At 44.0% G+C, this 144,179-nt stretch overlaps 1 protein-coding gene across 2 annotated transcripts; it reads right to left on the reverse strand.

Annotated features, from left to right (window-relative positions):
• Positions 1 to 48,080: 48,080 nt before the first annotated feature.
• On the reverse strand, positions 48,081 to 118,161 carry GXYLT1 (glucoside xylosyltransferase 1). 2 transcript variants are annotated; one of them, XM_050936282.1, is made up of 8 exons: positions 117,950 to 118,161; positions 96,332 to 96,424; positions 89,404 to 89,578; positions 82,203 to 82,328; positions 81,479 to 81,730; positions 57,811 to 57,934; positions 57,271 to 57,443; positions 48,081 to 55,710 (listed from the first exon to the last, which is right to left on the reverse strand). In XM_050936282.1, the coding sequence occupies exons 1-8, from the start codon at positions 118,159 to 118,161 to the stop codon at positions 55,549 to 55,551; spliced, it is 1,317 nt and encodes a 438-aa protein (XP_050792239.1). In that variant the 3' UTR covers positions 48,081 to 55,548. The 2 variants fall into 2 exon arrangements, with proteins under 2 accessions (XP_050792239.1, XP_050792240.1); XM_050936283.1 differs by lacking the exon at positions 96,332 to 96,424.
• Positions 118,162 to 144,179: the final 26,018 nt, after the last annotated feature.

Raw genomic sequence — 144,179 nt, forward strand, 5'->3', positions numbered from 1 at the left:
GGAAGACAGGATACTGGGCTAGATGGACCTTTGGTCTGACCCAGTATGGCCGTTCTTATGTTCTAAGGTTGCTGGAAGTGACAGATGCACCTAGGTTCTCTTTCTCCACCTTGGATTTGTTGCTCTGACATTAGATCCAGCTGTGCTGTGTGATGATGGGGTTTGTCCAGGTACCTTGCTTTGTATACTTCATTAACTTAATTTTGCAGAATTTCCATTTAAAAAACCCAGAACAAAGACCATTTTAGCTTTTGCTCCAAGTGTTACAGGGGAAAAAAACTTTTTGCTAAAGGTGACTTTTGTGTTTCTGCCTGTCATGGAAAAAATTAGAGTTTTAAGGACACTAAATTGTCTGAAATTAAATGGCAAAGGATTTGTCCATGTTAACAGCACATTGATTGCTAGGAGCCAGCAGGCTTACTTATATGGCATAAAGGTATCATTGTGACCAACCTCAACATTTTAATTATTGTTTTGGCTAAAGGTGTTGTTTGCTGACGTCCTGGTAGCTCAGAGGACTCCTGAGGCTTGGTTTTCAGGTCACTAAGGCAAAGGTTGCAAATTCCGTCTGTCAAACCGTGCTTTAGGTTTCAAAAAAAAAATTTTGATCAACCCTCAGTTTTCCCTCAAATCACAGAAATGTGTTTATTTCATGAAATATGCAGCTTAGCTAACCCCCTGTAAAACTGACAAGCACTTTCTGGAAATCTGAGTTTCAAACCAGACAGCCTTCTCTTAAAGACCATTGATCGAGTCCAGACAGCACTGCTTTTACAAATACTTATAACAAATCTTTGGGATTTAAAAACAACAGCAAGATAAATACATCTGTTTCTACTAAGCTGACAGAGACAATGGACTCATGCTGTCTATTCCCCCTGAGGTCCTGCTGAATTTGAGACTCCTTTAGAACATTGCATAATAATGATCTCTTTAAATGAAGTCCAAATGTGAAAGAACTGCAAAGCAGGTGGTAAACTCTTCCTGTACTCAAAGCCAATTACATTAGCAAAAGTTGCCCTGATGTTTCATATTTTAATTAATGTTCCAGCATTGCCCTGCATTACTAGAAAGTAGAGGGGCTGCTTTCTTTTCAGAGAGAACCATAAAGATGTTTTTACACAATACTGTCTGATAGCCTTGAGTAACTATATCACTGCTATCTCTCAGGAGAGTGCCACATAATTTCCTTTGTGCATGTCCCAAAAGAGTACACTGTCTAATTCTCGGCCTATCCAATCTTCTGTAAAATTCACAAATGTACCCCCATTGATTTTCAGTCCACAGTGTGTTGATTTCCAGTCCACAGTGTGCTGAGTGAAGAGAAACAATAACTGTATATAGAAAATATTGATTTGGGACCATTGATTCAAGGCCCCAGGATATCAAAAGATTAGTTACTTTTAAGGGAAGTACTAAAGGTGACTTTCAACTACTTCTTTATTGACAAACACAAACTAGATAAATCCTTCTATTCAAAGCTGCAAGACATTGAACCAGAACCCATTACAAAAGACATTCTGTTCATACATAATAGAGCCAGAGAAAAGGACCCAAGTAAGCATTTCTGGTAATGTTTTCCAGTAAGGCAATCAGAATATAAGTGCTGTGCCATTTTATTGTACATCTGTACATGGAAAAGGAAAGGACAGAAGGCAGCTGTGCTATTGTGTGACCTGTAACCGGGAACCAACAGGGCATCTTTAAACATAGGGTGAACAAGGTAAATAAGCAGCCCAGTCCCAGGAGTTGCTAGGCACCCTTGACTCCTACTGAAGTCAATGGATATGGAAGGCACGCACCACCTCACTGGATCAGGTCCATGGCTAGCAGCTATATTTTGGCAAGGAAGCTGTACAGGAATGATCTTGAAAAGCAGAAGATATAGCCAGTGAAGACAGTCTATTCATGTGGTGTACATATAGAGTGGGAACGAAAAATAGGGGCTGGATATTAGAGAGAGGTCACTGAGTGCAAGTATGGCGCCAAAAGGATGAGGGCAGAGAGGGAGTCTGTGCAGATTTGGATCCAGCTGACAAAAAGGACCATTTTGTGAGCAATCATTATGTGGGTGTGCAGCAGGGTAGAAAGCACAAGGAGCCTCCATCTTACACCAGCGCTCAAGGGCTAGTGATGAATTAGGATTGCCAGGATTCCGACTAGAGCACCTGGTAGAAAAGGGATCTTGGTGGCTTGGGTCAGCACTGCTGACCGGGCCATTCAAAGTCTGGTTGGCACAGGACTGGCAGGCTCCCTACCTGGCTTCCTGGAAGCAGCAACACGTTCCTCCGGCTCCTAGGGAGAGTGATAGCCAGGGGAGTTCTACACGCTGCCCCTGCCCCAAACACCAGCTCCACAGCTCCCTTGGCCAGGAACCACAGCCAGTGAGAGCTGTGGGGGTGTTGTCTGCAAAGGGGGACAGTGCATAAAGCTGCCTGGCTGCCCCTGCACCTAGGAGCCAAAGGATACGTCATCACTTTCAGGGAGCTAGCCAAGGTAAACACCGCCTGGAGCCCACACCCCCCAGTCCCTTCCACACTCCAAACCCCTGCCCCAGCCCTAAGCCCCCTCCCATACCCAAACTCCCTCCTGGAGCCTGTACCCTGCATCCTCTCTCACATTCCAATCCCCTTCCTCAGCCTGGAGCCCCCTCCTGCACCCTGAACCCCTGATTTCTGGCTTCACCCAAGAGCCCACACCCCCAGCTGGAGCCCGAACCCAACTCCCTGCCCCAGATCGGTGCAAATGAGGGAGTGTGAGGGAGAGCGAGTGACAGAGAGAAGGGAGTGGAGTGAGTGGAGCCTCAAAGAAGGGGTGGGGCAGAGATGGGGCAAGGGTGTTCGGTCTTGTGCAATTAGAAAGTTGACAACCCTAGCGCTGATTGCAATCGTTGTCCTCCCCAAGCACAAGGACTAGCAAGCTAGTGCCACTAGAGGTGCCAGCCACTCCAAGGCTTGACTGTGCCCCCCAGGCCACTGTAGGCAGCAGGGCTGACCAAAAGGGAAACAGACACTATACCCCTGTATAAGATGGCAGCTGTTCCAGTGCATCTGGGAGCTCCAGAAATGTCTGTACCCCTGGGATGCTGCAGCATTACTCCACCCTATCTCAGGGCTGTGACTTAATGACACCATATAACTTCAGAATTTGAGAGTGGAAAAAAGCTGAAGCAGGGGCTACGATAGACTAAGTCCCTGTGTTATCCTTGCCTATAGGGTCCATCTGTCAATTTATAGTTAATTTAGCTTTTATTTGCACTTATAATTTAGGCATACTATTATGTCATGGAAACACTAAGATTTCAACTGCCATTCAAGAGAATGTAAAAGCAGCAAAGAGTCCTGTGGCACCTTATAGACTAACAGATGTTTTGGTGCATGAGCTTTCGTGGGTGAATACCCACTTCTTCAGATGCATTCACCCACGAAAGCTCATGCTCCAAAACGTCTGTTAGTCTATAAGGTGCCACAGGACTCTTTGCTGCTTTTACAGATCAAGACTAACATGGCTACCCCTCTGATACTATTCAAGAGAATATCAGTCTGGAGCAAGATAACATGGAAAAACAGCATCCTTTATGGTAACAGATTGAGTTTTTTTTATAAAGCTTCTTTCATACAAATATAGCAATGTTGCAAACATTTCTCAGTCTGTTTTAATGTTCAGAACTGACAAGAACACCTTATTCAGGAACTCCACCCTTGAGCAGAGGGCTTCAGTAGGACTGAAGTGATGAATACACCTACTGCTGGCTCACTGCATGGAGGAGAAATTCACTCGTTTTCCTGAATAAAGCAAGACACAGTGGATTTTTAGGCAGAATTTGGAAAAGTCAAGAGTATTAGAGAGAGACCCAGGTTGGTTGAAAAGGCTGTTTTGTAAAACAGAAGACAAAATGGCAAAAGACTTTGCCCTAAAGGTGAAGAGGTGAACAGGGAAAGCAAAAAGTGCTGTAGTCTAGAGATAAGAGAACAGTACAGTCAAATACAATAGGGTGTACGTCGTTTTACAGATATATATGTAAGTTTGCAAGGTTGGACAAGCTATATTACACAAACACACCTATTGCCCAGAGATTACAACACTGTTCTCTGAGGGACAGTCAGTGGAGGTAAGTAAAGACTGATGTCACTTTGTGACACAACAGAACTGGAGGTATTCCAGACCTGCCAGGGTTTAGTTAGGAAAGATTGCAAGATGTTTGCAAGGAACTGCAGTGTAAGAGAGAACAAACACTGATAACGATTTGGGCCAGGGGACACTCATGAAAAGAGCAAATTGTATCATGCAGGTGAGATAAGCAGTCAGGTAGGTGATGTTGAAAAACACCACAAAGAATGGATACATCTAGAAAATAAAGATCTAAAAGTCACATATTTTCGGCATGAGAGTTGCCCCATGTGTAGATTTACCATTATCACAGTTGAATCTCAAACTAGAGCCCTGGAGATCATGGGGATACCATGTGAACTTAAGGGGAGCTTCCCTCTAGATAAACCAAGAGAGCAAGTGTCAAGATTCATTCAGCTAAAGAGTCACCTTATATCATTTGTCATACAGCACCCTAAACACCTTTATGTGACCATCGCTTATTTGCAGGAATTCCACCAGGATTTCAACAATTTCCACCCCACCATCAACCTCAGCCTGGACCAGTCCACACAAGAGATCCACTTCCTAGACACTACAGTGCAAATAAGTGATGGTAACATAAACACCACCCTATACCAGAAACCTACTGACTGCTATACTTACCTACATGTCTCCAGCTTTCATGCAGACTACATCACGCAATCCATTGTCTACAGCCAAGCCCTAAGATACAAATGCATTTGCTCCAATCCCTCAGACAGAGACAAAAACCTACAGGATCTCTATCAAGTATTCTTAAAACTAGAATACCCACCTACGGAAGTGAAGAAACAGATTGACAGAGCCAGAAGGGTACCCAGAAGTCACCTACAGTACAGGCCCAACAAAGAAAGTAACAGAACGCCACTAGCCATCACCTACAGCCCCCAACTAAAACCACTCCAGCACATCATCAAGGATCTACAACCTATCCTGAAGGACAATCCCTCACTCACAGACCTTGAGAGACAGACCAGTCCTCGCTTACAGACAGCCCCCCCCCAACGTGAAGCAAATACTCACCAGCAACTACACCCCACAAACAGAAACACTAACCTAGGAACCAATTCCTGCAACAAATCCCATTGCCAACTCTGTCCTGCATATCTATTCAAGGGACACCATCACAGGACCTAACCACATCAGCCACACCATCAGGGGCTCATTCACCTGCACATCTACCAATGTGATATATGCCATCATGTGCCAGCAATGCCCCTCTGCCATGTACATTGGCCAAACCGGACAGTCTCTATGCAAAAGAATAAATGGACACAAATCAGACATCAAGAATTTTAACATTCAAAAACCAGTAGGAGAGCACTTCAATCTTCCTGGACACACAATAACAGACTTAAAAGGGGCCATTCTTCAACAAAAAAACTTCAAAACCAGACTTCAACTGAAGCTGCAGAACTGGAATTAATTTGCAAACTTGACACCATCAAATTAGGCCTGAATAAAGACTGGGAGTGGCTGGGTCGCTACAAAAAATGATTTTTCCTTCAGTTGATACTCACACCTTTTGTCAACTCTTGGGAATGGGCCACATCCACCACAAGGCATGTTTTTTCAGTCCTTTCGCCATTCTGGGGGCTCTTCTCTAAACCTTCTCCAATTTATCAATATCCTTCCTGAACTGCACACACTATTTCAGGAGCAGTCACATCAGTGCCAAACACAGAGATAACAAAACCACCTTATTCCTACTTGAGATTCCCCTGTTTAAACTTACAAGGACCAGATCAGCTCATTATAAAATAACTTCAGTAAGCAGATCAAATTATTATTACACAAGACATCTTAACATAGCCACTGAAATAATGTAATTCATAGACACCTTAATGGGAACTATTCTTTCAGTCCATTCTAAGAAATTCTGAAGTACCTATTAATTTTTCTTCTGGAATTGGCTAAAGTACCCCCACGATGTGGGTGGCAGCCCAAACATATCAGAGACAGACAAAAACATAATAACCTTTTCTTTTTCCTAGATAGTGCTGGTGCAAGAGATGCTGCATGAGCAAAAGGCAACAGGGTGACTTCACAGTATTTGTGGGAGAGAAGGCTCAAAGCTGGAAAACCTCACACCTGGATTTTGAGCATTCCTGAGTCTGGGTTTACCCAGATCAGAGTTATAGATTTGTCAGGTATAAATAGAACCAATTGCAAAATTCAGTTCCTGATCTGGGTTCAGAATTCAGACAACCCCAATGTTCATGGGTGCTCAGATCCAGATGTTTGATTCTGATCCATCTATAATTCTTGCCCACATTGCAGGGGAGGGAGTGTCACCTTTTTTTTGTTTTAAGGAGGGATGGACTGAACTTATCCTGTCCTTTTCTTTTCATATCATCTAGGTGGAATCTATCACACACAAATTTTTTCGATATTTCGGTCAGATTCATTATTTGAATAGGGCTACTCTCTTGATGATAACAATCCCTTGAGAACTGAGATTTTAAAGCTTCAGTGCCCTGTGCATTTAATTAGTAACCTTCTAAACAACAAAAGAATCAAAATGAACAAGCAGCATTTATTCTTGTATATGTAAATTATTCTAAGACAATAATTAAATTGCTTTGCCAAAAAAAATTATTCTGTTCTGAAAGCTATTTTTGTCATAATAGTGAGTTTTCACATATGCCTTCCATTCATAAATTATCTACTATTTGTTTACTTTGTGTCAGCTTTGTTTGGTATTCCGAAAATATTGATTTACTAGCCAGCACTTCTCTCTACATGTATCAGAATTCAACATCTCAAGAAGAAAACATTGTCTGTGTATTCTTCAGACATCTCTACCTGATCAGGCTGCTGTGCATCCAAGTTTCACATCCACAGAATTTGCCTCCAGCCATGGAATACATGGAGCCTGATGGGAAACTGTTCTGCTGATCTTGGTGGCATGGGCCTTTCCTCCCACATGCCCATGCAGAGCAAGGAAAGTGCACTGAGTGAAATGCCTATTCTTGTTCTCAAAGGGATACACCATCTCTATACTTCGTTCTGAAAGAACTATAGTAACATCTCACTGCAAGATTGTCTCCAGTCAGAAATTGTTGGCATACGTTCTATTCAAAATATCCCATCTCCACAGAACCCATTTGCCACCCTGCTATCTAGGGTATGTCTTCTTTAATTTCTACATCCCAGGATATGTAATTTATGTGGGATTTCAACTCAATTTTGATAATCCTTTTGATGTCTCTTTCCTGTCAGCAGAGGCCATTCTTTAACTTTGAATTATTCTTGTTAAACAGAAGCGTGTGATGAGTGAGTGAGCTGGGGCTATTTTTATTGATCTTTGTATCAGCAGGGATTTTTCAGGACAGGGATGTCTTGAAGTTGCTAACTGTGGGTTGTTGTTTTTTTAATTTGGTCCTATGACTCACTCAATAAACCTATTATGTCACCTTGATGTTGGCTGTCTCTTACCACTGGTTGAAAAAGATAAAAGGAAAAAAAGACAAAAATGTATCTCCCTCAACTCTTTTGATATGGGTTTCTATTCTGTGCTTAGATGACAAAGTGACAGGTGCTTTAGATCGATAGACAGGCAGGTGGTGAATACAGCTAGTTTCCAGCATTCTGAAAATGTGCGTCCTTTCTATATGAAGAACCTGGCAGAAAGTCTCTTAACGAGCACACAGAGAAGAGTCTAAAAGCAACTAGTCTAATAACTATTCAGTGGAATAGCCTTAATCAAATGTGACAAACTGAAACCATTCCTTGCTGAAGTTACAAACAAAAGGCCCTATTCAAAGTCTTAAAGTAACACGTGTATCGAACTCCAATTCTGGTCAAATATTACCTACACAGGCCTTTCAGTTTTGGCCATCATCTTATCAGAAATATATTGACAAACTGAAGGAGGTAAACCAAAAATAATCAAGGTGTTTGAGAGGAATGGTTGATTATGCTACCTTTATTCTGTCAGTCCCACAACTCTTAGCTTGCCAGTATCCCAATGTAATATATAAGATACTACTGCTAACATGATCTCCAATTATTCAGCTGAATTTTTAAGTGAACTTGCTTTGATGGAGTTCTCACCCCTTTAGAGTTCCCTTGTGCACAGAGTCTAGGAAACAAGATTATCAGCAGGAAAGTTTTTCAAAACATAGTAAATTTAAAAAAAATTAGCAGGAAAAATTGGATTTTGCTGTAAATACAATTTCAAAACCCCATTACAAGATTTAGGGCTCGTCTAAGAGGGACATCCAAGAAAATTAATCCAAATTAGCTAAAGGTGTGAATTTGAACAGGATCAATTAAACCTCACTAAATCTCCATAGACAGTGTTATTCTGAATTAAAATATCCTTCATTTGGTTTAGCTAAATTCACTTTGGAAGTGAATTCAGCTAAACTGAATTAAGGCCACTTTAATTCTGATTAAGGGTATTCACACAGGGATTTAAGGAGGTTTAAGTAATCTACTTCAAATTCACACTCTTAGTTAATTCAGATTAATTTTCCTGGATATCCCCATGTAGACAAGCCCTTACTCTTATCCAATCAAGGAACATTAACATACTATGTGTCCTGTCAAAACAGTTCGAAGCCTGAGTACTCCTAATGAATTGCTCAAACTAGCAACAGACCAAGATTTATAGGCTGAATTATTCAGAAGATTATTTTTAATAAATGTGTTTGAGAAAACAGTGATTTATTTTTGGACATATTCACAAATAAATGGAATAGCCACATCTGGCAAATCATATGCCACTGCTATCTTACAGAGTTCCTCAAATGTTCTCATCGTTTGAGCATCTTCATAATAGGGAAATTCATTTTATGGACAATTTGATTATATCTCTTCAGGACAGGTACTATCCTTAAGTGATTGGAGAATACCTAGCATAAGTAGGTGCTACCACAAATATATAATAAAAATGGACATCTTGCCTTCCATTCATATATGCGTGGGTCATCTCCCTACCCATTCACCCTAACAACACAACCATATGGCAACTAAATCTTACATGGAAAGGTAACGTTAGGAATATAATGATATAATATAATGATATAATGTTACCTTTCCATGTAAGATTTAGTTGCCATATGGTTGTGTTGCATATATATTGTGACAAAGCTCCTCCTCTACCTTGGTGGGTTCTGCGCTTATTGGCAGATTTGCTTAGCTCAGTGATCTTCCCCACAGTCTGGATCAACTCTTCCTGTGTCTGATCAGGACTTGGGAGGTTTGGGAGGAACCCGGGCCCACCCTCTATTCTGGGTTCCAGCCCAGGGCCCTGTGGATTGCAGCTGTCTATAGTGCCTCCTGTAACAGCTGCATGACAGCTACAACTCCCTGGGCTACTTCCCCATGGCCTCCTCCAAACACCTTCTTTATCCTCACCACAGGACCTTCCTCCTGGTGTCTGATAACACTTGTACTCCTTAGTCCTCCAGCAGCACACCCTCTCACTCGCACTCGCACTCGCACTCTCAGCTCCTTGTGCCCCTTGCTCCCAGCTCCTCACACACACTTCCTCTCCTCTGGCTCTCCCTCACCTGACTGGAGTGAGCTCCTTTTTAAACCCAGGTGCCCTGATTAGCCTGCCTTGATTGGCTGCAGGTGTTCTAATCAGCCTTTCTGCCTTAATTGGTTCTAGCAGGTTCCTGATTACTCCAGCGCAGCCCCTGCTCTGGGCACTCAGGGAACAGAAAACTACTCAACCAGTGACTAGTATATTTGCCCTCTACCAGACTCCTGTACCCCACTGGCCTGGGTCTGTCACAATATGATATATATGTAATGTAGGAACTGTGTTTCTACAATAGGAATAGTAAAGTATTAACATGTATTTTCTAGAAAATTAGCAGCGAGAAGGAAGGAGAAGCAAACACCACGTGACCAGCCAACTCTCTGCAAATCACTTGACAATTACTGATTTAGAAATAATTGTGCCTGTATTTTTTTAGATTGGTTTTTCTCCATTTTTTAAAAAGTTACTGCACTAGGAATATTTTCATGAAAACACAATCTTTGTTTTTTCAGAGTTCATCTTTTGTCTATCCCCCAGGAAGTCATGTTTTTATATCAGTTATTCCATAAAAACCAGCTGTGATATCTGTTAGGCTGTTAACTTTAAGTGGAAAATAAGTAGCAAGAGGCAAATTCTCCTCCAAAGCAGGTAGTATAGGAAGGAGTAGTGAAAGTGCTCCCTTGTGGCAATACTAGTACAGCTACTTAAATTAAGCCAGTGGTTTTCAACCTTTTTTCATTTATGGACCCCTAAAAATTTCAAATGGAGGTGCAGATCCCTTTGTAAATCTTAGACATAATCTGCAGACTCTGAAGTGTTTGCAGACCACAGGCTGAAAACCACTGAACTAAGCAGACACTTGAAAGGAGCAGAAGGGTAATGTAGTTTCCACTACAGTTTGAAGTGCTTGTGCTTATTTGGACTCTGAGGAATTTGTTTTTACTGTAGAGTTTGTCAAAGCTGCTTTATGTTGTATTCTCTCTCTTGCATTTGGTTTCTGCTGTCTGTGTCTTGTGTGAAAAGGCAAGAAAGAATATTTACTTCTCTACTGGTTATTCCCCTTCACCACACACACACTCCATATTTGTGTTACATACACTGTTTCTATACAGGGAGAAAATACAAAACACCATGAGATCTAACCACAGCCAAGACCAGCTGGAAATCTCAAAGATGCACCATTGTCCAGCAGCCACCCCTCTTCTACCTCATGTAGCTATTTACATCTGTGTAAAGTGGATACACTATTACCAACTATAAGCATTCATAGAATTGTAGAATATCAGGGTTGGAAGAGACCTCAGGAGGTCATCTAGTCCAACCCCCTGCTCATATTTGACAGATTTTTGCCCCAGTTCCCTAAATGGCCCTCTCAAGGATTGAACTCACAATCTTAGGTTTAGCAAGCCAGTGCTCAAACCACTGAACTATCCCTCCCCCCAGTTCATGAGAGTTTTAAAATGATGGATTCGAGCTTCTCTTCAAGAGCTTGATTAACTGGAGAATTAGTCTGAAATCAATAAGCTTAAATCAATACAGACAAGTGCAAAGTACTGCACTTAGGAAGGGAAAAGCACATGCACAACTGCAAATGGGGAATAATTAGTTAGGCATTAGTATTGCTGAAAAGGATCTGGGGGTTACAGTGGATCACAAATTGAATATAAGCCAACAATATGGTTTAGTTAAAAAAAAAATAAGGTAGTCTTCTGAGGTGTATTAACAGTGTCTTTTGTGCGACATGGGAGGTCATTGTCCCCTCTAGTCAGCATTGGGGAAGTCTTAGCTGGAATACTGTGCCCAGTTTTGGGCACTACACTTTAAGAAAGATGTGAACAAACTGGACAGAGTCCAGAGGAGAGCAACAAATATGAGGTCAGGTTTTGTAAACCTTTTATATGAGGAAAGGTGTTTATTCTTGAGAAAAGACTGAAGAAGGACCTGATACCAATCTTCAAATATGTTAAGGTCTATTATTAAGAAGACAGTGATCAATTGTTCTCCATGTCCACTGAAAGTAAGACAAGAAGTAATGGGATTAATCTGCAGCAAGGGAGATTTAAGTTAGCTATTAGGAAAAACTTTCTGACTATAAGGATAGCTAAGCACTGGACTAGGCTTCCAAGGGAGGTTATGGAATTTGTCACTGGAGCTTTGAACATATACCAGTCAGAGATAATCTAGGTATACTTGGTCCTACCTCACCTGAGGGGGGCTGGGCTGGGCTCGGCTCTTAAGTTCCCGTCCAGCTCTCCATTTCTATGATTGTGTGTCAGTGTGGATCCCACTGAAGGTGAACATGTTACACATGCAAGCAAGACCAGAAGGTTTTCTTTTAAAATAGCAATGTCCATCAGGGACATGCAATTGTCCTATATGTTATGCTCCCATATGAGGGCATAAGAGGTGAGGTAGCTGCAACCATCCCTCAGTTTCCTCTTACCACCCATATCAGAGAGACAGAAGCTGGTGAGTGTCAGACTTGCTAGTTCTTGGCTCAGCCTTAATTTCTACAGATCTTCAAGAACACCTTCAGAACTACTTCTGATGCAACAGTTCACAGCTGTCAACAGAATTCTACTGGTCAGACACCTCCTGTACACCTCCCCTTTGTACAGGGTTCTGTACCATAGCAGAGTTGAAATCTGCAAGCTTTAATCCCTGTCCATCCTGCAATGGACTAATGCCCCTAAAAGATGGACATGTAGGGGCTCTCTTCTGATTGGATAAATTTCATATATAAAGCAGAAGGTCAGTCTGCTTGCTGTCACAAGAGACAAGGCTAGAGCTCCGTCTTCTGGAACAATCCATGAAGGTCTCATCAGACTTGAGGAGACAATCTCCAGAGTGCTGCTGGCAGGCAAACCAGCTTCATCCAGCACCCTCTCTAGCAGACACACCACTCTAAAGAGCAGTCCAGAGAAGACAGCACTGAGTAAAGATTTAGCAGAGACTCCAGATGTATCTCAGTGTTCTCCCATAAGGACTCTGTAAAGCTTCTGGAGATAAATCCATCAAATCCTACCCAACATCAAAGGTTGTGAAGCAGGCAGAGCCTACGATATAGCAGATTCCTTCAGCATTGACCACTGATGCAGCAAACTCCTCCATCATCCATCATTGTCAACCCCCACCTCAGAGGATAAGCCCAGAAGAGAACCAAGACAGTCATCAGGACTCAGACAACTACCAATACAAGCATAGGCCATTGTACCAAGAGTGCCATGTGCTTCAGAGCCACTCCTGGACAAAGTATATCCCCTCCTCACCATATACATTTCCCCCGTCTTCCAGTAGAGAGCTCTCTCCTCTGAAGTTAGAAGGTAATGATGCAGACAGACCTACAAGATTACCCTATAGGGCTCAGCCACCATTGGCTTGTCAAGAATGACATTGGACTGGCCAGTACCCAAAAAGCCAGTCATTTCCTATAACACGCCACTGTAGCCCACCACCTCAGGCATCCGCATCCCTGGCCAGACCATCTACACCAGAATGGCAGAAAGAGCTAGATTCAGGGACAGAGCAGCACCCTGATCCCCAGCAAAGGAACTTCTGTCTTCATCACCTGAAAAATAGTACCCAGCATCGGATGACTTTAAATCATTCCAGGTGCTCCTTGAGAGAATTGCCAAGACCTGTTGTGAGAAAGTTAGACTCCTCTACTTCCCTACAGGCCTTACTAGCCAAGTATGAGTTTCTTACCTGGGACAGACTGACACTCTTCCTTGCAAAGCTCCTGCATGGCAACAGAGAGGAACTTAAAGACATCATTAAGAAAGGCCAACTAGTGGCCAGGACTTCCCCAAAGGGAATAATGGATGCCTCTGAAACGATGGCCATTTCTGTGGAAGGGAATCCGTGTCTTCCTGTATCTGTATGACTGGCTGTTCAGAGAAAGGTACCAATAGCCTCATGCTGTTGCAATCTCCTATGTCCTTTCCCTGCTCTCTCAATTAAAACTCCTTGTGAACTATGGAAAATCATCACTCACACCACCAGTGTCTATATAGTTCACAGCAGCTACTACCAATCTGCAAGAGCCTGCCTCCCAGAGGTCAGGTTCCCATCTCTTCAGTCATTGCCCAAGGATCAAAGATCATATCCCCAGGCAACAGTGCAAACATGTCTGAGATGGTTACACCACATGTAGGTGTGTACAAACATGATGCCACTGGCCAGATTTCACCTGCAGCTGTTATGAATGAGACTGAGGTCAGTGTGCTCAAGGCATCACATGAGCAAGTGAGTCATAGTCCTCCCTCAGATTCTATAAGAGCTTGTTTGATGGCTAGATCCAAACAACATATGGAAAGGGGTTCCCTTCTGCATCCCCTCCTGATGAGACTCTTATCACCAGCATTTCAGGGACAGGCTGGGGTGCCCATCTGAATCATCTGCAGATACGAGGAACATGGTCTCAGAACAACCTGAAGCTACGTACAAATATTTTGGATCTGAGGGACATCATTCCGTCCTGCTCTGTGGAAATCCTCAATGCAAGTCCTGCCAGACAATATATCTGCAATGCACTGTATGAATAAGCCGGGAGGCACTCAATCATTCCCTTTTTGCCAGCAAGGCATCAGGCTGTGTACCATCAACACTGAATAGTCTCACTAGCTCTACACCTCCCATCAGTCAACAGTGACCTGACAGACTCCGTGAGTAGACACAGGATAACCAGCCATAGGTGGTCACTGCAGAAGGTCATCATACTGTACAGGTGATATTTCATATATGGGAGATTCCCAAGAAAGACTCTCTCACCACAGAGGACCATGCCAAATGCCTGAATTCTGCTGCAGAGGGGTCCTGAGCCCTGGCTCATTGCCAGGCACCTTTCTCCTGTGGTATTCTTGAGGATGACTGTGTAATTTTTCCAATGATTGCCCTAGTTCCCAGGATAATATCCAAGATCAGATGGGACAAGGCTACGATCATCCTAGCCTCTTACTGGCAGATGCAGTTTTGGCAGTCGAACCTATTGCAGATGTTCAGGCAGCACTCCTCCGCCACCCCATTCACCTTCTGATGTTCCCAGACATAATATCTCTTAGCCAGACCCAGACCCATGGTTGTAGCACCTGATGGCTTGGACATAGGCTGGCTGACATTGTAACAGACTGACAGTATCCTGTAATACCTTGGACAAACCTTATCGAATTAATATAAGGTTATTGAATTACATTTAATACTTCTGGCTACACAAAGTTCAAGATAGTGGAGAATCAGCCTGAGAATCTTTGGCCAACATCTTTGGGTCCCATTGAGTTGTATTTTACATAGGACACCTAGGGAAGAGACTAAAAGAGGTGGAAGCATAAAGCTATCTTTATACTCCCCGAGACTTGTGGCCTCAAAAGGGCTGGTTTCTGTGGGTTTCTGCGAACTAAATGGACATAAATCTGACATCGGGAATCATAACCAGTAGGAGAACACTTCAACCTCTCTGGCCATTCAGTAACAGATTTAAAGGTGGCAATTTTGCAACAGAAAAGCTTCAGAAACAGACTCCAAGGAGAAACTGCTGAACTTGAACTGATATGCAAACTAGATACTATCAACTTAGGCTTAAGCAAAGACTGGGAATGGCTGAGCCATTACACACATTGAATCTATTTCTCTCATGTTAAGTATCTTGTCAAACTGTCTTAAATGGGCTATCTTGATTATCACTACAAAAGTTTTTTTTTCTCCTGCTGACAACAGTTCATCTTAATTAATTAGCCTCTTAGAGTTGGTTGGGGAACTCCCACCTTTTCATGTTCTCTGTATGTGTGTATATATATATCCTCACTATATGATCCATTCTATGCTTCCGATGAAGTGGGCTGTAGCCCATGAAAGCTTACATTCAAATAAATTTGTTAGTCTCTAAGGTGCCGCAAGTACTCCTGTTCTTTTTGAGAACTTATACTGGCTTGTAATATTCCCCTTGAAGATGTTTCACTCTCTGGGGATATTCAAAGCACAGCACATTCGAGTCACATCTTTCCCATTCTGGGGGGCCCCCGAAACTGGCACTACACCAGTCACCCTGTTAGGTCAGTTTTGTGTCTCCTTTATGACACAAAGGGAACGTATATAGAGAGCTAAGCACAGGTCTATTGATACAATTTACTTTGTTTCAGAGCAGGTGGAGGCACAAACCTCAACACACAAGGACACATTTTAAGATTAAAAATAAAATTGTCAGATTTGATGCAGAATAACCCAGAATGGTAATTACAAATAGCAATGAATATTCAATTCATTCATACTTCATACATCGCAGATATCTAGGAGGATTTTTTGTTTGTTTGTTTTTTTCATGCAGATAATATCACTAGAAATATCTGACTACTAGAGACTACCATCTCCATTGGCACCTTTTTACCACTAGACCAGGGGTGGGCAAACTTTTTGGCCCTAGGGCCACATCGGCATTGCGAAACTGTATGGAGGGCTGGATAGGGAAGGCTGTGCCTCCCCAAACAGCCTGGCCTCTGCCCCTTATCTGTCTCATCCCACTTCCCCCCTCAGACTCCCCGACCCATCCAACCCCCGCCCGCTTCTTGTCCCCTTACTGCCCCATCCTGGGACCCTGGCCCCAACCTCCCCCCAGGACCCCACCCCCTATACAATACCCCCTGCTCCCTGTCCCGACTGCCCCCCTAGAACCTCTGCCCCATCCAACCACCCCGTGCTCCCTGTCCCCTGATTGCCCCTGGGGACTCCCTGCCTCTTATCCAATCCCTCTCCTCCTTTACCATGCTGCTCAGAGCAGCAGAAGCTAACAGCACTGCTGCAGCCAGCCATGCTGCCCACACAGTGGGGGAGGGGCCAGGAGCACAGGGGCCAGGCAGGACAGTCCCGCGGGCCGTAGTTTGCCCACCTCTGCACTAGACGGTGCCCAGCAAAAATCCTGCAAAGCTCAGAACACATCAAATGCAATATGCAATCCTACATTTAAAATAAAGCTAAAGGATTTTTTTTTTAAAGAAACCTCATATTAGCCACAACTACATGTTGTTTACATTGTCATTAGTAATCTAAAATGTCCAGTCAGGCCTTCTAAATAAAATTAAATGTATATCAAACCAAAAATAAATACACATTTATAAGTATTTGGAGAAAAGCAAGTAAGAAAACAGATCAGTGGGGGTAGACTTCTATGCACATGTGATGATGGCAATGTGTCTGAATGAGTGCAAGGTTGCACATCAGTGGATATGACTGCAGGATGTAGGCCTAACTTTATTCCAGGGGAGGTTTTCAGGAATAAGAACTCATGCCTTTTTTATCCTGCTCCCTAGTCCAAGATAATCTGAGTTGTTGGACCTTCAATACACACTTGACGACCCATCTGTTTCCTTATGTGTTCTGCTATAGTAGCAAGGTTTGGGGTGTTATTTGTTAAAGCCCTTAGAGACCAGAAATTCTATTAATAAATTCCACTAAATCCATAAGTAAAATTAAAATAATTGTAACTAGTTTAGCTGCAATTCTTTCAGTAACTGAAAATAGCTCATCTAGTTCTTTTTATAATATTTACTCAATACAGACTTAGAAATAAAAACACAACTAGAGGTCATTTCCACACTATTTTAAGAGAATGAGTGAAATCCTGGCCCCACTGAAGTCAATGGGAGTTTTGCCAGGACTTCATATCCAATGGAAACTAGGAACTTTACTTAAAGAGTTGGCTGAGAAGATCTCTGTCCTACTGGCATTCATTTTTAATAAATCTTGGAATATCAGGGACATTCCATAAGATTGGAAGAGTGTTAATGTTCAAAAAGGGCAACAAGGATAACCCAGGCAACTATAGGGTGGTCAGCAATTGTGGGCAAAATAATGGTAAAGCTGTAACAGGACCCATTTAATAAAGAATTAAAGGATAGGAGTATAATTCATGCCAATCAACATGGCTTTATGGAAAATATGTCTTGCCAAACAAAGACCTGATTTCATTCTTTGAGATTACAAACTTGATTGGTAAAGGTAACCATTAATAAACAGATTTTTATAGGCATTTGACTTAGTATTGTATGATATTCTGATTACAAATTAGCACTATACAATATTGATAGAGCATACAGTAAGTGGATTAAGAACTAGCTAAGTGACAGATCTCATAAATGTCTGTCTGTCATAAACAGATAAGAAAAGTTAATAGAACAGAAGTGCTTCATATCTCTTTGCCTGGAAAGGGTTAACAAGAACAGTGAGCCTGGTTGTCACCTGACCAGAGGACCAATTAAAGGACAGGATACTTTCAAATCTTGAGGGAGGGAAGTTTTTGTGCTGTGCTGTTAGTTTTGGTTGTTGTTCACTCTGGGGGCTCAGAGGGACCAGACGTGCAATCAGGTTTCTCTCCAATCTCTCTGATACAGGCTCTTATAAGTTCAGACTAGTGAGTACTAGGTAGATAAAGCGAGTTAGGCTTATGTTTGTTTTCTTTATTTGCAAATGTGTATTTGGTTGGACGAAGTTCAAATGTGTATTTGGCTGAAAGGATTTTAATTTGTACTTGTATACTTAGGCTGGGAGGGTGTTCCCGGTGTCTATAGCTGAAAGACCCTGTACCTATTCCATCTTAAATTTACAAGATCATTTTTACTGTTTTTCTCTCTTTAATTAAAAGCTTTTCTTGTTTAAGAACCTGATTGTTTTTTATTTCTGGTGAGACCCCAGGGGACTGGGTCTGGATTCATCAGGGAATTGGTGGGGAGAAAGGAAGGAAGAGGGAGAGAGAGGCTGATTTCTCTCTGTGCCAGGATTACTTTCTCTCAGGAAGAATCTGGGAGGTGAAGAGAGAAGGAGGGGGGAAGGTGCATTTTCCTCTCTGTTTCAGGATTCAAGGAGTTTGAATCACAGTGATCTTCCAGGGTAACCCAGGGAGGGGAAGGCTGGGGGAGGCAATGGTGAAGGAAAGGGTTTACTTTCCTTGTGTTAAGATCCAGAGGGTCTGGGTCTTGGGGGTCCCCGGGCCAGGTTTTGGGGGAACTAGAGTGTACCAGGCACTGTAATTCCTGGTTGGTGGCAGCGCTACAGGTTCTAAGCTGGTAATTAAGCTTAGAGGAATTCATGCTGGTACCCCATCTTTTTGGACGCTAAGGTTCAGAGTGGGGATTGTACCATGACATGGTGCGTGTGGGATGAATAGATAGATAGATAGATAAGATAGAATCCAAAAGCCAGTGAGGTTTTTATTTCTCTCGCTGCTAGCTATCTGCAGGCAGACTGAGAGGTTTGGGTTTAGAAGCAAAAGCCAGCAGGATTTTTTCTTTCTCTTTCCCTGCTAGCTGTGGGTAAAGCAGGCTAGAGGAGATTGTTTTAAAAGCAAAGGTCTGCAGGTTTTTTGGTCTCTCCCTTCTGAGTACTCTGAAGGCAGAGGCAGTAGGGTTTAACAAGGATCTTTGTTAAACAAAGGCACTCCAGTTGTGAGTCACCATAGACCAGCAAAACACATTTGCAAATGAATGATTTTTTTTTCTTTCTAACTCTGTTGGGAATAGTTAGGTAGAAGGAGTTAAAAAAAAAAGACTGTGTTGCTAAGCAACCCTAAGGAGGCAACAGAGAAGTAGCATTTCAGGCAGTAAACAGCAGAGGGCGTCCCAACCCAAGAAAACAGAAACCATGACTACCAAGGACACCCTGAAACAGGAATGGGCAAAACAGGAGGCAGAGGAACAAATCAAAGATGCAGACCACAAGCGAGACATGGAAAAGAAACAAAAAGAACTAGAAATAAAACAAAAAGAGATGGAGCTGAGAGAAAAAGAAATGGAGCTGAGAGAAAGAGAAAGAGAGGCGGCCCACAAAAGAGAACAAGAAGACAAAGAGGCAGCCCACAGAAGACAGATAGAACTCCAGAGGGAGGCCCACCAGCAGGCCCTGGAATTAGAACAGGCTAAGCAGAGGAATGCAGCCGATCCTAGCAACCCTTCGCCAGTTATTGTTCCACATCCCAAGAAATTTCCCACCTACAAGGCAGGTGATGACACTGATGCCTTCCTAGAAAATTTTGAAAGGACCTGCCATGGGTACAGCATCTCTGAAGACCAGTACATGATAGAGCTGAGGCCACTGCTCAGTGGACCCCTAGCAGAGGTGGCGGCTGAAATGCCTAAGGAAAACATGAACAATTATAAACTTTTTCAAACCAAGGCCAGAATCAGAATGGGGCTAACACCTGAGCATGCCCGTCGGAGGTTCAGAGCCCTAAGGTGGAAACCAGATGTGTCATTCCCCCGACACACCTACCACATTGGAAAGAATTATAATGCCTGGATATCAGGAGCCAATGTTAAATCTCTGGACGACATGCACCTCCTAATACTATATGAGCAGTTCTTAGAGGGTCTTCTGGAAGAAATCGAAAGGTACATCCTAGATGGGAAGCCCAAAACTGTAACTGAGGCGGGGGAGATTGGAGCCAGATGGGTGGAAGTGGCAGAAAAGAAAAGAGCTACTATCAAGGGGAGTGAATATCACAGGGGTCACACCGGCAATAAACCCTATACCCGAGGACAACCCAAGACCTCACCTGCAACCCCAGGAAAGCCGCTGACTCCCTATTCTCTCACCTCACCAATCTCCAGTAACCCACCTCGGCCCAGTGACCAGTCAGCTGGGCGATGCTTCAAGTGTAATGAACTGGGACATATCAAGGCTAACTGCCCCAAGAACCCCAACCGAGTACAGTTCATTATATCTTCATCACTCCAAAGATCCCCAGGCCCAGATGCCTCTCAAATACCCCCGGAGTGAAGGGAAATTTTGAGAGTGGGCGGAAAGAAGGTTATCGCATGGAGAGAGACGGGGGCACAAGTGTCAGCTATCCACCAATCCTTGGTGGACCCCAAATTCATCAACCCAAAGGCCCAAGTGACAATTTACCCCTTCATGTCACAAGTGGTAAACTTGCCTACAGCTAAACTGCCTGTCCAGTACAAAGGCTGGTCAGGAATGTGGACTTTTGCAGTCTATAACAATTATCACATCCTCATGCTAAGGGGGAAGACTTGACCAACCAAGTAAAGTGGGCCAAGAGGGTGGGAATGGTTACACGCAGCCAAACCAGGCAAGCTTCCAGACCCATCCCTGTTCCTGAGCCGTCCACAGGGGCCCCGTCTGTGTTAGCAGAGACCCAGACAGAGGTAGTGGATCCGGATCCCCTGCCAACGACTGCAGCAGCCACAGTACTTCCAGTCCAAGACCCGGACCTGAAAACGCAACCAGCACTAGAACCATTGCCAGCACTGATGCCAGCGCTTGCAAACATATCTTCAACCCCAACGCCAGAGGGCGCCAGCAAGTCTGAACTGACAGAAACAGCAGACAACCATACCCAAGAGGCTCAGCCAGAGCCTGAAATACCACCTGGTGCACCAGCGGAGATCGGTTCACCAGCCACGAAAACAACCCCATCACCTACATCGCTACCCGAAGGACCAAGCTGAAGTCCACAGTCTGAGGAGGAACTGGTGTCTCCAACCTCCAGGAAACAGTTCCAGACTGAGCAGGAAGCAGATGACAGCCTTCAGAAAGCTTGGGCGGCGGCACGGAGCACCTCACCGCCTCTCAGCTCTTCTAACCAATCCCAGTTTGTTATAGAACAAGGGCTTTTATATAAGGAGACTCTTTCTGGTGGACACCGGGAAGACTGGCATCCACAAAAACAGTTGGTGGTTCCAACTAAGTACCAGGGGAAGTGCTTAAGCTTGGCCCATGATCATCCCAGTGTCCATGCTGGGGTGAACAGAACCAAAGACAGGTTGGGGAAGTCCTTCCACTGGGAGGGGATGGGCAAGGATGTTGTCAAGTATGTCCGGTCTTGTGAGGTGTGCCAAAGAGTGGGAAAGCCCCAAGACCAGGTCAAGGCCCCTCTCCAGCCACTCCCCATAATAGAGGTCCCATTTCAGCGAGTAGCTGTAGATATTCTGGGTCCTTTCTCAAAAAAGACACCCAGAGGAAAGCAGTACATACTGACTTTCGTGGACTTTGCTACCTGATGTCCAGAAGCAGTAGCTCTAGGCAACACCAGGGCTAAAACTGTGTACCAGGCCCTAACAGACATTTTTGCCAGGGTAGGCTGGCCCTCCGATATCCTTACGGATTCAGGGACAAACTTCCTGGCAGGGACCATGAAAGAACTGTGGGAGGCTCATGGGGTGAATCACTTGGTTGCCACCCCGTACCACCATCAAACCAATGGCCTGGTGAAAAGGTTTGGTGGAACTTTGGGGGCCATGATAAGTAAATTCGTGAATGAACACTCCAATGACTGGGATCTAGTGTTGCAGCAGTTGCTCTTTGCTTACAGGGCTGTACCACATCCCAGTTTAGGGTTCTCACAAGTTTGAGCTTGTGTATGGCCACGAGGTTAAGGGGCCATTACAGTTGGCGAAGCAGCAATGGGAAGGGTTTACGCCTTCTCCAGGGACTAATATTCTGGACTTTGTAAGCAACCTACAAAGCACCCTCCGACACTCTTTAGCTCTTGCTAAAGAAAACCTAAAGGATGCTCAAAAAGAGCAAAAGGCCTGGTATGATAGACATACCAGAGAGCATTCCTTCAAGGTAGGAGACTAGGTTATGGTCCTAAAGGCGCAACAGGCCCATAAAATGGAAGCATCATGGGAAGGGCCATTCACGGTCCAAGAGCACCTAGGAGCTGTTAACTACCTCATAGCATTTCCCAATTCCTCCCTAAAGCCCCGAGTGTACCACGTTAATTCTCTCAAGCCCTTTTATTACAGAGACTTACAGGTATGTCAGTTCACAGCCCAGGGAGGAGATGACGCTGAGTGGCCTGACGGTGTCTACGATAAAGGGAAAAGTAATGGTGGCGTGGGAGAGGTGACCCTCTCCACAACCCGGAAAGGTCTGCAGTGGCAACAGATCAAGAAGTTGATGCACTCTCCTGTGAAAGTTCCCTAAAATCAACTGGTTAAAAATTGCCCTTACAATGTGAAAAATCTTGTAGTTTTACTTGATTAGTGGCATATGTAAGGATGCATGTGTTTATTGATCTGTTTATTTTAAAGTTCTAGGGAGAAATCACTGCCAGTGTACTTCCACACTGTCAGCGATTTGGGGGGCGTGTCATAAACAGATAAGAAAAGTTAATAGAACAGAAGTGCTTCATATCTCTTTGCCTGGAAAGGGTTAACAAGAACAGTGAGCCTGGCTGTCACCTGACCAGAGGACCAATCAGGAGACAGGATACTTTCAAATCTTGAGGGAGGGAAGTTTTTGTGCTGTGCTGTTAGTTTTGGTTGTTGTTCACTCTGGGGGCTCAGAGGGACCAGACGTGCAACCAAGTTTCTCTCCAATCTCTCCAATACAGGCTCTTATAAGTTCAGACTAGTGAGTACTAGGTAGATAAAGCGAGTTAGGCTTATGTTTGTTTTCTTTATTTGCAAATGTGTATTTGGTTGGAAGAAGTTCAAATGTGTGTTTGGCTGGGAGGAGTTCAAATTGGTATTTTGCTGAAAAGATTTTAATTTGTACTTGTATACTTAGGCTGGGAGGGTGTTCCCGGTGTCTATAGCTGAAAGACCCTGTACCTATTCCATCTTAAATTTACAAGATCATTTTTACTGTTTTTCTCTCTTTAATTAAAAGCTTTTCTTGTTTAAGAACCTGATTGTTTTTTATTTCTGGTGAGACCCCAGGGGACTGGGTCTGGATTCACCAGGGAATTGGTGGGGAGAAAGGAAGGAAGAGGGAGAGAGAGGCTGATTTCTCTCTGTGCCAGGATTACTTTCTCTCAGGAAGAATCTGGGAGGGGAAGAGAGGAGGAGGGGGGAAGGTGCATTTTCCTCTCTGTTTCAGGATTCAAGGAGTTTGAATCACAGTGATCTTCCAGGGTAACCCAGGGAGGGGAAGGCTGGAGGCGGCAATGGTGAAGGAAAGGGTTTACTTTCCTTGTGTTAAGATCCAGAGGGTCTGGGTCTTGGGGGTCCCCGGGCCAGGTTTTGGGGGAACTAGAGTGTACCAGGCACTGTAATTCCTGGTTGGTGGCAGCGCTACAGGTTCTAAGCTGGTAATTAAGCTTAGAGGAATTCATGCTGGTACCCCATCTTTTTGGACGCTAAGGTTCAGAGTGGGGATTGTACCATGACACTGTCAATGGGGAATTGTCATTGTAAGGAGGTGTTTTTAGTGGGGTTCCACAGGGTTTGGTTTTAGGCCCAATGCTATTCAACATTTTCATCAATGATCAGGAAGTAAAATCACTGCTAATAAAATTTGTGACTGACGCAAAGATTGATGGAGTGGTAAATCATGATGAAGACAGGGAAACCACACAGAGCCATCTTGATTATTTAACAAGCTGGGCTCATTTAAACAAAATGTATTTTAATACAGTCAAATGCAAAATTACACTTCTAGGAACAATGAGCACAGGCCATACCTACTGCATGGGAAACTGTACTCTGGAAAGCACTGACTCCGAAAACTATGATTTAGGGATCATGGTGGACAAGCAACTCAACAAGAGACCCCAGTGCAATGTGGGGTAAAAATGGCTAATGTGATCCTTGGATATATAAAAGAGGGGAGTAGCGAATAGGAGCATGAGGGTGATTTTTACCTTTGTATATAGCAATGGCGAGACTGATGTAGGAATACTGCCTACAAACAGGTCTAGTGTCCACATTTTAAAAAGGACATGGAAAAATTGGAGATAGTGCAGAAGAGGACCACAAAAGTGACATGAAGGCTGGAGAAAATACCTTGCAGTGCAAGACTTGGAGCTCACTCTGTTTAGTTTATCAAATAGAATACTGAGAAATGGCTTGATTACAGAGTATAGGTACCTTCCTGTGGAGAAAACAAGGTACTAACGGGCTCTTGAATCTACTGGAGAAAGGCATAACAAGGACTAATGGCTGGAGGCTGAAGCCAGACAAATTCAAATTAGAAATAAGGCACAAAGTTTTTAACAACAAACTACCCACGGAAGCTCCATCTCCTGCTGTCTTCCAGAAAGGCATCCAGTCTTGATTAGAAGATATGCTTTAGCCAAATCTAAGTGATTGTGCTCAGTACAGGGGGAAGAGTGAAATGTAATGACCTGTGATATACCAGTGGTCAGATTAGATGATATAATGGTCCCATCTTGCTTTAACCTCTATGAATCTGTCAGTTCTTTATATTGCCACCCATCATAGTACAGCACTTTCCATATAAAATCAATAGCAATAGAGAAGTACCTTGTGGATATAAAGTGGTCGTCAGCACTTCTCTCTTTGGGGGGCAAAAGCTCTGCTTGGGATAGAGATTTGTCTATCCCACTTGTTGTGAATTGCATTGTCTCTGAACTTTTCTTCATGCTTGGGTAGTGTTTGAAAGCAGTCACCTAGTAATCTTGGACTGTGCATGCTTGAGTACTGGAAGAATGGTTCTGTTTAATATAACTGGAGACAATAATGGTTCCTTGCATTTCTTATACCATTGCAAACATATTCATGAATAAGTTAAGAAAATTATTTTCTGTGCTGTGGTTTTCAATATTGCTTAGTATATCAGTGTAGTGATTTGTTGATGTAACAAGCCAAACCTGTATTCCTTGCCTATTGAAGATTTGGGTATCAAACGAACATAGAATTGGGTCCAATGGGACACCATATCATCATCTAATATAAGACCATAATTCAAAGAAAAATAATTTCAGATATCTGCAATCTAGTCAGAAACTGAAACCTGATTGCAACCCCCATCTATATACTCTCGAGTATTTTCCAGGATATTTTGGTTTTATACTATTTACTAGTAGTTTTGACTATGTGTTGATAGGCTTTAGAATTTGCTACTATCAGTATAAGGAATTATATTAAATGTGGTTTGCAAACTACTATAGTTCAGCAGTTTCTCATTTTAACAATGATAGACTATAAAAGCATTTCAATGCAGTCTCTTCTCAGTACATCCCAGGATACACTAATACTAACAATGGAACATCCAACATATTTAGACAGCCTTCAAGTGTTAAAATAACAAAAATGGTACATATTAGACATTTGCTCTATTTTTAGATCAGTAAAGCTGCAAAAAAAACTTTGTGATCCACAGTGAAACTTCAAGAAATTTTCCACAAGTACACCCTGTTCATCTGGCCACAGAAAAAGCAAAGAAGAGCAATACATTACCACAGAAGCAGGATATTGATCCACATTTTAGTAATATCCTGCCATTATGTATCTTGCTCAACTTCATTGTTTTCATTGAATGGGGAAGAAAGTAGTTCTCCACAGTGTACCTGCTCCTGAGAGCTGTATGTAGCACAGCAGGTCTCTTGTGATGCTTTCAGTGAGCTATTTTTATACACTCAGTACTTCCTTTGTGTTCTACAATCCATTAAAAATATAGTGTTTATAGATAGGCTTAAAATTTTGACTTCTCTTATATAAGTGCAGAGAGATAGGGGGAAGAGGAAGAGGGTGCAGGTTGCTTTCTCCCATAAGCCCCCACACTCCTGTGAAGCCAGCTCGAATGGCAACCAAGCACTCCATTGCACGCTAAGTAGCTTGGTTAATGGAGTTACCCTTAGTCCATGATGCTTTTTGAAGCAGTTGTAAGGATCTCTGCTGAGACAATGAGCTCTGAGCCCAAACAGAATGGTTCAGGAGATCACTGTGAAACTGTTACTGTTCCACTAGCCCAGCAACCTCTCTGATGCATTCCTTTAGCAACTAAAACCAGATTTACCCACCAGTGCGAGATTCTGTTCTCCATACAGTAACTACGGGAAGCATAAAGAATTAAATATTGTGATTGTTTTTATTTCAAACTTGCATTAGCTAATTTAAAAAGAAAATAAAGCTCAGGTTCCTGCCTGTGGAGAAAACAATGGGTCTTATTGCCAGAGCTTCAGCCAAGGAGCACCCAGCACAACTTTGGGACAACTCTGGGCCAGCTGAAACTTCGAGATAGGGATCACCTGGGTGTAGGAAAGGCCATGCTCCTTGCACTAACAGCAGGTAGGAGGTGGCATAGAAGCCTCTATGGCAGCTCAGTGCTACCTGAGGATACGTCTATGCAGGGTGGATCCTCTTGTGACTGGTTGCCCCAGCTTTAGGGTTGCTGTGGATAGACGTGGCACAAAGTTGCCCTAATGCCACCACAGATCTGGTCCTGAAAGTGGCTATCTGGTAGCAGGAGACGGCAAGGGGAGTTATCTGGTGTGTCTACCAACTAGCAGGATCAGGTGGAGAAGAGAGCATGTGGGAGTAGTTGCATAACTAATGGAGAAGAATAGATAGGGTTACACAATGCTTAATGGAAGGGATGGGTGACAGGGATAAAACTGAGGTGTAGTGGAGAAAGGAAGTAGTCATGAATAGGCCAGGAAGAGCACACACGAGGGAAGTGGGTGGAAGGAAAAAAGGAAACAGGCAAGGAAAGTGGCCAATGATAGTTATTGTAAGCGAGAAAATAGACTCTCAATAAGACACTACTGCATAGGCCAAATTATCATACCATCAGAATGTGTTGCAAATTATCACAACTTTATGGCCTTGTTAATTTTTTTAGTCTAGTAAAAAGATCACTAGAAATGTACATAAAAGATATATCAAACTTTGTAAGCAATAGGAATACAGCTATTTCCACTTCTTGATTTTCAGATCTGTAATCATAGCTCTCTCACTATAATGTTAACCTTGAAATGAAAAGTCAAAAAATGCAGAGGGAGCATATTTAAGAAATGCAAAAGAAATATGCAGGTAGAGGATGAGTATCTACTCTACACAGTAGTTCTGAAGTATCTCAGTATCTACCACAGGCAAGCAGAGTCTCTAGGCATCAGAAGAAAGATGCCTAGAGACAAAGAGAGAAGAAGTGGGACCGCTAAACACTGAGGATGGAATGGAGGTTAAGGATAACCTAGGCATGGCCCAATATCTAAATAAATACTTTGCCTCAGTCTTTAATAAGGCTAATGAGGAGCTTAGGGATAATGGAAGGATGACAAACGGGAATGAGGATATGGAGGCGGATATTACCACATCTGAGGTAGAAGCCAAACTTGAACAGCTTAATGGGACAAAATCAGAGGGCCCAGAAAATCTTCATCCAAGAATATTAAAGGAACTGGCACATGAAATTGCAAGCCCATTAGCAAGAATTTTTAATGAATCGGTAAACTCAGGGGTTGTACTGTACGACTGGAGAATTGCTAACATAGTTCCTATTTTTAAGAAAGGGAAAAAATGTGATCCGAGTAACTATAGGCCTGTTAGTTTGACATCTGTAGTATGTAAGGTCTTGGAAAAAATTTTGAAGGAGAAAGTAGTTAAGGACATTGAGGTCAATGGTAATTGGGACAAATTACAACATGGTTTTACTAAAGGTAGATTGTGCCAAACCAGCCTGATCTCCTTCTTTGAGAAGGTGACAGATTATTTAGACAAAGGAAATGCAGTAGATCTAATTTACCTGGATTTCAGTAAGGCATTTGACACGGTTCCACATGGGGAATAATTAGTTAAATTAGAAAAGATGGGGATTAATATGAAAATTGAAAGGTGGATAAGGAACTGGTTAAAGGGGAGACTCCAACGGGTCATACTGAAGGGTGAACTGTCAGGCTGGAAGGAGGTTACTAGTGGAGTTCCTCAAGGATCAGTTTTGGGACCAATCTTATTTAACCTTTTTATTACTGACCTTGGCACAAAAAGCGGGAATGTGCTAATAAAGTTTACAGATGACACAAAGCTGGGAGGTATTGCTAACACAGAGAAGGACCGGGATATCATACAGGAAGATCTGGATGACCTTGTAAACTGGAGTAATAGTAATAGGATGAAATTTAATAGTGAAAAGTGCAAGGTCATGCATTTAGGGATTAATAATAAGAATTTTGGTTATAAATTGGGGACACATCAGTTGGAAGCAACAGAGGAGGAGGAGGACCTTGGAGTATTGGTTGATCACAGGTTGACTATGAGCCGCCAATGTGATATGGCCGTTAAAAAAGCTAATGCAGTTTTAGGATGCATCAGGAGAGGTATTTCCAGCAAAGATAAGGAGGTGTTAGTACCGTTATATAAGGCACTGGTGAGACCTCATCTGGAATACTGTGTGCAGTTCTGGTCTCCCATGTTTAAGAAGGATGAATTCAAACTGGAACAGGTTCAGAGACGGGCTACTAGGATGATCCGAGGAATGGAAAACCTGTCTTATGAAAGGAGACTCAAAGAGCTTGGCTTGTTTAGCCTAACCAAAAGAAGGTTGAGGGGGGATATGCTTGCTCTTTATAAATATATCAGAGGGATTAATATTAGGGAGGAAGAGGAATTATTTAAGCTTAGTACCAACGTAGACACAAGAACAAATGAGTATAAACTGGACACTAGGAAATTTAGACTTGAAATTAGATGAAGATTTCTAACCATTAGAGGAGTGAAGTTCTGGAACAGCCTTCCAAGGGGAGTAGTGGGGGCAAAAGACATACCTGGCTTTAAGACTAAGCTTGATAAGTTTATGGAAGGGATGGTATGATGGGATAGCTTAATTTTGGCAATTGATCTTTCATTATCAGCAGGTAAGTATGCCCAGTGGTCTGTGATGGGATGTTAGATGGGATGGGATCTGAGTTACTGCAGAGAATTCTTTCCTGAGTGCTGGCTGGTGAGTCTTGCCCACATGCTCAGGGTTTAGCTGATCGCCATATTTGGGGTCGGGGAAAGAATTTTCCTCCGGGGCAGATTGGCAGAGGCCCTGGAGGTTTTTCACCTTCCTCTGCAGCATGGGGCATGAGTCACTTGCTGGTGGATTCTCTGCAGCTTGAGGTCTTCAAACCACAATTTGAAGACTTCAGTAACTCGGACATAGGTTAGGGGTTTGTTATAGAAGTGGATGGGTAGGGTTCTTTGGCCTGCTTTGTGCAGGAGGTCAGACTAGATGATCATATTGGTCCCTTCTGACCCTAAAGTCTATGAGTCAATGAGCTGTTCAGTGAGACACAGTAGGATAGCGTTACAAAGCTAAAATATCCACCTTAATTAAAAATTAATTTCCCACTCTCCCAAATTAGGAGTAAAAACTGATAAAATATCTTCCATTTTCTCAAAAGCTTAAAATATGTCTTAAATACTTGTGAATTCAACCACATTGCTTTGTAATTTAGGAAAAATGTCTACATCCACATTTTATATTTTAAAACAATTCATACGAATATTATGAACTGATTTAATGTTAATTGCTCTGGTAAAATGTGTACACGAATGAGTGGCAGAACATTAAGATTCATAAGAAAGGAACATAAAAGAAAAAAAATGAATCTATTGTACCCAGTCTATAATTATGTGAATGAGGATATGATGTTAAATGAGCCAAAGGAAGAGCGTAAGACAAATTGACCTAATAGAATATGAGGATAATGAAAAATGCATTAGGCCATCCTAATAAATTGTTCATCTCAGCTGGTTTAGTAATTTTATTAATACAAAACTAACTAAAAAAGGTCCTTTAAGAATAGCAGAAGTGTGTGTCGGGGGGGCAGGGGGCATCATTAACTTTCTTCTAACATAAAACATGGGGAGATGGGAACAGTTTAACAGCAATTCTGCCCAGTTCTCTGAGGTGGGCAACATCTATGCTGCTTGTAAAGAAGTGCAGCTACTCCTCATTTATTATACATTTTGAACTCTTCTCTATCTTCAGGAGCAAGCCTATCCATAAATAGAGAGCTTGTCCCTGTGTAAATAACTATATTTTGCAAGAAGTCATTGGTAATTAGCTACTTGCATGTGGATGTTGGCTGACAAGTAGATTTTATGTTCAAATAGGTCTAGCCTTTTGATTCTTTCCACTACATGCTGATTTGGAGGTCACTGCTGTTTTGACTTCCCTCGGACAGCTGCTGCCACAAGATATCCCAGGATTTGGTGAGAATACATTTACTCAAATCCCTTGCAAGGGACTTGCTACCTTCTATCTCTATGCCTGGATGTGGCTAGAATTGGAGTCTGCCACAGGTCTTTTGCAGGCTCCAACATCCATTTGTTTCTAAGGTTATGTCTACACTACGGATCTTACAGTAGCACAGCTACACTGCTGTAAGATCTCCTGCGTAGCCGCACTATGCCAGTGGGAGAGAGCTCTCTCGCTGGTATAATTAAACCACCTCCAAAGGGCAGCAGTAGCTATGTCGGCAGGAGAATGCCTCCCGCTGACATAGCGCTGTCCACCTCAGCACTTTTGTCTGTGAAACTTAATAGGGTCAGGGGTGTGTTTTTTTCACACTCCCTGACCAACGAAAGTTTTGCTGACAGAAGTGCTTATGTAGCGTAAGTAGGACTAGCCTTCCTGGCATGGAAGGGTGCAGAGTGACCAGTAATTTGGGATTTCTCTACCACCACTTCAAATGGTATGTTGGGAACATCTGCTGCATGTTTAATAAAATTTTGGATCGCCTTAAAATCACTGACTGGAGAAGATGTTGAATGGTTCATTCTGCCTCCATGTGGAGGATGAGAAAATTGCAGCTGGGACTTGTTCTCCCTCATCTGCTTGATTTTTGGTCCCTTTCTCCTCCTCCTGTCTTGCTAGTGCCCAGGAGCAGCTCCAGGCACCAGCGCAGCAAGCGAGTGCCTAGAACGGCAAGCTGGGAGGGGGGAGAGGGGGTGGTAGCCTGCCAGTGACTGGGAGGGCAGCAGTCAGACTGCCTTCCTCGGCGTTTCTGCAGGAGGTTTGCCAGTCCCGTGGGTTCAGCGGTACTTTGGCGGCAGGTACGCTGAAGGCATGGGATGGGTGGACCTCCTGCAGAACCACCACCAAAGGATCCCTGACTGTCATGCTTGGGGTGGCAAAAAACATAGAGCCACCTCTGCTAGTGCCTGAGTCTGAATAATTGATCTGGCTGGAAATATCTGTACCACCTCTTGTGATGGGGAGCAAGCCATGGAAGGGGGGGCAATAGCTACTGGCTTGCAGGTATGGGGGTGCTTCCCCAGAGTGTCCAGAACGGCCATGACTGATAGGCATGAGTACTGGACTGGTGGACACAAAGGAGGATACCTGGGAACCTGTTCTCTATGTTTTCCTACATGGAGAGTTGTCCCTGGAGTCCCCATGAGATGAGGGAGAGCTGGGGTGGGGAGCGAGGGGGAAGTCAGGGGCTGGGTCCCTACTGTGCACCAAATGGGGATGGGAGGTTTGAAAAGGAATAAAGCTGCTCCAAAGGGTGGAGCTACCCTTCCAGGTGTATTAGGATGATCTAACATCCCCTCTACTTGAATAGGGGAAGGAATCAGTGCTGTTGATACCTCTTGTCTGCAATATCAAGGTATCAGTGCCCAGTGGTCAAGTCAGCACCACTTTCAACCTGTGCAGCAAAGGTGACTCCAATACTGGGCCCACTTGGTACGATATATGCACTAGGTGCCGATAGGGACTACTGATGCACTGTGTATCAATGATCAAGTTACCAAGGTGACAGCTACCGAGGACATTAGTGCCAGAGGAAGGGTGGGTCACAGATTTAGTTGGTATTGTAGGCACAAGTTTAGTTGTCAGTACCAACGTGCCAAAAGGTTCTATGCCAGACTGTTGGATACCCTTCAACTGCAGAGTCTGAGACAAGCCAGACACATACTGACTCTTGTCTCTCAGCATGGGCTCAGGCCTGGTCCTAATGAACACAGTCTCTGGCACATGTGCACTAAGAGGGGAATCCATGTGGACAATCACTCACAGCAGCTGCCTAGGTTCCTGTAAATGTAGACTCTTTGCCAATGTGGCTCTTCAGAAGCACAACTGAACAGAGACATGAATTGAAGGAGACTTCTTGCCTGACCTGTGCTTGAGAGATGCAAAGAACTGGTAGGAGCTAGACCAGACGACCAACTGAAAAGCCAATCAATCTACTGGGATCGCTTTGACATGTGAAAAGAGCCCAGACAAACCCCTTATTGGGATGAAGAGTTACAGGTGACCAACTGAGTCACCAGTGAGTCTCCACATGCCTGGGACCAAGTTTTGTGGCAGAGATCTGGCTGCAGTTTAGTTACAGTAGCTAGAGAAGAACAGACACTAGAGTTGCTCCCTATGGCCAAAGGGAAGGCATCACTTTGTTTCTCTTAGGTAGCAGCCTTGAGACTGACCTGAAACTCCTAGCTCCACAATGGAGAGACTGAACCTCCACTGCACCTGTGAGGACTGATTGCCAGATGGGTGTATGCGACTACCCTCCACCAGGACCCAGGGAACCACCAGGGCTTGGGGCCTCCAAAGACCCACTGCAGCCAAAAGCATGGGTTGGCGGCTTCCTGGTGAAGACACCAGTCCCTCCCATAAATCTCTAGTCCCAGATAAGGACAGTGGGGAAACTTTAGGGTTAATTGTACTTAGTTTGTGGGCATTTAGCGTTTACTGTTGTGTGATTGCTTGATTACTCACTTATTTGGTATTCAGTTCCCTTCCCTGTTTCTTTTTCTGGCTTTTAGATTGATCCAAAACTTTTCAAGGAATAAAAACATAGTTTAGCCTTATAGGCTGGTCCTTGATTTCCTGTACTTATAAACTGTAAAGCTGTAGAGGTCACAGGGGTTATTAGTTTATGCACCTCGCTGCCAGAAGGAAGAACCTAGTGTAAAGAAACCAGAGCCCATCACTGTTCCTAACATGAGCCACTGAGCCTGAGGAGGAAGAAATAAGGGTCTGAACCAATCCTGGTGATCAGGGGTGTCCCAGAACAGGGCTACATAAGAAAAGCAATGCTGTTCAAAAATATTTTTGGAATGACCCTAACTGAAGTTTTGTTAAGAATTTAAATATGCTCCGTGCTGAACTAAAAACAAAATGGAGCTGCTCTAATATCAAACATTTCTGAAGACTTGATGCTCCTTAGTATGGATATGAAACAAAAACCAAAACATTGTGAAAACTTCCCTCCCCCAAATAAAGTATTTTTCTTCCGGTTAACATAATAATGTAAATGAATTTAGCTAAACACAATAGGCCAGATGATGGTGCTTAGCTCAGCAAGTAGAGAAGGCCATCTGCGCTGGGATTTTGTCCTTTCTGCATAGAATGAGGGCTCAGGCACCAGTTCAGCATCTATCCACCCGTCCCTGTGTTCCCTATGGAGGTTTATGCACATGATCTAGGATCTGTGATGGCTGAGGGGCTTGAGGAGATGACCCATCATTACAGCTCTACTCATGAGAGAACTAATTTTGTATATTCTGTATGGCCCATGTATCTAGATGTAGATACTGGTATTTCAGCTGGCTGAAGTCAATTTTCAAGGGAAACAAGGGACACTGCTGGGGGCATGCCCCTAGAGATTCTCCAGGTGGGGGGGCTTCCTGTCCATTCCAGGGTATCTGCCAGAGGTGGTGACATGTTCTTATGCCTTTCCCACAGAAGGGCAAACCTTGACCATACACTGAATGGACAACGTTTGGGGGCGGAAGAAGGTGTCTCTGCAAGCAGATCCTCACAGAAATATCTTCTTTCAGACTCTCCTTTAAAGATGATCTCGGCTAATAAGTATACAATCAGCTTAAAAAACAAGGGAAAAAAGACATGTATGAGTTCTCCAAGTTTTATTCTGGAGGATGCATTTCCAAATACTTTTGATGGTAATTCTCCAATTAAGCTAATGCAGTGGTGTATAAACTGTCAGTAAAACTGAAGATACATGACTTTGCAAATTCCTCAGAAAAACCCAAAACCTTCTGATATTAAATATCCCTTCGAGAACCTTGAAAATATTATAGGCTTAAGACATCATACGCATCAGAGTATTGCAAATCTTAAATTTTATTGTAGTCTTAGAGGACAAGTTGTTTTTATGTAGCTCCATTAAGCATTTTCAAGAAAGATTTTCAAACTGCTTTTAAAATGAGATTTCTCTTTACTTTGTGAAGTAAACAACTCAACCATTATTAATTCTGCAAATTTATTCAGCTTTTAAAGATGAGCAAATATTGTATATCAATCTACCAACATTACAATACAATTGTGAGGCAGTCAATATTTTACAGAAGATTGCCAATGCATTATTTAGGATTCAGCATTGAACTTAAATATGGAAAACAAATTATAAAACAGTTCTCTAGTAGCACTAAACCTGGGACCCAGCCTAGTGTTTTTTTCCCCAGATGTGTGTGTAGGTGCCTCAGTTGCTTCACTTATGAAGCTCTGACTTATTGGGCTCATACTTTGCCCGTTCAGCTGGCACTGGAATAAAGATGTGTGGCAATGAATTTCTCCTACCATCAAGGACTTATTAAATATCTTCTAGAAGAGGGAGTTAACAGCAGATAGGGGAAGCTGTAGATAAAGCTAAATTGAAAAAAATACTGCAAATGCCAACAAGAAGAGGGAATAGTACAAGGTGCATCAGGGAGATTAGAAACGTGGCAGAAAATACCATAAGATTCATTTTGGAAAAGTGCACATTAAAACAATACATCTGTATGTTCCAGTGTCTAAGAAAAGATAAGAGCAGATTAAAATCATCAGAACCAAGTGCAGCAGTCAAAGCATGAACCAGATTCAAGAGCTACATCAGCATCAAGATTGGGAGGACTGAGATTACATTCATTTTCAGACCCAACACGAGGAAGCTACATCTCCAGTGTCTATGACTCGAAGTCACAGACTTCTACTGAAGTATAAGAGAGAAGTATAAGAGAAGCCATGAGGATAAGATCTTTCTTGGCTGGGAAGAAATCATATCCTCAGTCTTTTTGCCCTGTAGCAGGAGCCCATGCTCCCTCTCCCACACCAGGAATAAAGCTAGTAGAGTCATGAAGAAAGACTTCCAGAAAAGGAAGTCTTTGCCCCAGGTTGCTTCCTACCTAGCAGCCATCTTATGGTTGATTTTTTTTTCTGTTTTATACTGAAATGTTGTTTGACACTAACCTCACATTGGGCAAGAAGGCATTAATAAGTGCCTGTGGACTCAAACTGCCTCCCTCAGCTACACCTGTAGGATGTATCAAGCCTGGAGGAGGCAGTCAAAAGGGCTGAATCCAGTAACCTGGAAAGAGCAGATATTAGCTTTCGCTCAGTGAGCGAAGCCTGGCTGGATTATCTTTATGACAAGCAGACTGGCATCAAGATCAGGAACTATAATTTTATAACTAACAAGAACTACATACAGAAATGGAAGTTTGTTACCTCTACTACTTGGTGTAGCTGCACAGCCTATGTCAAGCTCTGTTATGGACTTATTAATTTCTGCCCCAGCAAAAAGTGTCATGTGAAACCAAAGATATTTAGATTGTACAGGAAGTGTGGCATTGTCCCTTTTTAGAAAGGCTTTCTACATTTCTTTACTGAACGAAAACACAATTAAATGAAAAACTATTTATAAAGACCATAACTGATTTAACAGCCCTTCAGATTGCTCTAACACAATATTATGTCTCGATCAGTCTTTTACGGCGTTTCAGCAATCTTCCCGATCCACTGTATTGCAAACCCTCTTTAGACAAGTCCTTGTCTGTAACGGAGCATTCAGTGTCATGATCAAAATTAGGTTAGATTGTGAATCTTTTTCAACTTATGTCTGTTCTCACCTCACTTCTCTTGGCCAACTTGTCACGTATCTTGGCAGATGCTTACAATTCCTTCTTAAGATTTTGCCTTTGTCTGCAATCAGTGAGTATGAGTGAGGTGACTTTTGTTCACTGTAGCCTTGACGGGCCAGTGCCCGTCTTTCCAAATTCTCACCAAATCTTTGTTTTCTAACAGAAGAGGTCTTGCTCTTTTATTCTATTATTTTGTCTGACTAAACTTTCCTTTTCTATTGAACACCTTAGCCATCTTTTGTTTTTGTCCCATATCTAATAATTAAGTATTTACATATCTGTTGTAGAGGAGTTCAGCAGCTGACTTTCCACATTGCAGCAGTGTAAACTCTATAATTGAGTAGTGCTAAACATGGATCTTTTCTTGCATCGACTTCTTTGAGCAAAATTCTTCACTGTATGTACTCCACATTCAGCTAATCCATTGATTTGAGGATATCTGGGACTTGCTGTCCCATGATGATAGTTGTACATTTTAGCAAAGTCCAGGAACTGAGAGCCACTGTCTGTTATTACTGTTCTTGGAATCCCATGATGTGCAAATACAGATTTAATGGGCCAAAATACTGTTGCTAGTGTGATATCTTCAAGTATGACTTTCAGGGAAATTGGTAAAGTACTCCATTATAATTAGGTAATCATGTCTTCCCAAATAGAAAATGTCAATTCTGACTGTCCTATATGGAACTGTGAGTTGTCTGTGTGGCATCATTGTTTTTTTCTGCTGGGAATCGCCATACTTCTGATATGTTCCACACCTGCTCACCTTTCTTGAATGTCACTATTTATCTGTGGCCAGGTTACAACTTCTCTGGCTCTCCTTTCTGAGTTGGTCATTCCCAGGTGCCTTTATGTATTTGTTGCAATATTTCTCTTCTTATCACTATGGAAACCATGATCTGTGTCCACTTCAAGAGCACTTCTGAGATCACTGAAAGGTCATTTTTATAGTGAGAATATGGAAGTGAGACGTGACCCCTCGCCTTTATTTCTTGTATCACTGCTTACAACGTTGCACCTTTACTGTTTGTCTGAATTTCATTCCATATGCCTGGAGATACAGCATGTGACATTTAATACAGTCATATGTATATTTACTGCTTGTTCCAGATCATCAGGCTTTGTACTGTCAGAGCATATGCTCTTGAAAAGGTCTGTCATTACCAAGTGGCATCCAGGTTGGAACTCCAGAGTCATATCAGACTTCCATATTTTCAAAAATATTCACTAGTATCCTGGGTGGTTCTTCTCCAAGTACCTTTCTGTGTATTGTAGTCAGTGGTTTGTGATCAGTTTCTGCTTTGATTACCACCATACAGTTGTGAAATCTTGTACATCCAGTGTCTCTTTTTCAATTTGTGTGTATATCATCTCTATGGCTGTCATCATGCTAGATGCATATGAGATTAGCAACCAATCAGTTCCATGACACTGTAATAATACTGCTCCAAGTCCTCCTTTTGAGGCATCTTGGAGAGTTTGCCATTCAATGGGTCAAAAAATTGCAGTACTGTAGCTGATGTCAGAACATACTTTAAATTATTGAACTTTTTCATGCTGTAGTATCCATGCCCATTCAGTGACCTTGTGGAGATGTCTTAACTGAGCTACAGTTTATTAAAAACTTGCTGACATAATTCAACCTATCTAGCAGCCTCTGAATTCCTTTTTTATCTTCAGGCCTCAACATTTTCAGTATTGCCTGAATCTTTGATTCATCAGGCAAGATTCCCTGGGAGGTCAATCTCTTTTTCAAGTATGTTGTTTCCATTGTTTGAAATTTTTAAGATTAGCTATCCTCAATTTCCATTTGCTGTCCCAAATTACATCAATGTACACTTTCACTACTGCTAGACCTCTATCATCTGGCTCATGGTATGATGAAATACTTCTGAAACTGATCATATTCTAAACAGCAGTCTTAGGAAACAGTATCGGCCAACTGGTGTATTGAAAGTACAATTTAGGGGGCTCTGTGTCCAAGAGGATCTGCCAAAATGCGGTTGTAATTTGCTGAAGAATTTGGATCCTGCCATCTGAAATAGTTCACTTCTCGTGGACAAATGTTCTCTTTCTGTGTGTTTGTTCTACTCTTCAGGGTCCATGCTCAGCTGAAGTTCCCGCTCCATTTTTCTCTGCAATTCCTAGGAAGTGAACCCAACCTGTCAGTTCTTCCATTCACCAAATGACACCATTTGCTGTTATGTTTTGCAGCTCTTCTTTTACCCTCTTTCTTTAGATTTATGGAGCTTTTCATGTAGCAGGTACCATAGGTTCTGCATTTTCTGTATTACTGGGAGGCACCCATCTCTTCATATAATGCTATTAATACTTTCATATTTGGTTCTATGTTGTCCGTCTTTCTGTGGCATACATCCTCTTAATGAGACCAAGCACTTCTCATGTGTAAGCCTGAAACCGATTGCTTGACTGCATGTACTACCACAAACTCTTGTTTTGTCATTTTCCCTTTCTATTTAAATGTCAGTATGCACTCTCCCAACACTAGAATTGTTCCTTCATTATAGCCTTTCACAGACACTTTTACGTACTCCTTACATTTCTCTCTTCACTTGGTTATGACATTTACTGGTGCCTCAGTATCTATGTAACTTGTGCGTATTTTAATTAGCCAATCTTTTGAGTTTTCAACTTCCTCCATTATTGTGCTTAAGAACAGATTTTCCTAGTCATTGAGGAATTGATTTTTCACTCAATACATGCATTGTCTTGCTCTTTGCACATTTTAGCATAATAGTTGGCCCTATTAAAGTTTCTTCATATTTTTATGAATGCTGGGCATGTTGTATACTCATGCTAGTTGTTACATCACTGGTATTGTTTCCTGCTTTCCATTCCCTATCCCTGGCTAATTTAATGTTGATGAACTTTTCTCTTGCTGATTTAAGCTATGGTACCTACAGTCATATGCTCTGTGCCTTTCTCTTGGCTGTGCGTGCAAGTGCTCTGCTGCTTAGTGTACACGTATTGCCCTCTAGTGTCAGATCAATCTCCCTTAGTAACCCATTCACATATTTTCTTATTGTTACATCCCAGAACAATCTGGTCCTTAATGAGTCTTTTAATATTCCATAATGACAGGACTGACTTTTTAGTTTTAAGTATGTGACAAACACTTCTATTTTCCCCCTTCATTCTGTGTTCTCATCCTGAGCATATTTCATAACTTTTTTTTTCTGGATACATAATCCTCAAACCTTTTTATTATTTTTACGTTACTATTATTCACTTTCCTCACCGCCATCTGTACAAAATGCAATCTGTCTATCTAGGGCAGTGGCTCTCAAACTTTTGTACTGGTGACCCCTTTCACATAGCAAGCCTCTGAGTGCAACCTCCCCTTATAAATAAAAACCACTTTTTTATATATTGAACACCATTATAAATGTTGGAGGCAAAGCGGGATTTGGGGTGGAGGTTGACAGCTCGCAACCCCCCATGTAATAACCTCCCGACCCTGAGGGGTCCCGACCCCCAGTTTGAGAATCCCTGATCTAGGGCTTCTGTGCCCACCAATGTTAAGAGCAGAGCAATCTTTTGCTCATCCTTGAGTTTATTTGACCTTCTGACTTTCATATACAGCTCACATTGCTGTATGAACCATTTCTAGGCATATTCAGTATTTCCCCTGATTCTCAGGGCTGGAGGAGGAGTCATGTGCAGTTAAACAGGCTCTGTAGCAGCCATTACAATGTGGCCTCTCACTGTGTTTTCCAGCATGCTGTGCCTTCCACTGCTGGTACCAGATTGTATCTTATTGATAAGAAAAGTGGTGTCAAGATAAACCTTTGCTATAAACAGAACTATGGAAATGTGGTAAAAAAACCTTCCTACTGCTGTGTAGCTACAGTCTGCAACTGCCCAGTCTTAGACTTTTTTGTATCTGCCCAAGCAGGAAGTGTCACGTTGAAAACTGAAGACTGAAGTGTGTGTTCAGGAAGTGTGGCATCTGTACACTTCCTGGAGACTTTACCTACAGCGCACAGAGGGAGCTGAATTGGGCTGCTGGCAGACAGAGCCTCCCTGAAGGAAGGTAGGCCTGCTGCAACTAGGAGACTGACAATTGGGAAGAAGTGAGGCCACCCAGATTCTCTGTGCTCATGGAAGTGCCTGCAGGTAGCAGGAAGATCCTGCTGAGTCAGGGCCTGACCTGCTAGGGGAATATAGAATTCTCCTTCAGCAGAATCATCTAGGTGGTAGAAAGTGCTAAGAACCCTGAAATAAGCCAGTGGACGAGGCTTAGAAAGGGAAGAGCCGATACATGGTGAACCCAGGAAGAAACTGCAGAAAAGGACCAAGACAGGGCAAAGCAGAAGTGGTCCAGGGAGTCAGTGATAGTTGTGTAGCCAGGTCTTGACTGGTTGTTATTAAAGAATTTCTGGACCAATGGCCTGGGTTCCACTACAAGCCCGATGAGGAAAGTATGTGTGACCCAGCCAGAGGGCAGAATTACAAGCAGCAGCAGACCACTGCAGGGCTGCAGCAGCTGTCAGCAGGGGATGCAAAAGGAAAAGAGCCTGCTGTATGTGGCCAGCCGGCTGGTGAATCACACAAATATAGACACTTATCGTGTGATGTCCTATCCCTTTCAATGTTTGAGCATGCCCTATTCCCCAGTGTAAAGCCTCATTGTTGTGATGGCTTCAGTTTTGCTGCCACAAAAACAAAGTCTCTACAGCAGACAGCTGTGTTGCTAGCTACCCATGTATCTATCCTTCACTGCGGGGTTCATATGTAAGATATCAGCAATGAAGATCTTCTATCCCATGAGTGTCCAGTGCTCCCACTGCCTGAACAAGAAAAAGAAAACAGATACTATTTTTTAAAAAAAAAGGGAAAAAAGTTAATCTAGAAACAGGGCTGGCAGACTGTTGCTACATTTCGCTTCAGGTACAGCTGGAACAAGGCAGCTAGAGAAGGGGAGGTTGGCAAATAGAGTCAGAACACAGGAGTTTTCTGCCATTACTGCCTAACAGTTGCAGAGACAAAGCAGATGTTTTGAGCAATTTGTAGCTTGCAACACCATTCCAGGTGGAAAAAGAGCTTCAGCCTTACTGACAGTCATGAGTCCAGAGGCATACAGACTGCTATGTGACCTATTTTCTCCAACTTGTGCCCAGCATTACAATGTACACTGCAATTACTGCAGCAATGTGTAAGCAAATTCAGAATGATCCTGGCCTAGCTCATTACATGCTTAAACATTGCCTCAGACTCCTTGACACATTTGCATGTGGAATTTGCTGGAACATTAGAAAGTTGTGTGGTTTTGGTCGTAGATGACTCATATTGAAAATGACCAGATGTTTTCAGAATGACATCCACTACAGCTATCAAGACCATTATACATCTTCATACCTTGTTTAGCCCTACAGTTGGTGAATGACAATGGACCTCAATTCCTTTTAGAAAAATTTCAGAGGTTCCTAGCTTCAAATGAAATTCAGCACATATGTTCATCTCCATACCATTCCACTACAAAAGGATTAGCAGAACACTTTATACAGTTAGTCATGCTTTCAGGACTAACAAGTGTATTTTTGAGCCGTCAGCAGAAATTGGACTATTTCTTGCTGGTCTACAGGAAAACATCACATGCTACTACCCAGGAGTCACCTACAACTCTTTTCTTGGCACGAGCTTTGTGTATTTGTTGGGACCGGATATTGCCCGACTTGTAGCCAAATCCAAACCTATGCAAGTTGATTGACAACGTGAGACTTCGTTATTGTTCTGTTCAAGTAGGAGAGCTATTGTGGACTCACAGCTATGGCTGTGGACTAAAATGGGTACCTGGAGAAACTATACAATGCACAGGATCTATTTCGTTCATGGTAAAAACTATCCAACGGTACTTTATGGACGCTACATATGGACCTGTTGCAGCCTGAAAAAGGAGTGGAGTCTGGGGATATTCCAGTACAACTTTCTGTTCCTCCAACGGAATCTCCTTCCATTACAACGCATAATTTTAAGGAGTTGGTAGAAGAATCACTGAGCAGAGCAGGTGGTAGTTGAAGCCTCCGGGCTAAGACAGCCTGCTAACACACATATAGTCTGGGGCTCTAGCCCTTTGGGCGGGGCAGAGCAGGGAGCAAGCTTTAGCCTCAGCCTGTGGGCTAAGGCAGCCAGCAAACACACAGACTGGAGCTCTAACCCTTTGGGCAGGGCAGACCAGGGAGCGGGCATTAGCCTAAGCCTTCTGGTTAAGGCAGCCAAAAAACACTCAGTTCAGGGTTTGGGTAGGGATGAGCACTCGCAGTCTAGGGGCTCTGGAAGTCGGCACCAACTGAGTCTAGTGTCATAGTTTGACAGATGGTAGAGTCACACAGGCCTCCTGGCCTACGGAGGGGAGTCGGCCACCCCAGTGGTGGGGTAGGAGGATGTGGGCCTGCCCGACTCCACTGTGTCCCAGCCCAGGGCCCTAACAGTGGTGGAGTGGTCCACCACTGGGTCAACGAGGATCCAGCCACAACATGCTGACCTAGAAGCAGTCAGCCACATAGCCAGACAGTAGTCGGCTGCTCCTGGCCTACTTCCTACCTTCCCAGGATTTGACACCTCTGGAATTCACAGGTCCTCTGGCTCCTCTGGGTACACAGTGGATGGTAGTCATGGCAACTCCCCTTCTAGGTCCATCTCTTCTAAGGGCAAGGTATTGCAGAGTGCAGATTCAGCTCTCGGGTGTCTCCTTCCCTGGCTCCCGCTCAACTGAGCTGCAGAGCCTTCCTTTATACTTCCTGTCCCACCCCAGTACTTCCAACGAGAGGGTCAGGGCAGGTTCGGCTATGCACGTGAGGGGGAGCGTAGTGATCCCTCGCTCTCCAGTCTGGAGAGAGGCCACTCTGCCTCACTACAACCCTGTGCCCTTTTAACTAGAACATAGCAGCTGTATTGTCCCTGATCTAGGTGGAACGACTGTCTAAGAATGGTAGGAACTCCTTGCAGGCATTCTGAATTTCCCAGAGCTCTAGGATATTTATGTGGAGGTGAAATTCTTTGGACATCATCAACTCCCAGGGTTTTTACAAAGGTCATGGAAGTAGCAGCTGCATTCCTTTGAAGATCAGTCGTGCAGGTTTATTCCTACCTAGATGACTCGCTTGTTAAAGGCCAGTCCAAAACAGCAAGTGAAGAACAATGTTATCCTGATGACTGTTAATCAACGTAGAAAAACCTCTCCTCTCCCCTGTCCAGAGGATAGATTTTATAGGGCCTGTACTGGACTCATCTCAAGCCAGAGTCTCTCTTTTGGACTCCAGGTTCTAGGCAATTGAATCAACTATCATAGGTCTGAAGGCTTATCTGATCAAAAGAGCATGAAACTGTTTGAAGCTTCTGGGTCACATGGCCTCTTGCATTTACATGGTTCAACATGGCAGACGGCAACTCAGAACTTTGCAGGGCTGGCTGGCACCAGCGTACTGTCAGTATCTTAACAAGGCCAGGAAGGACCAAAGGTCAGATCTGGGTCAACCTGAGGCTGGGAGTACCAGAGGACTTCATAGTCAAACTCCACACCAGGACTGATACCAAGGGTCAGAGTCCAAGTTAGGAGGCAACATCCAAATCAAGTCAAGGTCGAAGCCAAGAGTTCAGAAGCAGCAAGCAGAAATGGTTATGGCAGCTACAGGAGATCTGTGTTATTCCCTGGAACACCCCTGGGGTTTATATAGAGTGGAGAGCCAATCAGTAGCCATGAGGCTGCTGCCTGTTAGACCCTTTGAGGTGGAATTTTGAGGTCTGTGTCAACAGCGGGTCATGGGGAGTGGAGTACAAGGTAGCTACACCTGCTGCTGGGTGACAGCACAGAGATGGCAGTTGCCAGGCAGCCCTGCACACCCAGAGTTCTAGACCCATGGGGCCTTGAATTACTGCCCCCACCCGGGTTTGTCTGGATGGGCTGCAGGGAAGGCCACCACAAGGTCAGAGGCATGAAATTGAGGACTCAGACTTCCAGGATTGCTTTTCTGGGACATAGCCCTCCCAGTCTGACATACCAGAAGGAGCTGCATCTGATTTTTGGGTCCAGTATCTCGTAGACCTACTACTCATTGTGTCCTTGATGGTGGTTGAACCCATGAGTGAAAAGGTTGTCAATATAGGGGTTTAGCAAGGATACATGAAACACTGGGTGTACTTTGAGAGATCTGGGTAACTGAAGCTTCATGATCACTGGGCTCATTACCTGGCTAATAGAATATGGACCACGATATTGTGGTCCAGTTTATGACATGAGTGCAAGAGTTTGGGGCTGAAAGCCACACTTTTTGCCTGACGAATGCCATGCTTTCTTGGCACCGGCAGTCATTGTTCCACTTGTAGCCTTCCTTGGCCTTGTCCATGTCCAGATTGGCCTTGAGTACTTCCTGGACCTCATGGATCTGCCACATCCAATCAGCGGCCGCAGGGTTGATGGAGTTGACAAGTATAGCCAGAGGGAGACAGGAGTGGATGACACAATTTGCATAGAACAGACTGCCTGCTGGAGACATAGCATTATTGTAAGCAAACTCTGCTTGGGCATAGGAGGCTTGACCAGCTGTCCAAGTGGAAATTCGTGAAGCAGCGTATAAGTATTGTTTTAACACTTGATATGCTTATTTGGACTCACCATCAGTTTGTGGGTGATCGTTTGCAAATCCACACCTATCATAGGGTTTCATGCCAAAACCTTAACACAAACTGCAGATCCTGAACAGTTCTGACTCATCCTGGGAGTCCATGGAGATAACATGAGTCAGCAGGAGCAGGGCCATATCTTCTGCAGAAGGCAGGTGCACAATGAGGACAAAGTGGGTTATTTTTGTCAACTGGTCGACCATAGTGAAGACTACAATGTGCCAGTGAGACAGGGGGCGCTTGACTACGAAGTCAAAAGTAATAGCCACTAAGGGTCTAGATGGGGTCTTGGACGTCATTAGATTGCTGGGGGGAGGTTGAGTGCGGAGTTTTGGTGCAGGTGAATGCCTCACAGGAATCAACATACAAGTGGATCATCAGGCACATTCAGGGCCACCAGAAGGAGCAGGTGGCCAAATGAGGGTCTTGAGGCACCCCAGATGGCCAGCTAATGCTGTGTCATAACAGAGCTATAGTACCTCTAACTGGGGAGGTCCCAGAGGAATATACAGGTGGCCCTTCACACAGAGCAAGCCATCCTGGACATGGTGTTGCTCCTGGCTTGTTGTCTTGAGTTCCTTGGGAGAGGAGTCCTCTGTAGCTGAGACCATCTGACTGTGTCAACTTCGGCACCAATTTGGACGAGGAGTGCTTTGGTTTGAGGCATACTCTACTTGACGACTCCTCAATCCTCTTACCAAACTTAAGAGGCTGGAAATCTTTCCCTGGCAGGTGTCTATCTAGAAGCCTTGTACTACTTCCTTGGTAAAGGTAAGGGAGAATAACGCTAGGATTTCACTAATGCTGGAGGTACCCAATTATTGAGCACTTCTGACACATGATTACATGAACTATAACAAGTTTACGGAATTTATTGGTAAAATTCCACAGGAACTCAGAACAGTTTGTCGCTTATAATAAAAGGGGCAGTTGGCAGCCAGAACTTCTCTCCAAGTGGTACTTGATGCTGGAAATATGGCATCATGATCCATGGCTACTCATGAGACACTCTTCCTGGTTACAAACATCAATCATACCAGGAGAAGTTCTATCTGTCATGGAAGACTTGCCGTTTCAGGGCCCCAACCTGTTTAGTGAAAAAATAGATGAAGCTCTCAATGCACTTGAAGATTTTCTGGGCTGCAGTGCTCTTCTTGGGAGTATATATACTTATTTTAAAGACAAAGTATGCCAAACTCTAGTCTCACTCAGGTCAGAGACTACTTCAGATGGGGTTTTATCAGAGACCATAAGTGTCTCCTAAAAAGAGGTAGCAGCTGCAGAGGGGGAGACCCTCTGACTGTCATACAGTGTCCTTGCAGTTAGCATCTTCAAGTAAGCAACTTTTTTGACAAGTTGTCAAGAACTGCAGAGTGATCATTCTTCTGGATATTATTACTCCTTCATCTTCTGCCCATGCATCATTTGGAAACCGCCTCTTCATTTATTGTCACTCATACCATCAGACAAGTGGTCATAGCATTATAATGTCTCTCATACAATAGAGTTCCACACTCTAGCTACCCATCTCCTTTCAGGTCCCTTTTCACAAGTGGTTACTCATCCAAAAGATCATAGAATCATAGAATACCAGGGTTGGAAGGGACCTCAGGAGGTCATCTAGTCCAACCCCCTTCTCAAAGCAGGACCAATCCCCAAATAAATCATCCCAGTCAGGGCTTCATCAAGCCAGACCTTAAAAACCTCTAAAGGAAGGAGATTCCACCACCTCCCTAGGTAACCCATTCCAGTGCTTCACCACCCTCCTAGTGAAAAAGTTTTTCTTAACATTCAACCTAAATCTCCCCCACTGCAACGTGAGACTGTTACTCTTGTTCTGTCATCTGGTACCGCTGAGAACAGTCTAGATCCATCCTGTCTGGAACCCCCTTTAAGGTAGTTGAAAGGAACTATCAAATCCTCCCTCACTCTTCTCTTCTGCAGACTAAACAATCCCAGTTCCCTCAGCCTCTCCTCTTAAGTCATGTGCTCCAGCCCCCTAATCATTTTTGCTGCTCTCTGCTGGACTCTTCACAATTTTTTCACATCCTTCTTGTAGTGTGGGGCCCAAAACTGGACACAGTACTCCAGATGAGGCCTCACCAATGCTGAACAGAGGGGAATGATCACATCCCTCGATCTGCTGGCAATGCTCCTTACTTATACAACCCAAAATGCCGTTAGCCTTCTTGGCAACAAGGGCACACTGTTGACTCATACCCAGCTTGTCGTCTACTGTAACCCCTAGGTCCTTTTATGCAGAACTGCTGCCTAGCCACTCAGTCCCTAGTCTTTAGCAGGGCATGGGATTCTTCTGTCCTAAGTGTGGGTTTCATTTAATTTCTTAGATTTTTTTTTTTTAAATAGGGAAAAGGGGAAGTCTCTAGTTTTATACTTATAGGAAATCAAACAAATAACACCTCTCAAAGTCGGTAGTAACCAGCACACTTCTAAAATTAGAAAGCAGAAGTCAGCCAAGTTTCAGGCTAAATACATATTTCTATACCTCTATGCATATAACCTTATCAACATGTAGTTTGAGAAATTCTTAAGGAAGTGCAAGATTCTCACATCACATGACCACCCTTTCATTCTCCTTATTGTCCCCAGGACGTCTGTTTTGTAAGTTAGGCTTGTTTTTTGCAAGTAGAAAATTATGATTCGTAGACCCTAAAGAACTTGAAACTGAAAAAATCCCAAACAATTTAGGAGACAGACAATTATGCTGGAAGGCTAATCAGACATTGGGAAGGTTCACAGAAGCACATGCTCCTTTTTAACCACTTTTGAAAAATTTACACTTTCCAAGAAGCCCAGAGGTTCACTGAGGTTGTTTTAAGTTTATACAGTGTTAAAGTCTATTGCACAGAATGCAATTTTCAAAAATGTTAAAGCAAAATCTATTTAAATAAAGCACAACTCACTGTAGGCTGCCTATTCTATGACAAGCTTTAACTTTCAAATTCAGACATTTTTGTTTCAGTTCTGTTCAAAAAGAGTACAAGTGAATTTTTTAAATGAAAAAGTTACTGCTGCTTTTTGCACTCTATCATTCTGTTTAAAAAATGGCTCAAAGGATTGAAAACTTTCACAAAAAAAAACCAAAACACCCAACATCTGTATAAAGATCAACTATGAAACATCAGTCCCATGAGTGAATATTTCAACAAATTATAAATGTGCAAGAGCAGGGTGTTACAAAGGAAAGTGTTTGTAAACATAATCACACAGTATTATTAATAGAAATAAAAAACTGAAGACAAAAACAGATGCAAAACAAAGTTTATGTAAAAAAATAATGCATTTCATGCTGCAAGTCATTCAACTTTACAATTGCATTCACGGTCATACAGATTTTAAATCTAGAAAGAGTTTTAAAGGAGATAAACATCTTTCACTTCATAAGTATGGAAACTGTACGTATGAACTAGTTTCAATAGTAAAGTAAATTTTCTATGGTGTTTTAGTGTGCGAAATATAAGTAAATACACAAACATTAAGAGAATTATTTGATTTCCACATTATTCTAAAAATAAGAATATACAGTGTGGTGACCATTTGGTGACTTCCAATAGATGGTTAAGTAGAATTAACATTATTTATCTGGCTCATTAATACTTTTTATTTGATATGCAACACGTGTATGCACAAAAAATGCACTGTGAGTGAAGTTGGGGCGGATTAGCTTCTGGCATCTGAATTTATGTGCTGGAACTATAAACAAAACCCACAGTTTCCAATGTATTATCCCTATTAAAAATAGCTCCATATTTGTCTAATAAGACTAGTGGTTGTGCACTACACAACATGCAAGAGATTCTGGCTTCTACTTCCCATCCAGTCTCTTGCTCCCTGGGCCACAGGGGCTGGGAGTACAACAGAAGCACTGCTCACAATAGAGGGTGTGTTTCTGTATTGCTCAGCGACTTCTTGGATCCAGTTGGAGCTGACAAACATAAGAGCCAGTCATCCTCAGACAGAAAGATGGCCATTATATGGGGCCTCATGGAAGGTGCGGATGACTAGACATTGGCGGGATCTTTCAAGCTCAGATTACTAAGGAACTCCCAGAAAAAGCCACCATATAATTACTTCATTCCAATTAGAACTATTATCTAAATTCTGCTTAAGTATTACCTAAAACAGCATTCATGCCATTAAGATATAAAAGACAGTTACTTACCTCTCGTAACTGTTGTTGTTCAAGATATGTTGTTCACGTCCATTACAATTAGGTGTGTGCACATCGCATGCATGGACTTTGGAAACTTTTTTTCTTAGCAGCTCCCGTCAGTATGGCAGGGGAGCCCCCTAAAGTGGCACCCCTATGGAGATGTATATATTACCCTGCCATCCTGACTCCCCTTCAGTTCCTTCTTGCCATTGATTCACCACCAGGTGTACTCTGATGGAGGAAAGGGATAGACTCTGTTGCTTAAGGTGTAGGAGATAGTCTAAAATAACTGGGATAGGAGCCTGGAGTGATTGAAGGTGCTTGGCTTCACACCAACAGGAAAACCTTTTCCATGTTGCCAAGTAGGTAGACCCAGTGGAAGGTTTTCTACTGCCCAGGAGGATTTGTCTCACCGACTGAAAGCACTGGCTCTCTATGGGATTTAGCCATGAGATGTAGAGATTGCAGGTTCGGGTGAAGGAGGCACCAGTGGTCCTGGGTGATCAGATCTGGGTGGAGGGGCAGGGCTATCAGGGCGTCCTATGGACCACTCTAGGAGGGTTCTGTACCAATGCTGCTGGGGCCAAGATGGGGCGATCATGATTACCGTTGCCCTTTCCCTGCGAATTTTGAGGAGGACCCAGTGGACGAGCGGGTTACAAGGAAAGGCATACTTCAGACCAGGGGTAGGCAACCTATGGCATGCGTGCTGCAGGCGGCACGCAAGCTGATTTTCAGTGGCACGCACACTGCCCAGGTCCTGGCCACCAGTTCAGAGCGCTCTGCATTTTAATTTAATTTTAAATGAAGCTTCTTAAACATTTTTAAAAACCTTATTTACTTTACATACAACAATAGTCTAGTTATATATTATAGACTTATAGAAAGAGACCTAAAAATGTTAAAATGTATTACTGGCACGTGAAACCTTACATTAGAGTGAATAAATGAAGACTTGGCACACCACTTCTGAAAGGTTGCCGACCCCTGCTTCAGACTTTCATCCCATGGTATTAAGGACGCATCAGCAATTGAGCCTGGACTGTGGTTTTGGAATAAGCAGAGCTGAGGGCACTGTCTGTTGCTCTTGGTGGCAAAGAGGTCTACTTGGGGATAACCCCACTTTTGGAAGGCTGACTTTATGATGTCCGATCTGATTGACCACTCGTGCATGTGGTCTGACCTGCTGAGGCGATCTGCCAGCTCGTTCCGTACCCCTGGAAGGTAGGATGCTTCGAGCTGAATGGATTGGGCGATACAGAAGTCCCAGAGAAGAAAAGCCTCATGGCGGAGAGGTGAGGAGCAGGTTCCACCTTGCTTGTTTATAGAACATGGCGGTGGTGTTATGTCAGGACGGTCATGCTGTGACTTTGCAAAGTGGCATGAAAGGTTTGGAAGTCAGACAAACTGCCCTGAGCTCCTTCAGGTTGATATGAGGTATCTCATCCCTCGACCACAAGCCTTGGGTCCTCAGATCCCCTTAGTGTGCACCCTAGCCCAGATCTGACACATCTGTTACTAACATCAGAGAAGGTTGAGGCTTGGTGAAGGGAACCCCTGCACAGACCAGCCATCAATACAAGGATTCTAGAACCTGTCCCGGGATTGTCACCACAAGGTCCAGGGGGTCTCAGTACAGACAGTAAGTGCGAGGCACGCCTGCATGGGCCTGAGTCTCAATTGGGCATGCTTGACCACATAGGTGCATGCTGCCATATGCCCTGTTAGCTGCAGGCAACACCTGACTGTCACGGTGGGATACTGAAGCACTGATTTGACAGTTTGCTCTATCGCTTGGAACCTGGGCTCTGGAAGTCTCACATTCGCCCATATCGAGTCCAGGACTGCCCCTATAAACTCTATCCTTTGGGTAGGTATGAGTGATGATTTGGGTACAATGAGGAGCCCCAGTCTATGAAACATGTCCACGACCATTGTCATGTGGTACTGGACCTCGTCCTTGGAACATGCATTTCGTGAACACGCGGGGGGCTGTTGACAGGCTGAACGGGAGAACTGTGAACTGGTAGTGATATTGGTTTACGATAAACCGGAGGAAGAGTCAGTGCACTGGGTGAATGGCAATATGGAAGTATGCATCTGTCATGTCGAGGGCAGCGTCACACTCCCCTGGATCCAATGATGGAATGTGCTTTAGGGGATCATGTGGAACTGGAGTTTGACCATAAATGTGCTGAGTCCGCAAAGGTCTAAAATGTGTCAAAGACCCCCCTTTGCCTTAGGGATTAGAAAGTAACAGGAGTAAAACCCCTTTCCCCTTAGCTCCTGTGGAATCTCCTCCACCGCACCTATCTTGACGACTGAACGAACCTCCTGCATAAGGAGCTGCTTGTGAGAGGGGTCCTTGAAGAGGGATGGGGAAGGTGGGTGGGAGGGAGGGAAGGAGGAGAATTGGAGGGATTAACTCTACAGTGTGCAGCACCCAGCGGTCCGACGTTATAGGGGACCAAGCATGATAGAAGTGGGATAACTGGTTTAAAAACTGTGGGGATGGATCCAGGAACTGGATTGGTACACTGTCCCGGGAATGCCTTCAACTGCTGGCTTGTTTCCGGGCTGGGGTTTATTCTGGCCTTGGTTAGGCACATTATTCTGCTGTCTATGCCTGTTATTTCTGCCCCGCCTGCGATACAGCTCCTACCTGGGGCAGGGTTGATACTGCCTTTGCTGTGGAGGCTGAGGCCTGAAGGGCTTTCTCTGGGTTGCCGGCATATGCGTCCCTACTGATTTCAGGGTGGTCCTAGAATCCTTAAGGCTGTGCAGCCTGGAGTTTGTTTGCTCCAAGGAAAGCCCCGAGCCCTCAAAGGGAAGGTCTTTGAGGGTATTCTGGACCTCTGGAGGGAGACCCGATGTCTGGAGCCACACTGAGTGTCGCATGACTACCCCTGAGGCAATGGTTCTGGCTGCAGAGTCAGCTGAATTGAGGGAGGTTTGTAGCGAAGTCTTAGCCACTGCCTTTCCTTCCTTGATTAATGCCATAAACTCAGAGTGAGAGTCCTGGGGCAGGCGATTCTTAAACTTGAACACGGCCATCCAAGAGTTGAAGTTATGTCTATTAAGGATCGCCTGTTGGTTGGCTATGCATAGCTGGAGGTCCCCAGAGGAGCAGACCTTCCTACCTAAGAGGTTCAAATAATTGGCCTCCTTGGCCTTTGGGGCTAAGGCTTGTCGGCCCTGTCGTTCCTTCTCACTGACTGCTGAAACGACTAGGGAACAGGGAGTTAGATGGCAGAACAGGAACTCATAGCCCCTGGAAGCAGCAAAGTATTTCCTTTCTACCCCCCTGGCTGTCGGTGTGATGGAGGCCTGGATCTGCCGTATAGTGCTGTAATTTGTTTGTATGGTCTTTATGAGAGGGAGCGCGACTCTGGAGGGAACTTCGGGCATCAGGATGTCCATCACTGGATCTTCCTGCTTGACCGTTTCTTCCGCCTGGAGGCCCATATTGAGGGCGATCCTGTGGAGTAGCTCCTGGTGAGCCCTGTCGATCGGTGGCAGTCCTGAGACCGATGTGCCCGTCACCGCCTCGTCTGGAGAAGAGGAGGAAGTGAGGTGCTGCCAGTTGCCTTCATCTAGACCCTCCTGTGTGTCCCCATATGCCTGGGACATTTCAGGGCCCGGTGGGGCTGACACGTCTTGAGTTGTCGCAGTACTTGGCACCGCCTCGGGCATTGGGCATGGAAGCGCTGGTTGCTCTTGGGGTCCAGGGGCAGTGTGGAGAAAGTGGTCGCCCTTGTCCTTGATGCGTGCCTGTGTGGCAACCTGGAATGGCGTTGCATAGATTGCCCAGACCTAGAGACTCTGGAGGTGATGCCCTGCTGCTGGTGGTAGGCCCATGGGGTCCAGAAAGGCCACTGACCCAGAGGAAGTCACTGTGGCTGCTGTGCTGATTGGGATTCTCTGCTGGCTACAGTTCGATGTCTGCTACAGTTAGACCGACTGGAGTCGGCCTTGGAGCCAACTTAGAGGACCAGGGTGGTACCGAATGCTGAGCAGCTGGGGAGCAGTGCCTGGCTGACCAGGACCGCCAATGGTACCAGGAGTCTCAGGACTGGGACTGGTGCCTTTCACTTGGTGCCGGTGAGATTGTCGGTGTTGTACTCTGGCGCCGGGCGACCGATGGCGTTGTGAACTGGCGTGCGGTTGCCGTGGGCACTGCTAGTGGATTCGCCTCTGGTGCCATAACTTCACACTCGGTCACAGGTGCTGGGGAATAGCAGGATGCCACGCTTGAACAGGAGCGGTGCCAAGAGCAGTGCCGAGAGGGTGACCTTGAGCGGAGCACCACTGCCGGTTTTCCTCTTGACAGCACCTTCTTGGGTGATGCCAGAAGGCTTCTCCCTGCACAGGAGGGGGTTTGGCGCCAACAACTCAATGAGGTCTTTCGCTGCCTCGAAAGAATCGGGTGTGGAGGGGTGTTTGATGACCTCCAGACATTCATCGGCACTGAATCTGCTGGGTACTGGACTCAATGGGGCCTGTGGCACCAGAGTCGACGGTGCCAGTTCCTGGTTTGGGCCTGCAATCTGTCTTTGCATGCAAGGAGCTTCTTTGAGCAGCTTAGTAGCTCTTTGGGGAGAGCACCTTCTTTCTCCTTTCTTGTGATGCTTAGTTGACCGGCGCCGAGGTTTGTCGGCTCATCTCGGTGCTGGCAATTTACGGTGCCTGGGCAGTGCCAGGTCATGCATGGATGCCGGGGCACTTTTCAACGAGGAAGCTGGGGTCAGTGCCGGTCAGTCAGGGGCTGGTGGTTGTAAAGTGGCCTCCATGAGCAACTGCTTAAGGTGAAAGTCTCTTTCTTTCTTAGTGCGCGGCTTGAAGGCCTTGCAGATTTTGCAGCACTCTGCCTGATGAGACACTCCCAGACACTGGAGACAGGAGTCGTGGGGGTCGCTGTTAGGCATAAACTTGTGGCACGTGTCGCAAGCTTTGAAACAATGGGCTTGCGGCATTTCCCGCAGTCCAAGGCTGGTGCTGGAACTAGCTTCCAGACACCTGAATACAATGGTATTTAACTAATTGCTAACTACCTAAGGACAACTCTAACTAGAAGATTGAAAGGCTAAGGGATCACTTGCAAGCGAGCGAGCGAGCACATTCCAACCCCTCCATGGACGGTAAGACAGAACTGAAGGGAGGGTAATATATATACTGCCATAAGGGCACCATTCTAGGGGGCTCCCCTACCGTCCTGACGGGAGCTGCTAAGGGAAAAAGGTCTCTGATGTCCGTGCATGCGGCATGCGCACACTTAATTGGAATGGACATGAACAATCACTCGAAGAAAAATATTTTATTACTATTAGAACCAATAGATTTTTTCTTATTTTGTTTCATTTTTCAAAAGGAAATAAATTTATATCCTGAAAACAATGGAACAGGTTTCCTATAAACAAAAATACAGGGGCCTAATACTCTTGTAAATCAGCATAGCTCTATTGGTGTCAATGGAACCATTCATCTGAGGATCTGTCCAAGATTTTTAAGCTTTGTTATTAAGCACATATGCAAATCTATTGGGGGAGACGGGGTTCTGAGGTGAACCGGTAATGTGTGTAATACTTCCTCACCATTAATAGTTCTCATAGGAAACATGTCCTATATGCATTCTAGTGAACAATTAAGACCCCCACTCACAGCTCTCTACCATATCATGAAATCATTTTTAGTAATTAAATATAATAGAGGCAACATTCCATTATATATTTCTGCTTCCAGAAAGCTCAGTAAAGTTGCAAAAAGGTATCATTAAAAGTGATAAAAACTATTTTTAAAAAAAATCTTGTATTATATCTTCATAAAAAATTCAGCTGGAGTATTTTGGCAAGATGGCTGAACACAGCATCTGTTAGGAGGTTGTATCACAACAAGATATCAGTAACTACAGACGGGAAACTAGTTCCTCTTAAACTAGTGATTAATTGCTTTGAAAATCTTGTTTATAATGTGCAGTTTACATTTAAAATATGAAACATGATTGTCAAAACAATATTTTAACACGTAGGAGATGAACAAGTCTAAAGGCACATACAGATTGTCAATGGTTATGTCACATTTCTTTGAAGACAGAATAACTTCTGTCCTTGTAAACAACTTTGTTCTCACACTTTTAAAGTGAGGTTAGTGCTGACTCAATTATTGCTACATTCACAGTTTAGCAGAATCATAGATAATGTATGAGGTACATTCTACCAATAGATCTATCTTAATTTCTGTTTTACCCATTTGAGTATGACAGACAACTGAATTATGCAGAATAAAAAAACCGACTAGAAGAGCCAGTAACTCCCATATTCACTAGAACTCGAATGAAAATTAGCAGTGATTAAAAGATCAAAAATATCTTCTTTGCAGGAAAGTGTTTGTATTCTTCATAATATGAACAGTTTCTTCATTTTATCTACACTGGTAAACATTTACCTAGGCACGCTAGGAATAGGTGATTCAAGCAATATTATATTTTTTGTATGAACATCCTTCATACATTTTATATATTCCGTCTGTTTGAATTCAATAATTTTGTGAGTTTGTAGTAAGAATCAACTTCCCTTTGATCCTCTATCATAAATATCTCTTATGCTTTTTGTTAGCTGCTTTATGAACACTTTGTATATTCTTCCACAGTATGTATGCATTGTCTTCTGCAGTTCCAGTTCTAGGGGCTGTAACAGGAAATTAACCAGGTCATCACCAAAGGAATACTAGAGGGGAAAAAAATGAGAAGTGACATTAAGGTCATGTGTAAGCACAATATTCCTTTTTTTTCAAAGAAGCAAGAGTGTTATGAAAATGCCTTTCATCATTATTGTGAAACACAAAAGTAACTCCATAAATATGGTTCCTTGATGCTCTAAAGCTAGTAAAAACTTTGCTCAGCTTGTTTTGAATACAATATGAAAAAGTCATCATTCAAATATTGCTTAGACAAAATCAACATACTAAGCCATACAAGCAAATTCAAAATAAGCTTTAAAGATCTAACATAATTCATGGGTTGTTCACACGATCACATGCCTACTGCATCTCAGCTTTAGCTTAAAAAATGTACAATTATCCCAGTCTAAATGCACTTCTTTAAAAAATTTAAATTCTTATTGAGTTACAGTGAATCAACAGCACAATGGATAATCTACAGTACCAATAAAGACAGAACAATTTCATTAAATTGAATGAATGTAAGCATATATTGTGTTTAACATGAACATAAAGTACAAATACAATCATTAATTCAGTGTTATAATATTTTTTCTTAAGAGATATGAAAAATTATTTGCAAACCCAACATTTCATAGTGTAATAATTGTGCTAATCTTAAAACCATCAGATCAGCATTGTTTTATATACTTTTTGTGGAATATTCATAAACCAAATGGTGTCATAACTAAAAAGGAGATACTTTTTTTCTTTTTGACAATGCTAAAAGGAAACAAAGTATCTTATTTTATGGGAACAAATTTTCTTTCTGTGCAGTGTATTTTCAGACCCCCAAAAGTACTTTTCTTCATTTTTATATCCATATGACAACCTCCAATAAAGCACCATTAAAATATATTACTGATTTTCGAAGGTCATATACAAGATAGTGTGTTACATTAAAATGTGTATCAATGCTACTTTTTACAGCTCTTCAGTGAATATACTGATGTAGTGATAAATACTTTATTGGAAGCCTTATTTGCAGAATAAAAAAGAACCCATTGTGCTCAGAAGGGAAACTTGCATGCATTTAAAGTGATAACCACATATTAATGTGCCTAGCATACAAAACAGATCACAATATGATACACAAATACTTGTTTTCCAGTGGGCAAAGTATGCCTACAATAAAATTTTAACAATTGTACGATACTATGAACATTGTCAGGTCTTTGGGACAGGGAATGTCTCCTACTCTGTTTGTAAAATGCTTAGCACAATGGAACCCCAATCTCTGTTGGTTTGAGGGAACTATCCTAATACAAATAAATATTATATGGTTCTTTACATATTTGTGTTTAACTGTTATAAGACTCAGCATAAGGTCTTTTAATGAACAATTCTGTTTCTATTTTGTCATAAAACCAAACTTGAAGTCCAGCTGAACTGCAAATCATTTAAAAAGTGTTACTGTGTTAATTATCTAGAATTGATAAAGGTGAGGTATTATTATAATACAAGAAAAAGTACAAATGTCCTAAACATGTTAAACTTTAACAGATCATACATTTTATAAATAATTCTACACAAAGTTATGGATGATTGTAGTTTATACAGTTACTTACTTTTTTTATTGCTTCATATATAATCCTAAACGTTGGCTGTTTATCATCATGGTAAACACCTCTGTTTCCATGAAGAATAAATATTCCTTTTTCTTCAGCTTCCTTACAATTGCTTCCATAAATGCAGTGGTCAGGACGATAATTCCATTGACAGGGAAAGACAAATAGGCTCTCTGTTCAGAAAAATACACAGTACACAGTTCACAACAAAACTCTTCGGGAGAGAACAAAAATGTAATCAGTAGTTTTTCTTGGTAAGATAACATCTTGCAGAGACTGTGTTAAATATTTGTATACAATTATATTTAAAATAATTAGGTGGCATCAATACAATTTAAATCTATTTTGGATTAAATGATCTCAAAATCAACATAAAGAACCTTTTTTAAAAGGAATAAGCAAAATGCTATCTGGAATAAATCCATTGAAAATTCTGGAAAAGGGCAACATTTTCTGCATTTAGAAACTAAATACAAGATTAATATATCTTAGAGTTGTAGTGTGAAACAATATCAAAATTAAACAGAGAAAAGGACATACCTGGATTATGAAAAAACATAATATTCAACAGATCTTGATCACCCCATGTTATGTTTAGTTTATATTTTTTAAGCAATGGCATAAGAATTTCTCCCCAGTGTAGCCGAGCTGTTGTCATATCATTCTATTTTAAAAAAAATAAAAACAAACAAAGAAAACATTAGAACCAAGTCCCAAGAGAAATCAAAGAATCCCAGTAAAAGACGTTACTCACCTTTGTAACTGTTGTTCTTCGAGATGTGTTGCTCATATCCATTCCAGTTAGGTGTGTGCACGCCGCGTGCACGTTCGTCGGAAGATTTTTACCCTAGCAATCCCCGGTGGGTCGGCTGGGTGGCCCCCTGGAGTGGCGCCGGATATATACTCCTGCCGACCCGACCGCTCCTCAGTTCCTTCTTGCCGGTTACTCCGACAGTGGGGAAGGAGGACAGGTTTGGAATGGATATGAGCAACACATCTCGAAGAACAACAGTTACAAAGGTGAGTAACCATCTTTTCTTCTTTGAGTGCTTGCTCATATCCATTCCAGTTAGGTGATTCCCAAGCCTTACCTAGGCGGTGGGGTCAGAGTGAGATGTCGCAGAGTGTAATACAGTGGAGCCAAAGGCTGCATCACCTCTGGACTGTTGAACCAGGGCATAGTGAGAGGTGAAGGTATGCACTGAGGACCAGGTACGTGCGCGACATCTCGTGGATGGGCACGTGAGCCAGGAAAGCAGCAGATGAGGCTTGACCCCTGGTAGAGTGTGCAGTGAGGTGGCTCGACAGAACGTGAGCCAAGTCGTAACAGGTGCGGATGCACAATGTTACCGAGGATGAAATCCTCTGTGAGGAAACGGGAAGGCCCTTCATACACTCTGCCACCGAGACAAAGAGTTGGGGGGTTCTGCAGAAGGGCTTTGTCCGCTCGATATAAAAAGCGAGCGCTCTACGGACGTCTAGGGAGTGCAGCTGTTGCTCCCTGCGCGATGAATGTAGCTTCGGGAAGAAGACCGGAAGGAAGATCTCCTGGTTAACATGGAAAGCCGATACCACTTTGGAGAGAAAGGCCAGGTGTGGTCGCAACTGCATCTTGTCCTTGTGGAAGACAGTATATGGAGGGTCTGCCATGAGAGCCCGGAGCTCAGAAACTCGTCTTGCCGATGTGATGGCTACAAGGAAAGCGGTTTTCCAGGACAGGCAGAGAAGGGAGCAAGTTGCTAATGGCTCGAATGGGGCCAACGTAAGTCTGGTAAGAACCAGATTGAGGTCCCAGGATGGGGAGGAGCGGTGTACCTGGGGGTATAGGTGCTCCAAGCCTTGAGGAATCGAGCTACCATAGGATGTGAAAACATGGAGCGGCCATTCTCTCCTGGGTGGAAAGTAGAGATGGCTGCCAAGTGCACCCTCAAAGATGATACCGCTAGGCCCTGTTGTTTAAGGGACCCGAGGTAGTCCAGGATGGTGGGGATGGGAACCTCGGTGGGAAGAACATTGTGCTCTGCACACCAGCACGTGAAACGCTTCCACTTGGCCAGATACGTTGCTCTAGTAGAAGGTTTTCTGCTACCCAGGAGTACTTGTTGCACTGGGGTAGAGCAACACAACTCAGACTGGGTCAATCACTCAGGAGCCATGCTGTGAGATGGAGGGACTGTAGGTCTGGGTGATGCAGTTTGCTGTGGTCCTGAGTTATCAGGTCCAGGTGCAGAGGTAGTGGGATAGGGTCGGCTATTGACAGATCTAGCAACATGGTGTACCAGTGCTGCCTGGGCCACGCTGGAGTGATGATGATCAAGCGGGCTCTGTCTTTGCGTACTTTCAGCAGAACCTTGTGGACGAGCGGGAACGGTGGAAAGGCGTATAGCAGGTGAGTCGTCCACGGTATGAGGAAAGCGTCCGCTATCGAACCCTGTGAGAGGCCGTGAAAGCAACAAAACATCTGGCATTTCCTGTTCTCGCGGGACATGAAGAGGTCTACATGGGGAAATCCTCACTTCCGGAAGACCGAAAGAATAACGTCCGGGCGAAGCGACCACTCGTGAGAAAGGAAGGATCTGCTGAGGCGATCCACCAGAGTGTTCCGAACCCCCGGGAGAAAGGACGCTATGAGGTCTATAGAGTGGGCTGTACAAAAGTCCCAAAGTCGTAAGGCCTCCTGGCAAAGGGTTGAGGACCTTGTCCCGCCCTGTTTGTTTATATAGTACATGGCTGTCGTGTTGTCGGTGAATATCGACACACAACGGCCTTGCAAGTGCTGTTGGAACGCCTGGCAAGCAAGGCAGACTGCTCTCAGCTCCCGGACATTGATGTGCAAGGCCAGTTCCTGAGATGACCAAAGGCCTTGAGTGTGTAGATGCCCAAGGTGAGCACCCCAGCCGAGAGATGATGCGTCCGTCGTCAGGGACGCAGAGGGCTGGGGTGGATGGAACGGCAGCCCTGCACACACCAGGCAGGGGGTCAGCCACCATTCAAAGGAGCCTAGGACGCTCGGGGGAATGGTGACAATCATGTCCATGGCATCCCTGCCTGGTTGGTACACTGAGTTGAACCACAATTGGAGGGGACAGAGGCACAGTCTGGCGTATTTCGTCACAAACGTGCAGGCCGCCATGTGACCCAGGAGACTGAGGCAAGTGCAAACCGAAGTCAACGGAGCAGCTTGCAGACTCTGGATGATGGCCACCATTGCCTGGAACCGGGGCAGTGGTAAGCAGGCCCTGGCAAGGTTGGAGTCCAGGGTGGTACCAATGAAGTCTATCCTCTGAGTGGGAATCAGAGTGGATTTTTCTGCATTGATCATTAGGCCTAGATGTAGGAAAAGATCCTTGACAATGTCAACGTGATGGATTACTTGTGCCTCGGAGGTCCCTCGGATGAGCCAGTCGTCTAGATATGGAAAAACATGTACCCGACGACTGCGGAGGTGGGCGGCGACTACAGCCATGCATTTCGTAAAAGCAGCAAAGAATCCTGTGGCACTTTATAGACTAACAGATGTTTTGGAGCATGAGCTTTCGTGGGTGAATACCCACTTCCTCAGATGCATTTTGTAAATACTCTTGGGGCTGTAGAGAGGCCGAACGGTAGGACCGCGAACTGAAAATGTTGGCGGTTGACTACGAACCGGAGGAACCTCCTGTGAGGTGGGTAGATGGCTATGTGAAAATACGCATCTTTCATGTCGAGGGCGGTATATCAGTCTGCAGGATCCAGGGATGGGATGATGGTCCCCAGGGATACCATATGGAACTTCAACTTTATCATGTATCTGTTGAGTTCCCGCAGGTCCAGGATAGGTCTGAGACCCCCTTTTGCCTTGGGGATTAGGAAGCAGCGAGAGTAAAACCCCGTGCCCTACTCGTGTTCCGGTACCTCCTCTATGCTTCCTTTGGCGAGGAGCGTCTGCACCTCCTGGAGGAGGAGTTGCTCGTGAGAGGGGTCCCTGAAGAGGGACGAGGAAGGGGGCTGGAAGAGGGGGCGTGAAATAAATTGGAGGTGGTACCCAAATTCCAGCGTGCGTAAGACCCAGCAATCTGACGTTAGCCGGGACCACGCAGGGAGGAAAAGGGAGAGGCGGTTGGAGAAAGGAGGGAACGGATCGTTTGACAATACTGGTATGACGCCCTCGGGCGCACCTTCAAAAGGAGGGTTTCGGCCCTGTGGAAGGTTTGGAGGGACCTTGGTTCTGGCCCCCTTGGTTGCCTGACTGCCTCCGGTGACTGGTTCTACCACGCCTTCTAGCACAGATCTGTCTTTGTTTGGGCTGAGGGTAAGAGCGGTGTGGGGGGGGGCGGAACGGCCTGCGCTGAGTCACTGGCGTATGCATGCCCTGCGAGCGCATAATGACCCTGTTGTCTTTTAGGCTTTGCAGCCTAGGATCTGTCTTATCTGAGACTAGGCCTTGCCCTTCAAAGGGGAGGTCCTGGATTGTATGTTGGAGCTCCAGGGGAAGGCCTGAGACTTGCAGCCATGAGATACGCCTCATAGTCACCCCGGAGTCCGCTGCGTCCAGGGAAGCCTGGAGAGAAGTTCTAGCCACCTTTTTTCCCTCGTCCAGGATGGCAGCAAATTACTATCGGGAGTCCTGCGAGAGCAACTCCTTGAATTTGTCTGCCACCACCCAGGTATTTTAATTATAGCAGCTAAGGAGGGCTTGTTGATTAGCCATGCGGAGTTGGAGTGCCCCTGCGGAATAGACTTTACGCCCCAGTAAGTGCACGTGCCTCGCATCTTTTGATTTCGGGCTCGGGCCTGCTGGCCATGGTGTTCCCTCTCGTTGAGCGACTGGACAACTAGGGAGCAAGGAGGGGGATGGTTATATAAATATTCATAGCCCTTGGAGGGCACCATATATTTACGTTCCACTCCCCGGGCAACAGGTGGGACAGAGGCCAGAGATTGCCAGATTGTGTTGACATTGGCCTGGATCGTCCGTATAAAGGGGAGGGCCACTCTCATGGGGGCATCCGATGTTAAGATGTCCAATCCTGGGTCCTCTACCTCCGGGACCTCCTCGACGTGCAAGTTCATGTTCTGTGCAATATGCCTGAGGAGATCCTGGTGGGCCCTCAGGTCAATTGGTGGAGGGCCTACCGATGACGTGCCAGCTACCGCCTCATCAGGGGAGGAGGATGAGGAGAGATTTGGGACAAGCGAGTCAGTTGAGGGCTCCTCTTGGTGGACAGCCTCTGTCTCCCTTGGGATCTGGGAGTCCAGTGGCTGGACTGACACTTCCTCCGAAACAGGAGGAGGAGGGCGGCTAATAGTGGCTTCCGGCACCCGGTGTTCTGATGTGGCAAAGCGCGATGGGCCTGGATGTGTACCTTGGGCCTGATGATATGCCCAGGGTGTCCAGAATGCCCACTGTTGAGGTCCTTGATCCTGAGCTTGGGGCTCGTGGAATATCGCAGTGGGCACATCGGTGTCTCTGTCTTGGGCATACGCACTGTCCGCCTGAGAAGACACGGATGGGTGCCGGGACAGCCAGGGAGGAGCTGAGACACCTTGGTAAGAGTCCCTCTGTCTCGCCGTTGGTGATCTCCTCGGCGCTGGGGATCGGTACCTGGAGTCATACCAATGCCAAGAATGAGACCGGGACCTGCGACCGGCACCGTGCCCAGGAGGTTGACCTGGATCTCGAAGGTCTAAGACGTGAACAGCTGTGAGAGTCGTGGTGCTGGGAGCTGGAGCAGTGGAGGCCGAGACATTGATCTGTGCTATGAGTACGACCGGTACCGGACAGGCAAGCAGCGTCGGGAGTGTGATCATCTATGAGATCGCGAACAGCACCGGGACCTGGATCGTGATCGGTGCCAGTCAGCTGGGCCGACTGAAGGAGGTCTCATTATAGTCGGCTTGCCTCTGGAGTGTAGTACCTGCACTAGCAGTGCCGGGGGTTGAGGCAGGACAGACTCCGTCATGGCGATAAGGTCCCTGGCTGCGGAGAACGTCTCCGGTGTAGAGGGGACCGTAAGCTCAACCACAGGCCTCGGAGGGGACCTCTCAGGGACCGGAGCCGACGGTACCACAGCAGTCGGTGCCACGGCAGGTGCAGGTGCCGAGCGGTCCGACCGAGGCTGCGTCTGCGGTGCCGAGGGCACAGAGGCAGTGGAGGACTTCGACCTCTTCTGCTTCGGGGAGAGAGATCAGTGCTGAGCAGGTCCCTGCACCGGAGATGGCCGGTGCCGCGGTGTCTTAGTGGTGCCAGGATGGTCCAGTGCCGGAGGAGCGCTGTTAGTAGAGTGCGGGGAAAGGGCTAATGCCCAAACCCCGCTGAACTATATACACTAACTATCTAAGAACTATCAAACTAACTATAACTATAGATAAAACCAACTATATACAACAAGATAGCGAAGAAACAAGCTGTAGCTAGGGAAGTGGAGGACAGCTAAGCCGTGCTCCACTGTTCCAACGACCGACACAGGCAGTAAGAAGGAACTGAGGAGCGGTCGGGTTGGCAGGGGTATATATCCAGTGCCATGGTGGTGCCACTCCAGGGGGTGACCCAGCCGACCCACCGGGGGTTGCTAGGGTAAAAATCTTCTGACGAACGTGCACGTGGCACGCGCACACCTAACTGGAATGGATATGAGCAAGCACTCGAAGAAGAATTTGCTTTTCAAATCTGGAATCTCTGAAATTGCATAGGATTTTTTTTTAAACATGTTTTTCATACTTCATGAAAAATAAATTACATCCAAGTCGAATATGTCTTAAATTATGCCTTGTTTCTCTTGAAAATATTAGATTAGTCGTTTGTAACTTTTTGTTCATCTCCTCCTCTTAATTACCATATAAAATAAAGTAGTAAATTTTTTATTTGTGATCATGAATTATTTGTCATAGAAAGCGCCTTGGTATACAAACAATACTAAGAAACAAAAAGTACCCTTTGCTATGGATTAATGCAATCAAGTACGAAATCTGTTCTAATAGAAAATTCTGCAAAAGGCTATGCAAGATATTTTAAAGTGAACTTCAGACTTCCCAGTCTCTCCTCAAAACCCATCCCTCAAGCAGTTTTTCTAACATTAGTAAGAGAGAGAATATTGAACTGGGGCTGAGTTACAGGATGAAAAGATTTTTTTTTAAACTGATTTCAAAACAAAAGTCTTGATTAACTTTAAATTGGCTAGATTTCCCACAAAAAAACTGCCATGAAAGATTTATAAAACAATTGCACAAACGTGTAAAATTAAAGTTTCTCACTGAATGAAACTTATTAAATTTTAACTTATAACTAACTCTTAATTATGGCACCATGACTTGATCTAGAAAAGTAACTACACAAACTCTTCACCTGTAGATTCAAATAAATACTTCAAAGAATTATGCTGACGACGTTGGAGAGTGCGAGAAGAATGTAAAAACAGGGATCACAGAAGAAACAGTCGTGGTTCTACAGTTAAAGTTGAGATGACTTTTGGATTTAAACCAGGGACGGTTTTGACAACTTGTTATATAAAGAACAAACAGCCTTCCCAAAATTACTAAATGCTAATTACATAACAAATAATGGAAGGCTAATTACAACATAAATCAATATGGAACCAGGGGTGATGGCCCCACGTCAGATTTTATGACACTAGTGTAAATCCCAATTGTCAGAGCTCAAACTGGGTCACAATTTTGTACCTAATTGTGATACCTACAAATGACAAAATTTAAACATCTTATTTAGTGTTCCATAGTATCATTTGTGCCTACAAACTGGAAAATTACTTTGCTGTAATTCATCTTCTCTGAAGGTGTAAGTTAATCAACAATCACACTCTTAAACCTCAAATTTCCAGTGTAAGCTAGAGGAGAATTCTCCTAGCTCAAAGGTGTTTAGTTGAATAATGCTGCTCATATAGACTCTAGATGAGGTGGGCTAGGGTTAAGGCAGGGACTGCAAGCAAGTGAACAGAGAGAGGCTGGAGAGAGATGGGGAAATAAATCAGCGAGAGTGATGAGCACCCTTACATTATACAATCGAGCGACAATAGCCTTTCTACTGGTATGTTGATTTCAAGGTTAAAGTAACCTTTGATTACACGCCTAGAACTGAATCTAGATGGAGAAAGAGGTATAGTTGAATTCCTGTCAGTTAAACTTCAGCACAAGAATATGAATACTTAATCTGATACCATGCATATGAATACTCAAATATACTCAATAATTAGCTACAGCAGTAGTTTCCAAATTTTTCTGTTTCAGCCACCCATTGGGGATGGATTAGTGAATGAATGTGTTGCCTTCTGTTCCACTCATATAGTTGCCACAGTCTTTCCTTTTTTCCCCTGTTCATTTACTCTGATTCTCCCTTTCAGGTCTGTTCATTTTTTCCCCCATGTATTTTTTTTTCCTTTTTCCCCATTTTTCCTAGCGTGCTTTCATTTATTTTGCTGATTTTTTCCTTCCTCACTCACTCCCAGCAGCTCTATTACTCAATCCTGTGGTCCTACTCATCAGATTATATGACACTGAGGGTAAGGGCACTTGTTGAGGCCACCCCCCAGATGAGCTGAAGGACATGGGAACAGAGAAGAGAAGCTTGGATTACAGGCTGCTTGTCAACTGTATCCGCAGACCTGTACTTCTAAGATGCTCCCACAGTCCTGAATCAGAGCAAGAACAGAGGTGGTGACTTTCCTCAGGCACACTTTGGCCCAACCTCCAACTTGAGAAATATTGACCTACAGCCTTTTTGCCTATACTAGTGAGTTCCTGTTCTCTAAATATGACATTGATCATTCCTGCAAAACTTCAAGATCTTGTATCTTTCATCATACTGCTAAATAAGGATCCCAGTTCAGCAAATGAGGTTCTGGGGACTATGTTTAAGAAACCATGAAGCAAACTAAAGAATAGAACCTCAAAGACTACTGCATTCTTAAGTCCACAAACACAGTTGCAGAAAGGGTACCTAAAGGTATGGTGGAAAAGGCTGGTACATGAGAAGATGGTGCTTGTATAGCAACAAGTTCTTTTCTCAAATAGTTATGATGAAAATAGGTGAAACAGGTTACTTCTGAACAGATAGCAGATTGAACTGTGGGCAACTTACAAGAACAGGTCTCAAAAAAACAAAAAAGAACACATGCAGAAGTGGTAGGAAAAAACATAATATGGTAAGAATGAGAAGAGACTTGTTGACTCATGCATTCACCTTCCTGCCAATGCAAAATTCTTCCCAATGGTATATTTTTAGTGTAAAGTTCAGTTGTTTTAGGCTAAGTGTTGAAAAGGCAGATAAGGAATAAATAAATAGTAAGAGGTCAAGAGGAACTGTGAGGGTTAATAAAGGAAGAGAAATTTAACAAAATAAAGGGGAGGACTATCTGTAAGAAGATCAAGCTACTTTGAATATAAGCACTATAAAAAAAATTGATGGAATCCTAAATAAAGAATAATAATATTCCAATTTGGACAGAGAAAAAGGGTGGGGAGTGGGATCTGTAGGGACCTAACATTATCATTATTTGTCCATGAAGGCAGGCAAACAGCACGTTTACACAAATTATACTAATTGAGAGGTCTTGCCAACATCCACAAGGACAGAGATATGGAAAGTTACCTAGACACATATGAGCAGTAAAAAGATAAGATTAAACACAGAAAAGTAATTTGAAACATGCTCAATAGAAGGGAGAGACACAGAAAGGACTACATTGAAAAAATATCTATGGATGATAGTTAAGTCTGTGAGATTGTCACAGAGGTCACAGATTGCGTGACTTTCCATGACCTCTGACTTCTGCAGTAGCCAGTGTCCCTGGCTCAGGGGAGGCTTAGGCAGCCCCTGTGCCAGGCACACCGGCTGCTGCTGGGGCAGTCTTGGGCCATCACACCCTCCCTCCCCCCAGCAGAAGAGACTGGGTGTGGGAGGAAGCAAGGGGGTGGGGGCACGGGATGGGGTGAGGTGGGTTCTGGGAGGTGCTTACATGGGGAGTTCCTCCGAAGCGGCGACATCCCCCTCGCTCAGCTGCTAGGTGGAGGTGTGGCCAAGCAATTCTGCGCATTGCATCTGCCCAGGGCACCGCCCTCACACTTCCTATTGGCTGGGAAATGGCCAACGGGAGCTGCGGAGGCAGTGCCTACAGGCAGAGGCAGCATGCAGAGTTGCCTGACCATGCTTCCACTTAGCAACTGAGCAAGGGGGATGTTGCCGCTTCCAGGGAGCCCCTCAAGTAAGCACCACTCAAAGCCCGCCTCATCCTGTCCTGTGCCCCAATCCCTTGCCCCCTCCCACACCCAAAATCTGCTGTGGGTGGAGAGGAGTGAGCCAGGTAGGAAGCCTGCTGGCCCCACCATATATTTCACGTTATAGCAGTCTTGGATGACGACCCAGCACATGCTGGTCATTTAAAGAACACTTTCACTGTAAATCTGACAAAATGCAAAGATACTAATGTGAAATTTCAAAAGATAGCTATAGCACTCAAGATTTAAGAATCAGAAGTGCCTTCCAAAATCAAAGAGGGATGAAGTGTGGAGCATGCTTTCAGAAGTCTTAAAAGAGCAACACTCAGATGCAGAACCTACAGAACCCACCCACCAAAAAAGAAAATCAACCTTTTGCTTGTGGCATCTGAATCAGATGATGAAAATGATCATGTACTGGGCTGCACTGCTTTGGCTCGTTATCGAGCAGAACCCATCATCAGCATGGACGAATGTCCTCCGGAATGGTGGTTGAAGCATCAAGGGACATATGAATCTTTAGCACATCTAGCATGTAAATATCTTGCAATGCTGGCTACAACAGTGCCATGCAAATGCCTGTGCTCACTTTTAGGTGACACTGTAAATAAGAAGCAGGCAGCATTATCTTCTGTAAATGTAAACAAACTTATTTGTCTGAGCAATTGTCTGAACAAGAAGTAGGACTGATTGGACTTGTAGGTTCTAAAGTTTTACATTGTTTTATTTTTGAATGCAGGTTTTTTAGTGCATAATTCTACATTTGTAAGTTCAACTTTCATGAAAAAGAGATTGCATTTGTATTAGGTGAATTGAAAAATACTATTTCTTTTGTTTTTACAGTGCAAATATTTGTAATAAATAATATACAGTGAACACTGTAAACTTTGTATTGTGTTGTACTTGAAATCAATATATTTGAAAATGTAGAAAACATCCACAAATATTTAAATAAATGTTATTCTATTATTGTTTAACAGCGCAATTAATAGTGATTAATTTTTTTAAAGTTGCTTGACAGCCCTGGTTATTAGAATTACTGATGGTGTCTAAATGCTAGAAATGCTTGGGGGAGAAAATTATTAGGGACAAAGTGGAGAAACCTGCCATCCATTCTCTCCTTCGACAAGAATTGGAGTTGAAGGGCAAAGGTGTGAGAAACAAGAAAAAACCTTGGATGGAAAAAACTGATTGGAGGAATAGGTTAATAACATATCTAGTACAGAGCTTTATAGAAATGAACAGAATCTTCAAAGTACGGCCTCAGATTTATCTCCATTCTTTTTGCCAGGATAACTCTGCGTATCCAAAAAAAATTAAACTTTTGGAATACTACTTTGCAAATTCATCTAATGTTCCATCTACTTTCACATTCAGGTTTTTTTCCTCAATTATATCTGCTTGCGTTTTTCCAAACCAAGTAACTATTTTCTGTCTATGTTTCTATCTATTTAGGTAATTTTGTTTTATTTTCCATCTTCAGTGGTGTTTGCTGCACCCCCAATTTAGTATCTCCCCACAAGTTTCTTTAATATTCTAGGTTTACCCCACATTTTCTGATCATGGTCTACAAAACAGAATTAATGGCAGTCACTAGACACCTCTCTCTCTGTATATACACACACACACACACACACACACACACACACACACACACAGAGAGAGTTTAATTTAATTACAATTTAATACTGTAAACAGCAATGATGATTGTGAAGCTTGGTTGAGATGCTGAAGTCAGAGGGGGGAAGAGGGTTGGATATTTTCCAGGGAATGCCTTACTGGCTAAATGATGAACTAGCACTCAGCTGAGCCCTCAAGAGTTAACACATTGTTGTCAATGTAGCCTCACACTCTACAAGGCAGCACAAATGGAGAGAGGGGAGACAGCATGGCAGACAGAGACAGAGACACACACTCTGTGTGAAAGAGAGAGAGATGCGCATTGCCCCTTTATGTACGCTGACCCCACTCTTAAGTACATTGCCTTTTTTAAGTAGATCAGCAAGTTGAGACAGCTGCTGTTGCCAGGACGCTTCCTCCCATGTCCTCCTCCCTGCTCTATGGAGATGGGGTAAGCTGGGGGCAGGAGCAGAGGGGAGGGAGATACCCTGACATTAGCACCCCTCCCCTCCACCCCTCTGGCGCAGCAAGCAGGAGGCTCCCAGGAACAGCTCCAAGGCAGAGGGCAGGAGTAGCACATGGCAGTGGGGGGAGGGACAGCTGAACTGCCGGCAACTGATAGCCTGCTGCTGCACAGGGAATTTAGGGGAGCGGGGAGCTGATGGGGGGCTGCCGGTCCACCCTGGTTCCAGCCCCCACCTGCTAGCTCCAATGGGCTGCTCTTTCTGCAAGCAGTGGACAAAGTAGGCAGCTGCCAAACAATGTTACAAGGGAGCATTGTGCAACTTTAAACAAGCATGTTCTCTAATTGATCACCAATGTAACAACGAAACAACGTTAACAGGGACGACTGTAAGTGAGGAGTTACTGTATCTTCTTTAAGATCACTTCTAATTTGAAAAGTGAGATACTATTTAATGTTGAATTCTGCGTGTGTGATACAAAGTCAAAATAAATTAACATACATGTTTCACAGATTACATCACACTGGCACAAACAATGCAGTACAAAAAGCTTTGAAAAACCTGTTTAAACTAATACATTTATATCTTTGTATTGAAACAGTAATATTCAGCATTTATAGTACAATCCTCTTTACTCAAGTGGCCTAATATCCAAAACTTCTGGGTAACAGGCATTTAGATAAATGGAAGTGTTAATCTGAGCAGCAGTTTCACTGACAAAGAAATATGGGGAACAAAGGGAGGAGTAATGCTGATGTTTACTTAATACTTTGTACTTTTAACAAATGTATTAACACACCAACACTGTGGTTTTAATACAATTTTGGTGTTTTAGTAAATTAGTTTTTTTTATTCTGTATTAAAGTACAAAATATTAAGTATTAAAAGTACAAAGTTGTTGATAGCACTAAGAGGCTAGTTCAGGAGTTATTAGCAGATGATTAACTAATACAGGACTACCTGGGGGAAACTGTAGATTTCATTAACTATGATTTTCTTGTAAAGGGAATTCAGATTACTGGAATTATACTATATACAGGCTGTTAAGGAATTTAGGGTCTATATGAAAGGATAGACTAACAACCTGGGAGTGTTCCAGTTCACTGCAAAAAGAACAGAAAGCCTTCTTTTTTTCTCCCCCAACAGTCTCTCTGATCTTAACAGATGGGATTTAAGTAGTACTGCCCAACCAACACATGAAGAAGGGTGGTGAGGATGCAGAGAAAAGGAAAGAAAAGTTATTTACTCGTAACTGTAGTTCTTGGACGCCCTGTCTACACTACAAAATTATGTCAACCAAATTTACATCGGCATACAGCCACCAGAGTTATTAAATTGCTTGTTTTTGCACACTTGGCTCCTTTAGTCGGTGGTGCGCATCCTCATCAGGAGCACTTGTATCGATTGTCTTGTCAGCATGGGGCATTGTGGGAGTTCCTGAAAGCAATTAACAGTCAACATAAAGAACACAGTGTATACACTCACACTGCATTGACCTAATTACATTGACTGTGACTGAGGAAGGTGGTGCTACTAAATCAGCATAAAGAGGCACTTACATTGGCAGGGGGGGAAGTGAAGTTTTGGATATTTGGCCACTTGAGCAAACAGGATTGTAAACAGCTGTTGACAATTGCACAGCTAGGTCAACACAAGGTAGCTTACATCGACCTAACCCTGAGTATAGACCAGGCTGGAGAGCTGTCGGTGTACAATCACACTCATGGGATGGAGCCCATAGCAGCTTAGGCTTCTGGAAAGCCAAGTCTATAGGGATGCATAAGTGTAATCTAACAGGATGTTGGGTCTTGCGGTGCATACACAGACACCAGAGTGCAACTTATGGCCCTGGGGCCCTTTAAAACTGCAAGCTGTTAGTTGCAGGGTACATACTTGCTCCTAGTCATGGGACCTACAGGAAAATACTCAAAAGCTTCCTGCCTCTTAGGCAAGGCAACAAACAGGAGAGACCAAGATAAAGTAAAGGGTTCTCTGCACCTGTCAGTCAAAGTCTGAAAGTGGGGACACCTACACGGAGCAGGTGCCAACTTGGAGGTAGTGGGAGAGCCTCAGCTTGGAAGGATTGTGAAGCTGTGGAAGAAGGGCTGAACAGTGGTCAGGAAAGGCTACTAAAGGTGATAGGAGGGGTTCTCTCCCTTCCCAACTGGCAGAATCAAGGAAAGCCTCATATTGGTACTCTGAGTTTATCTGACCTTGGTCTGCATTTTTTGTTATTTAAATAAATCAAACCCTACAGAAGGGTTCTTGGACTAGATGGTCAATTGCTGGGATCTTCATGCCCCCTCATAATGCAGAATATTTGATGCCCAAGTTACTGTGTAAGTGCAGCCCCCATTCATATCCATTCCTTGGCCTGAACTGCAAGTTGTATAGCAACCTATGAAACAGAAGGAAAGTGGGCTCTTCCTCCTTATCTTCCTGCACCCACAGGTGTACTGGGCATCCAGCAATTTCCACTATTTATGTTAGTCTTGTGCTGGTTTGTTCCGAGTTTCAAGCTGATGGATCTGGCTTCTCTCTCTATTGTTCTGCATAATGTCTTTCTAGGCAACCTTCTTTTTCTTTCCAGTTGAAGGTCCATGTAATCACTTGCCATGGAAATCAAGTTGGTGGCATACTTCAAGTTTGTCCTAAATATGTCCATCGTTGTCTTTTTACTTGTGTCTATTTGATACTTTAAATTGGTTTGCTCTACTTAGAATTTCTGATGTTGCAAAAGGACTCCTTCTGATGGTCTCTGAACATCTACCATAAGCATTTACTTTGGAATTAATTGATCTGATCAATTTCAATTTCAGTTGTACATTTCTATGACTCTGCTCCATAAAAGAAGACAGACATGATACCAATGTTTAAAAAAAAAAGAAAGTACTTGTGTGTCAGTACTTGGGATCCTTTTCCAAATCTTTACGAAAGTTGTTGCTGCTTTTGATATTAATTGCTTGACATCTAACATGGTATCACCATCACTGCACATCTCATTCCCTAGACAGGTAAAATGACTTATTATTTCTAGTTTTTCTTCATCCACTCTAATAGTTACTTTGGGGACACTAATAGCCATATATTTTGTCTTCCCCTTATCAATAAATAAATCAAGTTGTTTTGCCATGATAGAACATTTGGTTCTGGAAGGTGAGCAATGACTGTACATTTTTGATTGATTTAATTAGGTTGCTGCACTATTAAGGCTTCAGGAACAAACTGGGTCTTACTAGAAATTGGTTTACCTCCACCCAGGAAAGCAAAACGGGGTAGACAAGTGTCTTTCCTTAGCAAACTCTGGTTTCTCATGCTGTGTTGGTGGTTTCAGTACACAGACATGTCAGACGTTGAGGATGTGTTTTCCTATCTTAATCTTCCAAACACTAATGTGACTAAAATTGGGTCAGCCATGGCTTAAGGATATTTTTGTGCAACTCTTTTCCATTAAGTTAATATTCCAAGCAGTGAGTGAGCATCCATGTAACCTCACCTCAAAAGATTCACTTTGAAGACATGTTGGATAAAATCAGGACACTTTTTGGTTCACCATGATAACTAATTAATTGAAGTAAACAAAATTACTGTTTCACATACTATTTTGGTGCTCGGTTTCAAGAGTATGCCATTAAATTCAGTTGTCCAAAAAGAAAATACAAATCCCTCTACTGATGGAAGGATGCTGTTACAAATGACATGACATTCTTAAAAACACTCAGGGGCTGGAGATCTTCAAATGGAAGAAAGCAGAATTGGAAATGCCAACTGTCCAATGTGAATCTCAAATACTTTTTCAGGAAAAGAATATGGGTTGCACATGCAAGCACCTTAAAGTCCACCTATACCTAGAAAATTCCCTGATCCACTGCTAGCAGCATTGATCTGCAATATTTCATTTTTAATCTGACATTTTAGGAACCAGTTCACCCACTTAACATCCAAAAATATATACCTTTTCTAAAAATGGTCTGCTGCCTCCTTCTTTGAGGCCACAAAAAATATAGAATACCCCTTCCCTCGACATCACTGTTCATCAAGAGAAGGCCCTCAACCCCCAGAACTGGAAAGCTGTGCATAGCAAAAAGCCAGTTCTAGTCTGTGAAAGGAAAAGATGAAGGGAACAGAGAGATTCTTGCGATACTGAGGAGGTGGCTTTTCCCAGGCAGAAAAGAAAATGAGAGACTGTCCTCCTACCCAAAGGCACAGATGAAGAAAGCTGATAGTCCCTAAACACCAGAGGCTTCAGGCTGAAAAAGACGGCTTGGATTTACACCCAGGGAGACAGAAGTTACACCAGCTCCTAAAAACTGGAAAAAGGTTTATACTTTGGAGGGAATCTACTGACTGTGAAATAATATTTTCATGAGGAAGAGAGTTTAGAAGCTCCTTTGCTGGTAAATTGGTTCAGAAATATTACCTCACAAATGAGATAGCCCTGTCTAAAGTGACATGCGGTAATATGGAGCTTAGAAGATACAGCCCAACCACCAAACCATAATGCTCAGCTGCAAAGATCACCTTCCTTCACACTATGCTGAATAAGGCAGGAATAAAAGTGGAGAAAGCTGAGGGAACTGCTCATAGTAGGCAATACCTCGATGGTGAATGGTTATTATCCTGCCTTTCAGAGTAAACAAGGAACTCAGAATTTGCATTGTTGCTGATCAAGCCATATACACGAGTTAAGCCTTTTTTGACTAAATGAAATATACGTACTTGCAATTATATAAGAATTACCTATGAACAAAGTTCTAGTACTTCAACAGAGTTGGCAGAAACTGGAAATTTAGCAGGAATACACTTCCTAGGCAAACATGTAGGTTAAAACTTCCAAAAGCTCCTAAAGTGCTGAAGTCAGTTTTGAAAACGGAACTTAAGTGTTTTGTGACTTTAGTTCTGTTGAACATTTTAACTCTAACTTCTAAGGAACAGATGTGCTTTTTAGCGGTTTGGTAAAAGATAGTTGGGATTTGGCTGAATTCTGACTTAAATATTAACTTCAAGCATGTGCATTGCTTTCCGTTTTTATGGGAAACAAATATGCCAGTGTACTATTAATACAGTATGTACACGTGACGGGTTGGATCACAGAACCCCCCTTGGGAGCTGCCACCTGATGTGCCAAGACTACTTCTGCCCCTGCTTTCCTGCCCTGTCAGCTTAGGACTTAGTGCTCTGCCTGGTTTGAGCCAGACTTGCTACCTTGCAGTCACTGTCCTTTGTTCCAGTTTCTTTCAGGTATCTTTGGGGGTGGAGAGGCTCTCTCTTTAGCCAGCTGAAGACAAAGGAGGGGTCTCCCCTGGGCTTAAACAGACTTTTTCTTGTGGGCGGAGACCCCCTCCTCCCTCCTATGCAAAGTCCAGCTACAAAATGGAGTATTGGAGTCACCTGGGCAAGTCACATGTCCATGCACAACTGAGTTCCTTACCAGCTAAGCCACATTCCTGGGAAAGTCCAAATGTGGATTGGTGTCTCCAAGTTCATTGTTGGCTTAAGTGTTTCTTGCTGGGGTACTTACTGAGAATATTCTTTTCTCAGGAAGCTGACCAACTGCTTCACTACAGCCTACTTAGAATGAAACAAGTATGCAGCCAATATTCATAACTTTGAATACAAAAATGATACATGCATACAAATAGGATTAATAGATTCAGTAGATCATGACCTTTACAGAGCATGTTACATGGTATATGTAGCATAAAACACATTCTAGTTATTTATATATATATACACACACACACGGGCATATTTCCATAAAGCCTTATGAGTGGCACCGTTACAGTACATATGTAAGTAAAACTGCAGAGAAAGTTTATAATGAACAGATACTCTCAACTTATTAAGAACAGAGGAACGGCCATACTGGATCAGACCAAAGGTCCATCCACCCCAGTATCCTGTCTTCCAACAGTGGCCAATGTCAGGTGTTTCAGAGGGAATGAACAAAATAGGTAATCAACAAGTGATCCATTCCCTGTCACTCATTCCCAGCTTCTGGCAAACAGACACTAGGGACACCACTGATGCTTAAGAAAGTTGAGTGGAATTTCATTTTTAGTAGGTGTGGATGTGATATGATCTGCAACTCCACACACCGAAGGAGGCAGGGCTGCAAAGGAGTACTACCTTATTCCAGACAGTGTGGTGACTGATTGCGATTCATTACTTACATTTTGCTAGCACTTAAAGCTCCAACCAGGATTAGGCCCCGTTGTGCTAGGCATTGTATGAACAAAAGATGATCCTGCCCCAAAGAACTTACAATATAAAAAAACCTGACAAGACACACTTTTTGCTTATGGCAAAAAATACATCAGCATTTTGTCAAAAATAAAGTACATCCCCCCCCGCATTTTCCCTCCCTCACATACCACCACAACCCTTTAACATCCCCTCCCTCTCCAGCTATCACAGTTAACCTATGAAAGTGCACGCAGATGGGGCAAGAGATCTTGCCCGACTGCATACATTGAACAAGAAATGTTTTCTACTCCTGTCTAGCAAATTACATGATAGAATTTACTTGTTTTCTATTTTTCTTTTAAATTTCTTTATTAAAGTCTTAAATAAAAATACATTAGAAGAATATTAACATTGCACAATCAGGTACTTATAAATCAGAAAAGGAAAGATTTCATGTTGTTCATTCAATCTTTACTCTGTCCCTCTGATGCATATGCCCTACCATTCAGTTTCCAATTACATGGTCACATGCAATTTTTTTCTACAGACCCCCTTTCTTATTCAGTGCAGGTTTGGCTGGCATGCAGTTTATAGGGCATGGGACCACACAATGAATGATGACGATAAAAAGTAAATACTTCATTGTTATCTCCTTCACTAGCTCTAGACATTGTTTGCACCAAATTAGTTGGAATCTTGCAGAAAAACAAAACAAAACAAAAACATTGCAATTGAAAACTATGGTACTGCATGTGCGAAGGACAAGAGGTAAAGTTGGGAGGGTAACCTTAACTTTGTCATCACCTGGTTAATGCTTCTCTACATAACTGTAACTTTCTTTTAATGCAATTTATTGTAGTGATTAAATGGAGAGAGTTAAACTTAGCTGAACCTCAAAATGTTATTGTGTCCTCCAAGGTCAAGTCATTACTATTCTCCCACCCCCACCCCCCGTTACTGTAACTTATTCCACCGTGTGATGGGGTAAACAAGCTCCAAGCTGGGGAACAAGAGACTAAGAGATTTTGGGCAAAGCCAGACCTGCCCCACCACACCTGCGGTAAATGCTCCACCTAGTGGAGAAACTAAAGGACAGGGAAACAGCTCATCTGGGTGGCAGAGATGGAAGTGAGCAGACCTGCAGCCCACAGCTCCAGAAGTGCAGACCAGAGGGAAGCCTAAAGTCTCTGACACAGCTGGCCCAAAGGGGCCCTCCCTGAGGGAATGCAGGACCTATCCCAGAAACAATAAGACAAGGAAGTAACTCCTTCTCCTCGATCTGTGGACACTGCACTCCATATTCTTCACAGAGATATTATATGATTATGACATAATCATACTGTATCTTATACATGATAAGTCACATGAGGTATCATTGAAAAGGTTATGACTTACTGAATATGGTTATCTTATTTGTATGCATGTATCATTTGTGACAAAGTTCCTCCTCTACCTTGGTGGGTCCCGCGCTTATTGGCAGATTTGCTCACCACAGTGACCTTCCCCACAGTCTGGATCAACTCCTCTTGTGTCTGATCAGGAGTTGGGAGGTTTGGGGGGAACCCAGGCCCGCCCTCTACTCCGGGTTCCAGCCCAGGGCCCTGTGGATTGCAGCTGTCTATAGTGCCTCTTGTAACAGCTGCATGACAGTTACAACTCCCTGGGCTCCTCCAAACACCTTCCCCATGGCCTCCTCCAAACACCTTCTTTATCCTCACCACAGGACCTTCTTCCTGGTGTTTGATAACGCTTGTACTCCTTAGTCCTCCAGCAGCACAGCCTCTCACTCTTAGCTCCTTGTGCCTCTTGCTCCCAGCTCCTCACACGCACTTCCTCTCCTCTGGCTCCTCCTCACCTGACTGGAGTGAGCTCCTTTTTAAACCCAGGTGCCCTGATTAGCCTGCCTTGATTGGCTGCAGGTGATCTAATCAGCCTGTCTACCTTAATTGCTTCTACCAGGTTCCTTATTACTCTAGTGCAGCCCCTGCTCTGGTCACTCAGGGAACAGAAAACTACTCATCCAGTGACCAGTATATTTGCCCTCTACCAGACTCCTGTACCCCACTGATCTGGGTCTGTCTCACATTTTTGTATCTGAAGTTAGGAATGTTGACTATATATCTGTATTACAAATGGGTTTACACCTGGGGAATGCTCACTAGGCAGAATGCACTAGATTGCTGGCTGGGAAGGACCCATTCAGGTTAAAGGGCCATTAGGAGAAAACAATATGCCTTTGAAGTTCATCTCCCATTGGGGAGGCTTCCTGAGGATTCTACAAACAGCCTCTGACTCATGGCTGCTACGACACTACAGGCACATGTGAACAGGTCACCAGGTGCTGTACTCCATCTTGAGATAACAGTGTTTTTCCTCTGACTCAAAGCTTGGTTCCCATGCCAAACAAAGGGTTCCCACCATATTCAAAAGCTATTTAAGGCAGGAGAGTAACATCATCCTGGTTCTTCACTGACTCCCCACCCAAAGAGACTCTTGGATAACATCTAAGGAACAGAGGGAGACTGAACTGGGAGAAGTGCTGGATCTCAGGGCTAAAAGGATTTTTAGCCTGTGAATGAAACACCTGGGGATTCCAAGCTGTAAGTTAGTGCAGGTTGCCTGTTAAGAATCTGCTGCCTGCTTAGATCATCATTTAGCATGAGAATCTGCTATTCATATCCAATCTCTTTAGTATATTAAGCTTAGTTTGTGTGTTTTGTTTATTTGCTAGGCAGTCTGCTTTGATTTGTTTGCTATTCCTTGTAATCACTTTAAATCTATCTTTTGTAGTTAATAAACTTGTTTTTGTTTGTCTAAAACAGGGATTGGAAACCTTTCAGAAGTGGTGTGCTGAGTCTTCATTTTTTCACTCTAATTTAAGGTTTCACGTGCCAGTAATACCTTTTAATGTTTCTAGAAGGTCTCTTTCTTGAAGTCTATAATATATAACTAAACTATTGTTGTATGTAAAGTAAATAAAGTTTTAAAAATGTTTAAGAGGCTTCATTTAAAATTAAATTAAAATGCAGATCTCCCCGGACCGGTGGCCAGGGTCCAGGCAGTGTGAGTGCCACTGAAAATCAGCTCGTGTGCTGCCTTCGGCACACGTGCCATAGGTTGCCTAACCCTGGTCTAAAACCTGTGTGTGGGGAAATCATAACTCCAAGCAGAAAGCTGGGGTGAGGGTGGGTGAATTTGATGATCTTAGCTGTACAGTTTTCTGTGCAGTGCAAGACAGTATAACTCTGGGTTTACACTTCCAAGGAGAGTACGTGTCTTTGGAACTGGGAGGAGCCCTAGCTGTGCCTTCCTATGCAGGGGCTGGTTAAAGAACTTGTGTGCATGTAACTGCAGCTGGGTATGTCCCTACTTGTATGTGTGCTGGCAGAAGTGCAGGCTGGACCCTGGGAGGGCTTGGCAGGCTGGTCACAGCAGTACAGTGCAAAGGGAGCCCAGGCTGGTGGGTGAGGGGCTCGGTGGTACCCCAGTTTCATGTGGCACCCCAGGGGGAACCCATCACAACCCCTCTTACTTATTTGATTTGAACTTCCCCAACAGGGGGAAAGCCTTGGACTAAACTGACTGAGGGGGAAGGGAGGAGACAAGAGGAAGTGACCCAGGGAGGACAGCCTTAAGCAGCCTCAGCTGCCAGACCCAAAGGGCCCTGGGTCAGAGCCCAGCGGAGTGGGAGGGCCCAGGCTCCCCTCCCCACAATCCCACTGCTAGTCACAGATTGAAGCCTTGACCACTAGGCCATGCTTCCCAACCAAACCCCGAGTGAGGACCATTACAGCCCATGACATTTAAAATGTGTAATATTATATTGCATATGGATAGCTTTACTTCTGGGCCCTGAAGCCTCACAGTATCAGAATTCCCAATGATGATTTTGAAAAATTTGTTTTGGCCATTTACTTGGCTAATACCAGCAAAACATAACTGACCTCCTCAAACTCTCCTCCATCTTTTTCCATCTCAGGAGTCTTCCCTCCTCACTGCCATTAACGTTCCAACTGCTACATGTCAATTCCCTGGCCACCCAGATTGCATCTGGCAAACTCAGAAATGCACTCTTCATTTAACAGAAGACATATCCTCACTCTCTTCCTTGCTGATTAAGCAGTTAGGCATTTTAAAGGGAGATGTGACAATTGCCAACAGTGAATATGCAAACCAAATTTTAGATTGCAGTTTAAAAGGATATTTGAATGGTTAAAAATCTAATAAAACCGATTGATTAACTTTTTGGTAACTACTGAAGAAAAACGTCAGAGTTCCAATTTGGGATTTTTCATGCACTTAGCTGTCCTTCATGGACAAGGATACAAAGTTTCAATGCTCAAGAAATGTACACATAAATAAATCATCTGTATTGGGCATCTATATTAAATTAGATGCTCAAGTCAATGAGAGTTTTGCCTGAATAAGGACTTGAAGGTTTGGCTTTCTGTTCCTACTTAGTAAGGAGAATATTAAAATCAGAATATACTTTCATTTGTAGCACTTGATATAGAGCTTTTAATCTGAAAGCTTCAGAGCACTTTATATAAAGGTGGGTAAGAATTCTCTCTACATGTGATTATTGTCAGACAGAATGGGTAGTTTAGGTACCGAAAGACCAAGCAGCTTGCCCAAGGTAACACAAATGTTTAATGGCAATTTTAAAAACTTCATATCCAGCCCCACATTCTAGTCCGTAAGCAACAAAATAACTTGAAAAACATTAAAAAAAATTGTACCTCACTAGTATTTTTTACTCTTTGATAACTTAGGGCTAGCAGAATGGACTCCCTCTTACCCCACCTTCCCCCTTAAAATAAAGTGAAACAAAATTCTGGAACAAAGAATGTCCACCAGAAATTAACAATAGTGCTGAAGTTTTCATTTATTGTAAAAAAATTGTTTTCAGGACAAGTGCCCTCTCTTCAGCTGTAACTACATATGGCACCACTTCTGTAATACTGTTTTTCAAGCATCTCTCTCTAATTTGAAAGTTTTTCCATATATACTTTCAGCTGTTGTATACTTTTCTTTAATAAAAAATTCAAATTCTGTAGTGATACAAGTGGTTAGAATACAAAAGCGAAGTTGAGAAGAGAAATAAGTCATCTTAATGATTTAGATGTTGATGAAACAACTCAATCACCATTACGTAATTTAACTGAAGGATCTTTTGAAAGTAAAGATTAAAATTAAGAAATAATGTAGCATATGGCACTAAAGGAGTCACAATGCCCTAATAAGTAATCTAGTAGCACCACCTCCTGGTCATATTACCATGCACACATACTCGAAGGCTGAAAACATTCTACTTACTATTAATTTTGCCACATACAAAAACTGCAGAAATCATTTTCTCAAAGAGATAGGTATACTGAGAAATAAAGGTAAATTAAAATATCTGCTGACAAATATAACTCGCTGCAAAAGACTGGGAATTATTAACAAGCAAACATTTTGCCAGAATTCAGGAATCTGAGCAAACCAGTTTTTAGTAAAAGTCACAAATTCAGTTTTTTTAAAAACATTCCTGCAACTGAAAGTGAACTTGTGCACTTCTTAAACAAAACTTATTTTTATGCAATATTCTGATCCCAGAACAAGAGAAAAATGTACTGGAAAAGAGCATTATTTTTCAAAATTGATGTTCATTATTTGAAACTATTTTTCCTCACAATTTGAATGAAAAAAGGTGAATGCTGACAAATCAACCAAAGCAGCATACGTACCTTGAAATACTTTCTTCTTATACGGGTCATATTCATTAGCATTACTCCAGAATTTATTCCAGTTATTCCATAATATGGGTGTCTAGCAAAGCGATTATACCATCCAATACGAGGTTCCTCGTGTTCTGGTGCCATTGCAGCAATTTGTGTGGAATTAAATTTTTTCAGAAAAGACCAAATATCATCAACAGGTCTCAAAAACAGGATGTCAGTATCAACATACAGTAACGAATCCAGATCTTTGAGGATTAACTATGAAGAAAAGAAGTTAAAATCAAACTGTAGGTGATCCATGAAGTAACTGTTTTGCTTTTTTATAGCTTACTTGGACAAAAAAGTTATTTGGAAACTCCCCCATGCACCCCTTGCCCTTACTGAGTAGTATAGTTTACATATTTTCATGAGCCAATGAATTCACTTCAGACAGATAGTTTACAAATGTACAAATTCTTTTATTACACATAATAAGAATAGAAAGAAACTGAAACCTGATGTAGATTGGTGTACCATGCAATTGAAAAGGCAACTTTTTTCTTTAGTACATTGCTACTAAGAAGAAAAAATGGGAGTTAAGTGCTTTTGTAAAATGTGACAAAAATGATTTTTAGTGGAAACAAACAGTTCCCTGCATAATTTCAGCCAACAGTTAAATTCAAAAACAATTCTTGATGAATTCATAAAAAAACCTGTAAACATTGTACTATTATGAAATAAGCAAACTTACTGGCAAGAACAGCCTTTGTGAAGCACAGGGTTTAAACAGTTTCTTCCATTCTGCTGCGCTCTCAGTCGGAAATGTTATTGGGTATACGGTATAATTAAATTTTCCTTGATATTGCAAACCATTGAGCTAGGTAAAGAAAAGACAGAACTTTTTAAGTTTAATTTTATCAGAGAATAATGTATCATAGGAAGAACTGATCGATTAGATTGATAACTTCACTGAAGATGTGCAGAAGTACGTATTGATCTAATTGATTTTGATTAATCTTCTCCTCCCTCCCCAAAACTGGAAAGATTTTTTTAACGACAAAAATCAGACAGAATACTGTTCAAGTATGCTTAATGTCAAGCCAAACGTGATTCAGCAAAGGTCTTTAAAATGAGAGAAAATCAAAGATGGGAAACAAAAGTAAAGGAGAATGAAAATTACAAGCTGTCATATGTCCTATGCCATAGAACGTATGCCATACATCCTAGCAGTTGAAGACAACTTCTTGCTGACACCTAACTGCTTATTTGAACATTGGAAATTAGGTTTGTTAGGAGAAGCAAACCTGTCCACAGGAAGATAGGCTCTGACTGTCATGACATTCAGAGTCTACCGAAGTGTACTTTTCGATATTGAGTTGAAGTCCTAACCTGTGGAATGGGGACGTTGCTGTCAGTACTGCAGAGAGAACTGTGTCACGTGACCGGGGTTGAGGCAAGGGAAGATGATTATTCGAAGTCAACATAGGTGAGAGGTTACCACTGCCATGGTCTTTGAGAATACATTTGGGTCAGCGGACAGGCTGACCGGAAGCACTCTACTCGGGAAGCGATCCTGGTCAACTATAAAAAACAGCAATTTCTTGTGAGGGGGATGAACGGCGATGTGAAAATATGTGCCCTGAAGGTTGAGGGCAGTGAAACAAATCCTTGGAACACAACGATGGAATTAAGCGTCACTATCCTGAATTTCTGTGATTTCACAAAGGTGTTTAGGATCTGAGCTCTTATATTGGTCCCCATCTCCTGCTCTATTGGGGACCAGAAAATACTTAGAATAGAATCCCTTCCCCTCTGTGCTGGACTGGAACTGTTTCTATAGCCCCCTTGGATAGAAGAGAAATGACTTCCTGTCTTAGTAAGTGTTCATGAGAGCGGTCCCTGTAAAGATATCGGAAAGGAGCGGTGTGGGGTAGGAGTTAAAGGGATGGAGGTAAATTGAATGGGACAACCAAATATTATAACCTACAAAACCCATTTGTCATTTGTTCCCATGCAGGTCAAAAGTGGGAGAGATGGTCCCTAAAGGGAGGGAGGTGGGTGGTATGGTGCAGTTGAAGATTCCTGAGGTGAGGCTACTCCAGACCCTCAAGCAAATCATCAAAATTGATATTTCATATAGAGGTCGGCCAGATGGTGGTAGCAGTCATGGTAAGCACTCTCTTCTTCTCATATCTTTGTCATCTTTTTAGGAGGTTCAGAAAGCCTGTGGTAACTGGGGAACTGAACCGGGTTAGATATCTCTGCTGTTTGCAACCTGCTAAATTTTCTTTTGTTTTCAGGCATATACATGCCAAGGGACCTGAGTGTGGCCATGGAATCTTTCAAACTACAAGAGAGATTCATCCATGAACATGATGAATAGCTTAAGTCCATTAAAAAGGAGGCCTTCAACAGTATTTTAGGTCTCCCTAGAAAAAACAGACAGCTATAGCCATACTCTACGCATGACAACAGCAGTAGAGATGGAATGGGCCACAGTGTCAAATGCATCTAGGGAGGCTTGCAGCAAGGTTCCTGCTAAGAGCTGACCATCAGCTATGACAACCTTGAAGTGCTCCCGATATTCCACAGGAAGGTGTTGAATAAAATTGTTGCATTTATCATAGTTGGTGTAGTTGTACTTTGCCATTAGGACATGGTAATTTGCAATCCAAAATTGCAGGGTTGTGGAAGAGTAGCTTGGTCTTTAACGTGGGGTGTAGACTTCATATGAGGTTGTCTTCAACACTCATTGATAGACTCACAACTAAAAAATTTGGTGGAGGGTAGCAGAAAAAAAATTCAGAATTTTTCAACAGGATGTAGTACTTCTTATCAGCCAATTTGCAAGTAGTTGCCGTGGTGGGAGAATCCAGAAAGGCTTTATTCAGTGGTAGAGCCACTTAGAGGCTGTGCTATGTAGAATATCCACAAGTTTATGTTGTGTCTTCTGGACTGCCTCTAATGGAATGCATAATGAGTCAGCAATCCACTTAATCAGTTCCAGAAACTGCTTGAAACCATCAGCAACAGAAGGTGGGGGACACATTACAGCCTCATATGATGAAAATGAAATATTAGTTTGTGGTGTCACCCCCTTATCTGCTGTATCTTCTTCCTTCTCAATAGACTCCTCCTGAGTTTGGGGCTGTTGAGAAGGGAGTGATGGAGCAGGAGAATGTCCCATCCATGATCTCCTTAGGAAGAGCTAGACATAACTGCTGGAGACAGGCAGCCCATGAGACCCAGTTCAGAGACTGATGTGGGCTACAAGGTGGGGCAGGGGCACATCCAGCATTGGTTATGCCAGTAAAAAGGGGCACAAAAATTGTTTTTCCTTGGAATTTCTCAAGGAAGGTGGTTTGGGAAATATCCCTTTCATGACAGACAGCAAATCCCTGTACTGAGATGAGAGAACTGAGGAATTATCTTCAACCTAGTCCAAGGGCAAGGTGGACAGTGAAGGTGAAGACAGCTGTCTGTCTGGTCTGATTGGTTCTAGAAACTCAGGCAATACAAGGGAAAGAAAGCTTCAGTGATCCAATAGATTTTGGTGTTGATAGTCACTTGGTACCCATTAACAAAGGAGACTCTGTACTGTCTGAAATTAGAAAGTCTCTGGAGTAGCTAAATTCCTGTGGTATCAGGTGTACATGAACTGAAGAAAGTCGAGGCTCTGCTGTGGTCGGCATCAGTAACAAGAGAGAGAGCTGACTGCTTCAATGGTCTCATTTTAGAAGACCGTATCCCTGGCACCAACACTGACTGTTTCAGTGGTAAGCATCTCTTGGATGACACTGGTACTGAAGACATTGACTTCTGGGATGCCGGTTTGGGTACCAACATTGTGGAATCAGTAGGTAGCACTGATCTTCCTGAAGCACAATCCTGCTTAGGCAGTACTTGGTCAGTTTCGGTACCAAGCAGGGCTGGCCTTACTATGAGGGGAACTGAGGAGGCTGTCTCAGGTGCCAGACTGTGCAGGGGCACCACTACGACCCAGAGTGTAGAAAATTCTGTCTGTTGCTGGTGCATACATATTCTCTCTGCTCCAGCTGCACAGAGATGGTGGAGTGCTGTGCGGGAGGAAGGAGGGCACAAGAGACATAACAAGCAGGCAGGAGAAAAGGTGACAGGGAAAAACAAAGCAGCAGGAGCTGCAGAGAGAGAGAGAGACAGAGAGAGCGCGCGCAAACTCTTCCAGGCTAAAGTTCCAGCCACAGTGGGTTCTACAGGAACAAAGGACTGGAAAAAACTGGCTTGAAATCTGGCATGCCATGAGAAGGCAGCAAATCACCAGAGAGCATTTCATAGGTGGAAAGAGCTTGAGATGAGACTAAGGGTACGTCTACACTGCCCACTGGATCGGCGGGTAACAATTGATCTATCAGGGAGTGATTTATTGTGTCTAGTTTAGATGCGATAGATCGATTCCCAATCACTCTCCCTTCGACTGCTGATCTCCAGCAGAGCGAGAGGCGAAAGCAAAGTTGACAGGGGAACCGCGGCCGTCGATCCAGCGCTGTGAGGACGCAAAGTAAGTAATTTTAATTCAATCTAAGATATGTCGACTTCAGCTACGCTATTCTCATAGCTGAAGTTGCGTATCTTAGATCGATCCCCCCCAGTGTAGACAAGGCCTAAGGTTAAAGGCCACCATAGATGATCAGCATCAAGAGAAGATTGCATCAGAGTCTCTTTACTGGCAAAATCTTCTGAAAAGGCTCACTGCCATTGTGAGAATGCTTGCTACCCAAAACCTAGCACCGCGTGGCACTTCAGATCAGCTGTAGGTGCCAAACAATGGAAACTTCCTTAAAATTGTTGAGCTGATGACTGAGTTTGATGCTGTGCTCCAGGAGCATCTAAGAAGAGTCATCACCCAAGAAATGTATACATCCCACTACCTTGGAAAAACAATTCAAAATGAGATCATACAGTTACTGGCAACAAAAGTCAAACAGAAGATTGTGGCAGATCTGAAGTCAGCAAGATATTACATTGTTATTCTGGACTGCACACCTGACATCAGCCATACGGAACAAATGATTTTAATGGTGTGTTTTTAACAACAGAACCTAGTGAAAATGTCCCTGCAATGGCGACTGTCACAGAGTGTTTTCTAGAATTTATTGACAATGATGATACTACAGAAACTGGTATGACAAACGTGCTTCTTAAGAGGCTGGAAGATACGGGAATTGTAATAGCTGACATGAGAGGTCAGGGCCTCAATAATAGTGCCAACATGAGAGGAAAGAACAGAAGAGTGCAGATATGGATCCGAGAGCTAAACTCTCGAGCTTTTTTTGTCCCATGCAGTTCTCATTCATTGAATTTGGTGGTCAGTGATACAACATCAGCTTCTAGTGAGGTTGCTGGATTTTTTTTAATGTAATTCAAAGCATCTATGTATTTTTCTCTCCATCAACTCATAGATGGGAAATTTTGAAGCAACATCTGGGAACATCCTCTCTGACCATGAAACCACTGAGCGCCACACGATGGGAAAGTCGAGTGGAGGCGATAAAGCCTATCAAACACCAAATTGGGAAGACAGATGATGCCATAGTTGCCATTATGGAGGATAATGCTACGACAGGAACTGTTCTTGGGAGAACAGTGGTAGAGGGAAATGGAATCACCAGAAACATACATAACTTCAAATTTCTGTGTGGTTGGCACTGTTTTTTTTTTTTTTTGAAGAATTAAAGTCTTGAAGAACTCTTGGTACTAGAGAAGCTTGGAGCCTCAAAGGTGACTCCCCTTGGGAACTGAGCTCTCCAGAACTGTCTCTGAAGTGATCAATTTCTCTTTGAAGGAGGCTGTCATGGTATAATTCCCCACTCTGAACCTTAGCGTTGAAAAGATGGGGTACCAGCATGAATTCCTCTAAGCTCAATTACCAGTTTAGTACTTGTAGCGCTGCCACCAACCAGGAATTCCAGTGCCTGGTACACTCTGGCCCCCCAAATCCTTGCCCGGGGACCCCCAAGACCCAGTCCCTCTGGATCTTAACACAAGGAAAGTAAACCCTTTCCCTCACCGTTGCCTCTCCCAGGCTTCCCCTCCCTGGGTTACTCTGGAAGATTACTGTGATTCAAACTCCTTGAATCTTAAAACAGAGAGGAAAATTCACCTTCCCCCCTCCTTCTCTCTCCCTCTCCCAGACTCTCTCTGAGAGAGAAAGTAATCCTAACACAGAGAAAATTAACCTCTCTCTCCCCTTTCCCTCCTTTCTCCCCACCAATAATAAATAAATAAAAATAAATAAACCAGAATAAAAAAAACCAATCAGGTTCTTAAACAAGAAAAGCTTTTAATTAAAGAAAGAAAAAACAGTAAAAATTATCTTTGTAAATTTAAGATGGAATATGTTACAGGGTCTTTCAGCTACAGACACTGGGAATACCCTCCCAGACTAAGTATACAAGTACAATTAAAATCCTTTCAGCAAAATACAAATTTGAACTCCTTCCAGCCAAATACACATTTGCAAATAAAGAAAACAAATATAAGCCTAACTCGCCTTATCTATCTAGTACTCACTATTCTGAGCACAAAAGAGCCTGTATCAGAGAGATTGGAGAGAAACCTAGTTGCACGTCTGGTCGCTCTCAGAACCCAGAGAGAACAACCACCAAACACTAACAGCACACACACAAACTCCGCCCCCCCTCAAGATTTGAAAGTATTCTGTCCCGATTGGTCCTCTGGTCAGGTGATAGCCAGGCTCACTGAACTTGTTGACCCTTTACAGGCAAAAGAGACATGAAGTACTCCTGTTCTATTAACTCTTAACTATCTGTTTATGACAGAGGCTCTGTTAGGCGATCTAGATCATCTCCTCTTTGGAGCCTTCCATGCTCTTCTCCCATGATGATCTCTGTGACCAGGATTCAGAGATTGACAGGGCACTAAAGAGATGTCTACACTGCCAAAAAAAGACCTGGCAGATAAAGATGTAGAGGGGTTAAGGGAAATAAACTTGGAAGAAATTGGGGAATAGGGAAAAGTGTCTTAGAAAGACCAGTAATTCTATATCATAGACATCTTAAACGGGGTTGCATGTTGCTATGAAAACAGAATAAGTTTAGAAGAACAAACGCCTGACAGGTAGAAAAGTGTGGGTCCCAGAGGAGAACTGGACTTTGAGTCCAAGACAGTTGAAAATGTATCACTGAAGGAGGGAACCAGAGATTGAACCAGAGACTAATAGGTCAGATGAATGAAACTTGAGCTTGGACCCACAATGATGATTAGGCTTAGAGAAGAGCCATAAGCAACCCCAATGAAACAGAGGGTAACCCTTGGCCTGAGGTTGAAGAGAAAGCACTACTGCAAAGAAAATCTGTCACAGTACCTGTTGTGGATCCCCTCCCACTCTAAGGGCACTTTTTACTCATTCTACTAACTTTTACATAAGCTCTGATAGCCATCCTTCAGTAGCCCTACAATGGAAACAGGGAACAGAACCAGTAATAAAAGTTTGAACAGCACTACCGTTTCTGTGCAAAGCTTGTTGAGAAACACTAAAGAGGAAGTCTGTCAGATCACAATAATGCAGTATGCTGCAGGACAGTTTTTACATAGTTTCTTTCCCCAGTGCTAAAGGCTTATTTGGATTAGTACTAAGCAAGGAAGGATCCCCAAGTCCCACATCCAAGATTGGGCTCTGGAACACTACCTGTGCTGCTTTTCCCACTCCACCCTCTGGGGTTAAGTGGGCAAGAGACACACACTGCAGCTGAAAAAAAAAAAATGACCACGTGAAATGGGCTTGAAGTGTCGTGCAATGGTTTGAGCAACAGAGAATATAAGGACTTCCTAACACACCTGAATCATTGCAACTACATCTAATCGAACAATACCCAGTGGTAGATGTCTAAGAGAAAGTCACACATACCTCCCCTAAGCTACGAACTGATTCAGTGTGTGACTTGGATACTTACTATGCCTTTGAAGCTGTTGTGCAGTTGGCCCTCTGCAAAAATATGAAACTGTAGAGGTTGGATGCTGAAAATAATGGCTGATTTCAACATAGTAACAGTCTCCTCCAGCCTTTCACCACAGGCAACCACTGCTAGGTGCATCTTCTCAGCAGGCTGAGTTTTCATAAAATCATATCTAATGAAAAATAGTACAAATTAAATTGCATTTTCCAAGAACAGATATAAAAAGTGATGTCTTCTTAAGTGCATAATCTGATTAACAAAATATTCTTGATCTAAACTGAAGTTAGGAAGTAAGAATGGTATTTCTTTAACAAAAGATAACTTGGAACAGGAAAGAAAAAATAGTACTGAGTTACATTTTGTCTAGATTAAAGTTTAGTCTGACCAGCTTTATAGCCACAAAATTACAAAGCAATATAAATACAAAATGTTAGCAACACTCACAAAAGGAAATATCCACATTATTGGAAACTTTACATTATATTAACAGAATATGGATTACAGAGTTACAAGCGTCATGAAGTCAAAAACGCCACGATTAAGGTTGAGAGCGCAACCTTATATCTTATGTATATATTTTACAAAAAATTTCTTAGTTATATGCTCATTATATTCCTTTCTCACAGGATCCTACCTAAGTGCAAAAAAACCCTCAATTCAACCTTAACTATGGAGCCACAGGTGTCCCCATAATAGAGGGCTGGTGGAAGACTTTCATAAATAACGTTCAGCATAGTTCTTCATCTGGTTTTGTACTGATCTAAGTAAATTAGATGTGTTATACTGCAAATGGTGTCTGAGAGATTTTTTCTGCAATGCTTACTAAAGTTTTGTGAATGGATCATCTGTTTTAAGAGATTTTTCTGAATTTTTTAGTAATTTTTTTTCATACAAATTACATAATTATAAGCAAGCACATTCATATATTACATTTCTGGCCACAGTTAAGGCTGCATGCTGTTTAAGAAGAGAGTGGAAGTATATGAATTATGGGTGGTGGAAGGGAGGTAGTTGATATTGTGAAAAAACTGCTGAGTAGAATGTAGACGGGGTGTTGAAAGACATAGCTGCTTAACTGAATGCTCTTTATGGTTTGCATTAGTGGGATATGTAGCCCTGAAACCTTAACTCAAATTTAAGTTCTGTGGCAGAGCTCTGACCTTGTCTCAGTGGGTCCTGTGCTTCCTGGACGATTATACTAGCCTCAGAGGCTCACTGTGACCCTCTACGTAGCCCTTCTCCCCTTAGAGGAGAGGGTCACAGCCTACTGAGCCCTTTTCATCATAAGCCAGCAAGGAGATTGGTGAGCGAACTCCCACAGTCTCTGTTGTCCCTAGGGGCTTATTCGCGAACAGTTTAGCCTCCTGTTCTGATAGGGGCCTGTCTTCCCCTCCCAGGAGGTGTTTCTGTAGTGGAGAGCTGGGGGGACCCAGGCCCACTCTCTACTCTGGATTCCGGCCCACGGACCCTAATGGTAGCAGCCGTTGTCAGCTGACCTTTCACTGCCAGAGTTGCGACATTTCCCTGGGCCACTTCCCCACAGCTCTCCCGCTTCTCTCTCTCAACGCCTTCTCCACCTTTACCTCAGGACTCTCTTTCCAGTGGCTTGAGGGTGTCTTCATTACCCAGCATTTCAGCCGCACTTCCTCTCTTCTGGCTTCCTGGCTTCCCTCAGCCTCACTGGAGTGAGCCCTTTTATAGTATCAGAGAAGCCTTAGAGTCAGGTGTTCACATTAGCTTAAGGACTTCAACTGACTCTTTGCAGGCTAACTGGAGTCATGTGTCCACCCTAGCCTGGAGCAGCCCCTGCTCTGGTCAGTCAGGAACCAGGAAACTGCTTACCCAGCGGCCAGTATATCTGCCTTCTACTACTCTGCTGTACCCCACTGGCCTGGGTCTATTACAGTTTTTATTCCCACTCTCAAGTTTCCTCCCCCCACAGGATAACAAAAGAAAAAGCGAAAACACTGCTCAGGGATAAATTTTAACCATTCACAAATAATTATTTGACAAAAGGAATTTTTTCTTTTAATTTTTAACTTTTGACTTAGAATGCTTCCAAACTTATTCTAACTACCTAACCAACAGAGGACAGTATGCAATATTAAATGTGGACTGAGGTGAAAAGTATCTAGAGGCCCTGTGAAGGCAACTAAATTACTGATTCCACTAGAGCAAATCAAAATTCACTGTCTCTCTCTCACCATAGTGTTTGAGACCATACATAACATCTGATTAAAGGATCTCTCAGGAGTTCTCAAACTTTATCTAAAAGCCAGATTTCATTAGACATTTGTAAAGCATCTCCCATTCACAACTGAGCACCCCCTGCTAGCCTCATTCCACCATACAGACCTGGTCCCTTCCCATTTGTGATATCATAACTAGGGACAGCAGAACTGGAGGGACAGGACAAATGCTTACTGGGGCACCTGATGTATGTTTCTTCCACCACAATATCTTGCAAAGACCAGAACAAGACCTGGAGAAGGGGCTTAAGCAGTCATCACAGTGCACGAGATTAGGCCAGCCCCCTGGAAAGAAGATATGAACAGATCTCTCCCTAGCTTCCAGTAATTGTGGGTTCTGACAGAGTCACCCAGACCACCCGAGGGTGAGAAGCATGTGCACCAGCCTCTGGGGAGCACGGTGCACCAAGCACCAGCCAATGAGGAACAGAAATAGGAACTGCCAGAATGCCCCTTCCCAGCTTGGAGCCTGCCCCTTCCCAGCTTGGAGCCCTACCTCCACAAGTGTCAGTTGCTCCCCTAGCTCCTCTTCCTTTCCATCCCCCCTGCCCCAGCACATAACTAGCTGCAGCTGCTACAGAAATTACATACATGAGAAAATAGCATTAGAAATATATTTTAGAAGCATAAATTCAATTGTTTTAATTAAGTTTGTCAGCAATAAATACAGAGGAAAACACAAAGAATCTGTCTACCATATTATCCATTCTCACCAATCCTCCCAAAAAGAGTGCTACATTTCAAAATGAAAAACAACATGATCTTCAGTGCTTAATCTTTAATCCAGTCTATGCCATTAAGACATGTATTTAATTAAAGACAGTTATGCACAAAGGTGCCTTCAAGTTATCAAAAGCTGCTTTGTAAATGTGTTAACTTTTTACAATCAGGCCAAAACACATTAATATGTACAGTTCCAAGTCCTAGAAAATGAAATACGTTACTCACAATAAAAAGAATTCATACTAAAAGAAACTGGTGAACTTCTAGCCTTTAAAACAACTGAACACTACTCTGTCCTGCTCCGCTTTAAATCATGCTTTTTGCTTAATAAAAATGGTGATAAAATCTTCTAAATCCTAAAATTTTCACCAATAAAGCTTAAAGTTAATTAAGCTTAATAACTGGGTGTGGAACATGCTTTTCTCTCAACAAGAGAGAGTTCTTATGATAAGATTCAAGGGATGATAACTGGAATAGAGCTGGACGAAATATTTCAGATGAAACTTTTCCCTAAAATCTGCAGATCTGGAGAGAGAAACATTTCCATGAACATCTGTCAATTTTGCAAATTGTTTCAGTCGAAATGCAAAAAGAAAGCATTTCCAAAATATCACACTGAACCATACTGACATCATCAAAACATTGTTTTCAAGCTACATTCAAAAGGGGATTTAGGCACTATTCTCTTTACCCACTCTTTTATACTCAATATCCAGAGCACTCACCTGGAATGTGAGAGACTCAGATTTGAATCCCTGCTCTAGTTCAGGGACTTGAATCCAGGTCTCTCCTCCCACAGGTGAGTGACCTACCTAATCACCAGGTATATTCTGCTGTGGGTCTCTTTTATTCTCTCCTGTTGAAACTGTACCACTTTGTATCAAATACTTGAATGGTCACTGGTCCAGAGAGAGTAAGAATGACACTATTCCCTTGATGGATAAGGGTCCATATAGATAGCTTGGGTTGTCATTTAGCAAGTTCTGTACCATAGACACTCTAGTTGTCTGCCAGAGAACCACAATGACCTGCATGGACAGAGCAAAGACAGATGGACATCATATATAGGGATGTTGGGATGTTATGTTAATTGAATACATATGCTCTTTTCACAAGTCTTTCTATCCATGTCAAGTATCCCACAACACTTTCCAAAGCTGAAGTCAGCTTTGGCATTTGAAAATAGGAAATCTGTCTAAACCAAGATGCATGAATACTTTGTAACAAGTACAATGTTGACTAATATATGCTTGGCTATTGTATACATCAATATGTATTATTCACACCACATATATTAATATGCATTAGACACAATATTAATATAATATTATATTGTATATATCTTTCTAGAAGTTACATGGCCTGAATTGGCCTATGTCTTTCTATAATTCTGGTCACTTATGCTAAGTCAGCTTTGGCATAAGAAATAAGAAACTTATCAAACCAAAAATATATTAATGTTCTGCCCCGATACAAGTTGGAGTACCACCTTCCTGGACCAGTACCTGCAACAATTAGCGAGTACTTTCATGGTTCATCAACATTGGAATGTAGTTTTAAAACAAGACAGAGAAAATATAGGCAAATACAAAGGTCAAAGCGGGCACAAACTAGTGGGTTAAACTTAAAACTCTGAGTGCCGATGGTTTCAGTACCGAGGTAATCGGTGCAGATGGCGCTGTTGTAGTCATGGCTGTTGGTGCTTGCCTCGGAGCATTCTGCACTACTAGGACAGAAGGTGGCGTCATAACCTCCTAGTGCTGTAACCTTTAGGAGGCTCTGTCGGTGCCGTAGTGGAGGAAATAGGTTTCTGTTTGCTCCTCAACTCCGAACCTGCCTGCTAAGGGTCAATGGCTTTAACAGCACACGTAGTACCAGAGGATCCCACTGCCTCGGAAGTACTCAGCCATGGCGCGGTTGATACTGAGAATGAGGAGTGGGCCAGAGACTGCTTCTTTTTTGGTGGCTCCTTGAGAGAAGTCAAAGCCCTTTTCCTCACTACCCTTCTGGTGAAGGAGGTGAAGACACCGGAAGCCGTTGACCAGGGCAGGTCTTCAGATCCGGACAGGATGCTGGGTGCAGACTTTTCCATTAATAGAAGTTTGAGACATAGGTCTCTGTCCTTTCTGGTGCAAGCCTTTAGGTGGGTGCAATGAGAGCACTTTGAGGAACTCTTCCCCAAGAGGCATGGGACACACAGAGTGCTTGTCAGACGGGGATCGCCTCTCAGCAGGAAAGGCAGTGCTTGAAGCCCGGTGAACCAGGCATGGCTCGAGATATAGCAGTTCAATCCTAATGGTAAACCCTAACTAAGCTAAGGGGTACTCAAATGGAGAAAAAAGAAAATACACAGGGAGAAAGCGAAAAGTAAGCCCAACTAAAGTACTAAAGACTTCTCTAAATTATTTTAAACACTAAGTATAGCTATCAGTCCTAATACTGCTGGGGGCTCTGTCTCAGGTCAAGCACGGTTGAGAAAGAACTGAGGAGGATCTGGTCGCGCGGCACTAGATAGGCGCTGACAAGGGTGCAAGATGGGGAGACGCATGCGCACTCAAACACTGCTGCTGAAATTCTCCAATAAAAGGAGCTAGGACACACCAACACCTGAAGTAGAGCATCTAGGGACACTCCTTGAAGCGACATGGTTTGCCCAGAAACGGTGTGCTTATTTATCAGTTCCTCTTCATGGTTTCATAACCCATTATCTTGCTATGCTTATATAAAATAATATACTTTCTTTTTACAAATATGAAGCCTACCAAAAAATGTAAAATTACTAAAAATGAAGACCATTCATATACTTTTGTTTTATTTCCTCAGAGATAGTCAGATATCTTTGTGCAGTGTAACTACAAGATGACCTAATCAGATTTTAACAGAAGACAAGTAAACTTGCCATATTAGATGTACACTGAAAAGCACTGTGTTGCTTGGGGACCGTGTCTTTGTCAAGTAGTTCTGAAGCATGCCAGACGTGCAATGTTACTTTTCCGACAAACTATTTGCATCATTTGAAAACAAATTTGCATTACAGCTGTATTATGTGTAAACTACTAATTAAAGATGAAACTTTGAGGTCATGGTATCGCTTCAATGTACTGTACAACTATCGTTTCAGGCTACTTACGGCATGCTGTAAAGTAATAAACTCAGAATCGTTTGGCTAGTGCTCTCAGCTAGTCATGAGATCCTAGGGGAAAAAAGTTAATTAGGAACTCCTGGCTTCAAATAATAAATCTAAGCACTGGAAAGGAGCAATTGCAAAATGTGTACTTGTTCTATCTATACTGAATTAATCTGCAGGTTTCCAGTTCACTGCAACAAATCTTATCAGTTCGTTAACAACTGTGACCCACAAATAGTTTTTCGTTACATTACGTTAGAAGAATGGTAAGTGTTTCAGTTAGAAAAAAATAGTGTTGAATATTAGCATTTAATAGACATGCTCATCTGTTAAATATGAGTAAATAGAGATTTCACTCAATTTCATAAAATCACTAGAAATGATGTCAGCGTTCTAATGAGGCTCATTCTGTAATATCATAGCACCCGGTTAAACAGAGAGAGCTAATGACTATATTCCCACATGTCTCTTGAAACAAAAGAACACTGTTTTAACAATTATTCTTTTGTTTTTGATATTTACATGACAAGGATTTGTAAGCCTGTTAATAATTCCTAAATAAGTAGTAATAAAAAGAAAAGAAATAATGCAATAAAGAAAATTGGTAAATTCTCTGGATTTCTTCTTGATATTAAATTTCTCAGGATAAATGATAATGCACAAAGTGCCATTAAGGGGGCATAAAAGTCCAGTTTAGGAAGACAATTGCACTATAAGCACAAGAAAACACATTTGAAGTAATTTTTAAAGTGTGCTTAATTTGCCAGTTTGTTATATAACCGATACTAGCTGCCAGTAATAAGTTTCTATTTAATATAGAGCCTACCTAAAAGCAGCTTCCCAAAAGCAGTTCATTCCACAAACATCAGAGGGCAGCATCCAATAGGAATTCCAGTAAGATATAGACAAATTCTTACACCTAACAGGATAAGACAGAAATAACAATCCTATAAGAAAGTTACTGGTGTTATATTAAAATGAAACGTATTATTTTCAGCTCAACATCAGAACTGTTATTCCATGGCACAGCAGTTCCATAAAGACCACTAGCTTATATTGCAGGGGTCAGCAACCTTTCAGAAGTAGTGTGCCGAGTCTTCATTTATTCACTCTAATTTAAGGTCTCGCGTGTCAGTTATACATTTTATTGTTTTTAGAAGGTCTCTTTTCATAAGTCTATAATATATAACTAAACTATTGTTGTATGTAAATTAAATAAGGTTTTAAAAATGTTTAAGAAGGTTCATTTAAAATTAAATTAAAATGCAGAGCCCTCCGGACTGGTGGCCAGGACCTGGGCAGTGTGAGTGCCACTGAAAATCAACTCGCGTGCCGTGCCATAGGTTGCTTACCTGTTATATTGTATCAAGGCTTAGATAATAAACCAGATACCTACTAGCCCAAACACTAAACATATTAGCTAGAGTAGCGGTCCCCAAGCTTTTCACCTTGCACCCCTCTTATCCCTGTCTGTGCCTCTCCACTGCCCCCCAGAGCAGAGGACACAGACAGAGGGCTTGTCTACATCACAAAGTTGCAGCGCTGGTGAGGGGGTTACAGCGCTGCAACTTAGGAGGTGTACACATCTGCAGGGCATCACCAGCGCTGCAACTCCCTGTTTGCAGCGCTGGCCGTACTCCTGTTTTGTCTCGGGTGTAGAGGATCCAGCGCTGGTAATCAAGTGTAGACACTTACCAGCGTTTTTCTTGACCTCCGTGGAATAAGCAGGTATCCCAGCATACCTGAGGAAGCCTCTCTGGTAATCAAGCAGGTCTCCTTCCCCGCGGTTTGCTCCGGTGTTCTCCGAATCCCCCCCCAAGCGGGTCTCCTTCCTCGCGGTTTGCAGGGGGCTTCGGGGAACACGAGAGCAAACCGCGGGGAAGCAGGTCTCCTTCCCCGCGGTTTGCAGGGGAGTTCGGGGAACGTGAGAGCAAACCGCGGGGAAGGAGACCTGCTTGCACGGAGGGGGTTCGGGGAACGCGAGAGCACACTGCGGGGAAGGAGACCTGCTTGCACGGGGGTTCGGGGAACGCGAGAGCAAACCGCGGGGAAGGAGACCTGCTTGCAGGGGGGTTCGGGGAACACTGGAGCAAACCGGGGAAGGAGACCTGCTTCCCCGCGGTTTGCTCTCGCGTTCCCCGAACCCCCCTTGAAGCCGCCCAACAGCGCTGCAGTGTGGCCACATCTAACACCACTTGCAGCGCTGGTTGCTGTAAGTGTGGCCACTCTGCAGCGCTGGCCCTATACAGCTGTACTAATACAGCTGTAACAACCAGCGCTGCAAAATTGTAGATGTAGACATACCCAGAGGTAAGGAGGTCAATGCTGAGGATTCAGCTGGGGGCAGATGCAAAGCTCCAGACACTGGGCCAGCAGCTGGAACCTCGAGCACGGGACCAGGAGCGGAGCCCTGGGCACGGGCCAGCAGCCAGGAGCAAAGCCTCAGGTGCAGGGCTGCAGATGGGACCCTTGGTGGGGGGGACTGGCAACTAGGGCCAGGAGCAGGAGCGGAGCATGGTGGCACTCCCTCCCTGCCCCCCGTGGGGTCTGTCCCAGGCCCAGCCATGCCCCACCCCAAATATTCCTTTGTGCCTTCCTAAGGGGGTACATCCCACACATTGGGGACCCCATAGAGGTACATCTATAAGAAAGTATTGGGCACCATCAGCAATGCCCAAGAACAATTCTATTATCAGAAGTCCAGTCCCCACTCTTGCTCGCCCTTTCCCCCACCCCACCATTACCTCCAGATGCCAGGAAGGTAAAGGAGGCTGGGCTTTTTACCACGCTTCTGCCCTAGCCTCTTCTTGGGACTCTCTTTGGATATTAGCCTGTAGTTTATAGGCATCATACTTCTGAAATGCTTCACCTGTAAAGGCTGGCAAGGAGGAGCTTTCTGTTTTTTCACCCCACCTTTAATACTTCCTACTCTTGTAAGGAGGGAGGATTTCTGTGACTGCATATGTCCTCTCTACATGCACATACTATTTACTGGATTTTTCTCCCTGGTATTATTTCCAGTGCTTGCTTCTACTGTTCCTCAGTTCTTTATAAAGCAACAGAAGCATGACATTTTCATTGCTGCCCACAGAGTTTTCAGTAACAGCAGTGAAACTGACCAGTCTAATTTCATACTGCTTACCAAAGCTGTGAGCAGCAGAATTGTTTGCTATGGATAAGTGAGGAATACAATACATAGGTTTAGTAGTAGTTTTTGCCACCCCAAGAACTAGATTTTTTTAAATGAAAACTTAAATGTTGCAGAAATTTATGGTATAGGTTTCCTCATGGTCCAGAGCAAGCTTTTAATTTGCCATGGGCAAGTGGCAAACCACTATCTACATTACAGGGATATTTTTATTAGAATCAGAGGGTACCTTGTAAATACAGTTCTCTTGCGACCCAAGGAGCAAGGTGAACTTCCATTTAAGTATTCTCACAAATTTTCTTTTTCCAAGGCCTTGTCTAGTCTAGAAAAATAAATGCTTTCTATACAAAAAACCTGTTCACTAAACCAACAGGCTTCAAAGCCCTAGTGTAGATGGGGCCACGAGTATTTCACCATAACATATGCTAGCTCTTCAACTTGTTAAAAAATAAGTGTTTTTTCCTCTAGACAGCCTAAATCAGTCCTAAATTATAACAGCTTTTTAAATGTAATCTTTTTTAAACAACATTGTGTCTGTTTAAATGTCATTCCCGTCCACCCAAAAACCTTCATTTAATATTAGAATCTAACAGGTCTACACAAAGTTATTGTCATAGACAATGGTAAGATATGATGTGGCAGAACCATATTTCTTTGTAGTCATATTTACAGTGCTGTGCAGTGTCATAATAACCATCCTTGGCAAGCTTTCCTCATTCATATTAATGACGTGCAATAATGACTTCTACTAGATTAAGAACTGAAATAGCAGGTTGTACTGCTGCCCTACCCACTTTTACACAGTAGTAGGCAAGTAATGATTAGGGAAAACTTTTAAAATGCATGTTCAAAGGCCTATGTGAGCAAACCAACCTCCAAATTTCACTTAAAGACACATTTAAAAAGGATAAATTTGAGGAATCTAAAGTGCAGATATACTCTGAAGTGACCTCCTATGCCCCATTTTCCCAGGGCCATAATTAGGATGGGGCAAGATGAGCAGCTGCCTAGGACACGGAGCTGGCAGGGGCACAAAAATGGGGCAGTGCAGGATTGGGCTCAACACCATTGGCCGGAGTCCAAGACATAGTTTGGGGTGGGGTGTGGCATTGCTCCTCCCCATAAATAGAGGCATGGGCCAGGAGCGGCCGGCATGAAGCTGCTTCTCCTGGCAATGGTACCGCTGCAGCTGGATGCCATCTCTTAAATCCTAGTGCCTTCTACATGTGCTGGGCTCCCTATTTGGCCTCCATCCTGTTTTCTGTACAACCATAAGTGCCCACAGAGGGAGGAAGCAGGGCAAGGGAGACAGGGTGTAACCACAAGGGTTGCAATATGCTCACAGCCTTGCTTTCCAGAGCTGGCAGGAATGAGTCCATGAATGAGTTCCTGGGCTCAGCACTGGGCTCAGATGGCTGAGTTCAGAGCTCAGGCTGTGTGACTGCGAGCACAGCAGCCATGGGGCTGGGGCGGGGCAACAAAGGAGAGCAAGAGGCTGATCTGCTGTATGCACAGGGAGCAGGGGAGAGTGACCCGGCTGCAATGGCAGGTCCCCAGATGGCAACCGGAGTGTGACTAGGCTGCTGAGAGGCAGGTGTCCAAGGGGAGCATCTCATGGCAGCCAGACTCCACGGGCAGGGGCTGGCTCCAGGAGATGTCACAAGTCAGCACCAAGCTCCTTCATGGTGGACGCAAGAGCATGTCGGGGCACAGCTTGGAGCTGTGCTGCCCACACTGCCTGGGGAGTGCCCAGCTGTGCAGAAGAGCACAGAGAGCCACGGGCCCAAGTGGCTCCCACCAGCTTCCCATCTGCTGGTTCCTGGCAGGAGACGATGGTTTTCTAACTGAGGGGTGCATTTCCCTAGGGAGGTACACCTTGCAGTTTAATAACCTCTGTGCTAAATGGGAAGCAGAAATCTGGGGAGGGGGCACATGATATCATTTCATCCCCCCTACCCCACACCCACAAACACACACGTTGCCTCTAGAGAGCGTAAATATGACTGCTCACCCTGGGCACTAAAATGCTTAGCTTCAGCTCTGAGTTTTCCTAACTGGAATGTGGTGATAACAATACCTACCCTCCTTTGAGCTCTATGGATGAAGAGCACTTTGGGAGAAGGAGCAGGGGGAGAGAAAGTATGTTTTTGAGTAAGTGAAAAAGAAGAAAATCGCATAGTGTTATAGTACTACTAATACTTGCATTATTTTGATTACTACAGTGATTTGGGGTTTGTTTTTTTGCTTACAGACTCAAGGACTTCTAGGCTATAAGACTAAATTTTCATTTTCCAGCTTGAATCTGAAGTTGTGTTCTTTCCTGCTTGTACTTCGTAAGCACTACAGCTTTTTCAATAGGACTTACACAAATTCTGTTGATACCGAAGGCAGGGGACAAAAATCATTTTAACACCATTAAGCTTCTTTTAGTATTTGTAGTAGAAGCTTTTGTCAAAGCAGACGACTCCTAATACATATGAAGACAAGAGAGGGATAGCTCAATGGTTAGAGCATTGCGCCGCCAACCCCAGGGTTGAGTTCAATCCTTGAGGGGGCCATTTAGGGATCTGGGGCAAAAATTGGGGACTGGTCCTGCTTTGAGCAGAAGGTTGGACTAGATGACCTCCTGAAGTCCCTTCCAACCCTGATATTCTATGATGATTCTATTAAGTGATCACTTTTCTGACTATAAACTGTGCTTTAAATGCCTTAAAATTGTGAGTGCAAAGTTAAACACTACGAAATCATCTTTGTATCTTAGTCAATTACTGCACATATTCAAATGTAAAGAAGCTACATACAATATGCAGGAGAACATGTCTTACCTGTTAATTTCTTCTCAGATAAAAAGTGTTTGCCAGTCAGACCAATAATTCCACCTCCCCTTCTCATGTATACCAACAGAAATTGCAACAAAACTGTAAACCTCAGAAGAGACAGAGGAAGGCCTGTTCATCCAATGTTCCTGACAGAATTATTTCAAAGTTTATTCAATTGACATACCACATAAAATGAATGTAACCATGACAACCAAAATTAGGCTAACGTAAGCATGAGCTCTCAGGTCTGAAGGATAGCAAAATCTTTTTTTAAACACACATCTACCTACTATAATGAGTGTACCAAATTGGCAGACATGCATTCACTAGTAAAAGGAAACACAAATAATCTCATGTCATATCAAAAGGATGTCCAATCATCACCATAGGGAAGTTGCTGAAAGTAAAAAAAATTGGAGGCAGACAGCATTTAGACAAGATTAAATAGTCCTATATTTTTGCTTTTTATTGTCGACCATTGCCTAGAGCTTGCAGATATGGTCTTCAGAAAGCCAGAGGAGACCAGATCAGTATATTCAACCTGTACTTGCACTATGACTTTTGAATAGGTATTTTAAAAGCTTTTTCTATACTGCAATGAAGTACTTATTTTACACATTTCTTCCACTGATGCTCTGTGCCGTGATCATCAAAGCCTTCATGGAACTGGCTTTAATTCCCTGAGGAAGTGATGAATCATTTTTCTTGAAAGACAAGAACATTTCTTTACACATCTGATTCCAGCAATCTTGTTGTCTCTGAACCTTGGGTGAAACACAAAGAGGACAGAATATTTCCAGTATGGTTCAATACTCACGTAAGTCCAATATTCAGTTTCTTCCAGGATACTGCTTCGCTGCCTAAAATGCTTGTGCAGACAGATACACTTTGTTATAAAAAGGCGCTTTGTAAGGGTATGCTTCAAAAGCTAAGATTCCCCCCTTGATGCACCAGCAATTCTATATTGTCTGCAGTACTGTATCTTTGATTTTGAGTCCTTCCTGAAGATTAAAGCACCACCACAGAATCTATATAATTTATTTCAACCAGTTTGACAGATAGCTCTTGAGGTAGAACTGGGTCCCAGTATAATAGGTTCTTCCTTAATCAGGAGAGACAACTATATTATTGGAATAGCTTTGCTTCTTCACTCAACATGGAGTGATTAGTATTTCACATATATTATCTTCATCTTCTCAACAAGAGGCATTTGTGGATAGGCTGCTGAAAACAACATGAGAAGATCATATGGATGCCATCTCATTTGCCAAAAGAAGTGAGTCTACTAGGTGATGTCTCCATTTACTTATCACAGGGATCAGCAACCTTTGGCCTGCGACCCAAAAGGGTAAGCACCCTGGCGGGCTGGGCCAGTTTGTTTACCTGCCACATCCACAGATTCGGCCGATCGCGGCTCCCAATGGCCGTGATTCGCTGCTCCAGGCCAATTGGGGTGGCAGGAAGCGGCAACCAGCACATCCTTTGGCCTGCGCCGCTTCCTGCAGCCCCCATTGGCCTGGGACAGCAAATCGCGGCCAGTGGGAGCCGCGATCAGCCAAACCTGTGGATGTGGCAGGTAAACAAACTGGCCCGGCCCACCAGAGATTGCTGATTCCTGACTTATCAGACGGTTAAATACTAGGGCTATCAATTAATCGTAGTTAACACAGGCAATTAACACAAAACAAATTAACACTTATTTCAACAAGCATTAAATGGCACACCTGTCTTTTGACCCACTTCACTTACTGTATTTAATCGCTTGGTGGACACTGGCACAGTTCTACTGTGTTCTCATGATCTAGAGTGATTATCAGAAAAAGTTAATGGAGCAATGTAGTAAGAGTTCAGGTCTTTTGAAGGGGAAGTTTAATTTTTTAAAAACTTCTGGATGGTTATCTGGATTAAAAAAAAAAAAGGACTTATCTGTAGCTAATGCAATGCTGAGTTCCAATACCATCTAAGTACTTCAAGTCTGCAGTACCAACTATGTGCTAAACATGCTTTCGTCTTAAGGTTTGTGCTACAGAAAACCCACCGACAGCAAATGAACCCCAACAGCCGCAATAGAGTATGCTTACGGAGTTTCAGAATGCTACAATGCTACAAGCCCATAGATCAAATAAAGTACAGTAGCTTAACCAACGCTATTGCAAAGTGGATAGCTGTGTACTGCAGCCCACTCAACACTGTAAACGACAGAGGACTAAGAGATGATATTCAAATTGCATCTTCCAAATCACTCATATACTTTGCCCTGCAGAGGAATACATGACCTATATCACAACGAGAATACTATAAAGTTGGAGTTTCTTAAAAATAAACTAGCTGTTGCTTTGACTGGTGATCACTGGACATCCTTGAGCAATCACAGCTATCTTGGAGTTGATTGATTACTGCATGGACACTGCAGTCATTTGCTTTATGAGTAATATATAAAGAAGAGAGACATTATGCAGAAGCATGTGCCAAGTGTTTCTTAGATATTGCAAAAGAATGGAATATTCAGGTAAAGGTAACACTTTGTACTGAAAGACAGGGCATGTAATTGATAGCAGCAGACAGTCATTTGCCTTTTGAACACATGGCATACATCGCTCACAGTCTGCAGTGATGCATTACAGTGGTGCTCGGTGATGGTGGTTTTAAAAATGTGTTGACAAAATATAGAACACTTGTGGGCCATTTCAAACACAGAGCTAGGAATACAACAAGCTGCAAATGGATAGAAACAAGAACCTCCTCTACAAGATATTTCAACCAGATGGAACTCCGCATTGAGTATGGTTCAGCACTTGCTTTGCAATGAAGTCACTACCAAGGCCACCTTAGCTCCTCAAAAGCACAATCGATCAGTAACAACAAGAATTTTGAAAAACTGTCAAAAGCTAGAAACACTACTTGAGCCCTGCAGATCTGTAACTGAACTCCTTGGGGGAGAAGACTGTCTCCTGCTCCGTAGTTTTACTTGCATTCTGCCATATATTTCGTGTTATGGCAGTCTCGGATAATGACCCAGCATGTGTTGTTTGACTTAAGAACACTTTCACTGCACATTTGACAAAACACAAAGGCGGTACTAAAATGAGATTTGTAAAGATAGATACAGCACTCAACCCAAGGTTTAAGAATCAGAATCTGCCTTCCAAAATCTTAAAAGAGCAACACCCCAATGTGGAAACTAGAGTATGTGACCCATCCCAAAAGACAAAAATACACACACCTTCTGTGGGGGATATCATACTTAAAGGATGAAAATGAGTGTTTGCTGGTCCACACTGCTTTGCATCATTATCAAGCAGAACCCATCATCATCCTGGAAGCATGTTCTCTGGAATGGTGGTCGAATCATGAAGGGACATACGAATGTTTAGCATACCTGGTACGTAAATACCTTGCAATGCCAGCTACAACAGTATCACTCAAATGCCCAGTCTCATTTTCAGGTGCCATTGTAAATAAAAAGCAGGCAATGTTATCTCCCATAAATGTAAACATACTTGTTTGTCTTAGTGATTGGCTGAACAGGTTGGACCAAGTGGACTTGTAGGTGCTAAAGTTTTACATGGTTTTATTTTTTGAATGCAGTTATGCAAAAAAATTCTACATTTTTAAGTTGTACTTTCACAATAAAGAGATAGCACTACAGTACTTGTATGAAGTGAAAAGAAAAATAGTATTTTTTACAGTGCAAATATTTAGTCAAAATATAAAGTGAGCACTGTACACTTTCTATTCTGTCTTATAATTTAAATCAATATATTTGAAAATGTAGAAAACATCCAATGTTTAAATAAATGGTATTCTATTGTTTAACAGTGGACTTACAATGGTGTTTAATTGCAACTTTTTTAAATCTTGTGATTAATCACAATTGTTTTAATCATTTGAGCCGAGATGTATTTAACAGGGTTGTCAGATTTCACTCCTCTGATGAGCAATCCTGCTGCAAAAATCAGGCCATTGTTACACCGAGGCCTTATCTACACCACATAGTTTTGTAGATGCAAGTTACACCAACAATCAAAAACCAGTATAATTATATCGCTTGTGCACATTCACACAACGCTCCTTCTGTCGGCAGAGTGCATACAAAGTTGGTGCTCCAACACCGACAGTGAGAACAGTGCACTGTGGGTAGCTATCCCACTGTGCTACTCACTACTTTCTGCAGCTACAAGTTGTGGGAAGGAAGAGTGGATCTCAATGCATCATGGGTGCAGGCTCAATGTCCCATGATGCAATTTTTTCTGTCCTATCATTCCCATTGGCTTCCAACTGCATTTCATGACATTTTTCAATGACTTCTGTTTACTGTCTGCAGGTCACCTGTCTGAAAGGATGGATTCCGCACTGCTCTCTAATGTTGTGGTCACTGTTATGACACATTGCAGATGGTCATGCAGTATATCATGAACTCCCAATCTGAACAGCAATCAGAGTTGCCTGACTTCCTGCGTCTCATGGGAAAAAACCCACCAGATTACTTTTGGAATTCAAGCAGCAGCTGCAAACAGTGGACCATTGTTTGGGGCTCGGGAAACAAGCACTGAGTGGAGGGATCGCATTGTTACGCAGGTCTGGGATGACAAACAGTGACTGCATAACTTTTGGATGCAGAAAGCCACCTTTCTGGAACCGTGCACGGAGCTTGACCCAGCACTGCAGCACAAGTACACCAGAATGAGAGCTGCCCTCTCAGTGAAGAAGCGCATGGCAATTGGTACGTGGATGCTGTCAACTCCACACTTCTCAATTCCAAACTGATTCGCAACTGACTGGTAGAAGTCCACCGTTGGGGCTGCATTAAAACAAGTGTGCAGAGCCATTAATCACATCCCGTTATGAAGGACTGACTCTTGACAATGTGCGTGAAATAGTGGATGGCTTTGCAGCAATGGGATTTCCTAACTGCGGTGGGGCGATAGATGGCACACATATCCCAATTTTGTCCCCGACCATCCTGCGACATCACCAGAAAGGGCTATTTCTCTATGGTATTGCAGGCACTTGTGGATTACTGACATCAATGTGGGTGGTCCAGGAAGGTGCATGACGCACGCCTCTTCAGGAACACTGGCCTGTACAGAAAGCTCGAAGCATGGACTCTCTTTCCAGACCAGAAGATTCCAGTGGAGGATGCTGAAATGCTCATAGGGATCCTGGGAGACCCAGTGTACCCCTTACTCCCATACCACATGAAGCCTTACACGGGAACCCTGGACAGCAACAAGGAGCATTTCAACAGTAGACTGAGCAGGTGCAGAATGACCATAGAATATGCCTTTGGCAGATTAAAAGCACACTGGTACTTCCTTTACTGCAGTTTAGGCCTATATGAGGAAAATATTCACATGGTCACAGCAGCCTCCTGCCCGCTCCATAATATTTGTGAGGCTAAGAGTGAAAAGTTTCCTCCGGGTTGAAGCGCAGACACCAATTGCCGAGCAGTTGATTTTGAGCAGCCAGATGCCAGGGCTATTAGAGGGGCACAACAGGGAGCTATCAGGCTTTGAGGCAACATTTTGACAATGAGCACCAGTAATGTGTCTTTCTATACAGCACTCTGCCATGTTTTAATTTGCCACCTTGCATGAAAATTTTGATGATTCCTGACTGTGATTTGTAGTCAGCAAATGATCATATTGCCATTGAGTATTAATTCCAGCAGCAACAACCACATATAGAAGACAAATAGAAATTGCTTATCTTTCAGAGAGTTTGTTTTTATTAAATACCAGTTAAATCACATAAAAGGCTTGGTGGGAAGGGAGATAACAGTGCAGGGCAATGTAGGCTCTCCTGGCTGTGTGTAGGTCTAGCTATCATTTTGAAAGCTGTTCGAAGCAGTGGATTGAACAGGGTACCGAGATGTTCCAGGAAGTTGCAAGGAATGTGTGGGAGAAGTTTGGGGAGGGCATAGAAAGTAATTCTGCAGAGGGAGGTGGAGGAAACAAGCACGTGTTCTGCCTGGAGCATGATTTAGGGACTTCAGCATCTCTGTTTGCTCCTCCAACACTTATCATCCGCTCCTGGCCCATTAAAATTCACTTCTCGCTCTCCTTTCTGTACTGCCTGTCTATATTAATTTTTTCCTTCAAAATCTCTCTCCACTCCTTGTGTTCCTGTTTTTTGGTATCTGAGGATTGGAGCACCTCTTGCAACATGGCCTTTTTGGGCTCTTCCTTATCTGGCAGAGGCATTCCGCCAGTGTGTAAGGGGGTCCCCAGAAGGCCACATCTGCAAAAGCACAAGCAACAATAAACAGAAGTTAGTTCACGCACATCATCAAATCATTATTGTAAAATACCCCTCTTTTTACATATGAATCAGTTTCTCAGTGTCCCTTGGCAAGCACACATCTCGGCAAACACCCTAAACATGGTGAGTTTGGCCCAGGGTGGGGGCACAAGATGGGGCAAAGGTTCTAGGTGGTTTTTTAAGGGGATCGCTGTAGGAAACTAGGGATAATATTGTAAATTCTGCCACCATTTTCCACATGCGAGGGGTGTCACTGAAGCCAATATCTCATTCCTGAGGGTAAGAATGCAAGGGTGCATCTTCTGCATGCATGCAGCTTCACACCTGGTCCCTATGCTGTGCACCTGTGTGCTGCTTTGGTCCCTGCACAAATGATTCCTGATTGGCACGGGAAAGTAACAAAAGCAGCTCTGCCAAGGAACCTTCAGCAGAGGATTGGCAAGTACCTCCAGGAAAGTTTCCTAGCGATCCCGCTGGAGGATTCCCATTAAATCTTGGTGTGCATTAAAATACTGTTACGCCACACTGCTTAGCTGCACAGGGCAACATGGAACACATGCAAACACAGCTATTCTTCTACATTTCTATCACTTCACCCACTTCTAGAATATACAGAGCTAGGGACTGCTCTACCTCATATAACCAAGCAGAATCAACTCAAACAGATCACTTACCAGAGCTCTCCTCTCCTGCATCATGTTTGCCAGAGACAGACTGCTGGGACTAGCTAGATCCCTCCGGAGTGGAAAAGAGATCCTGACTTGCCATACCACCGGACGACTCTGCCATGTGCTCCACCTCATCCTCCAACTTGAGCTTCTCGTCCACTGTCCACTATCTCCAGTCATGCCAAAGTATTCACCAGGCTCTGGCGGTGGAGGTGGGGTCACCAACAAGGATGATGTCCAGCTCCTTAGAGAAGTGGCAGGTCTTTGGCCCAGCACCAGAGCGACAGTTTGCCTCCCTTATCTTCTGGTTTTCCCACCTCAGCTCCTTTATCTTTGCACAGCATTCGGTGTGTAAGGGAGCATGTCCCATTCATAGCTCTTATCCAATATGCCACGAGAAATCAGACTGCAGGCATCAAAATTTCTACAGCTGAAGCAGAGACCCCTTTCCCCACCATGTCAACAAATCCAACAACTCAGCCTCCTCTCCCCACAATGCCAACAGATCCAACAATTCAGCCTCCTCTTCCCACAATGCCAACAGATCTAATGACTCAAGCGGAAAAGCATTTGCTGTGCGGAGCTGCTATGGTCAGCCGGAAAGATGCGATGTGAGCTCTCTGCACCGAGCACACAGGAAGTGGAATTTCAAAAATTCCCGGGCCTTGAAAGGGGGAAGGCCAGATGCCTGTGTATCTGGATGCAGGGCAGCGAAGTTCAAATTGCTGACTGGAGTGGTCAGGATGGGCATTGTGAGATACCTCCTGGAAGCCATTTACAGCGACATAATGAAGCGTGGTGTCTACACTAATACTTTGTCAATATAACTTTGCCACATTTTGTCACCAAAGCAGGAAAGTTTTGTGGTAGAAGCAGCATTGCAATATGTACACCTCCACTGTTTTGTCAAAGAAACCTTACTTTTTGTCGACAAGGCCTGAGTTTCTCTTACATGAGCTCTAATTTTGAAGCTAAATAGTCTGCCCAACTGGAGGGTTGCGTAATTTAGAGAATTGCCTCTCCTACCTCCTTACTTTTTCAGGCATACTACTACTCACATGTTGGCAGAACACCACAAGCTGGTACCCTGAAATTTTCTTTAAAAGCCATAATAGAGGCTCAAACTATAGGTATACCTCAAATTAAAAACTGTAAGAGATCCAAAAAATGCCACCATGGCTAAAGCAACAGAGTAAAAGAGGTGGTTAGAGACAAAGACATCTTTTAAAAATTGGAAGTCACCAGGTACTAAGGAAAAGAGAAAAGACAGACTGACAAGCCAAATGTAAAAGACTAGAAAAAAGACTATAAAGTCCTAGAAAAGGACACAAAAACTAACAGCACAAAACATTTTTAGTATATCAGAAGCAGGAATTCTTCCAAACATCAGTGAGGCCACTGGACATGATCAAGGTTAGAGGAGCACTCAAGGAAGACAAGAAGTTAAATGAATTCTTTCCATTGGTCTTCACTGCAGAGGATGTGAGGGAGATTCCCACATCTGAGTCATTCTTTTTAGGTGACAAATCAAAGGAATTGCCCCAGATTTAGAAGTCAATAGAGGAAGTTTCAAAACAAATTGATAAATTAAACAGTAATAAGTCACCAGGACCAGAGGGTATTCACCCATGAGTTCTGAAGGAACTCGAGAGATGAAACTGCAGCTCTACTAACTGTGGTATGTAACCTATCGCTTAAAGCAGCTTGCATACCAGATGACAGGCAGATACATAATGTTATGCTGTTTTTTTTTAAAAAGGCTCCAGAGATTATTTTGGCAATTACAGGCCAATAAGCCTAACTTCAGTAACAGGCAAACTGGTTGAAACCCTAGTAAAGAACAGAATTACCAGACACATGATAGAATATGATATATTGGGGAAGAGTCAGCACAGCTTTTGTAAAGGGAAATCACGCCTCGACAATCTATTAGAATTCTCTGAGGAGGTCAACAAACATGTGACAAAGGTGACTCAGTGAATACAGTGTAATTTGACTTTGAAAAGGTCCCTCACCCAAGGCTCTTAAGCAAACTAAGCAATCACCAGATAAGAGGGACGGTCCTCTGCTGGATCAGTAACTGATTGAAAGATAGGAAACAAAGGGTAGAAATAAACAGTTAGTTTTCACAGTGGAGAGAGGTAAATAGCGGGATCTGCCAAGGACCTGTGCTATTCATCATATTCATAAATGAACTGGAAAAAGGGGTAAACAATGAGGTGGCAAAGTCTGTAGACGATACAAAATGACTTAAGATAGTTAAGTCAAAGCTGACTGTGAAGAGTTACAATGGAATCTCACTAAATTGAGTGACTGGCCAACAAAATGGCAGATGAAATTCACTGTTGATAAACGCAAAGTAATGCACATTGAAAAACATAATCCCAACTATATGTACAAAATGATCGCATCTAAATTAGCTGTTGCTACTCAAGAATGAGATCTTGGAGGCATCATGGATAGTTCTCTGCAAATATCTGTTCAATGCGCAGCAGCCGCCAAAAAAGCTAACAGAATATTGGGAAAGGGCTAGTTAAAAAATATCGTGTCACTATCTAAATTCATGGTACACCAACACTTTGAATACTGCATGCAAGTCTGATCACCCCATCTCAAAAAAGATATTAGAACTTGAAAAAGTACAGAAAACAGCCACAAAAATTAATACAGATATAGAACAGCTTCCATATGAGGAGAGATTAAAGAGACTGGGACTGCTCATCTTAGAAAAGAGGTGAATAAGTGAGGAGATTAAAAAAACCAAGAATGGTGTGGAGAAGCTGAATAAGAAAGTATTATTTACTCACCTCACATAAACACAAAAACCAGGGGTTACCCAATGAAATTAACAGACATCAGGTTTAAAACAAACATAAGGAAATATTTCTTCATGCAACACAGTCAACCTTTGGAACTCATCACCATGAGTTGTGTTGGCCAAAATTATAACTGGGTTCAAAGAAGAATGAGCAGTTAATGGAGGATAGGTCCATCAGTTGCAACTAGCCAAGATGGTCATGGACAGAACCCGTGCTCTGGGTGTCATTAAACTTTCAACTTTCAGAATCTGGGACTGTATAACAGGGCATGGATCATTCAAAATTGCCCTGTTCTGTTCATTTCCTGTGAAGCATCTGTCAGAGGCCACTGTCAGAAGACAAGATACTGGGCTAGATGGACCATTGGTCTGACCTCATTCTTATATTCTGAAATTTCAAGGGGACAAACAGCAGCATAAACCTACTGGAAATAAAAATTAGACAACCACCATTCTCCTGAACCAATCTGTGGAATACATAGATTTGGGTACAGCGTTGTCATGAAAATCTTCCTGTCACTCATTATCTGTGTCTCTTTCATTTTACAACCAATTCTAGGGACTGTAGCATTAACTTGATCACATTTTGATTGGTAGTATACTTGTACATTTCGGGGGAGGTGGGAGGGAGGAATGTACAGCATAACGTCAAGAATCTTCTTCTATGATATTTCTAAGGAACTGCGAGGCACACGAGAAACCTATTCCTTTAACCATCTGAAGAACACAATCTTTTATGGACTTACAATGATTTCAAAATAGATGGATATTGGCTCCTATTAAGTTGAATTAGTTGACTCCATGTATGAAACAGATCTTGACTAGAAGTGCTTTCTTGCAAGACAATAATTGTTTATTAGCCCTGGACATAAAGGGCTTCCTCCTTCCAAAGTCTCTAGTCTAGAGCAATATATTCCTCAGATGTAGCTAGCCACCTTTTGTCTAGCTAAACCAGCAGGATAAAAAAGGAAGGTCAGTTTAGTCATTACTCTAATCAGTCTTTTCCATATCAGAACCTCTCTACCTGCCATTTAGCAATATAAGGAGGAAAGGGCTGTCATGATGCTTTGACTTTTGTTCACAATCTTCAAGTGTTATTACTTGTTTAGGATGAAAGACTCTGCATATATTATATATATATATGCATGTACATCACTGATATGTAATTCACTTACAGCATTTGTTTCCACTTTTTTGGTCTGAAACCCACCAAATGGCTAGGAAATAACAAGAAGTCATCTCTCAACTCACCACAACCTACTATATTCCAAAATCCTTTGCAGATGCAACAAATTGTGAAATTCACATCTGCTGTATGCCTTCTAAATACTTAATCACCAGCAAGTAGTTAATAAAAGCCAATAATCAAATAAAACTATCTGAAAATTAGTGAAAGACGTTTGGCACAAGATACTTACAAAGTTTAGATTAATAAGGTGTCATGATCAAAAAAGTTCAAAAAATTCATTAAGTGCTGTGCCTGCTTTAATAAGCAAAGATGTTGAACCTGAGGCTCAGTGTTTGCCAGGCAAGAGCAGAGGTCATCTTCAACAGAGAGGTGAGAGAGCAGAATGTGTTTTAACAGCAATGAGTCCTCTCAAAAAAAAAAAAAAAAAAAAAATCAAAGCAAAGCAAAAATGCCTGATTCACAGAGTTAAGTCATGACAAAAGGCACAAGTACTCTCAAAGCTTTACTTAAAGTTCTGAGTATTTCTCCTTCACAGACATCCAGGAGTTTGAGAAATGTTTGGTGGATAATTTAGCTTCACGAACATTTCAGCCTTATCAATCAATGAAGATTTTCCTGTTCTGCCCCTGAAATGAAGCACTGAGAGCAAGCCAACAATGACCAGTGAAGTATTCAGAAATGACAGAGCTACAATTGGGAGGGGGGTTGGGGGGGGGGCGGAGGGAAATCTTGCATCCTCTGAGCTTAAACAAGAAATTTGAGATTTTACCATGGGAAAGCAAATTAACTTCTAAGAGGAGCTGCTGAAGCTAAGTGCATTTCTCTCTTACATAAAATAATAAAGACAGATCACTAGCAGATTTATTTTTACTGTAGTTCATAACTTGCAGTTTTATCCAATACATTCTTCAGTTCCACTGGCATCCTCTTTGCTGCATGGTTTAGGGTGCAGATAACTGAATCAGAATCTCAAGACTGCTGTGTTTTCCCATCAGAGCTGGGGTACTATCGGGCAAACACCAAGTCAGTGATGCCAATCCAACGCACCTGCAAGAACTGCCTGCTGGTCAGCTTCAAAGATATGTCTTCTGTAGCAAAACAAGAAGTTCTTATAGATTCACTGAGGGGGATTGGTCACATCTTCAGGACCCTACAAGGTAACAACCCGAAGTTAGGAATCCCTGTTCTAGATTTCTCCATTTCTCTTAGAGACAAAGTGCTCCCTACATGTTCTGCAACTGCTTTTTCCAGTTTCTCACTAAACTCATTACCTGCAAACTTAACTGAGGCTAGAACTTGTATCTGGTCTCCAGACATTCCCCCTAAATGCTGCAGTAGATGTAATACTTTCTGCAGAAAATATTACAGCATCCTAAATTATAACTGCAAGTAAAAAAAATAAAAAACAGCAGCTTTTCCCTTCTAGGCCAAATTCGTCACTGGTCCTCTCCATCACATTGTTTTTTTTCTCACCTTATCTCTCCCTTCTCTCTATTTTACCCATATGTTTTCTAGTTCCCAGTCATCTTGTTCGCCTGGTTTCTGTAGCCTTAGAAACAAACAGCTCCTTAGCAAAGTTGTTTTTGTGGATACCATCAGAAGATCTCCATGAAGTTTCTATCCTTGGCATTAAGAATCAGGTCTGCCAGTGTGCATTTCAGCTGAAAGACCAGCACTTGCTTGCAAAACTAAGCAAGCAAGTAGCCCAAGAGGCAAAGTATCGTGTAAGATGTTTGGTATCTCTCTACAAACAAAGTCATGAAGAAGAACACTGACAGAGAAACAAAGATGATATTGCATGGGATTCCCTTCGGTGAACTAACTGACCACGCAGCAAAGAATCCTGTGGCACCATAAGGTGCCACAGGATTCTTTGCTGCTTTTACAGATCCAGACTAACACGGCTACCCCTCTGATACTTAACTGACCATGTACACTGAAGAGACAAGACTGAATAAAGGCATGGCTTTAGTATTTAAACCAGCAGACCTCATAAGGCTCTACATAGCTAGATTAGAACAACTGGGGATGATACTGGCTGGGCACATTCACAGCACTGAACTAAAATCCCATAGTCTTTCACACATTCCAGATTTTCAAGCACACAAAGACAGACATGATGTGTTCCTTGCCTTCAAACAGGATATTGGACATGCCCTACAAAAAGCATATGAGAAGGACTGCGATAAAGAAGCACTTCACCTGTCCTAAATAGCTAAAATTATTCAGAGAGACATGATTCAAACCAAGACAGTTTACTGGATCATCTGACATAGGATGCTAAGCAAAAGCTACGCCCAAGTCACTGCAGGTGCCAATGTCCAAGGTATTGGATGGTCCAAGAACATTAAAATTCAGAACAAGTTTCCATTCATCCAGCTACCCTTACTTTGGCACAACAGTTACAGTACAATAGCAACATCCATCACTGTGAAGGAACAAAAAGTTTGTACCACAACAATGCTCAAGAAATGCCTTTACAACAGAGGTCCCCAAAGTGTGGGGAGTACCCCCTAAGGGGGCATGGAGGAACATGCGGGGGCCATGGTGGGGCCCGGGCCAGCCCCCACAGGGGCAGGGAGTACCAACCAGCTCTGCTCCGGTCCTGCCCCCAGCCATGTCCCGGATCCCAGCCCCGGGTCTGACCCCATCGCCAGCCTCGACACAGCTCTGCTCCTGATCCCACGCCAACCCTCAGCTGCTGCTCCATTCCTAGTCTGGGGCCAAGGCTGGCAGTGGAGCCGCACCTGGCCACAGGCCCAGGCCCGGCTCCCAGCCGAGGCTGGGGCCACAGCTGGTGGTGGGTCTGGGGCTGCAGCCAGGGGCCTTACCCTTGTCCACATCGCCCCCTCTCCCCTGAAGCCGTGGCCCCACTCCTGGCCCCAGGGAGATGGAGGGATGACCCTCAAAAATGTGGGGACCACCACTTTACAATCTGCATTCGTTTGATGCTTCATGCAGAGACATGAAAAAGCGAGCTAGTAGATACATTTTTTAAACTTTGATTGTCCATCTCCTATGACAAAGTGTTAACCATTTCTACCAGCACGGCAAACAGTGCGTGCCAACACTAAAGATAAAAATGTAGTCTGTCCTCTAAAGCTTTGTGGTGGTCTGTTCGCTACTGTGACATACACAACATAGTCCATAATTCCAGCTCCACCCAGCAACAAACTCCTTCCACAGAATTGGGATATTACTTTTTCAGCATTGCAGTACTCAAGTGGAGGGAGTTGTCCATGGAATTCCCACCCTAGACTGTGAAACTGCAGCACCTGTGAAGAAGACTATATGATTTCCTGAGTCTTACACTATTGTGCCTCAACTGACCTTGAAGAAAACCAATGCTCCCATCCTTGCTGAAAATGCTGAAATCAAGACTAACTGCCAACTGATTACCCAAACCCTGCAAGAAGAATGCTTCTTGCCTTACTTATTCAAGCCACCCACAAGCCTGGATACCTTCAGTGGAGATCAAGCCAATGCCAGGCATCACTCAGATCATCACTGCACTTCTTCCTCACTTTCCAGTTGACTTTAAGTCTGTGACAATGATTCATCACACCATGGATGTACACCACCTAAATCATTTCAATCATAAATTCATTTAAAACATCAATGGCATTCAACAGACCTTCACCTCTGTGCCAGGAATTTACTTAGGGTATTCAATGCACCTGCAGAGTGCTTTGCCAAGAATTCTTCTACAGAGGAACCTAAAGTACACCCTTATTTCCCTTAATGTTACTAAATTGCTCTAGGAGAAAACTCTATAGTTGCCCCAGAAGATAGGTCACTACTCTGTTGGGGGGAGAAGTGGGGCAGCATTTAGAGCAACTGAAATTAATGTCAGTGGTATTCTTTTGTGGTCACCAAGATGTTGAAATTATTATTAATTTTATTAATACAGGTACCACCAGACAGTAATTTAACCATGAATTCCTTTATTAAATAAAAAGGACAAATAGTATTTATACAATTGCTCTAAATGTCTAAATAATAAGCAATTAGTACATTCATAAAGTAACAAACATTCATAAGCATTTGATCAGAATACTCATGAAACGATCAGTCCCAGGGGATAACCCTCTCATCCTGGCTTGCTCCAACATGTTCGGATATGATTGGATAAATACCCCAACAAGCCTTGCTCCTTTATACAGTGCTAAAACAAGTGATGCCATACTGACCATTATTAGCTTAGCTTAAAAAACACGTTTTGGCCTGTTTGGGTATGACCCCTTTCTTCGCCTTGGCTAAAACAACATATGGTAGCTGGGACTCTCTTTCAAATCATCTTAAATGTATGGATCTTAAAACTAGCTGCACCTCGCATTTTATCTTCCCACAAAGGCCCATATTGTAAGATAACATAGGTCTGCGTTATCACATTTTAAAAACACTTCTCTTTGTCTGTTAGAATGACTTTATAAACAGTCTTCTATAATTTACAGTCCCTTTACCCAGAAGCCTTCTTTTTGTTTTATTAGCCATATAACAAGCTCAGCATCTCCGAAAACTTGTCTTACTAGATGCCACCTTCCTCTTACCTCATGAGCCTGCTACTTTTCAAGGCCTTACTAATTTGCTTAACCACCTACACAAGCTACAAAGCACACTTATTTTTCTATCCAAGCTAAACTAACCTTATCCCTTTCATCCTACACCCTATAAAATTACTAGAGCTCAGCGGTTCTCAAACTTCCTTGCGCCATAAACCCCTTCTGACAATAAAAATTACTATACAACCTCAGGAGAAGGGACCGGAGCCTGAGCCCTGCCACGCTAGGTTGAGGGGACACAAGCCAAAGTGTGAACCCCACCCCCCTGGGTGGGGAAGCTGAAGCCCAAGGCCTTCAGCCCCAGGGGCGGGGGGCCTGTAACCTGAACCCTGTCATCCAGGTCTCCGGGGGCGGGGATTGGGCTTCAGCCCAGCAAGTCTAACACCAGCCCTGGAATCCCAACCCCCAGTTTGGGAACTGCTGCTATAACTGTGACGGGAGAGAAGTTACTGACACACCCCCGCCCCCAGTGTGTTCCTTTGACAGCAGTCCGTACAGAGATACTGTCGCCGTTTCTCCTGGGTGTCCAGCTGGGTACCAGTCCCGCAAGCTGCTCCACACGGGGGCAGAGACCTTGGCTAATAGCTCCCCTCACTGTGGGGGGCTTTCCCGCCCTGCCACGAGGAGACGAGCCAAGCCGCAGCACGGCGGGATTGTTTCATCTCCAGGTTGGCGGGGGGGACGGGGCCGGAAAAGCGGCTCGATCTCAGCTGGCGGCGTCCCCTGAGCACCGCGCTCGGGCTCCCAGAGGGCCCCGCCGGGCAGGAGAGCGCCGCCCATGCCGGGCTGGAGCTGCACAGCTTTGGAGAGACCCTGGAGTCCCAGCGCGGGTCCTTTCACCCCGCTACGGTGTAAGGGGACGGCCCGAGCCCGGCCGCACGGAGCCCCGCACACCCGGGGACTCTTCCACACGAGCCCCGACAGCACCAGCCCTTGAGCCCGGCCCCTCCCCGGCGGAGAGGAAGGGGCCAATCCCTACCTGTCTGGCAGCTCCGGCTCCCCGCGGCCTGCGCTTCCCGCCGCCGCCCTCCCGCCGCCAGCGCGCTGTCTCCGGACGGGAGCGGCGGGGTCTCGGGCCTGCGGCTTCCCCCAGCCAGGCTCCTGCTCCAGGGCCAGCTGGCTGGAGCCGTAGAGCAGCGAGCACAAGCCACAGCCCAGGCACAGCAGCGCCACCCGCACGTAGCGCCGCATCCTGCCCCGGCGGCCGGGGCCCAGCCGAGCCCCGCGTTGGGGTCACCGCAGCGCTGAGGCAGCAGCGTCCTCGGCGGGGGCGGGGTTGGGAGGAGCCAGGTGCCGGGGGAGGGGGCGGGAGCGCCCCGCGGTGGCGCCAACCAGGGCGAGGTGGTGACGGGGCGGTGGTGGCAGGAGGAGCCGAGGTACAAGGGGGACGCTGGAAGAAAAGGAGCCGTGGCAGGGGCAGTAAGACACGAGGGCGTTTGCATGGCGCTCAGAGTGTGTCTCAGCACCCAGCGTGGTGCGTTCAGAAGCCTGGTTAATTGCTGTAGCATTAAATAGTGGCTGGTTTCCAGTCTAGCAGAGTTGGAAAACAGTGGCCGCGCTTGCAACATACAAAGTAAAGCAAAACAATTCCCTTCTCTCTGACTTGTAGATGAGGCTAGCAGAGATGATCTGTCCTTATGGGCTGGGAAACATGTTTCCTTAGATGGTTGCTTTCACTGATGCTGTTGTGGCGAAAGGCTGATCGTGTTCTCTTTAAGGCAAAAAGATCGCAGCTTTTGTCTTGCGAAGTAGCTGCTAGGAAATTACAGACGCAGCACATAAACCTGAACAGCCATTCAACATTCATTAGAGGACTTAACTCAATGTATAGTAAAATCCTAGTGAAGACAAAGTAGATTGTTAGTTTTTATGTGAGTTAGCAGATCATCTAAGTAAACCCTAGGTGCCCCTGGCCTCTATTATTTAACTCAACCTGCTAACACGTGTTAAAACTAGGAACTGTCTTGGCTTCACTAGATTTTACCGGGTGTTAGCTAACTTTAGTTAAGAAGACATCCTTTTTCCTAGTGAATATTCTCCCTGAAACCTGACAACCTTTTATTAATGTTGGGCTAAGGGATTACTTTCAGCTTGCTTTTCACAGTTTGTCAGGTAAGTGTTACAGAAGGTGGCTCGCTCAGACAAACTTGTATTTGACAGAAGGCAAAAAAGAGGAAGAGAGGACAGAAGAAAAGGTAAGAAATGAGAAGTGGCACACTGTGAAGTGGGTAATAGCAGGCAGGTGCACATCTGAAGTGTGTTCAAGTTTCAGCACAATCCAATAAAGGTAATGTCATCTGGTTTCCTCCCTCTGGTTCAGTCTGCTCAGGATATCTTTCATGCTCAGAACAGCAAAGGCTGTGATGCAGCCATTTGATACAATATTGGCAATCTCAAGCATTCAGAAATCAAACAGGCCACCTAAAATAATGATATTGGCTTGAAATTTTTGAAAATAATACATTTTCAGTTCTTTTTCTCTGCCTTTTGGTTTTTGATTCTTTAGGGTACACTCAGGTCACAAGCTGTCCTCTGCAACAATAACAATTATAAACTCCAGGTTTTTTTAAATGAAAGCTTGGATTCCCACATAATCACATGACTCCAGGAACTGGGATTTAAGAAAACACACCAAATATAAAATTTGCAATACATTTGGGGTTCAAGGAAGCAGTGTGTGCGTATGTGTGTGTGAGCCATGATAGTTGTAGCTCACTGACCTATGGTGATCAGTTCAGAAGCTTTGATGTTCAATCCACCTGCCTGCACTTCACTCATGTAAGCAAGTTGCGAGTGATCCTCCAAAAAGTAATGTCCTTAAATAGGCAACAACCATATCCCATGAACATTGCCTAATCAAAACATGTTTCTAGAGATTCCAGTTATTAATATATCCTTCCAATTCTAGAGTCCCCCAGCTTGAGGCTGTGTCAACTTGTGACTTCCTCTGTTGTTTTGTATTGGGCCCCACATGCGAGTTAGGCTGAGGGGTGTCTATGTTTCCCCCCACTTATGGATTGCAAGCAGAGATAGGCATCTTCTTGCAGCCTGGATTTAGGCACCAATCTCCAGAAGAGAGAGAGACAAGGCTTAGGACACACCTTTATTGTTAGCAGCACCCATTGACTAGTTTAGGCAGCTCCCTGCTTAATGTGCTGGTTTTGTGGATCCTAATCTAATGCCTCTCTCTCTCTCTCCCTATTCATTGTATAGGAGCCTAGGCTTTGTGGATTGGAATGTTGTTCCTGTGATTTTCTAGGTCCCTGAAAGTTAGGCATCATGATGCTCAGCATTGCAATGCCTGAGTCCTCTCATGGATCTCATCCTTTGCTTCTGTTATTGCTGCTGCTTCTTAACCTGCTTCCTCTTCCCCTGCTGATCAGTGCTCCCTTCGGCACTCTCATTGAAGAAGGAGGAAGAGTCGAAGTCAAGGAGGAAGCAGCAGTGAGGGAGTTTCAGCAAGATGTCCTGCCCATCTTGACCAGTTCCCAAAAAATGTAATCAGAGGTAAGGCTAGAAAGCTAGACTCCCAGGCTAGAAAGCTAGACTCCCTAACTAGAAGCTGGAGGTTAGCCAGATCTAGGAATGAAGTATTAGGAGGAGAACTGAGGGAAGAGAAGGAGGTATAAGAAACCTGGGTAGAGAAGCTGAGGGATTGTGGAGGAGGCTGAGGGGAAATGAGGAACTGTGAAGACTAAGGCCATATCTATGCTACACCGTTAAGTCGACTTATGTTGAAAGCTGCTTTAATTACATCTGTAACCCTTCTGCCCCTCTGAGTTGGCAGCAACAAGGGCCGGGTTCAGTATCCAGGGGTTCCGTTTCAATAACACAATGCATAACCGGCTCGAGCCCCCACCTAGTGACCTGGGACACTTATATACCACACCCCTCCGGGCGCCTCTAGGAGGCAATACTTCCCCTCTCGCAAGCACGGAGTCTGAGTGTAGCAAAATCCTTTTAATAAAAGAGGGAAACAATGCTGCATCACACTGGAGAATCAGCACAAACAGGATTATAACACAAACCATAAGGAAAAAAAACCCACCTCCAAGTATGTTTGGCAATGTCCTTTCCCGCTTAAGGTCTTAAGTCCAATCACCCCGAAGTCCAACAACCCAAAAGTCTCTGGTCAGTGCCACCCCAGAGTTCAAAAGTTTATCTGCAGAGTTTTACCCCCCTCAGCCTGGGTGGAAATGGGGGGGGCCACACAGGGTGGTAAGGGGCACCTTACGTGGTCCAAGGCCAACTGCTCCACCTCTCCGTGGAGTTCTGCTGCAGCCTTCACCGCGACCAGCTCCACTACACCAGTTGTGCCGCTCCTCCAGCCGTCCCCGCAAACCGCTCCACTCCGCTCACTGTTCCATGGGCTGCTCCAACATGCTGCAAACTGCTCTGCTCTGCCAGTCGCTTAGCGATAGGTCTTCAGGCTCCCCCACTAGTTAACACAGCACTCAGTGATCTCAGCTCAGCTCTTTTAGTGATTTCAGCTCTTAGCAATTTCAGCTTGTAGTAGGGGAGCCCTGGTGCTGGTGTACCATTGGCCCAACATGAATTCAGCTCAGCAGCCTTTAGATGGACTCCTAATGGAATCAAAATTAGCTCTACTCTAACAGTGGAGAGGGGAGGATGTGCAATTGGTGTTCCAGGCCCTCAGAAGGGCCCCATACCATCAGGTACACACAGCAGTCCCCATCCTCTCTCAATTCACTGGAGGATGTGCAATTGATGTTCCAGGCCCTCAAAAGGGGCCATACCATCAAGTACATGCACCAGTCCCCAACCTCTCTCAATTCACTGGGTTTTGGAACTCATGTCCCTTGTCTAGCAAGTACTACTTAATTGAGGTCGAGTCATTTCTGTCATAAAGCAGTCGCATAGTTCCTCATTCACATAATCAGGGTGACAACACTTTATTCCTCCTGCTCCAATAACAAAGAAATTGGAGATCCCAGAGCTGTCAAAATAACCATCCCAGGCTGCCGTGGGCTATGCTAGGTGAGGTGGGTGTGCCAGTGCAAATACCTGAGATTCCTTTCCACACCCTGAAATTCTTTCCACACTTCCCATAATTCACCACCAGATGTCAGGGTAGAGCTCATCCTGACTCTGCTTACATCCTCCCCCCAGCCGAGAATTTGTCATCCCGAAAAATCACATTCCCTACTACACCAACTCACTGGTCCCCTCCAAAGGGCCTCAGATAGCCCACTTTAGCTTCCACAAACCTGTGTGCTAAATGTACTGACTCCTCAATAGTCACCCCAGGTGCATCGTAAGTTAACGTTTCACTGGTCTTATTACCCTGTCTCGCCTATTGAGAATCTCTGTTGCTGTGGTAGGGGGGACATCCTCTTGAGTGACAGATTGGGAGGTTTCCTGTGAGTTCCCCTCGGATACTGGCATAGGCCCCTGCATTTCTAGTTCTAACAGTGGAGGGTCGAAGGTGCTCAGGACATCCTCCATCTGTATGTTGCCACTGTCCAATAACCTGTGTATGTCATCACACGAGGGTTCCACCAGTGGCTCAGGAGTGTCAGGAATGGGCCTAAATACTTCTGCCATAGGGTTTAGGGCAGAAGAGGAGGTGCTCTCTTGATTCAGCTGATCAAGACTGAAATCTTGTCTTCATCCCAGGATATACCATGGTTGCGTCTTCCTCCTCAGACTCACTCTCAGATGTGCTGAGTCGGGGTAAGTTAGCTGCAGGAGGCCGGCTGTCCACGTTGGAAGGCGGCTTTGGTACAGCACCTTCGTTCTGCCCAGTTGCCCTGTTGTGGCCCATCTTATAAGGGGTGCCTACCAATTCCCGCACAGGGAGCAAAAGGTTTCTATGCACAGTCTTTGTCTGCCCTGGACCCTCTTCTGGTTTGATCTTGTAGACCGGCAGGTCTCCTAGCTTTTCCATCACCAAGTAAGGTATTGCCTTCCATCTGTCAGCTATCTTATGTTTGCCAGCAATACCCAAATTTCACAGCAGGACTCTGTCCCCTGGCTGGAGCTCTTGCACACCTACCCTAGTATCATATCAATGTTTGTTGCAGTCTGCGTTACTCTGAGCTGCAGATGTAGCTAAGTGATAAGCATCCCACAGCTTTTCTCGTAGTTGGGATACATATTGCTGATGGGTTGCATAGCTATCGCCATCCTCAGATACACCAAAGCACAGGTCTATGGGTAATCTTGGTTCTCGCCCAAACATCAAGAGATATGGGGTGACTCCCGTAGCATCATTCTTTGTGGCATTGTAGGCATGCACTAGAAATGCAACATGTTGGCTCCAGGTTGCCTTCTGCTCTGGCTGCAAAGTCCCTAACATATCTAATAGGGTTCGGTTGAACCTCTCTGGCTGAGGGTCGCCTTGCGGGTGATAAGGCGTTGTCCTTGACTTTTTAATTCCTGCTATCCTCAGCACCTCCTTCAGAAGGTGACTCTCAAAGTCTCGTCCCTGATCTGAGTGTATCCGGGCTGGGAATCCATAAACTGAGAAATATTTTTCCCACAGTACTCGAGCGACAGTGGTGGCCTTCTGATCACGTGTGGGATATGCCTGCGCATATCGCGTATAATGGTCGGTCACTACCAGAATGTTCTCAATATTCCTCTTGTCCACTTCTAAAGACAAGAAATCAATGCAAACCAGCTCCAGAGGTTTGTTGCTGCTGGTGTTCTTCAGATATGCAGCCCTCGTGGGCAGAGTTTTCCTTTGAACACATCGAGCGCAGGTCTCACATTTCCTGCGAACATCTTCAACCATCTGGGGCCAATAGAACCTACTAGGGATAAGTTCCAGGGTCCTCTCCATCCCTAAATGTCCAAAGTCATCATGCAGGGCCCTCATGGCCAGGGCTCTGTACTCTTTTGGCAGCACTAGTTGATTCCGTTGCTTTTGTAGAGGATCTGAGGTCATGCGGTGTAGCACTCCCTGAATCAGTTTTAGTTTGGTCCATTCTCTCAATAGTAGTTGCCCTCTGGGGTAGGTGGGACAACTGCAACTGGGCCTCGCCCCTCCCTTTTGGCAAGTAGTGTATCACGAATGTCAATATCTTGCAGCTGGGCTTCCTGCCAGTCAGCCGCATTGAGCATGGGCAAGGGAGATTGGTCCAAAGCAATATAGTTCACTGAAGCAGAAGGCATGCATTCAGGGGGCAGGCCCAAAGCTTCAGCAACACATCCATGAAGGCTCTCATGGGCCTCCGCCTCTCGGCGACTCACACTGCAAATCGCTCTCACTCCATCCGTGGGTATCACAGCAACTCCTGGTGCCTGTGGACACCTGGACAATGCATCTGCATCTACATTGCTTCTCCCTGATCGGTATTGAATGCTGAAGTCATAGCTTGCCAAAGCAGCCACCCATCTTTGCCCTGTAGCATCCAGTTTAGCACATGTTAACACATAAGTCAGTGGGTTGTTGTCTGTCCACACCTGGAACTCAGACCCATACAAGTAGTCTCGAAATTTCTCAGTGATGGCCCATTTCAAGGCCAAGAACTCCAGCTTGTGGGTGGGATAGCGGGTTTCACTATCAGACAGTCCTCGGCTGGCAAAGTCTACAGGTTTACGCTTGCCTTCTACCTCCTGGTACAGTACTGCTCCCAGACCCTCCAAACTGGCATCAGTATGCAGGATAAATGGCTTGCTTGGGTTAGCAAAGACTAGGACTGGGGCATGAGTTAGGCAAGTAACGATTTCTCGAAAAGCCCTTTCACATTTCTCATCCCACCATGGCCCAAAGGGTTCGAAGAGGCCATAGTGTCTCTGCACGGAAGACCCCTTATTCTTGGTCTTAGATTTGTTCTTGCTGGACTGATATCCCCTGGTAAGATCATTGAGGGGTTTTACAATTGTAACATAGTTTTTCACAAATCTGTGGTAGTAGCCATTAAACCCAAGGAGGGTCTTGAGTTCTCTGTAGTTGCTTGGACTTGGCCATGTAGTGAGTGCTTCTATTTTATCAGGATCAGTACTCACACCCTCTTGGGACATGATGTGACCCACATACTTCACCGAGGTCCTGCAGAACTGGCATTTGTCAATTGAAAGCTTCAAACCATAATCCTCCAACCTATCAAGCACTTTAAGAAGTCTTTCTTCATGCTCCTCCAAAGTTCTTCCAAACACAATCAGGTCATCCAAATAAACTAACACTTGCAGTAAATTTATGTCTCCCACAACTTTCTCCATAAGATGTTGAAATGTGGCAGGTGCTCCAGAAATCCCTTGGGGCATGCGTTCGAACTGATAAAACCCTAATGGGCAGATGAAGGCTGTCTTCTCCTTATCTTCTTCACCCAGAGGGATCTGGTAGTATCCACTCTGAAGATCCAACACAGAGAACCACTGGTTTCCCAGCGAACAGTCTAATGCATCTTGGACTCGAGGCATTGTGTACTGGTCAGGTGCGGTAGTCAATACACATCCGGATTTTCCCATTCTTTTTACGGACCACCACAATGGGCGAGGCGTATGAGCTGCGGGACTCTGTAATGATGCCACTTGCAGCCAGCTCTTGAAGAAGTTGTCGCACATCTTCCATCTCGGAGAGAGCAAGCCTCCTAGATCTCTCTCTGAAAGGTTGAGAGTCATGTAGTCTGATGTGCTCTACTCCTTTTGCACATCCCACATCCCACTCATACAATGAGAACACCTTGTATCTTTCACAAAGTTTCCTCCTCAGGCGATCTTTCCAATCCTCGGACAATGGTGAATCTCCAAAGTCAAACTTTGCTGGGTCTATTGTCGGAACTTGAGTCTCACACTGGGGTTTTACAATTGATTCAGGCTCGAAGAGGTCTGCTATCTTTTGTCCTTGCTTCATAACAATATCTCTACGTGTTTCATTAGCAATCAGTATAGTCACCTTTTCCTGGGCTTCAGCAGGTAGGGTTATGACTCCACTGGGGACCAGCACTCCTTCCGGGAGCTCTCCTTCAATCGGCTGCTCTATCATTGCTAATGCCCCTTTACTGCCTTTCAGCCTGGTACTCATGACAAGCACTTCTTGCTCCGTCCTTGCAGGCACTACTAAGGGGGTTGTGCCCATGTACTTCAGTGCCCCAATCGGTAGCTCAGATGTCTCCTTTTTAGCGCTCTCAATCTTCCTATAGGCTTCAGCACAAAGTGTATGGATCATCAGGGTACTCAGGTACTGGTCCCCAGCCCGTCTGCAGTAATCCGCGAGCATCTTGAAGAGACTGGAGTTGGTCCCTATCAGCACAGACACATCAGAGGTCCCTTTAGGGTCAGGGCATATCAAGGCAGCTGTGTCTACCTCTTCCCTTACCCCAGCAACCTCCTCTGGGAATTCCAGGTGCACTATGACATACCCTTGAAAGGGATATTCATCCATGCCGAGGCCACACAGACCAATGCCAGTCAGTGGCTGTATAGGCAGGTGCCGAAGCATCTGTTGGTAGAATGACTGAAATATAATAGTCACTTCAATCCTCACCATGACCTCTGCTCAAGGCCCTATCAGTCCTGCAGGGATCCCAGCTGGACGGTCTCTTCTGGGGGAATCTTCAAATCCTGTAGGCCTAGGTGGTCTCCGTCCCTGGACCTTCTGGCAGCTACTGGATCCCTCCCAACTGATCCTCAGCTTTTCATACACTAAGGAGGGGTTCTCTTCCTTATGACAGTTAGCAGCACTGTGCCATTTTGCCACACCGGTAGCAAAATAATTGTCCTTTCCCCCTTCGCCAGCGTGGGACGGTGGGTCTAGATACTGACTTCTCTATCGTCACAGTCTGAGGCTCCTTATTCCTGGAAATCTTAGCTCGGTCAATGGTGCTTTGCAGCTCAGCTATCCATTCCGTCAGGACCTGCATTTGTTGGGCAAGTTCCTCTGTGGTGCTCACCATCAGTACACTGGCCATTTGCAGTGGCGTTGTGCTGGCTGGTTCCAATGTTTGGGCGTCCCAACACTCGCTGGCAGCCTGCCTTTCTTCCTCTTCCCTGACCTCCTTTATCAGCTGGGAGTAACTTGGGGGATGTTCCTGCCATTCTCTTAGTCGGAGATGAAGTAGGATCGGGTTCTGATACTGAGTCCCTCTTACAACTTGAGCCAGTCTGGTCTGATCCATCTGCTCAGTAGTCACTGCTCCCTTCATAACAGCTCTCTGAAGCAGTCTCTCCAGCCTCTGTATATAGGCTGAAATTTTCTCACCCCTTTGCTGTCGGGAATTAAGGAATTTACAGTAACTGTCTTCAGGGCCCTCTACGCTCCCAAAGGTATTATCAAGGGCCTCTAGGCAGTCCTTCACACTGACCCCAGGGTCAATGAGCGTCAGGGTGCAAATTACATCTAATGCTGGGCCACTAAGGCTCTCTATTAGACATCTTTGCTTTTCTACATCGGGTACGGCCCACTCCTGCAGCATTTCAGTGGTATACTCCAACCAGGGTTCAAACTCCTCTTCCCCAGCAAATAATCTTAACTTACAACAAAAATTTGACGTAGCATAGGCCAACACAATCTTTTACAATATATGCCCCAGTGCTTTTGCCCAATCATAGGCTGCGGCTGCCGCCCCTGAGCTAGAGGCTGCAGGACTGGGGCCCAACAAACCCGACATATTAGCCATTATACAAACAGTAATTTCCTCAAAATATAAACACAATTATTTCCCAATACAGTGGAACACTCAACAGGTGCTTGCGAGGGGTACTGACCCAGGAATCCCAGACGAGCCCCCAAAAATGTAACCCTTCTGCCCCTCTGAGTTGGCAGCAAAAAAGGCCGGGTTCAGTATCCAGGGGTTCCGTTTCAATAACACAATGCATAACCGGCTCGAGCCCCCACCCAGTGACCTGGGACACTTACATACCACCCCCTCGGGCGCCTCTAGGAGGCAATACTTCCCCTCTCGCAAGCACGGAGTCTGAGTGTAGCAAAATCCTTTTAATAAAGGAGGGAAACAACGTGGCATCACATTGGAGAATCACCACAAACAGGATTATAACACAAACCATAAGGAAAAAAAACCCACCTCCAAGTACGTTTGGCAATGTCCTTTCCCCCTTAGGGTCTTAAGTCCAATCACCCCGAAGTCCAACAACCCAAAAGTTTCTGGTCAGTGCCACCCCAGAGTTCAAAAGTTTATCTGCAGAGTTTTACCCCCCTCAGCCTGGGTGGAAATGCGGGGGGAGAGGGGAGCACACAGGGTGGTGGGGCCCACACAGGGTGGTAAGGGGCACCTTACGTGGTCCAAGGCCAACTACTCCGCCTCTCCGTGGAGTTCTGCTGCAGCCTTCACCACGACCAGTTCCACTACACCAGCTGTGCCGCTCCTCCAGCTGTCCCCGCAAACCGCTCCACTCCGCTCACTGTTCCATGGGCTGCTCCAACATGCTGCAAATTGCTCCGCTCTGCCAGCCGCTTAATGATAGGTCTTCAGGCTCCCCCACTAGTTAACACAGCACTCAGTGATCTCAGCTCAGCTCTTTTAGTGATTTCAGCCCTTAGCAATTTCAGCTTGTAGTCGGGGAGCCCTGGTGCTGGTGTACCATTGGCCCAACATGAATTCAGCTCAGCAGCCTTTAGATGGACTCCTAATGGAATCAAAATTAGCTCTACTCTTTAACAGTGGAGAGGGGAGGATGTGCAATTGGTGTTCCAGGCCCTCAAAAGGGCCCCATACCATCAGGTACACACAGCAGTCCCCAGCCTCTCTCAATTCACTGGGTTTTGGGACCCATGTCCCTTGTCTAGCAAGTACTACTTAATTGAGATAGAGTCATTTCTGTCATAAAGCAGTCCCATAGTTCCTCATTCACATAATCAGGGTGACAATACTTGATTCTTCTTGCCCCAGTAACAAAGAAATTGGGGATCCCAGAGCTATGAAAATAACCATCCCAGGCTGCCGTGGGCTATGCTAGGTGAGGTGGGTGTGCCAGTGCAAATACCTGAGATTCCTTTCCACACTCCCTGAAATTCTTTCCACACTTCCCATAATTCACCACCAGATGTCAGGGTAGAACTCATCCTGACTCTGCTTACACATCAGTTGTGCAAATCCATACAATGCTCCTTGTGTTGGCATAGCACATCCAGAGTTGGTGCTCTTGCATCGACAGAGAGAGTGTTGCATTGTGGATATCTATCCCACTAGGCTACTCGCCACCCTGTGTCACCTTTTGACACTGACAGCTCTGGGAAAAGGTCGTGGTGCATCATGTGGGCGTGCTTGCCATCCCATGATGCAGTTCTTTCTGTCCCATCATTTTATGGGCTTCCAACTTCGTTTCGCGCCATTTTTCAACAGCCCTTGTAAGCTGATCACCTGTCATCTCTGCCTGACAGCATGGATGGATCCTGAACTGCTGACCAGTTTAGTGATGAGCATTATGAACACAATGCAGGTAGTCCTGAAGTATTTCATGAGCTGTGAAAAAGACTGTGAATCAGTGATGCCTGCCATGCTGTCTGCCATGGAAACAAATAATTCAAGATTGCTGCTGGCATTCATGGAATAACTGCACATAGTGGACCATCAGTACTGGGCTCGAGAAACAAGCACTGAGTGGTGGTATCACATCGTGAAACATGTATGGGACGATGGGCAGTGGCTGAAGAACTTTGCAGATGTGGAAATTCACCTTAGTGAAACTGTGCAGAAATCACCCCAGCACTGCAAGGGCACCAGAATGAGAGCTGCCCTTACTGTGAAAAGGTAACTGGCAATCGCTATGTGGAAGCTGGCAACTCCAGACTAGTACTAATCAGTCACAAATCAGTTTGGCGTTGGAAAATCCACCATCAGGGTTGTGGTGATGCAAGTGTGCAGGACCTTTAAGCGGCTCCTGCCACAAAGGATTGTGACTCTTGATAATGTGCAGGAAATAACTGATGGCTTTCAGGCAATGGGATTCCCTAACTGCAACGGGGTGATACATGGAACGCATATTCCAATTTTGGTCCCAGACCATCTTGCAATGGAATATATCAACCAAAAGGGCTACTTCTCCATGGACTTGCAGGTGCTGATGGATCACCGAGGCTGTTTCACTGATATCAGTGTTGGGTGGTCAGGGAAGGTGCATGATGCATGCATCTTCCAAATACTGGACTGAATAGAAAGCTGTACTCTGGGACTTTCTTTCCAAGCCACAAGATTCCAATGGGGGATGTGCAAATGCCCATAGTGATCCTTGGAGACCCCCCTACCCCTTGCTCCTGTGGCTCATGAAGCCTTACACCATGCACCTAGACAGCAGCAAGGAGTGCTTCAACAACAGGCTCAGCAGGTGCCGAATGACTGTTGAATGTGCCTGTGGAAGACTAAAAGGTTGCTGGTGGTGTCTTTTTGGCTGCTTAGACCTCACTGAGGAAAATATTCTCATGCTCATTGCGGTCTGCCATACTCTGCATAATATTTGCTAAATGAAGGGGAAAAAGTTTCCCCAGGGGTGGACTACTGAGGCTGATTGGCTGGCTGCTGATTTTGAGCAGCCAGATATCATGGCAATTAGAGGGGCACAGCAAGAGGCTATTCAAATCAGAGAGGCTTTGAAAGAGCATTTTGACAATGATTCCCAGTAATGTGTCTTTATGTGAAGCATTTGGCCAGGCAATGTTTACTTGCTGCTTTGAATTACCCTTGTAGTGCTTGCTTCTCTGAGCCTTAATTGTACTAAGCAAATATTCCTACCTATAGCCACTGTGCCTGTATGTTAGCACTGACCAACATGTGTATGACACAAATACTCATTTTAGTTCAAAGACTCAAGTTTAATAAAAGGACAGAACACATTTTTTTGGTCAAACAGGAGACATAGCAATGAGGAACAGTCTTGCAGTTAGGGTTCTCACAGCTGTGTGCATCTCCAGCTTTGGTGAAACCAGTGCACAGGCGTGGAATGCATGGGGTACTGTGAGGGACAGGGAATATGCAAGGAATGTGGTGGGAGACTTTGGAGAGGGCATAGAAGAGAGTTCTGTATTGGCTGCAAGGGCAATCATGCAGATTTGCTCAAACTGCAGCATAATGAGGGACTTCAGCATCTCTGTCTAGCCCACCAGTGGCTTTATTATCCACTCCTGTCTGTCTATCATCCACTCCTGTCTCTGTCTCCTTTCCAGGCTATCCAGCCTGAGTCTTTCATTAATTGTCTCCCTCCATGCTCTTGTTTCACTATGTGTTGCGTTTGTTGACTGCATCACTTCTCAAAATGTATCTTCAGAGTCCTCATTCTTCCTCATTCAGTGTCTTCTATGAGTGAGGCGCTCTGCTGGTGTGGAGGAGTGGGTCCACACAGGCATATCTGCAGAAGCCAAAAAAACAGTGAACAGAGATAGCATGGTAAGTGTGCTCATAGCTGTGAATCACAAAAGTTACACATATCTCTTTCTCACTGTTCCTTGGCTAGCACACAGCTAAGCATGAGTACCAAATATGGTGAGTTTGCTGGGGGAGGAGAGGTAGCAAGGGGGAATGGGCAACAAGGGACAAAGGATAGTTTGCGAAGGGGGTTACTACAAGCGGCTAGGGAGACTATTCTGAATATTGGTACCTTTTTCCACAGAGTAGGGGAATTGAACCGATATCTCACTCCTAAGGTTAACCCAGGACGCAAGGGTGCATCTCTTGTGTGTGTGTGTGTGGTTTCAGACTGGTCCCCTATGCTGCTTGTCTGTGTGCCACTCTGGTCTCTGCAGAAATAACTGCCGTGTGGCGTGGCAAAGTTTTGGTGAGAAACAAGGCAGCTCTCCCAAGGAACCTTCAGCAGCGGATTGCAGAATATCTATAGGAAAGTCTCTGAGAGATTTCAATGGAGGATTCCCAGGACATCCCGTTGTACATTAACAAACTTTTTCACCAAGACCCCACTGCGTAGTTGAACAGGCTTTGTTGTTAATTTCTGTTCCTTATTCCTCCTCTACCATATAACTAAGCACATAAGAGCTCAATCTCCTCTCACTGTGCAGCATCAAAGCAAAATGAGCACTTATCAGAGCTCCCCTTTTCTGCATCATGTGCACCAGAGCCAGAGTGCTGGGACTGGCTAGACCAGGGGTCAGCAACCTTTCAGAAGTGGTGTGCTGAGTCTTCATTTATTCACTCTAATTTAAGGTTTCACATGCCAGTAATACATTTTATTGTTTTTAGAAGGTCTCTTTCCATAAGCCTATAATATATAACTAAACTATTGTCATATGTAAAGTAAATAAGGTTTTTAAAATGTTTAAGAAGCTTTATTTAAAATTAAATTGAAATGCAGAGCCCACCGGACTGGTGGCCAATGTGAGTGGCACTGAAAATCAGCTTCCGTGCTGTCTTTGGCACATGTGCCATAGGTTGCCTACCCCTGAGCTAGACCGTTCCTGAGTTTAAAAAGAGGTCCTGACTCACTGCACCACAGATGACCCTGTTGTGTGCACCACATCGTCCTCCAGCTCCACTTCATCCACAACTTCATCCTTGGAGTTGAACCTTCAGTCCCCCTGAAGTATCCACCGGGCTCCTCTAAGCGAAGGTGGGAACACTGCCAAGGATGGCGTGCAGCTCCTTTTAGAAGTGGCATGTCTTCAGTGCCACACCGGAGCGTCCCTTCTGGCATGCCTGCCTTAGCTCGATTTTAGCATGGCAGTGTTGTGTTTCAGGCCCCTTCTCCTGCATGCCACTAGCAATCAGCTCATAGTATCAAAGCCTCCTCTCCCCATAGACTCAGCAGATCCAGCAGCTCCGGTGTACTTCACGTGGGAGAGTGTCTGCTGTGGAAAGCTGGCGTGGTCGGCTAGGAAGATGCTGTGTGAACTGTGCACAGTGAGCAAACAGGAAGGGGTGAGGGCTGCATACCTGTGTACCTTCAGGGCAGTGGAGTTCAAACTGCTGACCAGAGCAGTCAGGATGGGCATTGTGGGATACTTCCTGGAGGCCAGTTAGGGTGACATAATCAAGTGCAATGTCTACACTGATTCTGCATCACTCTAACTATACCACAAAGAGCTCTGCTGCTTGTTGAGGTCATTTTATTATGTTGGTGTAGCAGGGGAGTTACATTGCTGGAAGGAGCATTTCAGTGTGCATACTTCCCGTTTTGTTGATGAAAGCTGACTTTTGTTGACAAAACTCTGTAGTGTAGATAAGACCTAATAGACTGGGGGAAGAGGTGGGAAACTGAGGGCCCAAAGATAAGGGAGGAAAGATAATGAACTTTGAAGACAGAACGGATGAGGGAGAGAGGGAAAATTAACTTCCAATTAGGAAGGGTAAGTACTAACTTAATGGGGAAGTTGTGAGTGGGGGGGACGGTGGGTTGTTGCTTTAGTAAGCACCACCAGTTGTTACACATCTTGGAAGACACTGGCACCACTTACAAACATGTAGGGGCCTATCAAGGAAGAAACTGCAGTCTGCTATTAGCTCTGCATGTACTGTTAAGCATTCCATCTGGAACCTTTGCTCCTCAAAACTCATTTCTCTCTCCTGATGGGTATACTCCACCCCACTCTCTTCTTCCCTAAATTGGTTTTGATGTTCAAAAAGTGGTTTAGTTTGCTGTCCCTGAACATTTGTTTTGACCTCCATGTCATAAATTCTGTCACTATCCTATTTCATGTTCCTCTGGGTGCACTATGAAGTCCAAATGGCAAAGATAGACAAGGCTAAAGAGATCAGGAAACACTGACTTCTTGCTCTAAGGCCTCATCTACACCTAAATCTTAGGTTGGCTTTGCTATGACAAAAAGGGCTATGAAAAATTTCATGCCCTGTGGAGCATTGTTAGGTCAACCTATTCCCTACTGTGGATGCAGATTCTTCTGTCAATGTATTTCCCTCCTTTTTAAGGGATGAACTTACTATAGCAATGGAACTGTGCCACTGTATTGCTTGTAGTATAGACATACACTTAGTGCTCAGGACAACTTTGGTGATTGATAGAAGAGATCAAGGAGGTTACGCTGGGGGAGCGAGCAGAGAGAAGATCACTACTAATTCCACAAACTAGACTGAGAGAAGTTGGAGACAAGAGGGTGGTTAACAAGTAGCGGTTGTAGTTTTTTTAATGGTTGGTTGGTTGTTTTTAAAGGGTAGGGTAGTAGCAATACTTTAGTCACACAGGAGAGATTCAGCGGAGATGGGAGTATTTGATGACTGAATATCAGGATAAGGACCTGCAGGCCTCTATTGTCGTCTGCCTCCTCATAACCCTTGCTTAATATACTAAAGAGTGCTTTTGAACCATAGAGTAAATGAGCTGGATTCTAGATGGATCAAGGACAGTAAGGATGTTTTCAATCTTCTAAAATAAGGATGCATGTTCATACATACATACAGTTGAAAGGAAAGAATGGAGAAGCATGAGAGAAGGATAGGAGTCGTACATACATTTTGTTAGGTCTTGGAGTATTAATCAAAGTATTTTCCAAATATTCATTTGAAGCTCTTTTTGTTGAACATTAAAAAATTGCAATTTTCTGCATAATAAAAATCAGTACAAATGCTACCCATAAAAGCTGCGGCCTGCCACTTAATTCCATGCACGTCTGTCCTCATTTTGCTGCTGTGCCATATCAGTGACTAATTGGAATATCATAGTAGGATTTTATCATTGAAAAAGACATTAATATTTCCTTATCAAAGGTATCTGTTAACCTAATTAGATCTTTTCTTCCCAAATTTTTTAAACGACAGGATAATCTAGATTATTTGTCATAACTGATATTTTGATGTAATTTCTGATACTTTAATATTTTATGCTGAACAAGGAGATGTGATATTTCCTTGCATAATTGCCCTTCTGGGAAATATGAATTGTGCAGGAGCATAGTCAAAATGGGATTATTTCCATTTGTTACAAAATTTAAATCTCTATCTTCAAAGAGTTACAGTAGTGGCATTCAAAAATATGCTTATTTGTCAAAAAATAGATATAGCAATCTCTGTATATTTAGGATTCCTTTCTACTTACAGTACTATAAAAAGTACCTTGAATATGGAAAAACTAAGGTTAGTCAACTGCAAATCTTATGTATCTATCCAAGGCAACTGAGAAATTTTAAATATTACAGTATGTTTGAAAGCTACATTAATGTTATTAATGTATGAGACATAATTAAAACTGAATTTCTATTGCTATCTATTTGCAATATATTTGTATTTTAACAGAATATAAATCTCATTCTGGGTTATAAGAAAAAACATGCAGAGCTGGTAGCATTGTGTGTGCATCATTTGCATGATGGATTTACCATGAAGCATTATTACCCCAGGGATTTCATTATGAATAGTGGAAGAGGAAAATAATTCTGCTCCTACTGAATAAAAAGAGAAACTACTGTATATACTTGTTCATAAGCCGATTTTTTTTAATAAAAAACGGGAAGCACCAGAGAAAGGAGTCAGCTTATGAACAGGTGTAGAGGGAGAGGTGGGACACAGCCCCTCCCCCCAACACAGGGAGCAAGGAGAGGCAGCATAGCCAGAAGGGAAGAGGCGAGGCCAGAATCTATCTGCTTCTGGCCATGCTGCTTTCCCCCTAGCCTCCGAGGCAGCTGCAGCTCCGGTGTTGGCAGGCTGAAGCATGCTGCTTGACCCGACCCCCAGAGCAGGCTGTGGCCACGCCCCCGGAGCACGCTGCAGCCATGCCATCCGGTCTAGCCTGCTGGAACATGCTGCGGCCATGCCGCCTGGTCTGGCCCGCTGCAGCAGCTCCATCCAAGTCAGAGACGTCCTTCCCTGGCCCTCCCCAGATAAGGTGGGAAGAGATGGGATGGGGAGAGTGTGGGAGGTCCCGGGTTAGGGGTGGAGTCATTACTCCCCTGACTCCCAGCTTCTCTCCCCGAAAAAATTTCCCCACCAGTTGCTGTCCCGACCCGTCAGGGTAAGCAGCTGGGGCACGCTGGGACACTTTGTTTACTTAGGTTTACCTCCGTGCCTGTGGATGCTCAAGGTAAACAAACCACCAGCGGCTTATCCTGATGGCCAGGAGCCAAAGTTTGCTGACCCCTGAATTATAGGGTCGGCTTATGAACGTGTTATAAAAAAAATTGTTTTTACTTATCCATCTTGGGGGGCATGGGGTCAGCTTATAAATGAACTGGCTTAAGATCGAGTACATACGGTAACTTCCACTATCAACAACAGGCATCCTACTATTTTTTTTATTATAGTTTTTTTTAAATGCTACACATGAAGCATTTTCATTTAAATCTTATCCCATATTTTAGTGTCAATTCACTCTGTATAGTTTTGTTCTTTTAAGAAGTTAAACTATCGCTAAAGGAAATTCAGTTGAGTCTGCATAGCAGCAACATTTTGTGTTGCTAGCTTTGTGTCATTGCTGCCAAGCGTGCAGACTACTTAAGAGTTTTTCAAAAGAAGGGATACTTTGAAGTTCATATGCCTTTTAGTACAACGTACAGTGCAAACATTTTCCTGTGATTGATTGTAGGCAGGGGATAAGCAGGGAGAAACTGAAAGCTTGCTGACATGTGCTGCACACACAAGATAGAATCAGGCATCACAAGGTCGTGTCTCTTTCTGTGGTCAAGCATCCTCCCCCTCCTCCTTCAAATTCCTCCTCAAAACTCAGTTTTTGAGGCTTGCTTTCTACAGCTGACTTCCACTCCTATGGTACCTGCTCCTTCCCTCATCCCTATCTCAGAATTGGGTTTTTTAATTAATTTTTAACAAAACTGTTAAGATTAAATTGCAAATATTATCTCATCTGATTCCTTCCTTCCTTCTGTTATTTTCTCTTATTTTTCTTCTTTACTCATTGTAAGCAGGGGCTGTGTGTGTACATATTTAATATTTATAATAAAGGACACATGGGATCAGCAATATAAAGATATGTGGCAAAAAATGTCAAAGGAACTGAATTAAGCTGCACTGTATGTGCTGGGGAAAGTGTGTGCTGTGTTCTTTCAAATTTTAATAAATATTACTTCATAGGAGTCTATTTTAATTCACCTCAAATCATTACTGAATTAGTCTTATCAGAACTTTTGGAAGATCCCAAACAGTAAATAGTTAGCAAATCATTTATCATTGTTCCAAAAAGCCCAACTCTCTTAACATTAAGCAAATTTGAATACAACTGTGATTTGCTAGAGACCAGTACAATTTCTAATTCTTTCTGCAGATTGTATATTGCTAGAGAGCCTTTTCTCTAAATATAAATAAAAAAAGAGCAGAGAATATACAGAGAAGTTTGTTTGTCCCTCCCCCATTTCTATATCAATGATTAAGGCATTTTTCTTTAAAGATTTTTAAAGGGGAGCTCCAAAATATGAGTAGAGTGGGAATTCTTAATCTTTTCTTCTTTGCCCTGCCGGAAATTCTCTGGGGGCTGTAGTTGGCACTGCTATTTCAGGGTATGGCTACACTTGAAATTTCAAAGCGCTGCCGCGGCAGCGCTTTGAAGTGTGAGTGTGGTCGGAGCGCCAGCGCTGGGAGAGAGCTCTCCCAGCGCTGCACGTAAACCACATCCCTTACGGGTGTAGCTTGCAGCGCTGATTACACTGAGGCTTTACAGCGCTGTATCTTGCAGCGCTCAGGGGGGTGTTTTTTCACACCCTTGAGCGCGAAAGTTGCAGCGCTGTAAAGTGCCAGTGTAGCCATGCTTATCTGCTAATGGGAATATGTGCTCTGTATGCATAAATGTGGAAGACAAATAAGGCTTGATTAGTTTTTCAAATTGCATCCAGTTTAGAGTTCTTTGACGCAGGGACCATGACTCTCTTTGGTACAGCACATATTACAATGGATCCCTAATCCTGATGAGGTCCTGTAGTTACTACATTAATATATTTATATTGCTGATATGAGAATTATTATCATTGTTAAATATTTATATTATGTACAGTCAAAACTTTGCATGATGGTTTAAAGGATATAATTAAAAAACAATGAAGTCGATCACCTTGTAGTACTGGGGCGTTAGACAGCAGTTATTCCAGAGTGCAGGAAAAGAAACGGTTACTAACTTTTTCCATAACAAGAAGTTGTTCCTTGACATATGTTGTACATGTTCACTCTGTGACTGGGAGCTGCCAACTGATGTGCCAAGACTACCTCTGCTCCTGTTTTCTCTGCCAGCTCAGGACTCCAGCACCTTGTCCTGCTGAGCCAGACACTCCCATCTGCTCCAACAAAGACCCAGGGTCTGAATTACTTGCCCCAAAACTGCAGGTTTACCTGAAAGCAGCTAACAGAAGTGTGCTTGTCTTTAACACCCAGATGCCCAACTCCCAATGGGGTCTAAACCCACATAAATCCATTTTACCCCGTATAAAACTTACACAGTGTAAACTCAAACTGTTTGCCCTGTATAACACTGATAGAGATATGCACAGTTGTTTGCTCCCCCAACTATTAATACATACTCTGAGTTAACTAATAAGTAAAAAGTGATTTTATTAAATACAGAAAGTAGGATCTAAGTGGTTCCAAGTAGTAACAGACAGAACAAAGTAAGTTACCAAGCAAAATAAAATAAAATGTGCGAATCTATGTCCAATCAAACTGAATACAGATAATCTCACCCTCAGAGATGCTTCAGTAAGTTTTTTCCTCGGACTGGACACCTTCCAGGCCTGGGCACAATTCTTTCCCCTGGTAGAGCTCTTGTTCCAGCTCAGGTGGTAGCTAGGGGATTCTTCATGATGGCTCTCTGCTTTTTCAGTTCCACCCCCTTATATGTCTTTTGCATAAGGTGGGAATCCTTTGTCTCTCTTTGGGTTTCCAACCTCCTTTCCCCCCTCACACACACATAGGAAAAGCATCAGGTTAAAGATGGATTTCAGTTCATGTGACATGATCACATGTCACTGTAAGACCCCAAGCCTTTATTCCCCGCAGCCTGACTCACAGGAAGACTTGCTTGCAAACAGAGCCATCCAGTCAATTGTCTTGGTTGATGGGAGCCATTAAGATTCCAAACCACCATTAATGGCCCACACTTTGCATAATTACAATAGGCCCTCAGAGTTATTTCATATTTCTAGTTTCAGATACAAGGGTGATACCTTTATACAAATAGGATGACCACAGTCAGTAGACAAAAAGCTTTGTAATGATACCTTACAAGAGACCTTTTGCATGAAGCATATTCCAGTTACATTATATTCACTCATTATAAAATGTTTATAAAATCATATAGACTGCAGCGTCACATGTTCCACCATAGGTCTTTGCACAGTCAGACACATCAGAGATTTTTCCCCCGCGGTACCTGTAGGTACACGTGACCTCTGTTGTCTTGTGCTGCTGCCTAATGGTATAAATGGCAGAGCCACCACTGACCTTCCTCAGTTCCTTCTTACCTAACAAACTCTGATAGAGAGGGGAAAGAGGGTGGGTCGTGGAATGAACACATACAACACATCTCGAAGAACAACAATTACAGAAAAGGTTAATAACTATTTCTTCTGCAAGTGATTGCACATGTCCATTGCATGCTTGGTGACTCACAAGCAATTTGAACTGGAGGTGGGCTCACAGTCTATTTGTACAAGGATTGGAGGACCATATGTCCAAATTTGGCATTGTCTCTGGATTGTTAGAAATAGCATAGTGAGAGGAAAAAGGATGGACCGATGACCAAGTTGCTGCCTTACAAATGTCTAAGATGGGCACATGAGCCAGAAAGACTGCAGAAGCTGAGATCTGGTTGAATGGGCCAATACTCTACTTGTAGGGCATCACATTACCCAACTAATAACAATAAACATAAGCAGATATCCAAGGAAAGATTTTTGAGAGGCTACTAGGAGGCCCTTCATTTTGTTTCTAATCACAGTGAACAACTGGGACAATGATGTAAATGGCATTATCCGATGTAGATAAAAAGCCAAAGTTCTTCTAACGTCCGGAGTGTGGCGCTTTTCCTCATCTTTATTCATATGTTTTGGAAAGAATGTTGGTAAACAGATTGCTTGATTTATGTGAAAACTGGAAAACATTTTAGTCAGGAACATTGCATGAGGGTGAAGATAAACTTTGTCTCCATAGAAGACTGTATAGAGTGGTTCTGGTACCAGAGCTCACAGTTCCCCTACTCAGGGCTGGCTTTAGGCCGATTTGCCTAAGAGGGCCCCACGCTTTAGGCGCCTTTTAAATTTTTTTTACTTACCCTGGCTGCGGTCTGCTCCGGGGTCTTCCATGGCTCCACTGCCCTGACCAAAGTGCCGGGGGAGCGTGGCTGCCCCGCGGCCCCGGCTGGAGCTCCGGCCGGAGTGCGACAAGCCCCGCGGCCCCGGCCGGAGCTCCGGCCGGAGCGCGACAAGCCTCGCGGCCCTGCTCTCCTGGCCGGAGCTCCGGCCGGAGCGCGACAAGCCCCGCGGCCCCGGCTGGAGCTCCAGGCCCTTTAAATAGCTCCCAGAGCCATGGGGTAGCAGGGGGCTCTGGGGGCTATTTAAAGAGCCAGGGCTCCAGCTGCCTCTGCCACCCCGGTCCTTTAAATTGCCGCCTGAGCCCCGCCACCCCCATGCATTCCCCAGGGCTCCTACAGCTATTTAAAAGGTTCGGGGTGGAGTAGAAGCAGGGGAGCTCCGGGCCCTTTAAATAGCCCCCAGAGCCCTGGGATAGCAGGGGGCTTGGGGGCTTTTTAAAGGGCCAGGGCTCCAGCTGCCTCTGCTGCACCCCCTGCCCTGCCCGCACCAGCCCCCCCCGCTGCCTGCAGCCAGCTCTGTACCCCCTGCCCACAGCCAGCCCCTACCAAATCCCCTGCCCTGTCTCCAGCCAACCCCTGCCACACACCCCTGCCCTGCCTGCCCTGCCCTGTCTCCAGCCAACCCCTGCTGCACCCCCCTGCCTGAAGCCAGCCAGTCCCATACTCCTGTCTCCAGCCCTGCCAACCCCTGCTGCACCCCCCTGTGGCCCTGCCTGAAGCCAGCCCACACCACACTCCCCTGTCTCCAGCCAGCCCCGCACCCCTTGCCCTGCCTGCAGCCAGACCCTACCTCCAGTCAGCCCCTGCCCTGCCTTGAACCAGCCCCATGTCCACTGCTGCCCTGCAGTTCCCAGGCCAGTAACCTGCACACCTGCTTCAATGAGGGGGGCAGGAAGCAGCAGGGACCCACATATGTGCACACCCCCAGGGAGTGGCGGGGACCCACACATGTGAAACGGCAGTCATTAATAACCAATCAACAGCATATATGATGCAATGTACATAATATACAATTTTATTATTTATATAGTTATGGAAAGTAAATAATACATGGAAGAAATGGAAGGCTTTTTTTTTTTTTTTTACACACTTTTTTCTTTTTAAGTCATCCCTGCCAGGGCCCCGCCGAAAGTGTTCGAATTGGGCCCCGCACTTCCTAAAGCCGGCCCTGCCCCTACTCTCCCAGGAGAGGTAATAGCAATTGAAAAGGCCACTTGTATTGAAAGGTGTAGCAGCAAACAGGTGACCAGCAGCTCAAAAGGGAGACCCATCAGCTTTCCTAGTACTAGGTTCAAGTTCCATGGGGTAATAGGGTCTTCTACTAATGGGTACAGGAGAGTGCAAAGCCGAGACAGCTGCTAGGTGGATGTTGATGGAATTAACACCAAGCCTTGTTGTTTCAAGAAGTGGAGATAGTCCAATACATGATGGATGGATGGCCAGGTAAGTACTCCTAGTCAAAGGCTTTCTACTATTTAAAAGCATTTCCTGTACCTTCTTAGAACATCTCCCTTCAATGAAGCAACCAGGCCATCAGGTGGAGGACCTGCAGGAGGAGGCACCTGTGGTCCTGGGAGATCACATCTGAATCCAGTGAGAGTGACAGTGGAGGTCCACCCAGTAGGGCTAGTAAAGCCAAGAACCAGTATTGTCAGGGCCACACTGAGGCTCTAAGTATGAGGTGAGAATGATCTTCTTTGATTTTGGACAAGACTCTGGGCAAGAGCAGAACTGGAGGGAAGGCATACAGCAGGCTGTTTATCCAGGGTAGCAGGAAGGCATCTGGCAAAGAAACTGGGCTGCTCAAGAACAAAATTGATGGCATTTTCTATTGGTCCTGATTGCAAACAGGTCCACTTAGGAGTCTCCCACAGCTAGAAAATGGATCTGGTCAGATTTGGATGAAAGGACCACCCTGAGGTGCTGCTTAGCTGTTGGGTGGATGGAGTTGGCGATACAGAAATTCCAAAGCAGTATTGCCTCTTGGCACAATCACATTGACCAGGCTTTTCCTTGTCTATTCACACAGAACATAGCCACTCTGTTGTCCACTAGCACCAGCCTGATTCTTGCTTGCATATTTATAACTGTTTCTGGAAATTTCCACTACATGCATCCAACGAAGTGGGTATTCACCCACGAAAGCTCATGCTCCAATACGTCTGTTAGTCTATAAGGTGCCATGGGACTCTTTGCAGCTGTAGAAGGAAGACCTTGGCCTTCATAGAGATCAGGGCTGCACTAATATATTCTATTCTCCGTTCAGGCATCAGGACCAATTTCTACATGTTGATTAATTGCCCTAGCACATTGAAAGTGGACTGGATAAGGACAGTGCTGGACAGCACCTGAGATCTGGACCAGCATCTCACCAACTAGCAAGCTAGGTAAGGGAACACGTGAACTCCTGACGTTCACAGGAATGCTGCTACCACAACTATGCATTTTGTGAATACACGAGGAGCTGCTGATACGCCAAAGGGTAGCACTGTGAATTGGTAGCGGAATCAGTTTACCACAAACCTGAGGAATTTTCTGTGGCTCTGATGAATTGCCATGTGTCTTTTAAGTCTAGGGCAGCATACTGATCCCCTGGGTCCAGGGAAGGAATAATGGAAACTACAGTTACCATCTGAAATTTTTTTTTTCAGGAATTTGTTGAGCTTCCTTAGATCTAAAATAGGTCTCTGAAACCCCCTTTTGCTTTCATGATTAGGAAATAGTGGGAATAAAACACCTTTCCTTTGACTAATAGGAGAACTTCCTCTATGGCCCCCATGTGAAGGAGAGATTGCACCTCCTGCAGTAGAATGACCTCATGAGAGTAGTTCCTGAAGAGGGATGAGAAAATGGATGAGAAGGAGGACCAGAAACAAACTGAAGGATATATTCCATTTCCACTGTGTTTAAAACCCACTAATCTGTGACTTTTCTTGGACCTCTTCTGGCTGGATATCCAGAGCTATAGCCATCCTCCTCAACAAGTCTTGATGGGCTGTGTAATCACTAGGTGGGTCAGAAGTACCCTGATATCATCTGTGGCACGTTCCCCCCTCCCGCCCTCCAGGGTGTCACCTGGAACTGGGGTACCACTGAAACCTCTGACCCACTTTCCTGGGCTCCTTCTCATACTGTGCTGCTGTGACAAGCTGTAGACCCACTCTTGGTCTTACACTTCCACCAGCATTCACACAGGTAAGGACACAACCAGCTGCAGTTACATGAAGGCCCTCTGACTAGCTACTGCATAAACCAACAATCAAGTTGACTCTCAGCTCCCCAGGCACAGCGCCCATCTAGAGCATACACCCAAAATTATACCATCTTACCCTGCACAGGGAACTGTACAGCGTAAGCTCATAGGACTGTCCCACCCCCGCCCTTCCCCATGTGGAGAGGAATATGCAACAGTCCCTGTGAACTAAGATTCCCACACACTTCACTCCAAACTCGCTGGTTTAGATAAAGCAAAAACAAGTTTATTAACTACAGGGATAGATTTTAAATGATTATAAGTGATAACAAATAGATCAAAGTAGATTACCTAGTAAATAAATAAAAATGCAAACTAAGGATAGTAGAAATGATATGAATTAGCACATTCTCACCCAGGCTGATTATACAAGCAGGCTGCAGATTAAGGGACAAGCTGCACTTGCTTTACAGCTTGGAATCCCCAGGTCTTTCATACACAGGCTAGAAATCCCCTTAGCCTGGGTTCAGCACTTCCCCGAGTTCAGTCTTTGTTCCTCAGGTGTTTCCAGGAGTCTTCTTATGTGGGGAGTGAAGAACAGATGATGTCACTCCCTGCCTTATACAGTTTAGCAGCCAAGTTCTGCACCATCTTAAAGCTTGTTGCCTTGTCCTACACCCTTTCTTTCCCTCTCTACTGTCCAGAGAGTGGGGACAGGCACCCTCACTGCAGCCCATTCTGCGACCAGCTTCCCAGGTTTATACTAGCCCTACCTGTTCCTTCTCAGCTTGGTTCCATCATTATTCAAGGGTTACTTAGGCTAACTAATTCCGCTCAGCTGTGGCCTATCGGTTAAATGGCCTCTCTTCAGCCTCATTATCCCTTTCTAGGT

Source organism: Gopherus flavomarginatus, chromosome 1, assembly GCF_025201925.1.
Source record: "Gopherus flavomarginatus isolate rGopFla2 chromosome 1, rGopFla2.mat.asm, whole genome shotgun sequence".
NCBI classification, from domain to species: Eukaryota; Metazoa; Chordata; order Testudines; family Testudinidae; genus Gopherus; species Gopherus flavomarginatus.

What these genes read in the sequence shown, in the direction of transcription:
- GXYLT1 (XM_050936282.1), bottom strand. Translation starts at nt 118,161, where the DNA reads ATGCGGCGCTACGTGCGGGTGGCGCTGCTGTGCCTGGGCTGTGGCTTG. An exon ending in CACAAAGGCTGTTCTTGCCA is followed by an intron (nt 81,731 to 82,202) that starts GTAAGTTTGCTT and finishes TTTTCTTCATAG; the next exon opens with TTAATCCTCAAAGATCTGGA. An exon ending in TAAGAAGAAAGTATTTCAAG is followed by an intron (nt 57,935 to 81,478) that starts GTACGTATGCTG and finishes TTTTTAAAATAG; the next exon opens with AATGATATGACAACAGCTCG.